This window comes from Ambystoma mexicanum, chromosome 5q, assembly GCF_040938575.1.
Source record: "Ambystoma mexicanum isolate Mex_15411 chromosome 5q, UKY_AmexF1_1, whole genome shotgun sequence".
Classification (NCBI taxonomy): domain Eukaryota; kingdom Metazoa; phylum Chordata; class Amphibia; order Caudata; family Ambystomatidae; genus Ambystoma; species Ambystoma mexicanum.
The window spans coordinates 1,027,476,585-1,027,620,763 of record NC_090933.1 but is presented as its reverse complement, the minus strand read 5'-3'; positions in this window follow the sequence as shown (position 1 = coordinate 1,027,620,763).

Genomic DNA, 144,179 nt, shown 5'->3' with positions numbered 1-144,179 from the left:
GATAAGAAGATAACATTAGCGCTCAGAGCAACAAAAAAGTCTCCCTTACATAAAATAAGAAAAGCAGCATTCAAAATGGCCACGGGATGCCAAACGCAATGACATCATCGTTTTAAACTCAGACGATGACATCACCCTGCTTGCATATATAAAGAGGCCCAGAAAGAGCTAAAACACAGCGCGAATCGGCGCTGAGAGCGACAATCGAATCCTTGCTAAAAATGAAGTTAAGAAGAATGGACTAGTTCTTGTCCACCACCCCAAACCCCAATAATGTATCGCTTCTAGATAAGTATAAACCTGTTAAGACGAGAATTGAAACCCTTCTTTTTAAGGGGATATCTAAAGCACAACTGAGCTATCAGAAGGTAAACAAAACTGATTTCCAGACCACGATGCACTTTATTGATATGAGACAACAACGTTTTTTGAAATAGTAATTTGGGCTTCAGCACAAACCTCAAAAACAAAGTAATGACAATTGGAAAATGGAGTTTTAAAATGTAAAACTATAGTTCACAAGGGTAAACTTAATGAAAATGTAGAATTTAACTGAACTGCCAGCTCATTAAAGACAATGCACCTCATTACAAGTTTGGCGGTAGCCTTGCCGGTAAAACTTTTTTCCGGCGCCCGCAAATGGGCAATTACCAGGTCATTACGGCCCTGCCAGACTCGGTAATTGCCCATTTGCGGGTGCAAGAAAAAAGATGCTCTCCCTCCCATTCGGCCCAAAGGGTTCAATGGGAATGGGGAGGTCGGATGCACTGGCACCGTTCATAACGGTGCCGGTACATCTGACATACTGTGCTCGCGTGTGCCTTTCTGCCCGCCAGGTCCGACCTGGCAGGCAGAAAGGCACCCGCGAGCACAACTCGTAGTTTGCCAGTCCAGGAACTACAATACTGGCATGCTTACCGGTACCGTAGTTCCCGGAACGGCAAACTTATAATGAGGCCCAATGGTTTTTCTAAAGGTTACAGAATAGCGGACAGGAAAACACAAAAAGTAGACAGAAAATAACTGAGAAACAGTTACAAAATTGCAAGAGGAATTTATGAATAGAGTGAGTAATAAACAATGCACCTAATAAGCATAAGTGAATCATGTATACTCAATGAACATCCATAAATGCAATTATGAACAATGCTAATGTTTTGTAAATGATTAGCATGTTTTTTTTTATAGATTCTCTCCTGATGAACCATGGAAACAAAACCATGGTGAAACACGTGGAGAGGGAAACTAAAGTGTGAGAGAGAGAAAATAAAGTGTGAGAGGAAACAAAGTGTGCGAGAAAAAGGAAATAAAGAGAAAAACAAAGTTTGAGAGAAAAAATAAAAAAGTAAGAGCCAACAAAGATGAATGGATTATTGTGATTATTGTTGCAAAAGTAATCACTCTAAAAATAAACACATAGCTGATGCACAGATAAGGACACCAATAGAGAATGTTGACATACTTAATATATTTTAACTGTCACAATACAGATGTCCAATCGTCCTGACAACTACAACAGAGAAAACTTTATCAAAACTAAAATAGGACTCGCCAAGGAGATTAAGCCTCTTTTGACCGTAATCTCTGCCAATAAACATGTTTGCATGTTTACAGCTCCTCATTCCCACTTTGTGAAAAAGATTACATTCCAACTCCATCAACATATTCATCTGTACATAAATAAAGTCTGCTCCACACACACCACTGTGGATGCCACTCCACTGATGAGTACTGCCAGAGAAAAAGAAACGACTCTGTTTAATGGCTAAATTGCCTATTCCAGCCCTTTCCGTTTAACCAACACCCACTCTATAGCCCAACCACATGACATGCTCCTTTCCCCATTCCCAGAGCAAGAATGATTAGGTGTCCCTTTCCTAAGGCTAAAGGGGGCCCACATTAAACCAAAACACCAGATTATAACCCAAAATCAGGTGTGAAGACGGCCATACCCGGATCTGGCAACTGGTCATCCTGATCACATAGTATAAATGTGCACATTATTTTCCAAGAATGTGGATGCCAGAGGGAGGAGCCACTAGAGGTAGTGTTTTGAATGGGGACAGTCGTTTTCATCCAATCAGGGTGTGCCTAATACTGCCATGTAACGATCAGGCAAAATCAAGACTGGGTGAAGGCTCTACATGCAGGAAATAGCAAGCTGAACTACATTGTATTCTTCCCCAAATCTTGCCAGCTTCTACCAACACTAAGAATGGAAAACCATCTCTCCTTTGACTCACATACTATATACTATGGTTAGGTAGTGCTTCGTTATGCAGCTTCACCAACTTCCCCTCCATGGGATTGGCTGTGTCATTCTGCTGCTGGGCCAGTCATAAACTAAGCACGTTGTCCATGCTCAAGAGAACATTGGTACGAAAAGTCATCTAAGGATATGTTCATTCATACTGACTCGTTAGAATTCAGAGGTACTTTTATTAGGCTTGAGAGTCATTTAAATTGTGCCACAAAATCCATGTATTTATATCACGTAGTAGTATCAGCCTTTTGTATCTGGCATGTGTTTCATACACTAGCATGCATTTGTTGCTCAATAATGAATTTCTAAACTTTTTTTAAATTTGTTTTATTTTACTTGTAACAATTAGTTATTTACACAACTTTAATTACAAAAATTAAGGCAATAACTTCATCTTCTTTCCTTATCATCTATCAACTGTCGTGTAAGTTCATCATTCCCCTACTGCTCTTTCAGGTGAGAGGCTTGTTTTTAACATAGGGCTTTCTCCAAGATGTTATCAAGAAAGTCTACCAAGGCACAGATTGATTTAACATTATTTCCGGCTACCAACATACACCACAGATGTTCAGTTTGTTGAAAAGTTGATGTTAAATGTGGAAAGAAAAATGCGCGCTGGGTCGCCACATGGCCACATTCAGAGACTAGATGTTTGAGTGATTCTGCTTCGTTTTTACAGAACCTACATTTATTATCATCTATTTCTTTATAATGTCTCAGGTACATCATCTCTTTGGTTTTATATATATTCAGCCGAAATCTTAAAAATTTATTGCGATGGTATCTTGATGGAAATCTTGTTAGGTATTTGGGTATTTGGGTATCTTGTCTAGGGTATTACAAGTCAACCCTAAGTTAAGTGAAGATCTAAACATTTATCTAAAATTGATGTCTCTCTAATAATGATGAAAGGTCAGACTGAGTCTGTTAACACTGATATCTTTGACAAACAGGTTGATAACTGTCCTGATGTTTTGTTAAACCAATTGCATTTCGTGCACACTATGATAAATTCATACTGACATAATCTTTTTAACGGGCTGCATGGTAACTGCCTCGATAGCTATAAACATTGCGTTGCTGGTGTGCTCTGACAAATTCGCATCATACCAAACAAATAAAAATAAATGTACAAACTCTTTCCCACCCACCACAATGACCTCACATTCCAACTCACAAGGCTGTGCAGCCTTAAGTGGTACTTATATGCTCCTCTCTTTTGTCTCCACACCTAAACAAAGCAATGTGTTCCATATTCAGAACTTGGCAAACAGAAAAATAGTAACTTTTATTTTGGGCCGCATATTTCTGACATGTTTTATTTGATTGTTTTAATAATAATGTACTATACTGCAAAATGAATTGTAGCAAATTGAGGAATACACAAATCACATTTCATCTCATCGAGACCCATGTGAAGAAACCCCTGCAGTGTTTCAGCATTATTCTGAAATTGAAATCACTGAGCTGTGGCCTGTGCATGTGTGAGGAGTGATTGAGGTTGGAGGGAGACAGATCAGAGATTCTGGTCCTTGCTAAGATTGCCAAGGTTGACTTGCCTGATAAGGTGTTCCCTGGTGGACAGAGACGTTGAGAAAGACATCAGCAATGAGGAGAACAGAAGTGTTGCTGACAAGGGTGACAGACATGGACTTGAAGGTCCTGGATAACTTGGGGATGGGAGTGGAGAGATGAGATACATTTAGCATAATGGCAAGACTTGACAGAATTGAAGCACAGAGGAGAGTGTGTGGGGAAAGCCCTATTATGTGTCAATTAGGGCGTGTGAGAGAGTTTTGCTTCAGTGGTATAGTTGGAGGTGCAAGTTTGTTCTCAGTCTTTGAATGCAGGGAGATCCAAATTTGTGTGTGTGAATGAGAGAGAGTGAATAAGTGAAGGAGTGGTAGTTATAGGGATGCCCCAGGGAGGATTACTTTTTGGTTGAAGCTTTAGTTGACCTTCTTTATGCAGTCTGAAAGGAGGGGAGACAGGGCCCTGGAGGCAGAACATGAATTGATCCATTATGGAGCCATGGAGTCAGGGCCATGTTTGATTTTAGTGATCAAGGAGGTAAGAAGACCAGAGTGGAGGGCGAACATATACTGTGAAGTGAAGGAGATAGAGACAAAAGCTAGAGGTTTCTATAGACAAGGTGAAGAATGGAAGGAGAAGGGGAGAAATATTAAACGAGCCAGGGGATTGAATAGGGTGGCTCTGAAGAGTGATAATGGAGTCCTGAGAAATGGCGGAAACAAGCTGAAAATGGTAGAGATTAGTAATGTTTGTGGGGTTGAAGCCTTGCCTGAGTGTGGCTTGGACTTGAGTGGGCAGAAGTTCAATAGAGTGTTCTAACTCATGAAAAGGTGGTGTTGGTGGAGATTACCAGTGGGTCAATACATGAAAATTATGGGAGAGGAGTTGGAGCATGAAGTTCTACAGGAATATATTCAAAACAAAAGGGGATGCAGACACGTTGGGGGATAGGGATATATGTATTGTGTAGGAGACCCACTCCATTGCACCTCTTGAATAAACACAGGGAGGAGAATAAGTGCGAGCCACTGTAAGTATGTTTGTGGCTTTGGGTTTGATACATGTGTCTGGGACAGCATTACTGTGTGGTGGGGGATTTGATAGTTAGAGCAATTTGCCGGGATGGACGTTTAGTTACAGAGAGATTGGGCAAGAGAAAGTTAAATGGCTGTGTGAATGAGAAAACACTGTTTTATTCTATGGTCATTTGGGGTAGTTCGAAGTATCGTCATATGGTTGGATACTAGACAACTGATATGGGTTGGAGTGCCATATTGGTAGGTGACTGAAACTCCCTTTTGAAGGGTAGGGGGAGAGTGACTAGGAAAAGGGAAGTTATAGACAGAAGCATGGCGAGGGTGGAGGTAGAAGATGTGATAAAGAGGGGGAGTTACATCGTTTGGTTGCAAGTGGCTTATACATTGGTGCATTGGCCACTTTTGAACAAAGTGCATTTGCACGATACAATGATCATATGCAAGTAGCGTTAGATCAGTAGTGACTAGAACATTTCAGTAGACTGGTAGCAACCAACAGAAGTTACAGTTAGAAATGCAGTGGCAAAGCTATTTTTTTAAATGGGCAATTACTGATCAACAGTCCATACACTTAGATCTGTAGCTGTGAGCAATACATGCAAATAGGGCATTGTCAGTCACAAAAAGTAAACTGGCCAGTAACAACCAGAAATATATGCACGTCGGTCAAAAACAAAAAACATATATTTAAATAAGCATGTGGCCACCACCAGTAGTTACAATTAAGTAGTAGTGAGCCACAATAAATAGTATTGGATCGGTAGTGAACATAATACAATATTTAAATTGCCTGGCAGTGATCATAAGTAGTTACAAATAAGCCAGTAGTGAGTATTAATAAATTCAATTAGGCCAGTAGCGAGCAAAATAAAATAATATAGTCTGGATTGACTAACAGTAATTGCAATGAGGGTATCAGCAAACAAAACAAAAATACAATTAGAACAGTGGTAACCAAAAGACATTTAAATAGGCCAGTAGTAATGCATCTATGATGTTTCCCCATAGTCCGTTTCCACAGAAGCCCGGTTTCAGCACTGGGGGAAACATCATTGTGAGTGCCCTATTCCCTCTGCCAATGCACCCACATCCCCCATGTCCCCCTGCCCTTCGCCCACATGTCCTGTCCTGTGTTCTGCCCTGACGCACCTGCAAGACACATACTCCTGGCCTATCCCTGTTCCCTTCTGTTTTCAATATATAACAGATACATGCACGCCATACACACACACACATATATACACACAGACAGACACACACAATGGCCAGTCATCTCACCCCACTGGCTACCATTTCCTCTTCCGATCTTCACGTATGTGGCGCAAGAATGTGATTTGTTTCCCCTACAAGCTGCTAATTGGTGAAGGCAGAATTTATTTCATTTAACTGACCAATGTCGCAGTAACCAGCAGCAGTTACAATTAGGTTGCTAGCTAGCAACAATAAGGACACTTACACCCCTAGTGACCAAAATGATGTAAATAGGCCATTAGCAACCATCGGATAAGTAGTATAAAGAGTGGGTATTAGAGTGGCTATAGTATAATTAGTTGCTAGGAGAGTAGGTGAAGAGATGAATACCAGGATGAGACTAGAACGCTTGCTGGATGTGGTGGTTATTTTAGCTAAGAGGCAGAAAGGCGGGCCAGATGAACAGGCGAACAGGTGAGAACCTTTGACAACTGGCACTCAGCTCTTCACCTGGTAGGCTGGAAACCCTCTTAAATGTTTAACATAGGTCATGTAGGAGAGCAGATCAATTTGCCTTGGGAACGAGCCTGCCGGGCGGAGGGGCAATCTCTAAACTTAATCTAGTGGGGTAAGCTTGTTGTGGATGCTTCTTATGCTCAACCTTTCTTATTTCACTCTCCAAAACTACTGCAAAAACAGCTGATTTACCTACAGGGCTGGAAACATGGGAGGGTCGTGGGCTAACCTCTAAAGAGCTTTGCGTGTCTCCTTGAGTAATCTGCAGCCTTGATTGTAGTGGGCGTTGTTTGTTGTGGGCACTGCTACTGCTCAGCTTTTTCTAATTACCCACATCATGCAAAGGAATCTTGTTGATTTCCTGTTGTTCTTTAAATGTGGGAAGGGCCGCCTTGGGAATAACACATGATGGGAGCTCTATGGCGATATCCATCCCTAATGGTAGTGAGGGCCACTTGTGGTGATTGAAGCTTCTACTCAGCATGTCCTACTGTGTTGGTGCAAAAAGCCATTACATGCTGAGTCTGATGTCAAGCCATAACCTTGTTTGAGAGCGTGGCTTACAACTGTAGTGAAGGACTGCAATAAAATGTATTCAAATGAGGTTAGCTATGATAAAAAAAAATAAAAAAAAACAGTGACTAGATCCCAGTGGAGGGCAGTCTGTGGGCAGAACACCTGGGTAATTAGACAAGACAGATTGAGTTCCATGCAAATATGTAAATGTGTACATATAAAATAGCGCTGAAGAAATTACTAAAACTAAAATATTTGAATTCTGGCAGTTTAAAAAAGTACAGTACATTTATGTGAAGATTAAAGTGAAAAATGTTATTTGTTGGATTTTATTTTAGTGTGTGTACATTACTGCTTGCCATACCCGACTGTACGTGATTATTAAATAAAGATGTTTGAAGCTAGATTCTTTGTCAACGGGGACCTTGGTAGACCGCAAACAATGTGCTCTATTCTTAAGGTCATCAAAGACCCTATTGTAGTAAATGTGGGGAACATTTGCTGTCAGTAAAAGGAATTGCACCAATGGCGTATAACTTTCATTGACCACTTACAGCAATAATAAGGCTTTATGGATTCCAAATCAGAACTGATTCCAAACTCTTAACTGAAGTCACTGTTATGAAGGCACCTTTTCCAACTTCTTGCACATCGTTTTTTTTGTTTTCATAGTGTTTTGAAGAGATTACAATTATATGCACGAAATGCAAGCAAAGCTTAAACCTCAGAGGCTCAGACATCAATCAAACTTTGATATCTGCCTTTTATTAAAACTACCGATTTAGGGGGTGAAAGGGAGGGATTAACTTTTTTGATAGATGCGCAAACCAGGAGAATTATATTGACAAAGCAGTACGTTAGAAGGCAAGCAAGAAACAAAATGCATATAATGTGCTTTGAATTAATACGCTTTGTTGAACGATGTCCATGCTTTAAGTTCATTGGCAAACACTTAATTGCATCCTGTAATTCTTGAGGCAATTGTTTTTTGACCTTGAAGCAAAAGGAGGATTGCCAAATGAATGGAAGAAGGGAGATATGTAACACTGTCAAATGTGATTAGGTTCACCATTCCAAAACTGGACAAAGGAACATGTCATTTCATTGACCTGAACTGCGTTACGCCAAGAGAAGGGAAATACCAAATATTTTGTAAGGTTTACTTTCAGTGATTTTATATACCAACGGGTCAACTTATCATTCAGAGACTGTTATTGCTCGGTTGTTGTTTGTGTCATATTGCAACGACACGCAAATACAACTTGTGTGTGTACTTTCCTTTGTCTCATGGGCAGTCCAGATCGAGATGAGTGTACTCCACTAGTGGGTTCCCCCATGTTCCACAAACGGGTAATTCAATGCTTATATTTAATTAAATTTCTGTCTATGTGTTCTTCTTGCATTTACCTTGCTCCCTGATTGTAGCATTAGCGTCCACATCCCGTTTCGAGCTGAACATATTGCATAGCACTAACCTTTGAAGTACATTGAACACTAATTTCGACATTGTTTTCTCTGTGTTCCCATTGTTTACGTCCGTGTTATCATTATTTTTAACACAGGGCCGAATTAATGGGTAAAATGATAAACTGTACTAATGATCGGCTACTGAGATACATTTCTGTTATCATTTTAAAACAGCTACATCCTGCCGTTCTGCAATTGTCATCGATTCCAGATACCAACTGACAGGTTTTTCAACCTGCAGCTGCAGATACACTTTAATAGCTGGATAGCAATGGCTATTTTTTGGGACGATCGTCTCAGGCTGATATGCCCTTACGCGGTACCAGCGATAAGGAGCAACTTGACATCGTTGACGGTGGCCTAGTGCCAAGCTGATGCTGAAGCCTTGCGATTCATAGTGTGTCCAATGCGCTTTTTATACCCAAAAGGAACACAGCGTGACTCACGATAAACATTTGTTGATTGAGAACGAAGAAAAAAATTACCCATTTGCTTGATTATGGCAATTGCCGGATGTTCTCAGAGCATTTGTTGTGAAATAAAAGTACTTTAAAAATTGCACAGTTTTGCTTTTTCCTTTAAAAGTATGGTTTTATGTTAAAAATTGGACTGCTGTGTTGTAAGATGATGTGTGTTGATATTCCGGGTTCTGCGTCAACTACGTTATCTCATAGGTCATGACTGGGTGCATTTGGCTACGCTGTACAGTAACGTCCTGGAGATAGGCAGAGAATATCACTAGGTTTGGTGATGTCAGCCTCAGGGGCGGGGCATATGAATTAGTGCCGCCAGGTCAGTCCACCTTGGGCGATGCAGCAACGGATAAGATAATTACAAGATAGCCGTGCCCTGCTGCCTGATTTCGCATGTGTAAACAAGAAGAAAACTATGGTACGGTGCATCGGAAATGTTTGTACGATCGATCAACCTATGCTTAGAAACACATGACCGAGCCCTCGGCACAATAATATTTCTGAGCACACTACTCATTTAATAGATCCATTTTTTGCCCCATTCACTGATGATTTTCCAAGGTCTCTGTTTCTGTATTATATAAATTCACACACTGCCTAGGTTTCTGCATGAGTTGCTTAGTATACTGGATAGAACTTCATAATAGAATGCTATTTATATCAATGCATTGCTTAATGCACTAATTAGCTCATGATATTTATTCAAATGATCCTTGACACTTTTTGGTCAACATTATAAGAATCCCTCCTACAGAGTTTTCATGAAAAGTAAATGCACATGTGATGTCATCAGTGATGTCATCAATGACATTTGTGATGTCATCTTTGATGTCCTGGGTGTTAGTTTTAGCAGTGCACGGTGGCATGAGTTATGGTTGCTTATCTTACCATAACTGCTGAATTTCAGGGGGTTTTCGGTTTTACTTTGAACCATAACGTCCCTTTTAACAAAGTTTTTTCATTAAATTTCAAAGGTTTTTATTAGCGCAACTTAACCATAACGTCCCTTTAACAACGTTTTTTTACTGAATTTCATAGGTTTTTATTAACGCAACTTAACCATAACGTCCCTTTAACAAAGTTTTTTTAGTGAATTTCATAGGTGTTTAGTAGCACAACTTAACCATAATGTCCCTTTAACAAAGGTTTTTACTGACTTTCATAGTTTTTTAGTAGCACAACTTAACAATAATAACTTTGACTTTATGTACATGTAATATGGAACATACTGAACCCTTTCTACTGAATTTGACTGTCCGCGGACATGTTCGAACAACAGTACCACCACCTAAAAACTCTGGAGGGGTATGTGTAATTGTTATATCATAACATAGGAACATTTAACAAATTCACAAAGTATTTGTAGTAATACTTAAGAAATGTAACCCATATATGTTACACGCTAACCATTCATTTAAATACAATATGTTCTAAAATGGAATATACCAAAAGAAGATAAAGTGGCTTCCAACGTAATTACCTCACAGACACTCCACAACTAAGAGCAAGACCAGACGTGCAGACTACTCATCACATACTTTCCTGAAATAGAAAGTGCACTTCATTTTACTCATATATTTATAAACTTTCTGCATTAGATGAAAAAAATATATTACTTTTTTGTTTTCTCACAGAAATGTGTAGTACTCTGGAGTGGCTAGAGGAGCATTTCCCACAAGACGAAATGTCAGAAGATAGTGCACCTAATGGTACACACTTTACTATATAAACCAATTAATAAATATTATTTTGTATACATTTAACATATACATTTTTTTTACAGACCATACAAAAATTGCCACTACCACAGAAAAAGAAGTGGTGAATAACACTCTGGAACACATTAACCAAAAAATGGACCAACTTATGGCAAAAAGAAACGATTTAAAGAACTTTGTGGAAGATCACCTAAAACTACCAACAACATACCATTGTCCCACCTGTACTTGTACCCCCTCACCATATCCTACTCATTAACCCCAAACCCTCCCCATGGACCAAAATGTTTTGATGACATTTCCATCCCTTCTTCACCTGATACCAATTGTGTTGAAATCCCTAATTCTCCAGTTTTTGTTTCCGTTTCTGCCCCACCTTCTCAGTTATAAATTGTTTATATATGTCAAATAAAGTTACTTTTTTATATTGTGTTGTAATTACTTTCAGTTCTTTGTGTTAAAACTAATTTAGGTGTCCACGGACAGTGCGATTGTTCGGAAATGTTTGTAAATAAACGAAAATGTAAGTGTCCTGAGGACACTATATCTGTCCGTAATGTTCTGATGCAAGTTGAAACTGTTCTAAGAACACTCGTACTGTCCTGAAATGTTTGTAAATAAACGAAAATGGAGGTGTCCTTAAGAACATTATGCCTGTTCGTAGTGTTCGCTAGCAAGTTGAAACTGTTCTAAGAACACTCCTGGTGTCCTGAATTGTTCCTAAATAAACGAAAATGGAGGTGTGCTGGGGACGCTTTGTCTGTCCGTATTGTTCGCAAGTAAGTTAAACTGTGCTAAGAACAAACGGCTTTCCCTAACTGTTCATATTACGTGTGACACACTTTTAATTAGTTCAGGACCCGAACACTGTCCATAGAACATCAACACGCATGCGCAAAACAATGTCCGTACATTGGGTGTCCTGCGGACGGCCGCTTCCTTAGCGAACATGCTCACGAAGCAATCATGTGACCGCGCCCACGCTGATCGCGTGTTCTGAATGCGGACACTGTTCGTATCCACGAACAGTTTAAAAGTACATTTCCAAGTAATCCACAAAATTTCTCATTAACCACTCACCATACCACAAATCCCACATACTAATCCTAAATTTCCACATAGTTTTTGTGACTTTTTGAAACTTTTTTGGTGTTCGATCTGTCTTGCGGACGGCGCGCATGTCCGCGAACCGCTTACAAGCACCCCTATAAAAGACCACACCCTAGAGCTCATTCTCATTGTGTTTCTGGCTATTCCACAGAGCACACTGCATTTTGCTGCATACTTTGCAGATTTTGAGATTTCCATCTCCAAGACGATGACATCCATGGCTCCACTATTGCCACCTGGTGCTACATCTGCCTCAGCACCACCCCCACCCCCTCCACCACCACCATCTCCCCAAGGGCCTGAAGAGGGGAACAGGAGTGAGGATGCAGAGGAGGAAGAAGAGGATGACGAGAATGAGGTAGAGTAAATCCCTACCACCCGCCCTCGGCGTGATTCTTGGGTGTGGTGGTTGTTTACTGTTCATGGGAATGTTCCTAAGGCTCGTGCGAACCGTGTCTCCTGCAGTGAGTGCAACTCAGTCACGGGAGGCATGGTGCATACAGCTTTGGGACCACGACCATGAAGCGACACCTGAACTCATTACACGCTGGGGCAATTCGCCAGGTTGTACCTTTGCGAAGAGCGTAGTAGGTTGATTGCCTCTACTTCATCCTCCGTTTCTGATCCTGTCAACACAAGGAACACCTATGTGGGACAGCTTCTTCCTCAAGCTGCCTCACAGGCCATACAGAATTCTGATGACCCTTACCTTTCGAGGGTCACAGTTGTATGTATGTACTGTGACACAGTACTCTGCAGGGGGGAGCGACTTCGGAGTGCTTTTGAGACTATCGTCTCAGAGCACGAGAAGACCTGCTCACTATCCAAATAAAACCCACTCTACCTCTTCCTCTCTCAGCTCGCCCTTTCTTATCCCTGTGGTTGGTGTCCCCCCTTTACCCTCATTTCCCCTTCTCTCCTAGTGTGTTGTGTATAAAAAACCCAAAAAAATACTAAATAACAAAAATAAAAAATACAAATAAGGCTCTTTTCAGAGACGCCTTTCACAGTTAAAAAATAAAAGTGAAGATAAATAAAGCAGGGCCCTTTGTATATCTTAAAAGTCAACGGACAGTTTGCGAACATAAAAAAAATTGGGGTGCTACCCTATTGTAACCATTGCATTTTTCTCTGGGAGCAAGTGGTGGCTCTGAAAAGAGCCTTTGGGAGGTGTTTGTAGGTCAAAAATTATAAATACTTAACACCTACTTCAAAATGGATGCTGTATTTCTAAAAAAGGTCGCAATGCATTTTGTACATTTCTCAGAAAAATCTGATTGCCAACATAAGTACGATGGACTCCATCTCTGCGAAAAATGTATGTACTACGAAACATAATATTTTCATTGTGAAAAGAGGACATGCCAAAATCTCTTAGGAAGGCACAAACAGCCTTATTGACATTACGCCTTGCTTTCTCCATTTGTGGACCACATGAGAAAGAAGAAAGCCACATTTGTCTCCGCGCAATCCGTGAAAAAATTACTTTGGAGTTTGGAAACATGTCCATGATCTTCTGAAGTCCTTCTTTCATTTCAAATTGCAAATTAATTCCAGAACATGTCCTAAACTGTTCCCTCCACAATAAATTACAATTATGTCTGGAAGTTCCTCTGTCTTCAAAGTTGCACAGAGAGGTAGCAAGTCCAACCACTTCATTCCACGCACTCCATGCCAGTGCACTTCCACATGTGGGAATCCAAGATCTATAGATATTCCACAGCTTTCTGCATGCACCTTCAACCAATCCACGAGTCACCCAAAATCCACACAATCTGTTTTTTGAAATACTCAGCCATAGCTATCTGTTCTTCTCTAAGCAAAAATAATATCTGAGAAAACCTCTCCTAGCACAACACACTCACTAAACTTTACTGACCAATCCCTTGCTACATTCAATCTCGTTTGCATGCCTCCCCACCCCAAATTTCCCGGATGTAATACGCAGTGTCCTAGAACTACCACCATGTCCGTGAACATATCGTAACATGGACAACCCTTCTACCATTTCCACTTCACTCTCTGTACCATTGCCTCATTGGATGTAGCTAAGAAATTACATGACCATCCACCAATCAAATCCAAGACTTCTACATGTAACTGCATCATCATAGATCAGCACTGCAAATGTACGGTGAATCTCTCGGAGTACAAGTCTCATACCATTGGCAAGCACGATATACGAGAAATACTATACAAGTCTAGAAGATTTCTACTTGCAGCTTCGTCCATATCCATATGCATGAACACAAACTACAGGTATGCATATTTTCTATACAGTACATGAACACATTTCTAACCGACTTTTACCTTGTATAATCTGTAAAATGAATCTACGATAATTTTTTCATTGTCCTAAAATGAACTGTGACTTGCAAACCTTTATACCATTTAATTTCTTCATACACACACACACGCAAATAATGTTAAACCAACATTTTTTAAATAAAATATATAGACTACATATAATCAAACAAAATTACATGCACACTCTATGATCAAATATCAAACAATAATATTTCTACAAACACATAATTGGTTTTAATTTTTTCAATTTATATCATTACTTACATTTATATAGGACAAGCAGGCTATGACATTGACTCACTATTACGTGGAAAAGCAGGCTATGACATTGACTCACTATTACGTTGAAAAGCTTAGTTACTGGAATAGTGGTATACAGTGGTACATTATGAATTTCACAAGCCATAGTAAAGATATTTTCTTTCCTATAGTTAGTCATAAGAGGAAGGCGCTGAACATTTCAATTTAAAAAATCTATGTCTAAATTAAAAACAGTGCTATATACAAACCAAATTACTAATTTCTTTCTTTTACAATTGCAGTGAAGACCATTCTCCAGAAAAGAAGCAGCCGAATTTGAATTACAAAGAACAACTAAGAAGCAAACTGCTCATTTTAGAAAAAAAGTAAGTAAAATGTTACCATAATATTTGAATTATTACTCAAACACACTCTAAGGTTAATGCATGCTATTTCTGTGCCTAAAAATAGAGATTGTGCACCATTCTGACCAAAAGTCCCCCTGTCTTAAACAGTGATTTACTGGCAGAATGGCCCACAACTTCCTATTTTTCGACACACAAATTACCCAACTCAGCCGCTAGAATTTAAATGTTGTAGAACAAACGACTGTTTTAATTGTATAGCTTTAGATATACTATTATACTTCTCCAAACCACTGGGTTACTTTTTTCTGTCATCTGAACCTCAGTTTGTAACACATTAATTCAAGAATACCCATCCCTAGTAGTTGTACTTCCCAAAGCACAATCACACACCATTACATACATCTTTATCATCTTACTCAAACACTCATGCACACAACACACATGCATTCCAGAACACCCGAACCCATACTTTCTGTATTTTTTTCAACAGACCCTAAAGAATGCCTACCAAAAAGCAAATCCGTAGAAAGGAAAACAGAAGTAGAGCAAATGAAAAGAAAATCTCCAACATAAACATCCATCTATAGCAGAATGTGTAAAAAAAGTTGAAACACAACAGCTAATACAGTCATGTAGTGAAACAGAAGAAGTTTCTAGTACAAACACTTTGCCTCCTATATTAAAAAAGTAAAACAAACCAAAAAACAATTAACAGAAAATCAACTATCACTATAAATAAAACTTCTTCTATAAATCTTGATGTAGTACAAAGTAAGCATACCAAGAAAAGTATTTTAGCCAAAATGTTCCGTCACAAAGTCCTTCAAAATCTTATGAAAACAGGAGTGAAACCAGGTTCAACACTTCAAACCTATCGTAGAAAAGTAATCTTAGAAGCGTTGATAGACAGTGCAATTCTTCTCAAAAGAAAGTTATTTATTTTAGTGTTAAACAGAATAAAACCACTAACAAAACTAATAATTAAATTACAAAAACGAGTTCTCAATAAACGAAATGTCAACAGAAATAACTTCTTAAATATCTGTGGAGGTGAATGGAGTCACACTACAAGCACAGAACCATACTTTAATGAAGAAAAGTACAAACAAAAGCAAACAAATACAATTGCCATACATAGCAGTGGTCGAGTTTATGAAAAAGTTAATAATACCATAATGGAACAAGAAGTACTCCTTACAAAAATATGCCCTGAAAACGTAGATTTACCCCTCCATTCAACTGAATCAGAACATCTAGTGTACAAATGGCCATGCACGTCAATGTGTAACATTCCCAAAAAAATGTTCAAGTCTTTACGCCAATTCCTCAATCAATATGTGAAAAGCAAAGACAAAATCAAAATTAAACTACTGCAAAATATGGATGCTTGTCCAGTACGCAAGTACACAGGACGACAAGGACATTCATTGGCCTGCATTACAGGACCTACTTGCAAAACAACCTTCCATGATATCAAAAGGATATAAACACATCATGCAAGTATAAGAAATCTAGTTTATAAACTGTACTATGCTAAAAGTCCTGCTTTAGCACTAGCCAATTTAAATAGCATTCTTCTACATGGTATAGCAAAAGACCTACTAAAAGAAATCGACTATATCCAGAAAAAATATTTTGGAAGTGAAACCCACTTACAATATGAATTAGCTGTAAACCAACTTCGTAACAATTCTGCACATGGCAACCTTTCACTACACATATACAAAAAAGAAATACTAAAATTTAAAAGTACTTCAGCTGAAGTACCAAACCACGTGTGTGTATGTTCGCGCAGAACTTTTTATAAAAGTAACACAAAAACTGTAGACCTATCATACAAAATAGAAGAGAATGAAGATTCTAAATGTTTTGAATTAGCTCTCTACCTTATAGCAGAAAACAAATACGAAATAACTGACCCCATAATACTTTACAGTTACTGCATTACAAAACTTGACAACAACCAAACTCCTTCACGTGCTACCACAAATAACTTGGAATTATATCCACTACCAAAACCCCTTCAACAACTTAATTTATATGAGAGCATCACAATTCAAACGGTGCACCCATTTCAAGCAATAATACGCCTTCAACCAAAAACTGCAAAATTACCTCCCTCTGAATTAGTGAAAGGTATTCGTGGAAAAGCAGTGTATTTGCCATTAGATCTAAAAGAAAATGTCCAATGCAACAATCTTTAATTATATTGGTAAATGGAGTACCTACAAAAGACAACAAAATTTGGCAACAACTGGTAGATTTACATAAAGTTAGAGAAGCCCTACAACATCTTAAAGAGAATAATGAATATTACAAAGAAATTAATAGTGAAGAAAACTTGAAAGATACAACTGAAATAATTCAAGAGACACAAGAAGCTGGGCAATTTGAGCTCCTAGATCCTGCTACAATATCAAATACTTTAGACCATTATACAATTCATCCATTGCACTCTAATGACACCATAGAAGATGCACTGGAAACGTACCAAATCCGTCAAACAAAAGGATCACCAATCAGCATATGGGAAAAAAGTATAGAAGCATGTGCTTTTCCTCTACTCTTTCTGACTGGCAAAGGAGGAAGATACGATGATAGACCTATTCAAATATCAGCATCAGAATATCACTCATTACGAATGTATTCTGAAGATGCCAGATTTCAACAAAATGTGGAATACATATTCCACGTACTCTTTGAAAGTGAACTAGCAACTTTATGTTACGGAGTTGCACACATATTAAAATCAGGATCACACTTTCAAAATATGACAGCTAAACAATTATTACAAAAAGTTCAACAAAAATATGAGGTTTTACAAGCAAATCTTACAAATCTATTAGCAAATATGCGTGGTAATAAAGAGTACTGGTTTCGACGTCATGGAGATGTAGGTTGTATGATCAGAAACCTTGGCCCACCCACTTGGTTTGTTACATTAAGTTGTGCAGGATATGCATGGGAAGATTTACATGCTTTCCTACGCATATCAAACGAAAACAAAACAAACATAGATATACTAACACCTGGATAACTTTGTTCTCAGGATCCTGTTAATGTTTCAAGATATTTTCACCACCGCTTCATTGCTATGCTACATTTTATTTGTAATAAAACTGTTCCTCCCCTTGGAGAAGTGCAACACTTCTTTTGGAGAAAAGAATACCAGGCCAGAGGAACACCACATGTCCACATGCTTTTATGGATTAAAGATGCTCCTAAATTTGGTCAAGACAGTGATGCCACTGTTTTACAGTTTATTGAAAAATATGTCACTTGTGAAATTCCATCAGAATCCACAAATAGTGATCTTCATGCAAAAATTTTACAATTCCAAAGACACAAATGTTGCAAATATTGTCGTCGCAAATACAAAAACAAAGGGAAATACTACACCAAATGCCGATTTGGTTTCCCTAGACCAGTTACAAATACAGGTCAAGTGAACAACCTCATGTCTTCAGTTAGACATAGTGTTAAAGGTAAGTCACCTAAAAATACATAATGCATAAAAAGCAAAGAAGAAGAAAAATATATCAATGATTACAATGCAAACATTGCCCACTTATGGGATGCAAACATAGATGTGCAGTACATTGCAGACAATTCTACTGCAGTTGCACAATATGTCACAGCGTACGTAACCAAATCAGAAAAGACAGAGCTCCAAGACCTCTGCAATGACCTGTCATCAGATAAAACTGTGTCCCAGAAATTATACAGCTTGGGCATAAAAATGCTGTCCCATAGAGAATGTGGATCCTATGAAGCAGCTGATCGATTAACTGGTACTGCATTGTATGTTAAATCTGCAAATATAGTATGGCTAAGTCTTGGTCCAGCTAAATCTAGAAAAAGAGTTCTAAAATCATCCAAAGATATAGAAACAATAGCCAAACATGATCCCAACAGCCAAGACATTTTAAAAAACAATTTATTGGACACATACTACCCAAACAGGAGTACCACTTTGGAAACCATGTGTCTATACCACATAGCCCAAAACTACACATACAAAAATAATATAAAACCTGATGAACAAAACCGTAAATACAAAGTGACAAACTGTGAAGGCAGCTTAGTAAATCTCACCAAACCAAATTTAATTAATCATATCAAATTGTCATTAAAGACTCCTCAACATAAAGAAGTATATTACATGTCCCTGCTACAACTCTTTAAACCATGGAGAAAAGAAGAAGAAATACTAGATAACTATGACTCATATGAAGACGCTTTCAAAGCAAATGAAAGCAGTATAACTGATGTAAACTTTCCACAGTACAAAACAATGTTGCACAATGAACAGCAACACGAAGAAGAACTCCAGGCCCAACTAGATAAGGACACTTCTGACAGTAGTCAGCCTTCTGTCACAGGAAGCCAAGAACCAATGGGAGACCCACTAATAACAAATGAGGCAGAATTAGCTATGATAGAAGTAGAAAACACCATGTGTCAGTATGAAGATAAAGACGACTTAACTATACTACAATCAAAGCTAAACAATGAGCAACGTAGCATTTTTCAAGAAGTAACAAAAGAAATTGCACCTGGTGTACAACATGAAAACAAAGAATGCATCTGTCAAATTACAAACCTATGCTATTGTATGTCAGTGGTGAAGCTGGTTCTGGCAAAACCTTCCTAATCAAAATCATCAGTAAATTCCTTCAACAATTGACAAACAACAAACTGTCAGCTGTTGTCACTGCCCCCATAGGTTTAGCTGCCTACAACATAGGTGGTGTCACTTTACACCGATTACTACTCTTGCCAGTAGAACAACAAAACAAATTACATTATTACACACTTTCTGCAGAAGCTGCAATGGAACTACGCAGAGTATTGAAACAAATGAAAATGCTACTAATAGATGAAGTGAGCATGTGTCCAACCGAATGTTTGCTCTGATTCACCTCAGATTACAAGAAGTACTCAAAACAAACTATGAAGAGCTCTTTGCAGGAAAACACATTATTATTTTCGGAGATCTTCTTCAATTGACACCAGTAAAAGGTGAGCCTATTTTTAAAACATTAGGACACAAACTCTTCCATAAAACTGTTGGCAGCATAGGAAATGTCAACCTTTGGCAACATTTCCAATACAGAGAATTAACAGAAAACATGCGCCAATCTGCAGATCTCACTTATGCCAACATCTTAAAAAGTATCAGAGTTGGTATACTTTCTAAAGAAGCAGAAGCAATATTGAAACCCGGCACATTCATGCACTTTATAGTGATAATGCATGTGCTACAGATATTATTGAGCAATTAGCCCACACAAATGTCAATTGTATGGCCTTAATGCCAACTCTTGCAAGCTGTTTCAAATTAAATGAAATAATGTTAAGTAAAGAAATGCAACCAATAATGGAAATTAGCGCCACAGACAAACTAGATGTACATGGAATGCCACTACCCATATGTGACCAAGCCACAACAAGACTAAAAAGTTTAGAAACATCAATCTCAAACACAGCAGGCTTGGAAAAGATATTAAAATTATCCTTAAATTGCAGAGTAATGCTGAAACGTAACCTTGACGTGGACCAAGGACTAGTTAATGGGGCACTGGGTACAGTTGTTTGCTTTCAAACATACCCACGTGACAACAAAATTCAGTTTGTCAATATTCTCTTTGACAAACTTTCAGAAGTAAAAAGAATAGGACGTTCAACAGCTCGATTCCTTCTCTTCAAAGACATGTATGTACGCAGAGAACAATTTTCTCTAACTCTGGCATACGCAGTCACCATTCATAAATCACAAGGTCTTACCTTAGACAAAGCAATGATAGACATTGGTAACACAGTCTTTAAAGAAGGCATGAGCTTTGTAGCACTATCACGCTAACGTACACTTGACGGTCTATTTCTAATCAACTGTGATGCAAGTAAAATAAACACTGATATTCCTTGCATTTTAGAATACAATAGACTTCGTTCACTATACACTCCCCATCTAAACACATATTCTGTTCCACAAAAAATAAAACATTATAAAAGAAAAATCAATCAAACAGAAAAGCAACAGGATGTCACTGCAAATCCTCCAAAGAGAGTAAAAGAAAGTAATACTTCATCAAGTGCCAGAAGCAAAAAAGAATCAATTATTGGAAGTAAACCAGGTACTTCTTCAAAGAAGGAAGACAAACTCCAAAAAGAGCAGTCAGATACAGAACTACCTGGTCCATTTAAACTCTCAAATATAGTTGGTGTAAGTTGCTACGCAAATCTAGCAATGAATATTCTATTTCAATTACCACCAATTGTTGAGAACATGTACTTACACACTACAGACCCATTGTGTTTGCAAATGTTAGTACTTCTCAGAAATGCAGCATACAATCCTGACAACACGTATAGTGTTCATGGAATAAGACAACAATTGGACTACTGTGCTGGAATGGTGAAATTCACTATAAACTCACAGGAAGTTCCACAAGAATTTCTAATGTACTTACTATTAGTACTGGAAAACAAAAACATACCTATAAATAAAATCTTCCAGATTTCATACATGTGGAAACATACATGCACTCTCTGCAACAATGTGACACAAGAACAAATCCCCAATGAACGCTTTGTGAATATATCAATTCCTATTTGTGAATCCGTTCCATTTCAGCAACTTGTACAAAATGCAAACCATGGTAGATTATGTTCGACCTGCAATTCAGATAATCGCTCCACGTTAGTAATACAAACACATAGTAAATACGTAATACTAATGCTTCTACGTTACAATGTAGATGGTACCAAAAACAACTGCAAGCTGACTGGATTCACACATGGTCAAATATCACTTGGTAGGAAAACCTTCACAACAATAGGTATAATCTACCACGCAGGAGCCACAACCAATTCAGGGCACTACACTGCATATATAAAAAAGAAATGTGGATGGTTTGAATGTAATGATACATTACTCTAAAGCAGAGATTACCAGAAAATCTTACAAACACTTATTTAATGTTCTTAAAACCAAAATTTGATAACTAAACTGTACTTAAACCTTAAGTACACTTGTAGTAAAAAAATATAAACTGTCACAATATTCCAAAAGCTATCTAACTGCCCAAAGATGCTACAACAACTAATCAGATAAATTAATACCACTCAAATAGAGAAAAAAACAGTCAGTTAGAATACGCCAATTGGTATCTAACTGTCCCAAAATTTAGAAATATCCAAACAGATAAATCAATACCACAAAATATATCAAAAAATAAAAAGTTAGAATACGCCTACTGGTGTCTAACTGCTCCAAAATTTTACAATACCCAAACAAATACCTAATATCTTACTGCTCCCAAAAACTGGAACAATCCAATGTATAAAGCATTAGCCAGAAACAACAAGTAAACACTGAAAACAAACAAACAAACAAATAAACTGTAGCATTACACAAAAAGGTTTTTTTTTAAATCCAACATGGATTTGTTTTCTCCCACAGACCCAATGATTTTAGCAACAAACACAGAAACTGAGCAAATTGCACAGTACTCTGGTTTGTCATCTACTAAATATGAGGGTCAAAAAAAGAAGAAAATGTTGATTGTACAATGTAAGTCTTTATAAAATACTAATACTAACATGCTATTTTCTTTTATCACAGAAACAAGAAAAACATGGACTCCCGTTACTAAACCAAATAGTAAGTATAACGTGATAAATACAACCATCGCAGCATATCACACCCATACTGGCTTAAACAATGTCCCTTATAAATTTGTTTTTGACCCAAAGTTATAAGCCACTATGAGTGTGATATGCTGCAGTGCTTGTGGCCAGAGCATAGACTCTTGGGTGCATGGCATATGAGTGTGATATGCTGCAGTGGTTGTGGCCAGGGCATAGAGTCTTGGGTGCATGGCCAAATGGCCATGCACCCAACATTCTATACCCTGGCCACAACAACTGCAGCATATCACACCCATAGATTCAAGCATTGCAACCATTTTAATGTCCGCGGACACAAGGAAAGTTCCTAGAACACATTCAACTTGCCAGAGGACGATACGGACAGCGTCCTCAGGGCACCCCCATTTTCTTTATGTACGAACATTTCAGGACACCGCGAGTGTTCTTAGAACACTTTCAGCTTGACAACCAACAATACACACAATGTCTTCGAACATTCCAGGACCCCACGAGTCTTCTAAGAACACTTTCAACTTGACACCGAATCCATTCTGCTTATTTACGAACATTTCAGAACAGCCGTGTTGTCCGCAGACAAATCGAACACAACAAAAGCATCTAGCACATTCAAAAAATACAACATTGCACCTATCTCATACTCCCCCACCCTCCCCAAACACTCTTACACACTCCACTAAATACAATTTTTAAACCAAGTTTCACCTCGCTGTCTGCGGTCGTCCGGGAATGCAAGATGTCGGCGCCACCACAAATCTGATGCGCTGCACGCCCCACGCTCCACGCCGTCCAATCAGCAAGCACGTCAGCAGGGCACTGTCCGCGGAGCGAACGGAGATAACACTAATTTTTTTGCCTTACATTTTTGTCATTTTATTTTTTTTAAAGGGACCAAGCCCCCGCTCCTGCCCCAAATTTGGTGTAAATCCGTCCAGCGGTTTGGGCTGTAGGCGTGCGCAAAGTTTTTTCCCATTATGTCTATGGGAAAAAAACAAAGGTTTTGGGACCCCCCCTATAACTTTGCCCCCCTGGACCAAACCTCTCCAAACTTTGCAAAAAAATTCAGAGTGGGCCCTATACTTTTTTTGCAAAGTTTGGTGAGGTTATATATAATATTACACAGCCAGTAGTGGCTGTGTAGTCATGGTTAAGTTGCTAATCCCATAGGAAGAGCACATTTTGGGTGTCTCATAACTTCGCTCCCCCTGGACGAATCCACAACAACCTTTGTATATGGCCCACTCTGAATTTTTTCTCAAAGTTTGGTGAGGTATGGTCCAGGGGGAGGCAAAGTTATAGGGGGGGTCCCAAAATTATTTTTTTCCCACAGACTGAATCACCGCTGGACAGAGTTTCACTAAATTTACGGCAGGAGCAGTAGCTTGGTTCCGAAAGCGTGCTTTTGTAAATTTGGTGAAAATCCATCTGGTAGTTTTTTTAATTAGTGATATCTATGTCCGCTCCACGGACACACTTCCCTGTTCGCTCCGTGGGGCAGGACACCGATTGGCTAATCGGCTCGCGTCATGTCAGCGGACATGCAACGTGTGCCCTGATTGGATGAAGAAGAGCGTGAAGTGCGTCAGATTTTTTGAAACACCAACCATCTTGGATCCGTGCGTGGTGTCCGCAGACATCGCGGTATAAACATATTGAAAAACACAACATTGCACTTGTCAAAATTATCCAATAATCTCTGGGGCGGTGGGGGTGATGAGGATGGAATGGGATATGGCTGCAAGAAGCAAAAAAGGGGTGTTTTTTGTTGCGAAAGTGCGAACAGTTAGGATGTTTGTGAAAAGTCCTGTGGAGGACCGGAAGAAGTGGTTTATTGACTTACAATCTATGTTTACAAATCCACCATTTACGTTTCTGCCTCACCATCTGTGTTGTCACTGAAATAATGCAATCAACTTCAAAATGAGTTAAGGTTGCAGGCTAAAAGCACTGTGCAGAGAAGTGAAAGTACCCACTGCTAAGGGGTAAGGAAACTTTGCAATGATGCTTGATGTTTATAAATTGATGTTGTTCTGCTACACCCAGAGTGCGGCAAAGAAAGGGCTATTCATGTCTGTGTTAAAATGTAATTAAAGTAGTAATGGAGTCAGCCTGGTGCGCCCTACAGTCGGCACCTCAGGCAGCAACCTGCACTGCCTGATGCAAAGACCACCCTGCACATGCATGAGAATTACAGTTCTCATGGATGCGGTGTGGCAAGTTGTTGCAAGGTAAGAATGTATTTTGAATCTGAGTGAAGGTCACCAGCCTTTGAATTTTTGTTTGCAAGCTCAGGAAGAGACCTTGAGAGAAAGGGACGATTCAGAAAGGAATTGAATGAAGGAGGGTTGTACTAATGTAAGATATAATAAGGTTATGTATTCAAAAAGTGGACTAAGGAACATGTAAATTCAGTTTATGAGAAATTGTTGGTGCAAACTGCCTTACGGTCTGAGTTACGCCAAGAGAATGGAAATGCTGAATGTAATGTAAGTTTAATCTTGGATGATTTTATACTCGAACGAGCATCAACTTATCATTATCTGAGCATTATTTGTGGTTTACACTGTAGTTGTTTGTCCTGTGTGGCATATTACAATGAAACGCAAGTATTACCTTTGTGTGTGATGTTCTTTTTATCATCCAGATGGGCAGGTCAGCATTGATATGCATGTAGACCACTACTCAGTTCTCCCAGGTTCAACGCTAATATTTGATTAAAATGCCATGTATGAGCACATAGAATTGTAGCGTCAGCTCTTGTATCCCGTTTAGAGTTGATCATACTACATAGCAATGTTCTCGGAAGCAAATTGTAATAAAGATCGGCTAGTGAGACATATTTCTATTACGTTACCGAAACAGGTACATTTTGCCATTTTGCGATTGTCATAGATTTCAGATGCCAACTGACAGATTTTTTAATCGGCATTCCAGCTACTTGTGAACAACTGGATGTGTTTAACAGTTTTTTGGGACGATTGGCAAGGGCAGATATGCCCTTACGCTGTACTAGCGATTAGGAGCAACATAAAATCCTTTACGGTGGTCTAGCCTCAAGTTGATGCACAAGCCCTGGAATTCACTGTGTGACCCAGCGCTTCTTTTATCCAAAACGAACACCTTGTGTACGCAAAAAGAACTAGGCGTGACTCATGATAAACATATTGGATCGCGAGCGAAGAAAGTAATTTCAAATTTGATTGAATATGGCAATAGTCGGATGTTGTCTGAGTGTTTATTGTGAAATAAAATTACTTTACAAATTGTACAGTCTTGTTGTTTCTTTTTAAAGTACGGTTTAGTATTTCGAATTTTGCCGTGTTGTGTGTTGATTTTCGGGTTCTGCGTCACGTCACGTAGGTGTTGACTGGGCGCGTTTGTGTACGCTGCTCAGGAACATCACGAGAAAGGCGGACAATATCACTAGGTTTGGTGATGTGAGGCTCAGGGGCGGGGCATATGATTTAGTTCCATCAGGGCAGTTCATCTTAGGCCAGTGGTCTTCAAATTCTCTTGGCCGGGGCCCCCCGAGCAAGATTTGAGCAGGTTGGGCCCCACCAGAAATTCCAAATGGACAGAATATATTGTGCTATGTCACCTGCTCCCATCATAGTTGCTGGGCTTCCTCATCCCACTCCTACACAGTCCTTGGTCTCTCCGCACCCCAACACACACCCTGGGCTCTCCCCACTCTGCTCCCACCACTATCCCATGGTTCCCGCACATTGTGCTCCCACCATAGTACGTGGGTTCCCCCATCCCATTTTCAACACAATCGGAGGGCCAGTGGTGGCAGGTGATTTTTTTTAAGTGGAGGGTCATAACTATTTCCCCATAAAATGCCATAGCGATCAAGCATAGTGAGGGAGCCAGAACCAATAAAGGGGAGTTCGGCGGGGTTTCCCCTTGTGAATGTTTTTTAAATAATGGGTTAAAATGTTGCATTGTAGAGCTTACTTTTAACAAAAAAATGGGTAAATGGCCAAACAGTTTGCAATTGGTGCTGGGGGTCCAGGGGGCAGGCATGACATTTTTTACTGGACATCTATAATAGATGTCCAGTAAAAAGATACCACCCCTGTCCCCTGGGCCCCACTGGGCCTAACAATCAACATGATTACGTGTGTATGCAAGGCGCTGCACATTTATACAGCAATCACTCTATCATTGACACGATCATCCATCACCATACATTCACTCATAACATAAGCATACAAGCATCCATACACATGTTTAAATAAAAACAATGGAACGTACCTTCTGTATTGGCTTTGAAGTGGGAGAATGGAAGAACAGGCTCCCGCCCTTCCCCTCTCATGCTTGGCCTAGAGGATCACGGCCTAGACACCCGCCACGAGAGGAGTTTGCCTATCTACCAGACGACCAAATACCCTGGTACAGGAACATACGGATGTGCCCACCTACCTGCCCAGCAGCCCGCCCTGCCCATGCCGACACCTGCGGCATGGATCAACTCGAGTAAACCTACACATCGTTAGAGATGCCATGACGACCTAGCCAACGGTCAGCACACCTGTGCAAACATGCACACCGGACACTCCCACACCAATCCACACGAAGAACATACTCAGTGCTATGACGTAGGCGACAGACATACCCACGGACGTGCATCTTTATTTTCCACATAGGCTTTCAAAATGCAGAAACGCAAGACGCATAATGAACTTATCTAAAAAGGCTTGCTCACGCTTCTTCTAAGAACCATGTACCATAATGAAGAATATAACGGAGACACGATACTGAGGATAGAGCAATATGATACCATAACCTAAAGCGCTCTGCATCAAACGGTTCCACCTATGTACCAGGCCCAAGTAGGCCGCAAGCAAAAGCTTCCATGAACATTGAATGAGCAAGAGCTCGGTTGCTGACCCTGCAGAATGAGCCCGGCGAAAGCACACCGCCAAGGGCACGATGTTGCAATCTCGCACACCGCAAGCCGACGCCAAGGTCGCACCTGCAAGATAAACCAGGCACACAGTGGGAAAAACAATATTAATTGTGCTGAATTTTGCCTCAAACACGGTCCCACCTCACGTGACAAAGCCAAACCTGACAGGATGCCAAGCCCAGGAGGAAGGAGACGCCTGAATCCCACGTTTCAAGACACAGGCAGATACAATTAAAAGACTCATTGGACATCTGCAGCAGTGGGAGTAGTCGACCTCCCAACATATGAATAAATCCTCACATTGTTTACACCTACCCATAGTAAAACATTGTTGCAAATGACAGGTGCACCGCAAGCTGGGAACAGCGATAGTCCCAGACTGGGAGGCTCGCGAGCGGACCAATCAGAACATGGGGCTCTTATCACTGACGCCATTAACATTGACCAATCCTCAGAGGTCTTCATGTAACAATTTTCATGTATCAAATTGAAGGGACAGCCCAAGTATATCACCTGACTAACCCTCAACCACTAACACCGTTCTCTATATGTATGCTATACTAACCCTACCACTCGAGTAACCAATCCAGAGTGGAAATAGGTTTTTTGCTAAACTTTCTAAGGTGACGCAAGTAGCGCGTCATACTAAGGTAAAAAGGGCCTGCGAGCCCCACGATTGTGTGTGTGTCAGGACGGACGCGTACGATCCTTGACCCATCCCTGCCGTTTTGTCTAATAAACAGCAGAATCACCTTGCTTCTTGCGTGTGTCTCATACTCTATCTCTTTTGGGATATACGGGAGGAGTTGGGGCCTCCCTGCCCAGAGGTCTACGGACGGCCCGGCCGACCCCGGCAGAATTTCCCCCCAACAGCTTGTGTGTGGGTGCTGAAACGCCCTGCTCCAGGCTGCTCTTTCCGTATGTGTGAGGGGGCGCAGGAGCTCCTCCTCCGACATACAGACATGCAGTGCCCCAGCCAGCATTTTCAAAGAGCTATGCAATGCTGGCGAAGCAAAACACCCCATGTGTATGGATCAGTGAGCATGTGCGGCTGGGGAACTAAACTGAACTGTCAAAGGGAACCAGTTTTCCTTTTGACAGTTCAGCCAGTCCAGGAGCACTCCATCAGCTGGAAAAAGCAGCTGAGGGAGTGCTCACTGTTTCACTTGGCTTGCTCCTTAGCTCTACCATAATGGATGAGCCGCCAGGCTTGGACTGGGCTATAGGGCAATACTTGTACCAAAAATGTAAAATGCTAGTGTGGACCAGTCAACATGGGCCACCATTTTGGCCAATGTGGACCAGTTTGATGAGTTACTTAACTATGCAGTTAGTAATTTTGACCATTGTTGCTGAATATATCACCATTTACTTACATTTTAACACAAAGCACGCCCTGGCGGTAGCTGTATCAGTAAAACCGGCACGGCTGCCACCGGAGTTGCATCCGGGTCTGGCACCCATGAATGGGCAATTACCAGGTCATGCTGAGTTAGGCGAACCTGATAATTGCCCTTTCGCAGGTGCCAGTACCGGTAGATCCTCATTCCCATTTGTGCCGCATAGGGCTCAATGGGAATGGGGGGCTTGGATGCAAAGCATCTGACGAGCTGTGCTCACGGGTGCCACACGGCCTGCCAGGTCAGACCTGGCAGGCTGTCAGGCACCCGCAAGCACAACTTTTACTATAGCGGTACGGTAGCAACGGTGCCGGTAGCTTACCGGCACCATTGTTACCGTACTGCCATAGTTGTAATGAGGCCCAGTCTGTGACTAAAGGAATGGATATCCATTTACAACTGTGGTCCACTTTTTCATTGTTGCCTGAGACAGTTTCATGCTTCAGCCCGACCATGTGCCCATCAATCAGTGATGTCATCAATGATATTTGTGATGTCATCTTTGATGTCGTGGGTGTTAGTCTTAGCAGTGCACGGTGCTGGCGCGAGTTATGGTTGCTTAGCTTACGATAACTGGCGAATTTCAAGGGTTTTTCGGTTTTACTTGGAACCATAACGTCCCTTTAACAAAGTTTTTTCACTGAATTTCATAGGTTTTTAGTAGCGCAACTTAACCATAAGGTCCCTTTAACAAAGTTTTTTCATTGAATTTCATAGGTTTTTATTAGTGCAACTTAACCATAACGTCCCTGTAACACAATTTTTTTTTACTGCATTTCATAGGTTTTTATTAGTGCAATGTCACCATAACATCCTTTTCAATACATGAAGACCACTAGCATCTTAGGTCCTCAAAGTGGGAACAGCATATTTTTGCAGGAAGGAAAATCTTTTACCAAGATGGCCACCATGGAAAGGGAAGGCGGGGTGTATAAAGAGAACACAACAGGGCATGAGCGGGGGTGGGGGGGAACAGGAGAGAGACATGGGGCATGAGCAAGGGGTGGGTGGCAACAGCAGGGAGACATGGGGCATGAGCGGGGGGTGGGGGAACACGAGGGAGACACGGGGCATGAGAGGGGGATGGGGGTAACAGGAGAGAGACACAGGGCATGAGCGGGGGGTGGGGGAAACAGCAGGGAGACACTGGGCATGATCAGGGCTGGGGTGCAACAGGAGAGAGACACGGGGCATGAGAGGGGGTGAGGGGTAACAGGAGAGAGACACGGGGCATGAGAGGGGGTGGGGGGTAACAGGAGAGAGAGAGGCGGGGCATGAGCAGGGGGTGGGGGGCAGCAGCAGGGAGACATGGGGCATGAGCGGGGGTTGGGGGGCAACAGCAGGGAGACACGGGGCATGACCGAGGGGTGGGGGTCAACAGGAGAGAGACACGGGGCATGAGCGGGGGGTGGGGGGCAACACCAGGGAGACACAGGGCATGACCGGGGGGTGGGGGTAACAGGAGAGAGACACAGGGCATGAGCGGGGGGCAACAGCAAGGAGACAGGGGCATGACCGGAGTGTGGGGGCAACAGGAGAGAGACACGGGGCATGAGAGGGGGTGGGGGGCAACAGCAGGGAGACACGGGGCATGAGTGGGGGGCAACAGGAGAGAGACACAGGGCAGGAGCAGGGGGTGGGGGGTAACAAAAGGGAGACACAGGGCATGACCAGGGGGGTGGCGGGCAACAGGAGAGAGACACGGGGCATGAGAGGGGGTGGGGGGTAACAGGAGAGAGACACGGGCATGAGCAGGGGGTGGGGGGCAACAGCAGGGAGACACAGGGCATGAGCAGGGGGTGGGCGGTAACAGGAGAGAGACAAGGGGCATGAGAGGGGGGTGGGGGTAACAGGAGAGAGACACGAGGCATGAGAGGGGGTTGGGGGGCAACAACAGGGAGACACGGGGCATGAGAGGGGGGGTGGGGGGTAACAGGAGAGAGACATGGGGCATGAGAGGGGGTGGGGGGTAACAGGAGAGACACACAGGGCATGAGTGGGGGATGGGGGAATCAGGAGAGAGACACGGGGCATGAGCGGGGGGTGGGGGGTAACAGCAGGGAGACACGGGGCATGACCGGGGGTGGGGGTAACAGGAGAGAGACACGGGGCATGACCGGGGGTGGGGGGCAACAGCAGGTAGACACAGGGCATGACCGGGGGGTGGGGGAACAGGAGAGAGACACGGGGCATGAGAGGGGGGTGGGGGGTAACAGGAGAGAGACATGGGGCATGAGAGGGGGTGGGGGGCAACAGCAGGGAGACACGGAGCATGAGCGTGGGGTGGGGGGGAACAGGGAGACACGGGGCATGAGCGTGGGGTGGGGGGAACAGGGAAAACACGGGGCATGAGTGGGGGTGGGGGAGAAAAGGAGGGAGACACGGCATGAGCGGGGGGTGGGGTGGAACAGTGGAGACACGGGGCATGAGCGGGGGTGGGGGGCAACAGCAGGGAGACACGGGGCATGAGCGGGGGGTGGGGGGCAACAGCAGGGAGACACGGGGCATGAGAGGAGGGTGGGGGGTAACAGGAGAGAGACACGGGGCATGAGAGGGGGTGGGAGGGCAACAGCAGGGAGACATGGGACATGACCGGGGGGTGGGGGGCAACAGAAGAGAGACACGGGACATGACCAGGGGGTGGGGGCAACAGGAGAGAGACACGGGGCATGAGCGGGGGGTGGGGGGTAACAGGAGGCGGACGCGGGCATGAGCGGGGGTGGGGGGCAACAGCAGGGAGACATGGGGCATGAGCGTGGGCAGGGGGAAAACGAGGGAGACACGGGGCATGAGAGGGGTGTGAGGGGTAACAGAAGAGAGACACGGGGCATGAGCGGGGGGTGGGGGCAATAGGAGGTAGACACGGGGCATGACTGGGGGTGGGGGGAAACAGGAGAGAGACACGGGGCATGAGCAGGGGGTGGGGGGTAACATGAGAGAGACACGGGGCATGAGTGGGGGCAACAGCAGGGAGACACAGGGCATGAGCGGGGGGTGGGGGGTAACAGGAGAGAGACACGGGGCATGACCGGGGGGTGGGGGGCAACAGAAGGGAGATACGGGGCATGACCGGGGGTGGGGGGCAACAGGAGAGAGACACGGGGCATGAGAGGGGAGTGGGGGGTAACAGGAGAGAGACACAGGGCATGAGAGGGGGGGTGGGGGTAACAGGAGAGAGACACGGGGCATGAGAGGGGGTGGGGAAACAGCAGGGAGACACAGGGCATGATCGGGGGGTGGGGGGCAACAGGAGAGAGACGCGGGGCATGAGCGGGGGGTGGAAGGGAGGGATAGGGGCATGAGTGGGGGGTGGGTGGGAGGGATAGAGACACACGAGGCATGAGCGGGGGGTGGGCGGGAGGGATAGAGACACACGGGCATGAGCGGTGGTGGGGGAGGGGAGAGACACACGGGGCATGAGCGGGGGGTGGGTTGGAGGGATAGAGACACACGGGGCATGAGCGGGGGGTGGGTGGGAGGGGATAGAGACACACGGGGCATGAGCGGGGGTGGGTGGGAGATATAGAGACACATGGGGCATGAGCAGGGGGTGGGGGGGAGGGGGGAGAGACATGGGGCATGAGCAGGGGTTGGGGGGGAGGGGAGAGACATACGGGGCAAGAGCAGAGGGTAGGGGGAGGGGAGAGACACACGGGGCATGAGCAGGGGGTGGGTGGGAGGGGAGAGACACACAGGGCATGAGCTGGGGGTGTGGGGGAGGGTCAGAGACACACGGGCCATGAGCTAGGGGTGGGTGGGAGGTGAGAGACACACGGGGCATGTGCTGGGGGTGGGTGGGAGGGGAGAGACACACGGGGCATGAGCTGGGGGTGGGGGAGGGGAGAGACACACGGGGCATGAGCAGGGGTGGGTGGGCGGTTTTAGAGACACACGAGGCATGAGTGGGGGGTGGGTTCGAGGGCTAGTGACACACGGGGCATGAGCGGGGGGTGGGGGGAGAGACACACACGGGGCATGAGCAGGGTGTGGGGGGAGGGAGCGACACACACGGGGCATGAGCGGGGGGTGGGTGGGAGGCCTAGAGACACACGGGGCTTGAGCGGGGGGTGGGTGGAAGGGCTAGAGACACACGGGGCATGAGTGTGGGGTGGGTGGGAGGGCTGGAGACACACAGGGCATGAGTGGGGGGTGGGGGAGGGAGAGAGACACACGAGGCATGAGCGGGGGTGGGCGGGAGGGAGAGAGAGAGAGAGAGAGAGACACACGGGGCATGACCGGGGGTGGGGGGGAGGTTGAGACACACACGGGGCATGAGCAGGGCTGGGGGGGGAGGGAGAGAAACACACGGGGCATGAGCGGGGGTGGGGGGGAAGGGAGAGATACACATGAGGCATGAGCGGGGGGTGGAGGGAGGGAGAGAGACACACTGGGCATGAGCGGGGGGGTGGGGAGGACAAGCAAAAACACAGACATGCCGCACGGACGTGAGTTTGTGCGGCAGATCCCACTCCTCGGCTCTCCACTGGCCACCGTGTACGATGGCGTGAGCGGGGGGCTGGAGGAACAGGGGACACACGGAGCATGGGTGGGGGGACAGGAAGGACACACGGGGCATGAGCAGGGGTGGGGGGGACAGAAAGGACACACGGGGCATGAGTGGGGGTGGGGCAGACACGGGGCATGAGCGGGGGTGGGAAGAACAGGAGACAGACACGCTCCTGCTGACCTGACAAACCCTCTCATGCAGGAAAGAAAGATGGCGGGCATCTCTGAAGCCAGACGCACTGCATCCAATGAGAGAGCACGTCAGATGTCCGCGGACAAAACGCAAGCTGCTTGCCCAATCACGTCCTGTCCGTGGAGCGAACAGGGATGTCCGTCCGCGGACCGAACACAGATATCACTAATTTTTTTTGCCCTACTTTTTGGTCATTTAAAAAAAACTACTGGACGGATTTTCACCAAATTTGCAAAAGCACGCTTTTGGGACCAAGCCGCTGCTCCTGGTCCAAATTTGGTGAAAATCCGTCCAGCGGTTTGGGCTGTATGCGCGAGCAAAAAAATTGTTCCCATTCAGTCTATGGGAAAAACAGACATTTTGGGACCCTCCCTATAACTTTTCCCCCCCTGCACGAATCCTCACCAAACTTTGAAAAAGATTCAGAGTGGGCCATATACTTTTTTTGCAAAGTTTGGTGAGGATTCGTCCAGGGGGAGTGAAGTTATAAGCCGCCCAAAAGGTGCTCTTCCTATGGTGCTTTTCTCTCCCCTCGCAGGATTCTCAAACTTAGGTGGCCCTGACCCACTACGCATTACTGTTTGCTCTGCACTGTGTTAAACTAGTGCCCTCCACTCACTTCCTGTCTGCATACTCGTTTCGTTCTCCTCCCCTCCTACTCCATGATGCTCTCTATCTCGCCTATCTACTCTAACTGCTTCTCCATTGACTATCCTGCTCTCCTCACTAAATCCGGTAGGAAAAAGTTTAAAAAGGACATCCTGGTCTCCAACGCAGGCCTCCCTATCGCTGACACCTACACGAGCGCCTGCTCCAAGGAAACTCTCACTGACATTCTCTTTTTCGTGCCTTCACCTGACCTATGGACCCTTCACATGGTCGCTGTGCTCTCTCCTTTCTCCACCTCTCCCATTAATGGTGGCACCCGTTGGGATGTCCTCTTGGCCCCTTTCCGCTCCTCTAAGGCCATCATTAATGTCTATGTTAACGGGACCGTCTTGGTCCAAGGCCCTCAGGCCAACCTTCACCTCTTTGATAGACGCTTCCCATGCCTCATCAACTTCCTCTCCGCTCCCGCTGTCCCCCCTCCTCTATCCTCGGCTACCTTGCCTCTCCCCTCCCTCCCTGCCCCCTCTCTTGCTCCCTCTTCAACTCCTTCTCTAACACCTCCGCAGGGCGTACCTCTGATCTGTACCCCTCCCCGGAAGCTTTTCAAGGGTGGCAACCTTCTCCACATTGCCACTCTAAATTCTCGCTCTGCCATCAAGCACTCCTCTGATATCAGTCGCCTTCTTGAGGAACTGGACCTCGACATCCTCGGTCGCACTGAGACTTGGTTCACTGCCAGCTCTGCCACCAGCTTCGACACACTCCTACCTGAAGGCTACAAGATCCTCTCCGTGCCCAGGCCCAACCGTTCAGGGGGTGGTGTTGCCCTTATCTTCCCTGAGTGGATTCCTGCCACTGTCACTCCTACGCAGACCTACTCCTCTTTTGAATGTCTTGTCTGCCGACTCTCTCTCTATCCTAGCCATTCCCTTACCGTGGCTACTATCTATCGGCCACCTGGTCAAATTTCCTCCTTCCTCTCTGAGTGGAATCTCTCCTCCTCACTCCTGTCCTCAACCACCCAACTCCTCTTTCTCGGTGACTTCAACATCCACCTCGATGCCTCCTGTCCCCCCACTGGTCTCTTTCGCGAACTCTGCAACTCTCTCTCACTCTCTATTCTCCCGTCTGGTCCTACTCACTCTGCAGGGCACACTCTTGATGCTCTGATCTCTTCTGACCTTCCCCTCTCCCTCCCTCTCTCCACTCCTCTCTCCTGGAGCGATCACTTTCTCCTATCCTCCCACCTCTCCCTCCCTACCCCACAGGCAAAGCCACCCTCTTCACTGCCACCCACCTTCTCGGTCATCCGACCCATGAAGCGCGTGTCAGTTGAGGCTTTCGCTGCTACCTTCTCGCCCCCTCCTTCCCCCTCGGCTGACTCCCACCCTGACACAGCCCTCTCCATGCTCTATTCCTCTATATCCGATACTCTCGATATCCTTGCCCCCGTCATGAGAATCCGCCTGAAGCCCAAAGCCAAATGTAACTCCTGGTATGACTCGGATCTCGTCACCCTAAAACGCAAGTGCAGGGTGGCAGAGAGGAAATGGCGTGCTTCATGTTCATCCTCTGACAAACTGGCCTGCCGCCTGCTCCAAAGGCAATACCGGCTCTCCGTTCTCACTAAGAAGAGAGCCCTTATCCAAGCCCGCATCTCTGAGGCATCTAACAACTCGGCCGAACTCTTTAAAATCTGCAAGGAGCTGGCCAACCCTGCTGCAGTCTCTACCTCTCCTGTCCCCTCCCAGGCCCTCTGCACTGCACTGGCCTCGCACTTCATCTCAAAAACTCAGAACATCCTGTCCTCACTCTCCTCCTCTCTCCTCCCTCCCTCTCTTCCCGGCTCTTTCTCTTGCTCTCTTGTAGCCGCCCCTCCACCCTCCTTCTCTGCATTTCCACCTTTTTCTGCTGATGAGGTTTCCAGACAAGTTCGATCTATGAAAGCCTCGTCTAAACAGGTTCACCCCTGTTCCTCCAAAACTATCAAGGACCACATCGTCTCCCTGGCTCCTGCCCTGGCTGACTTTTGCAACCACTCATTCGCCTCTGGAGTCTTCCCATCCCCCCTCAAGCACTCCCTTGTGCACCCCCTCCTCAAGAAACCCTCTTCCGACCCCTCCTGCACGGCCAACTATCGCCCAATCTCCATTACTCCCTTCCTGGGCAAGCTCCTGGAGAAACTGGCCATCTCCCAGCTTAACCTCCATGCTGAATCTGTTGGTAATCTTCATGACCATCAATCCGGCTTCAGAGCGGCCAGAAGCACGGAAACTGCTCTCCTGAACATCCGTGAGGACCTGCTCCTGAACCTCGATTCCAACACTCCCTGTGTTCTCATTCTGCTCGATCTCTCCTCTGCCTTTGACACTGTCAACCATGCCATCCTGCTCAACCGTCTCCGTGATAACCTGGGTATCACTGGTCAGGCTCTGGCATGGCTGACCTCTTTCCTCTCCGGTCGACCCTCCCAGGTCCAAATGGGCTCCTTCCTCTCTGACATCTTTTTCTCCACCTGTGGTGTCCCCCAGTGATCCAACCTCTCTCCCTGGCTTTTCAACCAGTATCTGGCACTCCTTGCCCACCGCATCGCCGCTCTCTGCCCCCACTTCCAGTGCTATGCGGACGATACCCAGCTCATTTTCAGGCTACCCTCGGCCTCCTCCTCTCCTTCCCTCATCTCCGACTGTCTGTCTGCTATCCAGGAATGGTGTGCCGCCAATGACCTCTGCCTTAACGCCAGTAAGACTGAGATTCTACTCATCGGCACACCCACTCCCTCCTTCCCTGCAGCTCTCTGGCCGGCCTCCCTTGGCCCCCTTCCTGCCCCTACCTGCAAGGCTAAAAACCTCGGGGTCATCTTCGATTCCACACTCTCCTTCTCTCCTCATATATCTGATGTCTCTAAGAAATCACACTACCAGCTGCACCTCCTCAGACGTATTCTTCCCTTCCTCTCCTTCCCCCAGAAGCTCACTGTCTCCCTGGCCCTGGTTCTCTCAAGGCGGGACTACTGTAACAGCCTCTATCTTAATCTCCCTGCCTCCACTCTCCGCCCTCTGCAACTTATCCAGAACAGAACTGCGAGACTTATCCTTGGCCTCAAGCCCAGGGACCGTATCTCTCCAGGATTGAAATCTCTTCACTGGCTCCCAGTGGCTGCGAGGATTAAGTTCAAAACCCTCTGCATTGTCCACAAGGCCTTCTGGGGCCTGGGGCCTAAATACCTTCAACTCTCTCTTCCTAAATATCTTCCTTCACGAGCCCTTCGCTCATCCGTCTCCAACTCCCTCATGGTCAGCCGCTTCTCGAAGCAACGAGCTGGGGGTAGATCTCTCTCCGCAGCAGGGGCCTCCCTCTGGAACAGCCTTCCTGCCTCCCTGAAACTTGAGGAGAACCATCTCCGGTTCCGGAAGCACCTCAAAACCTTCCTCTTCGCTTCTGCCTTCTCTCTCCCTCTCCCCTGCTAAACCTGCTTAACTCCCCTCTGAATTCTGCACTAAACCTGCATCTGAGCCACTCTCAGCGACCTCTGTCCAGGGCCCAGCCACTCTCCACTTGCACTGCCTCCCTGGCTCCCCCTACACTGTGGGACTGTCACTGTATCCCTACAGCCCCCTTCCTAGCACTTGCTCTGCACTTACCTCGCACTTGCCACCAGCTGGCCCTTTTTATTTATTATTTATTATTTATTATTTTATTACGCTACTTACCTTGTACTGCACTTTCCCCCCACCTCCTCCCCTGCACTTTCCCCTTTTTCCCCCTACCTCTGCACTTGCGCGATCTGAATGACACCTGGCCTAGTAGGATCGTTTGTCTGTCTTCCCCTTGTTTCCCTCCCTCCCTGCCTCGTCGCGCCTTGAAACACTTGTGTATAGGCGCGTTACAAATACCATATCATATCATATCATATCATATCATATCATGGAAACAGCAACTTAACCATAACTACACTGTCACTATCGTGGCAGTGTAATTCAGTAATTAAACTTTGTTAAAGGGACATTATGGTTAAGTTGCGCTACTAAAAACCTTTGAATTTCAGTAAAAAAACTTTGTTAAAGGGACGTTATGGTTAAGATGCGCTACTAAAAAGCTGTGCAATTCAGTAAAAAAACTTTGTTAAAGGGACGTTATGGTTAAGTTGTGCTACTAAAAACCTATGACATTCAGTAAAAAAACTTTGTTAAAGGGACGTTATGGTCAAAGTAAAACCGAAAACCCCTGAAATTCGCTAGTTATGGTAAGGTCAGCAAGCATAACTCGTGACGCCAGTGTGCACTGCTAAGACTAACACCCAGGACATCAATGATGACATCACAAATGTCATTGATGACATCACTGAAGACATCACATGTGCATTTACCTTTCATGAAAAGTCTGTACAAGGGATTCTTATTGTAATATTAATTTAAAAAAGTGTCAAGGATCATTGGAATAAATATCATAAGGTACAAAGTGCATTAAGCAATGCATTAATCCAAATAGCAATGTATTATCAAGTTTTTTCCAATATACCAAGGTACACATGTAGTAACATAGGCATAGTGTGCAGCAGACATGATGGAGATGCAATATTAATAATCTTGCCATGTTAAATACTACAATTATAAATGCTTTCTTATTAGAGTTTTGCATACTGTAAAACATTTAATAAGTTCCTAATAAAACCCACTTACTACATTATTGCATTAGTGCACACAAAACACAAACAGACAACAACACATACAAATATGAAGATATAAAGGGAAAGTGGAGTAACCTAACTGGGTTGTTATGGTTATGTTGAGCTACTAAAAAACTATGAAATTCAGTAAAAAAAACTTTTTAAAGGGACGTTATGTTTAAGTTGTGCTACTAAAAACCTATGAAATTCAGTGGAAAAAATATTGTTAAAGGGACGTTATGGTCCCAAGTAAAACCGAAAACCCCTGGAATTCGCCAGTTATGGTAAGCTAAGCAACCATAACTCGCGCCACCACCGTGCACTGCTAAGACTAAAACCCAGGACATCACACATGTCATTGATGCATCTCTGACGACATCACATGTGCATTTACTTTACATGACAAGTCTGTACAAAGGATTGTTATTGTGATGTTAATAAAAAAACGTGGGAAGGATCATTGGAATAAATATCATGAGTTACATAGTGCATTAAGCAATAACTTAACCACAAAGTCCCTTTAACAAATTTTTTTTACTGAATTACACAGCCACATTAGTGGCTGTGTAGTTATGGTTACGTTGCTAATCCCATTGGAAGAACACTTTTTGTGCTGCTTATAATTTCGCTCCCCCAGGACGAATCCTCAGCAAACTTTGCAAAAAAAGTATATGGCCCAGTCTGAATTCTTTTTGCAAATTTTAGTGAGGTTTGGTTTAGGGGGGGCAAAGTTATAGGGGGATCCCAACATTTCTTTTTTTCCCTTAGACATAATGGGAAAAAACTTTGCGCATGCATGCAGCTTAAACTGCTGGACGGATTTCCACCAAATTTGCGGCAGGAGTGGTGGCTTAGTCCCAAAAGCGTGCTTTTGTTAATTTGGTGTAAACCCGCCCATTCGTTTTATTTTTTTAAATGGCCAAAACGTAAGGGAAAACATTTGTGATCTCTATGTCCGCTCACAGACACACTTCCCTGTTCGCTTCGCGGACAGGACAACGATTAGTTAGTTGGCTTGCGTCATGTCCGCAAACAGGCCCATCTCGTGTACGTAAGCGCGATAGTGCTACGTAGCTCATACCTTCTTTAAAGACTGTGCTCCCAATATCTATTACTGCTTTATCTAGGGTAAGACCTTGTGATTTGTGAATGGTCACTGCGTATGCTAGAGTTAGTGAAAATTGTTCTCTGCGTACATACATGTCTTTGAACATGTCTTTGGTTACGCTTAAGCATTACTCTACAGTTTAAAGATAATTTTAATATTTTCTCCAAACCAGCTGTGGAGAGTTTTCTAGGGTATTTAGTCTTGTTGTGGCTTGTTGACACAATGGTAGTGTCATATCATGTATGTCCAGTTTATCTGTGGGTCAAATTTCAATCATTGGTTGCATTTCTTTTTTCAACATTGTTTCATTGAATTTGGAACAGCTTGCAAGAGTTGGCATCAAGGACATACAACTGACATTGTTGTGTACTAATTGTTGCATGACATCAGTAGCACATGAGTTATATCCATAGAGTGCATCGATGTGTCTGGTTTTTAAAGAGTTAATTCTCTGTATTGGAAATTTTGCCAAAGGTTGACATTTCCTATGCTGCCAAGAGTTTTATGGCACAGTTTGTGCCCTAGGGTTTTAAAAATAGGTTCAGCTTTCACTGGCGTCAATTGAAGAAGATTTCCAAAAACAATAATGTGTTTTCCTCCAAAGAGCTGGTCATAGTCTGTTTTGAGGTCCTCTTGTAATCTGAGGTGAATCAAAGCCAACATTAGGCCAACATTACATTGGAGACCATGCTCACCTCATCTGTTAGCAGCATTTTCATTTGTTTGAAAACTCTACGTAGTTCCATTGCTGCTTCTGTGGAAAGTTTGTAATAGTCTAATTTGTTTTGATGTTCTACTGGAAGGAGTAACAATCGATGTAAAGTGACACCTCCTATGTTGTAGGCAGCAAAACATGTGGGGGCAGTTACAACAGCTGACAGTTTCTCGTTTGTCAATTGTTGAAGGAACTTGCTGATGATTTTGATTAACAATGTTTTGCCTGGACCAGCTTCACCACTCATGTATAGCAGTATAGGTTTGTAGTCTTGGCAGGTACAGTTTTTATTTTCATGTTCCACACCATGTTCAATTTGTTTTTTATTTCTTGGAAAATGCTACGCTGTTCATTGGTAAGTTGTGATTTCAGTACAGCAAAGTCTTTTGTAGCTTGGTCATACTGACACATGGTGTTTTCTACTTCTGTCATGGCTAATTCAGCCTCATTTGCTATTAGTGGCTGTCCAAGTGGTTCTTGGCTTCCTGTTACAGAAGGTTGACTACTGTCAGGAGTGTCCACTTGTAGTTGGGCCTGGAGTTCTTCTTCGTGTTGCTGTTCATTGTGCAACATTGTTTGGTACTGTGTAAAGTTTACTTCTGTTATAGTGCTTTCATTTCCTTTGAAAGCGTCTTCATAGATTGATATATATATCCAGTAACTCTTCTTCTTTTCTCCATGGTTTAAAAAGTTGTAGCAGGGACATGTAATACAGTTCTTTATTTTGAGGAGTTTTTAATGACAATTCGATATGATTAATTAAGCTGTGTTAGGTAAGTTTCACTAAACTGCTTCACAATTTACCACTTTGTATCTACTTTTCTTTTCATCTGGCTTAACATTATTTTTGTATGTGAAGTTTTGGGCTACCTGGTAGAGACACATGGTTTGCAAAGTGGTACTTCTGTTTTGGTAGTATGTGTCTAGTGAATCGTTTTCAAAATGTCTTGGCTGTTGGGGTCATTTTTGGCTATTGTTTCTATGTCCTCATATGATTAGAGAACTCTTTTTATAGATTTAGCAGGACCAAGACTTAGCCATACTATATTGTCAGATTGTCCATACAAGGCAGTACCTGTTAAACGGTTGGCAGCTTCATAGCAGCCACATTCTCTATGAGAGAGGATGTTTATGCCTAAGCTGTACAATGTCTGTGATAGTGTTTTGTCAGATGATATGTCAGCCCAGAGGTCCTGAAGCTCTGTTTTCTCTGCTTTGATTAAGTAGGCTGTGACATATTGTGCATCTGCAGTGGAATTGTCTGCAATGTACTGCATATCTATGTTTGCATTCCATAGGAGGGCAATGATTGCATTGTAATCATTTATGTATTTTGATTCTTCTGTTCTTTTTATGTAATATGTGTTCTTAGGTGATTTACCTTTGACACTATGTCTAACTGAAGACATGAAGTTGTTTACTTGACCTGCTGCTAAAAGTGGTCTAGGAAAACCAAAGCTGCATTTGGTGTAGTATTATTTTTTAATATTTGAGAGGCAATGTTTCCCACAATTGTGTCTTTGGAATTGTAAACTTTGTGAATGAAGGTCACTATGTGCTGTTTGTGAACGGATTTCACAAGTGACATATTTTTGGATGAACTGTAAAACAGTGGCATCGCTGTCCTGACTAAATTTTGGAGCATCTTTAATCCATAATAGCATGTGGATGTGTGGTGCTCCTCTGGCTTGGTATTCTTTTCTCCAAAAGAAGGGTTGAACTTCTCCAAGGGGAGGAACAGTGTTATTTCAAATAAAGTGTAGCATAGCAATGAAGCGATGGTGGACATATCTTGATACATTTACAGGATCTAGAGAGCAGAGTTCTCCTGGTGTTTTTATATCTATCTTTGTTTTATTTTTGTGTGCTTTGCGTAGGAAATTGTGTAAATCTTCCCATGCATATTCTGCACAACTTAATGTAACAAACCAAGTGGGTGGGCCAATGTTTCTTATCATACAGTGTACATCTCTATGACGTCAGAACCAGTATTCTTTTGTACCATGCATATTTGCTAAAAGACTGTAAAACCTCATCTTTCTTGAACTTTCTGTAATAATTGCATAGCTGACATATTTTGAAAATGGGTACCTGATGTTAATGTGTGTGCAACTCTGTAGCATAGAGTTGCTAGTTCACTTTCAAAGAGAAGGTGGAATATGTATACCACTTTTTGTCTAAATCTGGGTCGTCAGAATACATTCGTAGAGAGCTATATTCTGATGCTGTTATCTGAGATGGTCTATCATTGTACCTTCCTCCTTTTCCAGTACGAAAGAGTAGCGGAAAGGCCGGTGCTTCTATACTTTTTTCCCATATGCTGATTGGAGGTCCTTTGGCTTTTCGCATTTGGTACGTTTCCAGTGCATCATCTATAGCGTCTTTAAAGTGTAAAGGATGAATTGTATAATGGTCTAAAATATTGGATTCTGTATCAGGATTTAGAAGTTCAAATTGACCCGTTTCTGGTGACTCTTGAATTATTTCAATGGTTTCCCTCAGGTTTTCTTTAATATTAACTTCTTTGTAGTATTCATTGTTGTTTTTTAGATATTGCAGGGCTTGTATAACCTTATGTAAATCCACAAGTTGTTGCCAATTTTTTTTTGTCTTTTTAAGGTACGCCATTTACTAAGACAATTATAGATTGATCTATTGGCCTTTGCACTCCTAAAGTGTGTACATTTTCTTTGAGATCTAATGGTAATTTTGCTGTTTCTTGTTGGAGGTGTATTATTGCTTGAAATGGGTGCACTGTTTGAATTATGATGCTCTCATTAATAAATTTAGTTGTTGCAGGGGTTTTGGTAGTGGGAATAATTCCAAGTTATTTGTGATAGCACGTGAAGGTGTTTGGTTGTTGTCAGGATTTGCAGTGCAGTAATTGCAAAGTATTAAGGGGTCAGCAATGTCGTATTTGTTTTCTACTATAAGGTAGAGAGTTAATTGGAACCATTTCGAATCTTCATTGTCTTCTATTTTGTACATTATTTCTATAGTTTATGTGGTACTTTTATAAGAAGTCCTGCAGCAACACACACACACATGGTTTGGTACTTCAGCGGAGGTACTTTTAAACGTTAGTATTTCTTTTTTGTATGTGTTTAATAGAAGGTTGCTATTTGTACAGTAGTTTCTAGTTTGTTGTACATCTATTAAATTTTGTAAGGGGCTTTCAATTCCAAAATATTTTCTTTTGATATGATCTATTTCTTTGAGTAGTTGCTTGGCTGTACCATGTGTAGAAAATTGTTATTTAAATGGGCTAGTGCTAAAGGAGGACTTTTAGCATTGTAGAGTTTTTGGACTAGATTTCTTATAGTTGAAAGTTGTGTTGATATCATTTTGATATGATGGAAGGTGCTTTTGCAAATAGGATCTGAAATGCAGGCTAATAAATGTCCTTGAAGTCCTGTGTATTTGCGCACTGGACAGGCATCCATATTTTGTAGTAGTTTCATTTTCATTTTTGTCTTTGCTTTTTACATACTGATTGGGGAACTGCTGTAAAGGTTTGAAAGATGTTGCCTGGCCATTAGTAGACTGGGCGTTTTGGGTGATTCTGAGTTTTCTGGGGATATTTTTGTTAGCAGAGTTTCTTGTTCCATAATGGTGTTATTACGTTTTTCATACCCTCGTCCACTGTTATGTATGGAAATTTGGTTTGTTTGCTTTTGTTTATATGCTTCTTCATTAAAATATGGTTCTGTGGTCGTGGTGTGACTCCATTCACCTCCACAGATGTTTAAGATGCTATTTTTGTTGATATTCCGTTTATTGCGAAGTCTTTTTTGCAGTTTAGTAGTTAGTTTTGTTATTGGTTTCATCCTGTTTAAAAGTAAAATAAATAACTTCCTTTTGAGAAGGATTGCACTGTCTACAAGAGCTTCTACGATTAATTTTCTATGGTAGGTTTTAAGGGTTGTGCATGATTTCGCTCCTGTTTTTATAAGGTTCTGAAGGACAATGTGGTGGAACATTTTTTGTAAAACATTTTTTTTTAGATTACAGATTACAGATAATGAGTTCAAATAACAAAGAAAAGGCAAAGGTCGTTGGGGAGCATAGAAAGGTATGTGATACGAAACAGGGGTAACAATGTATACATTAAAGGAATGGGAGTACAGAGTAATGTCAAGTGTAAGGTAAGTGGCGTTAGTTATTATTCAGTAACCATGTTATGACGTGACTTCTGAATTTTTCAAAGGTTTGAAGGATGTCCTATGGAAGAATGTTCCATAATTGGGTGGCTAGAACCGGGTAACTTGTTCTGCCAGCTCCTTTTAGGTTGTACCTGGTCACCACCAGCTAAAATGTGTTAGTATATCTTGTGATTCTGGCTGACAATTTCAGAGTGAATTTGTCTGTGAGATATGGTCGGGCTTGGTGGTTCAAAGCTTTGTAGGTCAGGCAGATGGTTTTTAAGTCAATTTTTCTTGTGTGGAAAGCCATTTGCAAAGCTTTCTGGTTGCCGAGATGTGCTCTATTCTAGGTATGTTAAATGCAGCCCTGAGCGCATTGTTTTGCAGAACCTGCAGTTTGTTAATTATGGATTTTTTTGAACTTAAGTATGGGCCATTGCAGTAGTCCTGTTTGGACTGTATAAGTGCTCTGACCAGTATGAGGCAACTGTTGGGAGACAGTAGGGGTCTGCACACCCTGATCAGCTTGCCAGTGTAGGCAGTGGCTGAGGCAGTTATATTTACCTGTTTGGTTAGATTGGTATTGGCATCAAGGTAGAAACCAAGTGTTTGTACATCTTTGGCAATGGGTATGTGTTCCCATCAATGAGGATGCTACTGTAGTTAGGACTAAGTTTCAGAAGGTTGTTGGGTGAGCCGACTAGGAGCAGCTCAGTCTTATCATCATTCAGGCAGAGGCCATGTGTGGCCATCCATGCCTGAATGATGGTGTAGACTTTGTTAATCCTGCAAACATCTAAGTCATAGGTGCCTGATAATGTTAGGAGTATCTGTGTGTCGTCTGCATAGTAGGGGTAGGTGACACCCAGATGGTCCCGTTTGTCGAATAGGGGCTTTGTAAAGATATTGTACAAAGTGGGCGATACGCAGGAGCCTTGTGGGACACCACAGATGATGGGGATCGGATCAGCCGTCGCTGTGGGTGAGAAGACTTGCATGGTTCTGTTAGCAAGGAAAGATTGAATCCATGTGACAGCAGAGTTGGAGAAGTGTGCTGCCAATGACAGGTGGTCACATATTTTATGGTCAACCAGATCAAAGGCTGCTGATAAGTCTAATATAAGTAGGATGGCAACTCTTCATTTGTCTTTTATGTTGTGGATCTGCCGTAATGAGGCCCATAGAGTGCGAAATCTTAGGCGGTGACACCTGGTCATGCCTGAGATGGGCTAAGAAAGGTTGTTTCCAGTTTTAGAGTGGAGCCGAGCATGCTCTGTTATGTGTGGCTTGGTGCATATTTTAGCATCATAAGTGAAGTCATTTAGGCTGGTTATGTGAGAGTGGTTGGTGTCTAATGGAAATGGTGGTATGGAAGTCACGAATGGTGTAGGGCAAGTGATAGAGTGATGCTGAGGGCAGACAAGTTTAGACAGACCATTTTTGTATGCTACATAGTGGTTGCCAAGTCACGGTATACTATCTTGCATAATACAATACAGGAACATGATTAAGATAAGCCAGATGTGCATAGTGAGTGGTTGTTGCAATGCAGGTAGGGTGCCTTGCATAGTGCTCACAGTCACAGCAGTGATACTGAGTGATTTGGAGCGGGGTGGAGTGTCTAGGCTTGGAGGAGCTGGTGATTGCTATACATGATTACTTGCAAGGGACGTTGTGTTTAGCAGGGGCTAAACACTTACTAGGCCGGTTGTTGCACTAATGGGTATAATGCCTGCACAAAAAGTGAAAACAATTTAGACGTACTTGAACACTATAGTTGTGAGACATGTTGAAATTATATATATTGCATATACGGAATGGGTAATAGATCATTCACGTAGTTATGCAGAAGGTCGTTGCAATATGCTACCCATGACAGCAGTTATATACGTAGCAACAGTGTATACATACCATTATGCAATTCTACATTTCAGTAATCACTGCAGCTGCAACTGCAGTGCAAAACATTTAGATGACCGGAAGGTTCTCAAGGGGAGATTAGTCCAAACTAATATGGCAGCGATCAGAAAGGGACAGTAAGTCAGACTATCGCAATCCCCACTTGCGAGGTTAAAGAGTCAGAGATGGCACTAGGATTAGGTCAGAAGGGGCGGCTGAGCAAGAGTACCTTAGAGTTTTCTTTTGAGTTGTCGTGGCTGCAAAATGTTCAAAAATGTTCCAGCGGCTGTGAGCTGGTGGAAGTGGAGGAGTTTCTGTTGTGCTGGGGATGGCTTACACGGTCCAGAGGTCTGGGCACAACACACTGCATGGACTAGCTACAGACAGGCACAGACATGCCAGATCCTTACTTTGCGGCCCTTCCTCTGCCGGCTTTCGCCTTCCAGTGGGGCCATGGCACAGATGCTGGTCACAGGGCCAATCAGAGAGGGGATGAGGAATGGGTTGCCTAGCAACCTCTTAGTATTGTTGTGGCAGCAATTTTGCACACACCGCTGGCTCCACGCAGCTCCGTGTGACCGGAGAAATGTTGTACGGTCAAAATGAGCAAATCAATGAAAATAGGAATCGGATGGGCACAGATGCTTCACCTGGGCTTGTGGAAAGGAGACAGGTAGAAGGAGCGCAGCTCCTGATCCTCGATCCTTGTGGTTCTTGTCATCCTCTGAGCGGCAAACTGGTGAGAGAGTTGCTGAATATGAATGGACCAGAGAGTCATGCCTCTGCATCATTTGATGGGCCTACACATTTCTTTGCAGAAGAGATATTTCTCTGCTTCTCTTATGATGGGCGTGCAATTGAGTTTGTAGTAGACAGTTTTGTAGTTGTATTATTGGATGGAGAAGCAATTGGCCGTTGTTTTAGTGGTATTGTTGGGAGATCTGTTATGGGTTCTGTTTTTATTGCTTTTCTTTTTAAAGGTTTTCTTTTTCGAGGTGTGGGGTACATATCCAGATGGGGGTGTACAGTGCATGTAGCCTGTTTTATTCTAGGATGCAAGGAATGTCAACGTTGACTTTGTTTGCAGAAAAGTTAACTAGGAATAGACCATTGAGTGTACGGAGTTGCAAAAGTGCTACGTAACTCATACCTTCTTTAAAAACTGCGCTGCCAATGTCCATCCATGTGTGATCTAGGGTTAGAACTTGTGATTTGTGAATAGTGATAGCCTATGCAAGAAACAGAGAGAATTGTTTTCTGCATATGTACATTTCTTTGAAAGGAAGGAAACATGCAGTTGTGCAGCTAATTGTTTAACTTCAGCAAGTTTGTTATACTGGATGTTGACAAACTGAATGTTGTTGTCATATGGATATGTTTGGAAGCCAACAACTGTACCAATTGCTTCATTGACTAAACCTTGTTCTATGTCAAGGTTATGTTTTCGAACGACTCTGCAGTTCAGACACAAAGATAACATTTTTGCCAATCCAGCTGTGTTGGACTTGCATTTTTCCAAGCTATTTAGTCGTGCTGTTGCTTGTTGACACATAGGGAGTGGCATGCCGTGAAATTCTAGTTTGTCTGTGGAGCTGATATACAGTATGGGTTGTATTTATTTTTGTAATATTGTCTCATTGTATTGACTACAGCTTTGAAGGGTTGGCATTAAGGACATGCATTTTATATTTTGTTGAGTTTATTGTTCAATGACATCTGAAGCAGATGTGTTTTGCCCATATCGCTAATTTATTAGTCTACTATTTAAGATGGATTTAGCATCTTTGGTGAGCAGACCAGTTTGAATGCTTTTTTAAAATGTTAGCGTAGGTGAGGTCTGCAGACTGATGCATATTTTGAGGTCCCTGTATCGAAAATGATGCCAGATATTTACATTTATGATGCTGTCGAGTGTGTTGTGGCATTGTTTGTGTCTTGATGTTTTGAAAATAGGTTGACCTTTTACTGTTGTTAACTCTAGGACACCTCCGAAAAAAATAATGTGTTTTCCTATAAACAGTTCTTCGTAGTCAGTTTTTAGAACTTCTTGGATTATGAGAGTAATTAAAGCCAACCTGAGGTTGGAAACCAGGCTTACCTCAAGTATTTGTAGAACTTTCATTTGTTTCAGAATTCTGTGTACTTCAGTAGCGATTTCTGCTGATAATTTGTAGTATTCTAATTGTTTTAGGTGTTCTACTGGTATAAAGTTACACCTCCTATGTTGTAGGCAGCTAAACCTGTTAGAGCTGTTTCAACAGCCAAAAGGGTGTTGTTTGTCATGTTTTGAAGACATTTGCTGACTATTTTAATTGAGAACGTTTTACCAGAGTCAGCTTCACCACTTACATACAGGAGCAGATATGTATAATGTATACAGCTAAATGTTTTAGTTTCATATTTAAAACCATGTTAGATGTTTTCATTGACTGAGTTGCTCATCATTTAGCTGTGATTTGAGCACTGACAAGTCTTTTTCAGATTGTTTACATTGATGCATGGTATTGTCCATCTCAGTTATGGCTATTTCAGCTTCATTTAGAAGGAGTGGTTCTCCAAGTGGTTCTTGGCTTCCTGTGAGAGAAGCTTGACTGCCATCAGGAGTGTTTTTATCTAGCTGAGCTTGAATGTCTTCATCTTGTTGGCATTCATTGTCCAAAATGTATTTGTATTGTTTGAAATTGACATTTGTCATAGTGCTTTCATTTGCTTTGAATGCAGCTTCAAATGAGTTATAGTCACCTAATAAGTCTTCTTCTTTTCTCCAAGGTTTAAAAAAGTTGCAGTATGGCCATGTAATACCGTTACCCATTCCACAAGATTTAACTGATAACTTAATATGATTAATTATGCTGGGTTTGGTAGGTTTTACTGGCTCCCTTCACAAGTCACGAATGAATATTTGCCAGTTGTCTCATCTGGTGTGACATTGTTTTAGTAGGAGTGGTTTTGGGCTATGTCATACAAGCACATGATTTCCGAAGCAGCACTTCCATTTGGCTAGTATGTGTCAATTAAATTGTTTTAAAAAATGTCCTGACTGTTGGCATTTATTTATGGGTATTGTTTCTATCGCTTGGTATGATTTTAGTACTCTTTTTCGGGATGAAGCTGGACCAAGGTTTAGCCAGCCATTGTGCTCAGATGTGCCATATAAGGCTGTAACTGTTAAATGGTCTGCAGCTTTGTAGCACCCACATTCTCTATGGGAAAGCATGTTTATACCAAAGATGTACAATTTTTGTGACAGTGTTTTGTCAGATGATATGTCATCCCAGAGGTCTTTTAGCTCTGTTTTCTCAGCTTTGGTGAAACATATCTTGCAACTGAAGTGGAATGTTCTACAATCTATTACATGTCTATGTTTGCATTCCACAAGAGGGCAATTATTGCATTGTAATCATTGATGTACTTGGCTGCTTCATCCCTTTTAATGTTGTATGTTTTTGTAGGGGATTTACCTTTTACACTGTGTCTAACAGAAGACATTAAGCTATTTACTTGTCCTTTTCTGCAAACTGGTCTAGGGGAGCCAAAGTGGCATTTGGTGTAATATTTACCTTGGTTTTTATATCTACATCGCCAGTATTTGCCACAAGTATGTTTTTGGAAGTGTAAGATTTGTGAACGTAGGTCATTATCAGTGTTTTTTAAGGGATATCTCAAGTAATGCATTTTTCAATAAGCTGTAAAACAGTGGTATCACTGTCATGGCCAAATCTGCGAGCATTTTTTATATACAAAAGCATGTGCATGTGGGGAGCTCCTCTGGATTGATATTCTTTTCTCCAAAGGTGCACCGCAGATGAAGTGATGGTGAAAGTACCTTGACATATCAATAGGGTCAAGAGAACATAGTTTTCATGGTGTTTTTATATCTATTGTATCTTTATTTTGGTTTGCAGTGTGTAAGAAGTCATGCAAGTTATCCCATGCATACTCTACACAACTTGTTTGAGCATACAACGTACATCAGCATGACGTTGGAACCAGTATTCTTGTACTTGCATGTTTGCCAAGAAATTTGTGATACTTGACTGCAAAACATTATCTTTGTCTTTTGTTTTTTGAAGTAGTTGGGTATCTGCCATGTTTAAAAAATAAGACCCTGTTTTTAATGTGAGTGCAACTCCATAACATAAAGTTGCTTGTTAACTTTCAAACAGGAGGTGGAAAATGTATTCTACATTTTGTCTAAATCTGGTGTCTTAACAATACATTTGTAAAGAGCGCTATTCGGATACACTCATTTTGGTGTACCTTTCATCATATTTTCCTCCTTTTCCTGTAGGAAAGAGTAGAGGAAAAGAATGTGCTTCAACACTTTTTCCCCATATGCTCATTCAGGATCCTTTGGCTTGCCACATTAGATAGCTTCCTAATGCATCTTCAATGGAGTCTTTGGAGTGTAGTGGGTGAATTGTATACTGGAGTAAATAGTTGGCTGCAATAACAGGATCTACACATTCAAATTGGCCAGTTGCTGGTGAATCTTAAATTATTTGGGTGGTTTCTTTTAAGTTTTCCTCTATGTTTATATTTGTGTAGTTTTCATTGGTTTCATTTAGATATTGTAGGGCTTGTCTAACTTAGTTTAAGTCGACAAGTGTTTGCCAAATTTTGTGGTATTTTATTCGTACACCATTAACAAGTACAATCAAAGATTGATCTATTGGTCATTGTACTCCTTGAATTTCTACATTTTCTTAAAGATCTAATGGCAAATATACCACTTTGCCACGGATGCCCTTTTGTAATTCAGATTTTGGTAATTTGGCTGTTTTCTGTTGAAGGCTTATTATAGCTTGAAATGGGAGTACTGTTTGGATTATAATGCTTTCATACAAGTTAAGTTGTTATTAGTGATAGCATGTAACAGCATTTGGTTTTTGTGAATCTTTGTTTTGTGGTATGTGTATTTATTTTCTGCTGTTAGATATAAATCTAATTGGAAACATTGGGATTCCTCATTGGCCTCTATTTTGTAGGCCATAACTACTATTTTGTGATCTTTTTATAAATGGTTTTGCAACAACAGACACATACCTGGTCTTGTATTTCAGCAGATGTGTTTTGAAACATAGCTATTTCTTTTTTCTATGTGTTTGTTGGGAAGTTGGTGTATGTGAGGTTTTCGGTAATGCTTTCTGAAGTTACTGAATTTTCTAAGTCAACTTCAGTTCCAAAGTATTTTCTTTGAATGTGGTCTAATTGCTGAAAGAGTTATTTTGCCTTTCCATGTAGGAGAATGTTATTTAACCCTTTAAGTGCCAAGGACGAGGTATCTCGTCCTTGGAAGTGCACACGCAGTGCCAAGGACGAGATAGCTTGTCCTTTTCGGCACCTTGTTTTGAGCGATCCCTGCAAAGCAGGGATCGCTCAAAACTGTAATCCAACCCCCGGGCTATGTGAGGGGGAGGTCCCCCCTCACTGCCAGGGGGCTGGATTACCTTCAGTTTCACGTCGGCGTGCGTAACGCACGTCGGCGTGAAACTGAAAGTAAATTCCCCGCAGCAGCCATTTTCGGCTGCTGCGGGGAAGAGAGAAGGAAAGAGACCTTATTTGTCCGCCTCGATCTCCGGCTGTATTTCAAGCCGGAGATCGAGGTGGGTATCGTTGGAAAGGGGAGATTCTCCCCTTTCCAACGATACCCATTGTGTGGCATTGCTGCCCGCGGATCGAGCGCAGGGCGCGCGATCCGTGGGCAGCAATGCCACCGGATCAATACAGATACGTTTGTGACGCAGGGGGAGGAGGGGGCTGCTTACTAGGTAAGCGCCCCCTCCCCCGTGGCCCCAAGGCATGGGGCCACAGCGGCAGAGACCCCTGGGGGCAGATGATCACTGCCCCAGGGGTGAAATAAAAAAAAAATAAAAAAAAATCGAGTGATGGAGGGAGGTGGGAGGGGGCTTGGGGCCCTGGGGCCCACTAGACCACCAGGGATTTTGTAAAAAATGGTGTCCTTGGAAAGGGGGGGTTCCCCCCTTTCCAAGGACACCACATATAGGAGGCATTGCTGGTCACGGATCGGCGCAGAGCGCTCGATCCGTGACCAGCAACCCACTAGACCACCATGGATCCGTTTGTGGGGGGGATGGGGCTGCCTCAAGTAAGCAGCCCTCTCCCCCTCCCGGCCCCCAAAGCATGGGGGCACATGCATGAGAACCCTGGGGCAGATGGCTGACCATCTGCCCCCGGGGAATGAAAAAAAAAATAATTGAAAGTATGTGGAAAGGGGGTGCGGGAAGGGGTGGGGGTGGGGGGCCACTAGCCACCATGGATTTTTTATTGAATGAAAGGGGGGGGCGGGATGCCCCCCCCACCGAAGTAGAAAGGGACACCCCTTGTAACCCTCCCTGGGGGCAGATATCTGCTCCTAGGAAGGGGTATCTGACCCCAGGGAGGGATGCATGAGGTGGGGCCCCCCTATCTGCCCCCAGGGAGGGTTGCATGAGGTGGGGCCCTCCATTTGGGGTGGGAGGGGTTGAGGGCCACCCCCCGTTGCGGTACATCATGCGTTGCCAATTTAGGGTGGCCCTCAGCCCCCCTAAAAAGCAGCCTGTGATTTTGTATATTTTTTTTTGTTTACCCGACTTTGCTTGGTGCAGATGGCCACATTAGTGTGGCTATCTGCCCCCAGGGTGCCCAAACCCTACTGCCCCATCTATTGGGGGTCCTGCCCCACCTTTTGGGGTGGCCATCTCCCCCCTCACCCCAAATGGAGGTGTGGTGTACCTCACGCAGCCGTTTGGAGTAGGCCCAGGGAGGCCTGCATGAGGTGTGTCCCCCAGCCATTGGGGGTGGGGTGGGGGGGGCACCCCAAAATGTGGGGCAGGACCCCAATAGATGGGGCAGTAGGGTTTGGGCACCCTGGGGGCAGATAGCCACACTAATGGGCCCATCTGCACCAAGCAAAGTAGGGTAAACAAGTCCGTGGCACATTTCGGACTTTGCAGGGGTGTCTGGGTAAAACAATCTGGGGCGATGTGCGCAAATCACACCTCTGCGGATTCCCACGGGTGTCCTCTTTTCGGAAATGCATGGGGCTCCCTGTTTTCCTTGGTGGCTTGGACACCCGAGGCCCATATCTGTATGGTGTGCCGGTCGGCAGAATGGCTGAGATTCCCCTCTGCAAACAGACTGGGGGTTGCTTGCGTTTTCGGCTTGCCCCTTGCCGGCCAGGTAGGTGCACCCACGCATGTGAGGTACCGTTTTCATTGGGACACCTGTGGGAACGCGGGACGGTAGGCCATGTGTTGTTGGGGGCGTGTTTCGATGGGTGCGTCGAGCGAAATGTGCGGAAAAAGCGTTTTTTTCCCCACATTTCGGACTTTGCAGGGGTGTCTGGGTAAAAAAATCTGGGGCGATGTGCGCAAATCACACCTCTGCGGATTCCCACGGGTGTCCTCTTTTCGTAAATGCATGGGGCTCCCTGTTTTCCTGGGTGGCTTGGACACCCGAGGCCCATATCTGTATGTTGTGCCGGTCGGCAGAATGGCTGAGATTCCCCTCTGCAAACAGACTGGGGGTTGCTTGCGTTTTCGGCTTACCCCTTGCCGGCCAGGTAGGTGCACCCACGCATGTGAGGTACCGTTTTCATCGGGACACCTGTGGGAACGCGGGACAGTAGGCCATGTGTTGTTGGGGGCGTGTTTCGATGGGTGCGTCAAGTGAAACGTGCGGAAAATGCGTTTTTTTCCCCACATTTCGGACTTTGCGGGGGTGTCTGGGTAATAAATTCTGGCCCGCTTCGCGCAAATCAGACCTCTGTGCTTTCCCACGGGTGTCCTCTTTTGGGAAATGCATGGGGTTCCCTGTTTTCCTTGCTGGCTTCGATACCCTAGGCCCATATCTGTATGTTGTGCCGGTCGGCAGAATGGCTGAGATTCCCCTCTGCAAACAGACTGGGGGTTGCTTGTGTTTTCGGCTTGCCCCTTGCCGGCCAGGTAGGTGCACCCACGCATGTGAGGTACCGTTTTCATCGGGACACCTGTGGGAACGCGGGACGGTAGGCCATGTGTTGTTAGGGGCGTGTTTCGATGGGTGAGCCGAGCGAAATGTGCGGAAATTGCTTTTTTTTTCCCACATTTCGGACTTTGCAGGGGTGTCTGGGTAATACATTCTGGGGCAATTTGGGCATATGATACCTCTGCGGATTCCCACGGGTGTCCTCTTTTTGGAAATGCATGGGGTTCCCTGTTTTCCTTGGTGGCTTGGACACCCGAGGCCCATATCTGTACGTTGTGCCGGTTGGCAGAATGTCTGAGATTTCCCTCTGAAAACAGACTTGGGGTTACTTTTGTTTTAGGCTTTCCCCTTGGTGGCCAGGTAGGTGCACCCACACATGTGAGGTACCGTTTTCATCGGGACACCTGTGGGAACGCGTGACGGTAGGCCATGTGTTGTTGGGGGCGTGTTTCGATGGGTGAGCCGAGCGAAATGTGCGGAAATTGCTTATTTTTTCCCACATTTCGGACTTTGTGGGGGTGTCTGGGTAATAAATCCTGGGGCAATTTGGGCATATCATACCTCTGCGGACTCCCACGGGTGTCCTCTTTTTGGAAATGCATGGGGTTCCCTGTTTTCCTTGGTGGCTTGGACACCCGAGGCCCATATCTGTATGATGTGAGAGTGTGACATTTCCGGTGTGAAAACAGACTTGGGGTTACTTGTGTTTTAGGCTTTCCCCTTGGCGGCCAGGTAGGTGCACCCACACATGTGAGGTATCGTTTACATCGGGACACCTGTGGGAACGCGTGACGGTAGGCCATGTGTTGTTGGGGGCGTGTTTCAATGGGTGCGTCGAGCGAAATGTGCGGAAAAAGCGTTTTTTTCCCCACATTTCGGACTTTGCAGGGGTGTCTGGGTAAAACAATCTGGGGCGATGTGCGCAAATCATACCTCTGCGGATTCCCACGGATGTCCTCTTTTCGGAAATGCATGGGGTTCCCTGTTTTCCTCGGTGGCTTGGACACCCGAGGTCCATATCTGTACGTTGTGCCGGTCGGCAGAATGTCTGAGATTTCCCTCTGAAAACAGGCTTGGGGTTACTTGTGTTTTAGGCTTTCCCCTTGGCGGCCAGGTAGGTGCACCCACACATGTGAGGTACCGTTTTCATTTGGACACCTGTGGGAACGCGTGACGGTAGGCCATGTGTTGTTGGGGGCGTGTTTCGATGGGTGAGCCGAGCGAAATGTGCAGAAATTGTGTATTTTTTCCAACACATTTCGGACTTTGCGGGGGCGTCTGGGTAATAAATCCTGGGGCGATTTGGGCATATCATACCTCTGCGGATTCCCACGGGTGTCCTCTTTTTGGAAATGCATGGGGTCCCTGTTTTCCTTGGTGGCTTGGACACCCGAGGCCCATATCTGTATGATGTGAGAGTGTGACATTTCCGGTGTGAAAACAGACTTGGGGTTACTTGTGTTTTAGCCTTTCCCCTTGGTGGTCAGGTAGGTGCACCCACACATGTGAGGTACCGTTTTCATCGGGACACCTGTGGGAACGCGGGACAGTAGGCCATGTGTTGTTGGGGGCGTGTTTCGATGGGTGAGTCGAGCGAAATGTGAGGAAAATGCGTATTTATTTCCACATTTCGGACTTTGCAGGGGTGTCTGGGTAATAAATTCTGGGGCAATTTGGGCATATCATACCTCTACGGATTCCCACGCGTGTCCTCTTTTCGGAAATGCATGGGGTTCCCTGTTTTCCTCGGTGGCTTGGACACCCGATGCCCATATCTGTACGTTGTGCCGGTCGGCAGAATGTCTGAGATTTCCCTCTGAAAACAGACTTGGGGTTACTTGTGTTTTAGGCTTTCCCCTTGGCGGCCAGGTAGGTGCACCCACACATGTGAGGTACCGTTTTCATCGGGACACCTGTGGGAACGCGTGACGGTAGGCCATGTGTTGTTGGGGGCGTGTTTCGATGGGTGAGCCGAGCGAAATGTGCGGAAATTGCGTATTTTTAGCCACATTTCGGACTTTGCAGGGGTGTATGGGTAATAAATTCTGGGGCAATTTGGGCATATCATACCTCTGCGGATTCCCACGGGTGTCCTCTTTTTGGAAATGCATGGGGTTCCCTGTTTCCTCGTTGGCTTGGACACCCGAGGCCCATATCTGTACGTTGTGCCGGTTGGCAGAAAGTCTGAGATTTCCCTCTGAAAACAGACTTGGGGTTACTTGTGTTTTAGGCTTTCCCCTTGGCGGCCAGGTAGGTGCACCCACACATGTGAGGTACCGTTTTCATCGGAACACCTGTGGGAACGCGTGACGGTAGGCCATGTGTTGTTGGGGGCGTGTTTCGATGGGTGAGCCGAGCGAAATGTGCGGAAATTGCTTATTTTTTCCCACATTTCGGACTTTGTGGGGGTGTCTGGGTAATAAATCCTGGGGCAATTTGGGCATATCATACCTCTGCGGATTCCCACGGGTGTCCTCTTTTTGGAAATGCATGGGGTTCCCTGTTTTCCTTGGTGGCTTGGACACCCGAGGCCCATATCTGGATGATGTGAGAGTGTGACATTTCCGGTATGAAAACAGACTTGGGGTTACTTGTGTTTTAGGCTTTCCCCTTGGCGGCCAGGTAGGTGCACCCACACATGTGAGGTACCATTTTCATCGGGACACCGGTGGGAATGTGGGACAGTAGGCCATGTGTTGTTGGGGGCGTGTTTCGATGGGTGCGTCGAGCGAAATGTGAGGAAATTGCTTATTTTTTCCCACATTTCGGACTTTGTGGGGGTGTCTGGGTAATAAATCCTGGGGCAATTTGGGCATATCATACCTCTGCGGATTCCCACCGGTGTCCTCTTCTTGTAAATGCATGAGGTTCCCTGTTTTCCTTGGTGGCTTGGACACCCGAGGCCCATATCTGTATGATGTGAGAGTGTGACATTTCCGGTGTGAAAACAGACTTGGGGTTACTTGTGTTTTAGGCTTTCCCCTTGGCGGCCAGGTAGGTGCACCCACACATGTGAGGTATCATTTTCATCGGGACACCTGTGGGAACGCGTGACGGTTTGCCATGTGTTGTTGGGGGCGTGTTTCAATGGGTGCGTCGAGCGAAATGTGCGGAAAAAGCGTTTTTTTCCCCACATTTCGGACTTTGCAGGGGTGTCTGGGTAAAAAAATCTGGGGCGATGTGCGCAAATCATACCTCTGGGGATTCCCACGGATGTCCTCTTTTCGGAAATGCATGGGGTTCCCTGTTTTCCTCGGTGGCTTGGACACCCGAGGTCCATATCTGTACGTTGTGCCGGTTGGCAGAATGTCTGAGATTTCCCTCTGAAAACAGGCTTGGGGTTACTTTTGTTTTAGGCTTTCCCCTTGGTGGCCAGGTAGGTGCACCCACACATGTGAGGTACCGTTTTCATTGGGACACCTGTGGGAACGCGTGACGGTAGGCCATGTGTTGTTGGGGGCGTGTTTCGATGGGTGAGCCGAGCGAAATGTGCAGAAATTGCGTATTTTTTCCAACACATTTCGGACTTTGCGGGGGCGTCTGGGTAATAAATCCTGGGGCGATTTGGGCATATCATACCTCTGCGGATTCCCACGGGTGTCCTCTTTTTGGAAATGCATGGGGTCCCTGTTTTCCTTGGTGGCTTGGACACCCGAGGCCCATATCTGTATGATGTGAGAGTGTGACATTTCCGGTGTGAAAACAGACTTGGGGTTACTTGTGTTTTAGCCTTTCCCCTTGGTGGTCAGGTAGGTGCACCCACACATGTGAGGTACCGTTTTCATCGGGACACCTGTGGGAACGCGGGACAGTAGGCCATGTGTTGTTGGGGGCGTGTTTCGATGGGTGAGTCGAGCGAAATGTGAGGAAAATGCGTATTTATTTCCACATTTCGGACTTTGCAGGGGTGTCTGGGTAATAAATTCTGGGGCAATTTGGGCATATCATACCTCTACGGATTCCCACGCGTGTCCTCTTTTCGGAAATGCATGGGGTTCCCTGTTTTCCTCGGTGGCTTGGACACCCGAGGCCCATATCTGTACGTTGTGCCGGTCGGCAGAATGTCTGAGATTTCCCTCTGAAAACAGACTTGGGGTTACTTGTGTTTTAGGCTTTCCCCTTGGCGGCCAGGTAGGTGCACCCACACATGTGAGGTACCGTTTTCATCGGGACACCTGTGGGAACGCGTGACGGTAGGCCATGTGTTGTTGGGGGCGTGTTTCGATGGGTGAGCCGAGCGAAATGTGCGGAAATTGCGTATTTTTAGCCACATTTCGGACTTTGCAGGGGTGTATGGGTAATAAATTCTGGGGCAATTTGGGCATATCATACCTCTGCGGATTCCCACGGGTGTCCTCTTTTTGGAAATGCATGGGGTTCCCTGTTTCCTCGTTGGCTTGGACACCCGAGGCCCATATCTGTACGTTGTGCCGGTTGGCAGAAAGTCTGAGATTTCCCTCTGAAAACAGACTTGGGGTTACTTGTGTTTTAGGCTTTCCCCTTGGCGGCCAGGTAGGTGCACCCACACATGTGAGGTACCGTTTTCATCGGAACACCTGTGGGAACGCGTGACGGTAGGCCATGTGTTGTTGGGGGCGTGTTTCGATGGGTGAGCCGAGCGAAATGTGCGGAAATTGCTTATTTTTTCCCACATTTCGGACTTTGTGGGGGTGTCTGGGTAATAAATCCTGGGGCAATTTGGGCATATCATACCTCTGCGGATTCCCACGGGTGTCCTCTTTTTGGAAATGCATGGGGTTCCCTGTTTTCCTTGGTGGCTTGGACACCCGAGGCCCATATCTGGATGATGTGAGAGTGTGACATTTCCGGTGTGAAAACAGACTTGGGGTTACTTGTGTTTTAGGCTTTCCCCTTGGCGGCCAGGTAGGTGCACCCACACATGTGAGGTACCATTTTCATCGGGACACCGGTGGGAATGTGGGACAGTAGGCCATGTGTTGTTGGGGGCGTGTTTCGATGGGTGCGTCGAGCGAAATGTGAGGAAATTGCTTATTTTTTCCCACATTTCGGACTTTGTGGGGGTGTCTGGGTAATAAATCCTGGGGCAATTTGGGCATATCATACCTCTGCGGATTCCCACCGGTGTCCTCTTCTTGTAAATGCATGAGGTTCCCTGTTTTCCTTGGTGGCTTGGACACCCGAGGCCCATATCTGTATGATGTGAGAGTGTGACATTTCCGGTGTGAAAACAGACTTGGGGTTACTTGTGTTTTAGGCTTTCCCCTTGGCGGCCAGGTAGGTGCACCCACACATGTGAGGTATCATTTTCATCGGGACACCTGTGGGAACGCGTGACGGTAGGCCATGTGTTGTTGGGGGCGTGTTTCAATGGGTGCGTCGAGCGAAATGTGCGGAAAAAGTGTTTTTTTCCCCACATTTCGGACTTTGCAGGGGTGTCTGGGTAAAAAAATCTGGGGCGATGTGCGCAAATCATACCTCTGCAGATTCCCACGGATGTCCTCTTTTTGGAAATGCATGGGGTTCCCTGTTTTCCTCGGTGGCTTGGACACCCGAGGTCCATATCTGTACGTTGTGCCGGTCGGCAGAATGTCTGAGATTTCCCTCTGAAAACAGGCTTGGGGTTACTTGTGTTTTAGGCTTTCCCCTTGGCGGACAGGTAGGTGCACCCACACATGTGAGGTACCGTTTTCATTGGGACACCTGTGGGAACGCGTGACGGTAGGCCATGTGTTGTTGGGGGCGTGTTTCGATGGGTGAGCCGAGCGAAATGTGCAGAAATTGCGTATTTTTTCCAACACATTTCGGACTTTGCGGGGGCGTCTGGGTAATAAATCCTGGGGCGATTTGGGCATATCATACCTCTGCGGATTCCCACGGGTGTCCTCTTTTTGGAAATGCATGGGGTCCCTGTTTTCCTTGGTGGCTTGGACACCCGAGGCCCATATCTGTATGATGTGAGAGTGTGACATTTCCGGTGTGAAAACAGACTTGGGGTTACTTGTGTTTTAGCCTTTCCCCTTGGTGGTCAGGTAGGTGCACCCACACATGTGAGGTACCGTTTTCATCGGGACACCTGTGGGAACGCGGGACAGTAGGCCATGTGTTGTTGGGGGCGTGTTTCGATGGGTGAGTCGAGCGAAATGTGAGGAAAATGCGTATTTTTTTCCACATTTCGGACTTTGCAGGGGTGTCTGGGTAATAAATTCTGGGGCAATTTGGGCATATCATACCTCTACGGATTCCCACGCGTGTCCTCTTTTCGGAAATGCATGGGGTTCCCTGTTTTCCTCGGTGGCTTGGACACCCGAGGCCCATATCTGTACGTTGTGCCGGTCGGCAGAATGTCTGAGATTTCCCTCTGAAAACAGACTTGGGGTTACTTGTGTTTTAGGCTTTCCCCTTGGCGGCCAGGTAGGTGCACCCACACGTGTGAGGTACCGTTTTCATCGGGACATCTGTGGGAACGCTTGACGGTAGGCCATGTGTTGTTGGGGGCGTGTTTCGATGGGTGAGCCGAGCGAAATGTGCGGAAATTGCGTATTTTTAGCCACATTTCGGACTTTGCAGGGGTGTATGGGTAATAAATTCTGGGGCAATTTGGGCATATCATACCTCTGCGGATTCCCACGGGTGTCCTCTTTTTGGAAATGCATGGGGTTCCCTGTTTCCTCGGTGGCTTGGACACCCGAGGCCCATATCTGTACGTTGTGCCGGTTGGCAGAAAGTCTGAGATTTCCCTCTGAAAACAGACTTGGGGTTACTTGTGTTTTAGGCTTTCCCCTTGGCGGCCAGGTAGGTGCACCCACACATGTGAGGTACCGTTTTCATCGGGACACCTGTGGGAACGCGTGACGGTAGGCCATGTGTTGTTGGGGGCGTGTTTCGATGGGTGAGCCGAGCGAAATGTGCGGAAATTGCTTATTTTTTCCCACATTTCGGACTTTGTGGGGGTGTCTGGGTAATAAATCCTGGGGCAATTTGGGCATATCATACCTCTGCGGATTCCCACGGGTGTCCTCTTTTTGGAAATGCATGGGGTTCCCTGTTTTCCTTGGTGGTTTGGACACCCGAGGCCCATATCTGGATGATGTGAGAGTGTGACATTTCCGGTGTGAAAACAGACTTGGGGTTACTTGTGTTTTAGGCTTTCCCCTTGGCGGCCAGGTAGGTGCACCCACACATGTGAGGTATCATTTTCATCGGGACACCTGTGGGAACGCGTGACGGTTTGCCATGTGTTGTTGGGGGCGTGTTTCAATGGGTGCGTCGAGCGAAATGTGCGGAAAAAGCGTTTTTTTCCCCACATTTCGGACTTTGCAGGGGTGTCTGGGTAAAAAAATCTGGGGCGATGTGCGCAAATCATACCTCTGCGGATTCCCACGGATGTCCTCTTTTCGGAAATGCATGGGGTTCCCTGTTTTCCTCGGTGGCTTGGACACCCGAGGTCCATATCTGTACGTTGTGCCGGTTGGCAGAATGTCTGAGATTTCCCTCTGAAAACAGGCTTGGGGTTACTTTTGTTTTAGGCTTTCCCCTTGGTGGCCAGGTAGGTGCACCCACACATGTGAGGTACCGTTTTCATTGGGACACCTGTGGGAACGCGTGACGGTAGGCCATGTGTTGTTGGGGGCGTGTTTCGATGGGTGAGCCGAGCGAAATGTGCAGAAATTGCGTATTTTTTCCAACACATTTCGGACTTTGCGGGGGCGTCTGGGTAATAAATCCTGGGGCGATTTGGGCATATCATACCTCTGCGGATTCCCACGGGTGTCCTCTTTTTGGAAATGCATGGGGTCCCTGTTTTCCTTGGTGGCTTGGACACCCGAGGCCCATATCTGTATGATGTGAGAGTGTGACATTTCCGGTGTGAAAACAGACTTGGGGTTACTTGTGTTTTAGCCTTTCCCCTTGGTGGTCAGGTAGGTGCACCCACACATGTGAGGTACCGTTTTCATCGGGACACCTGTGGGAACGCGGGACAGTAGGCCATGTGTTGTTGGGGGCGTGTTTCGATGGGTGAGTCGAGCGAAATGTGAGGAAAATGCGTATTTATTTCCACATTTCGGACTTTGCAGGGGTGTCTGGGTAATAAATTCTGGGGCAATTTGGGCATATCATACCTCTACGGATTCCCACGCGTGTCCTCTTTTCGGAAATGCATGGGGTTCCCTGTTTTCCTCGGTGGCTTGGACACCCGAGGCCCATATCTGTACGTTGTGCCGGTCGGCAGAATGTCTGAGATTTCCCTCTGAAAACAGACTTGGGGTTACTTGTGTTTTAGGCTTTCCCCTTGGCGGCCAGGTAGGTGCACCCACACATGTGAGGTACCGTTTTCATCGGGACACCTGTGGGAACGCGTGACGGTAGGCCATGTGTTGTTGGGGGCGTGTTTCGATGGGTGAGCCGAGCGAAATGTGCGGAAATTGCGTATTTTTAGCCACATTTCGGACTTTGCAGGGGTGTATGGGTAATAAATTCTGGGGCAATTTGGGCATATCATACCTCTGCGGATTCCCACGGGTGTCCTCTTTTTGGAAATGCATGGGGTTCCCTGTTTCCTCGTTGGCTTGGACACCCGAGGCCCATATCTGTACGTTGTGCCGGTTGGCAGAAAGTCTGAGATTTCCCTCTGAAAACAGACTTGGGGTTACTTGTGTTTTAGGCTTTCCCCTTGGCGGCCAGGTAGGTGCACCCACACATGTGAGGTACCGTTTTCATCGGAACACCTGTGGGAACGCGTGACGGTAGGCCATGTGTTGTTGGGGGCGTGTTTCGATGGGTGAGCCGAGCGAAATGTGCGGAAATTGCTTATTTTTTCCCACATTTCGGACTTTGTGGGGGTGTCTGGGTAATAAATCCTGGGGCAATTTGGGCATATCATACCTCTGTGGATTCCCACGGGTGTCCTCTTTTTGGAAATGCATGGGGTTCCCTGTTTTCCTTGGTGGCTTGGACACCCGAGGCCCATATCTGGATGATGTGAGAGTGTGACATTTCCGGTGTGAAAACAGACTTGGGGTTACTTGTGTTTTAGGCTTTCCCCTTGGCGGCCAGGTAGGTGCACCCACACATGTGAGGTACCATTTTCATCGGGACACCGGTGGGAATGTGGGACAGTAGGCCATGTGTTGTTGGGGGCGTGTTTCGATGGGTGCGTCGAGCGAAATGTGAGGAAATTGCTTATTTTTTCCCACATTTCGGACTTTGTGGGGGTGTCTGGGTAATAAATCCTGGGGCAATTTGGGCATATCATACCTCTGCGGATTCCCACCGGTGTCCTCTTCTTGTAAATGCATGAGGTTCCCTGTTTTCCTTGGTGGCTTGGACACCCGAGGCCCATATCTGTATGATGTGAGAGTGTGACATTTCCGGTGTGAAAACAGACTTGGGGTTACTTGTGTTTTAGGCTTTCCCCTTGGCGGCCAGGTAGGTGCACCCACACATGTGAGGTATCATTTTCATCGGGACACCTGTGGGAACGCGTGACGGTAGGCCATGTGTTGTTGGGGGCGTGTTTCAATGGGTGCGTCGAGCGAAATGTGCGGAAAAAGTGTTTTTTTCCCCACATTTCGGACTTTGCAGGGGTGTCTGGGTAAAAAAATCTGGGGCGATGTGCGCAAATCATACCTCTGCGGATTCCCACGGATGTCCTCTTTTTGGAAATGCATGGGGTTCCCTGTTTTCCTCGGTGGCTTGGACACCCGAGGTCCATATCTGTACGTTGTGCCGGTCGGCAGAATGTCTGAGATTTCCCTCTGAAAACAGGCTTGGGGTTACTTGTGTTTTAGGCTTTCCCCTTGGCGGACAGGTAGGTGCACCCACACATGTGAGGTACCGTTTTCATTGGGACACCTGTGGGAACGCGTGACGGTAGGCCATGTGTTGTTGGGGGCGTGTTTCGATGGGTGAGCCGAGCGAAATGTGCAGAAATTGCGTATTTTTTCCAACACATTTCGGACTTTGCGGGGGCGTCTGGGTAATAAATCCTGGGGCGATTTGGGCATATCATACCTCTGCGGATTCCCACGGGTGTCCTCTTTTTGGAAATGCATGGGGTCCCTGTTTTCCTTGGTGGCTTGGACACCCGAGGCCCATATCTGTATGATGTGAGAGTGTGACATTTCCGGTGTGAAAACAGACTTGGGGTTACTTGTGTTTTAGCCTTTCCCCTTGGTGGTCAGGTAGGTGCACCCACACATGTGAGGTACCGTTTTCATCGGGACACCTGTGGGAACGCGGGACAGTAGGCCATGTGTTGTTGGGGGCGTGTTTCGATGGGTGAGTCGAGCGAAATGTGAGGAAAATGCGTATTTTTTTCCACATTTCGGACTTTGCAGGGGTGTCTGGGTAATAAATTCTGGGGCAATTTGGGCATATCATACCTCTACGGATTCCCACGCGTGTCCTCTTTTCGGAAATGCATGGGGTTCCCTGTTTTCCTCGGTGGCTTGGACACCCGAGGCCCATATCTGTACGTTGTGCCGGTCGGCAGAATGTCTGAGATTTCCCTCTGAAAACAGACTTGGGGTTACTTGTGTTTTAGGCTTTCCCCTTGGCGGCCAGGTAGGTGCACCCACACGTGTGAGGTACCGTTTTCATTGGGACATCTGTGGGAACGCTTGACGGTAGGCCATGTGTTGTTGGGGGCGTGTTTCGATGGGTGAGCCGAGCGAAATGTGCGGAAATTGCGTATTTTTAGCCACATTTCGGACTTTGCAGGGGTGTATGGGTAATAAATTCTGGGGCAATTTGGGCATATCATACCTCTGCGGATTCCCACGGGTGTCCTCTTTTTGGAAATGCATGGGGTTCCCTGTTTCCTCGGTGGCTTGGACACCCGAGGCCCATATCTGTACGTTGTGCCGGTTGGCAGAAAGTCTGAGATTTCCCTCTGAAAACAGACTTGGGGTTACTTGTGTTTTAGGCTTTCCCCTTGGCGGCCAGGTAGGTGCACCCACACATGTGAGGTACCGTTTTCATCGGGACACCTGTGGGAACGCGTGACGGTAGGCCATGTGTTGTTGGGGGCGTGTTTCGATGGGTGAGCCGAGCGAAATGTGCGGAAATTGCTTATTTTTTCCCACATTTCGGACTTTGTGGGGGTGTCTGGGTAATAAATCCTGGGGCAATTTGGGCATATCATACCTCTGCGGACTCCCACGGGTGTCCTCTTTTTGGAAATGCATGGGGTTCCCTGTTTTCCTTGGTGGCTTGGACACCCGAGGCCCATATCTGGATGATGTGAGAGTGTGACATTTCCGGTGTGAAAACAGACTTGGGGTTACTTGTGTTTTAGGCTTTCCCCTTGGCGGCCAGGTAGGTGCACCCACACATGTGAGGTATCATTTTCATCGGGACACCTGTGGGAACGCGTGACGGTTTGCCATGTGTTGTTGGGGGCGTGTTTCAATGGGTGCGTCGAGCGAAATGTGCGGAAAAAGCGTTTTTTTCCCCATATTTCGGACTTTGCAGGGGTGTCTGGGTAAAAAAATCTGGGGCGATGTGCGCAAATCATACCTCTGCGGATTCCCACGGATGTCCTCTTTTCGGAAATGCATGGGGTTCCCTGTTTTCCTCGGTGGCTTGGACACCCGAGGTCCATATCTGTACGTTGTGCCGGTTGGCAGAATGTCTGAGATTTCCCTCTGAAAACAGGCTTGGGGTTACTTTTGTTTTAGGCTTTCCCCTTGGTGGCCAGGTAGGTGCACCCACACATGTGAGGTACCGTTTTCATTGGGACACCTGTGGGAACGCGTGACGGTAGGCCATGTGTTGTTGGGGGCGTGTTTCGATGGGTGAGCCGAGCGAAATGTGCAGAAATTGCGTATTTTTTCCAACACATTTCGGACTTTGCGGGGGCGTCTGGGTAATAAATCCTGGGGCGATTTGGGCATATCATACCTCTGCGGATTCCCACGGGTGTCCTCTTTTTGGAAATGCATGGGGTCCCTGTTTTCCTTGGTGGCTTGGACACCCGAGGCCCATATCTGTATGATGTGAGAGTGTGACATTTCCGGTGTGAAAACAGACTTGGGGTTACTTGTGTTTTAGCCTTTCCCCTTGGTGGTCAGGTAGGTGCACCCACACATGTGAGGTACCGTTTTCATCGGGACACCTGTGGGAACGCGGGACAGTAGGCCATGTGTTGTTGGGGGCGTGTTTCGATGGGTGAGTCGAGCGAAATGTGAGGAAAATGCGTATTTATTTCCACATTTCGGACTTTGCAGGGGTGTCTGGGTAATAAATTCTGGGGCAATTTGGGCATATCATACCTCTACGGATTCCCACGCGTGTCCTCTTTTCGGAAATGCATGGGGTTCCCTGTTTTCCTCGGTGGCTTGGACACCCGAGGCCCATATCTGTACGTTGTGCCGGTCGGCAGAATGTCTGAGATTTCCCTCTGAAAACAGACTTGGGGTTACTTGTGTTTTAGGCTTTCCCCTTGGCGGCCAGGTAGGTGCACCCACACATGTGAGGTACCGTTTTCATCGGGACACCTGTGGGAACGCGTGACGGTAGGCCATGTGTTGTTGGGGGCGTGTTTCGATGGGTGAGCCGAGCGAAATGTGCGGAAATTGCGTATTTTTAGCCACATTTCGGACTTTGCAGGGGTGTATGGGTAATAAATTCTGGGGCAATTTGGGCATATCATACCTCTGCGGATTCCCACGGGTGTCCTCTTTTTGGAAATGCATGGGGTTCCCTGTTTCCTCGTTGGCTTGGACACCCGAGGCCCATATCTGTACGTTGTGCCGGTTGGCAGAAAGTCTGAGATTTCCCTCTGAAAACAGACTTGGGGTTACTTGTGTTTTAGGCTTTCCCCTTGGCGGCCAGGTAGGTGCACCCACACATGTGAGGTACCGTTTTCATCGGAACACCTGTGGGAACGCGTGACGGTAGGCCATGTGTTGTTGGGGGCGTGTTTCGATGGGTGAGCCGAGCGAAATGTGCGGAAATTGCTTATTTTTTCCCACATTTCGGACTTTGTGGGGGTGTCTGGGTAATAAATCCTGGGGCAATTTGGGCATATCATACCTCTGCGGATTCCCACGGGTGTCCTCTTTTTGGAAATGCATGGGGTTCCCTGTTTTCCTTGGTGGCTTGGACACCCGAGGCCCATATCTGGATGATGTGAGAGTGTGACATTTCCGGTGTGAAAACAGACTTGGGGTTACTTGTGTTTTAGGCTTTCCCCTTGGCGGCCAGGTAGGTGCACCCACACATGTGAGGTACCATTTTCATCGGGACACCGGTGGGAATGTGGGACAGTAGGCCATGTGTTGTTGGGGGCGTGTTTCGATGGGTGCGTCGAGCGAAATGTGAGGAAATTGCTTATTTTTTCCCACATTTCGGACTTTGTGGGGGTGTCTGGGTAATAAATCCTGGGGCAATTTGGGCATATCATACCTCTGCGGATTCCCACCGGTGTCCTCTTCTTGTAAATGCATGAGGTTCCCTGTTTTCCTTGGTGGCTTGGACACCCGAGGCCCATATCTGTATGATGTGAGAGTGTGACATTTCCGGTGTGAAAACAGACTTGGGGTTACTTGTGTTTTAGGCTTTCCCCTTGGCGGCCAGGTAGGTGCACCCACACATGTGAGGTATCATTTTCATCGGGACACCTGTGGGAACGCGTGACGGTAGGCCATGTGTTGTTGGGGGCGTGTTTCAATGGGTGCGTCGAGCGAAATGTGCGGAAAAAGTGTTTTTTTCCCCACATTTCGGACTTTGCAGGGGTGTCTGGGTAAAAAAATCTGGGGCGATGTGCGCAAATCATACCTCTGCAGATTCCCACGGATGTCCTCTTTTTGGAAATGCATGGGGTTCCCTGTTTTCCTCGGTGGCTTGGACACCCGAGGTCCATATCTGTACGTTGTGCCGGTCGGCAGAATGTCTGAGATTTCCCTCTGAAAACAGGCTTGGGGTTACTTGTGTTTTAGGCTTTCCCCTTGGCGGACAGGTAGGTGCACCCACACATGTGAGGTACCGTTTTCATTGGGACACCTGTGGGAACGCGTGACGGTAGGCCATGTGTTGTTGGGGGCGTGTTTCGATGGGTGAGCCGAGCGAAATGTGCAGAAATTGCGTATTTTTTCCAACACATTTCGGACTTTGCGGGGGCGTCTGGGTAATAAATCCTGGGGCGATTTGGGCATATCATACCTCTGCGGATTCCCACGGGTGTCCTCTTTTTGGAAATGCATGGGGTCCCTGTTTTCCTTGGTGGCTTGGACACCCGAGGCCCATATCTGTATGATGTGAGAGTGTGACATTTCCGGTGTGAAAACAGACTTGGGGTTACTTGTGTTTTAGCCTTTCCCCTTGGTGGTCAGGTAGGTGCACCCACACATGTGAGGTACCGTTTTCATCGGGACACCTGTGGGAACGCGGGACAGTAGGCCATGTGTTGTTCGGGGCGTGTTTCGATGGGTGAGTCGAGCGAAATGTGAGGAAAATGCGTATTTTTTTCCACATTTCGGACTTTGCAGGGGTGTCTGGGTAATAAATTCTGGGGCAATTTGGGCATATCATACCTCTACGGATTCCCACGCGTGTCCTCTTTTCGGAAATGCATGGGGTTCCCTGTTTTCCTCGGTGGCTTGGACACCCGAGGCCCATATCTGTACGTTGTGCCGGTCGGCAGAATGTCTGAGATTTCCCTCTGAAAACAGACTTGGGGTTACTTGTGTTTTAGGCTTTCCCCTTGGCGGCCAGGTAGGTGCACCCACACGTGTGAGGTACCGTTTTCATCGGGACATCTGTGGGAACGCTTGACGGTAGGCCATGTGTTGTTGGGGGCGTGTTTCGATGGGTGAGCCGAGCGAAATGTGCGGAAATTGCGTATTTTTAGCCACATTTCGGACTTTGCAGGGGTGTATGGGTAATAAATTCTGGGGCAATTTGGGCATATCATACCTCTGCGGATTCCCACGGGTGTCCTCTTTTTGGAAATGCATGGGGTTCCCTGTTTCCTCGGTGGCTTGGACACCCGAGGCCCATATCTGTACGTTGTGCCGGTTGGCAGAAAGTCTGAGATTTCCCTCTGAAAACAGACTTGGGGTTACTTGTGTTTTAGGCTTTCCCCTTGGCGGCCAGGTAGGTGCACCCACACATGTGAGGTACCGTTTTCATCGGGACACCTGTGGGAACGCGTGACGGTAGGCCATGTGTTGTTGGGGGCGTGTTTCGATGGGTGAGCCGAGCGAAATGTGCGGAAATTGCTTATTTTTTCCCACATTTCGGACTTTGTGGGGGTGTCTGGGTAATAAATCCTGGGGCAATTTGGGCATATCATACCTCTGCGGATTCCCACGGGTGTCCTCTTTTTGGAAATGCATGGGGTTCCCTGTTTTCCTTGGTGGCTTGGACACCCGAGGCCCATATCTGGATGATGTGAGAGTGTGACATTTCCAGTGTGAAAACAGACTTGGGGTTACTTGTGTTTTAGGCTTTCCCCTTGGCGGCCAGGTAGGTGCACCCACACATGTGAGGTACCATTTTCATCGGGACACCGGTGGGAATGTGGGACAGTAGGCCATGTGTTGTTGGGGGCGTGTTTCGATGGGTGCGTCGAGCGAAATGTGAGGAAAATGCATATTTTTTCCCACATTTCGGACTTTGCGGGGGTGTCTGGGCAATAAATTCTGGGGCGATTTGGGCATATCATACCTCTGCGGATTCCCACGGGTGTCCTCTTTTCGGAAATGCATGGGTTTCCCTGTTTTCCGTGGTGGCTTGGACACCCGAGGCCCATATCTGTATGATGTGAGAGTGTGACATTTCCGGTGTGAAAACAGACTTGGGCTTACTTGTGTTTTAGGCTTTCCCCTTGGCGGCCAGGTATGTGCACCCACACATGTGAGGTACCGTTTTCATCGGGACACATATGGGAACGCGTGACGGTAGGCCATGTGTTGTTGGGGGCGTTTTTCGATGGGTGCGTCGAGCGAAATGTGCGGAAAAAGCATTTTTTTCAACACATTTCGGACTTTGCAGGGGTGTCTGTGTAATAAATTCTTGGGCAATTTGGGCATATCATACCTCTGCGGATTCCCACGGGTGTCCTCTTTTTGGAAATGCATGGGGTTCCCTGTTTTCCTCAGTGGCTTGGACACCCGAGGCCCATATCTGTACGTTGTGCCGGTCGGCAGAATGTCTGAGATTTCCCTCTGAAAACAGACTTGGGGTTACTTGTGTTTTAGGCTTTCCCCTTGGCGGCCAGGTAGGTGCACCCACACATGTGAGGTACTGTTTTCATCGGGACACCTGTGGGAACGCGCGACGGTAGGCCATGTGTTGTTGGGGGCGTGTTTTGATGGGTTGGCCGAGCGAAATGTGCGGAAATTGCGTATTTTTTCCCACATTTCGGATTTTGCAGAGGTGTCTGGGTAATAAAATCTGGGGCAATTTGGGCATATCATACCTTTGCGGATTCCCACGGGTGTCCTCTTTCCGGAAATGCATGGGGTTCCCTGTTTTCCTGGGTGGCTTGGACACCCGAGGCCCATATCTGTATGATGTGAGAGTGTAACATTTCCGGTGTGAAAACAGACTTGGGGTTACTTGTGTTTTAGGCTTTCCCCTTGGCGGCCAGGTAGGTGCACCCACACATGTGAGGTACTGTTTTCATCGGGACACCTGTGGGAACGCGTGACGGTAGGCCATGTGTTGTTGGGGGCGTGTTTCGATGGGTGCGTCGAGCGAAATGTGCGGAAAAAGCATTTTTTTCCCCACATTTCGGACTTTGCAGGGGTGTCTGGGTAATAAATTCTGGGGCAATTTGGGCATATCATACCTCTGTGGATTCCCACGGGTGTCCTCTTTTCGGAAATGCATGGGGTTCCCTGTTTTCCTCGGTGGCTTGGACACCCGAGGCCCATATCTGTACATTGTGCCGGTCGGTAGAATGTCTGAGATTTCCCTCTGAAAACAGACTTGGGGTTACTTGTGTTTTAGGCTTTCCCCTTGGCGGCCAGGTAGGTGCACCCACACATGTGAGGTACTGTTTTCATCGGGACACCTGTGGGAACGCGGGACAGTAGGCCATGTGTTGTTGGGGGCGTGTTTCGATGGGTGAGTCGAGCAAAATATGAGGAAAATGCATATTTTTTCCCACATTTCGGACTTTGCGGGGGTGTCTGGGTAATAAATTCTGGGGCGATTTGGGCATATCATACCTCTGCAGATTCCCACAGGTGTCCTCTTTTCAGAAATGCATGGGGTTCCCTGTTTTCCTTGGTGGCTTGGACACCCGAGGCCCATATCTGTATGATGTGAGAGTGTGACATTTCCGGTGTGAAAACAGACTTGGGGTTACTTGTGTTTTAGGCTTTCCCCTTGGCGGCCAGGTTGGTGCACCCACACATGTGAGGTACCATTTTCATCGGGACACCTGTGGGAACGCGTGACAGTAGGCCATGTGTTGTTGGGGGCGTGTTTCGATGGGTGAGCCGAGCGAAATGTGCGGAAATTGCGTATTTTTTCCCACATTTTGGACTTTGCGGGGGTGTCTGGGTAATAAAATCTGGGGTAATTTGGGCATATCATACCTTTGCAGATTCCCACGGGTGTCCTCTTTTCGGAAATGCATGGGGTTCCCTGTTTTCCTCGTTGGCTTGGACACCCAAGGCCCATATCTGTATGATGTGAGAGTGTGACATTTCCGGTGTGAAAACAGACTTGGGGTTACTTGTGTTTTAGGCTTTCCCCTTGGCGGCCAGGTAGGTGCACCCACACATGTGAGGTACCGTTTTCATCGGGACACCTGTGGGAACGCGTGACGGTAGGCCATGTGTTGTTGGGGGCGTGTTTCAATGGGTGCATCGAGCAAAATGTGCAGAAAAAGCGTTTTTTTCCCCACATTTCGGACTTTGCAGGGGTGTCTGGGTAAAAAAATCTGGGGCGATGTGCGCAAATCATACCTCTGCGGATTCCCATGGATGTCCTCTTTTCGGAAATGCATGGGGTTCCCCGTTTTCTTCGGTGGCTTGGACAACCGAGGCCCATATCTGTACGTTGTGCCGGTCGGCAGAATGTCTGAGATTTCCCTCTGAAAACAGACTTGGGGTTACTTGTGTTTTAGGCTTTCCTCTTGCCGGCCAGGTAGGTGCACCCACACATGTGGGGTACTGTTTTCATCGGGACACCTGTGGGAACACGGGACGGTAGGCCATGTGTTGTGTTTGTGTGGTTTTCATAACGTTTTGACCCATTTGCTGGAGCCCTTTGTCTCACAACCCTTTCTTTTCCCAAATGTGACCTACATTTAGTCGCTGCTTTAGCCACCATACACTTTTGTAACCTGCACAAGTCACCTACCCTTGAAAAGGTCTGCCTGTGCTCTTTCAAAAAATGTATGGCTGCCGTTCCTCACCACATTGGTTTTCCCATTTTACACATGCTAAGTGCGTCTGGTCAGGCCGTGAGCGTAAAACTCCTGTGTACCATGGCTCAGTGTTTGGCTTGTGGTATTGCTTGTTTTGTACAAACACTACAAAAATGGTATGCTCTCCTAACTGCAAGAGTCAGGGGAATGTAGCGGAGCATTGCTTTTCTCAAAATTCATAGAAGCCATTGCCGTACCAAGCCAACCATGTCCAACACATACCTTTTTTTTCAGTCATTTTCCCGCTTTTCCCCCATTCGATGGCAGTTTCCCCTACCTAGTTGTTGCCTGACCTATGCAAATCACCCCTTCCTAAACTTGGAATTTTGTCTACTTTTCAGAAATATATGCCTTTCTGTCCTCCAATTTGGCTTTCCTGCCCTTTTCTTCCATTCCGTCCATGCATGTCCAATTGGCAAAAATGGCAAAAATCGCCTACCTCTCACAAAACGGTTGATAACCCCATCAAAATAATTTTTTTCCATTTCCACTCAACCTGTTCCTGAAGGCCAACACATTGGGGAACTCAGCACAGCAAACCATTTCTTTCTAGCTCTTACAAGGAAAAAACCACAGTCTTCTTTGTACATCATTTTATTGGCATTTTTTGAAAAAACCCAAAATTTTCGCACATTTTCCTTATTTTCTCTCACCCCCCTACAGCAACCTGGGAAAAAAAGGAGCCAAATTTGGCCGAGATATCTCATGTAACGAAAAAGTTCCAAGCCATTGAATGGCCACATACCAAAATCACCAAAAAAGGCACTGGCACTGGGGAGAAATACCCATGGCACTTAAAGGGTTAAATGCTTCAGTTCTAGAGCAGTATTGTTTGCATAGTATAGTCTATGCACAAGATTCTGTATTGCAAATTGGTGTGTTGCTAACATTTTCATGTGGTGGTGGTTCTTTTGTAAGCAGTTCCTAATATGCAGTCTTATGAATGTACTTGAAGTCCAATTTGGCTGCATACTGGACAAGAATCCATGTTTTGTAAAGTTTTCCTTTTACTTTTGGCTGTTAGTTTCACATAGTGATTGAGGAATTGTTGTAAAGATTTAAAGAATTGTTGGTGTACGTTACACATTCAGCTACATGTTAATTTGTACACTGGCCAGTTTATTTGCATGAAAGACACATTTGGTTGAAAATGTGTTGAGGACTTTTTTCTGTAAGCGTTTCGTTTGCCATAATGGTGTCCCCTACCATTTCATATACTTGGCCATCACTGTTAATCCCAATTTCTTTGTTTTGTTCTTGTTTATAGGCCTCTTCCTTGAAATATGGTTATGGGCTGCTTGTGTGAACCTATTCACCTTCACAGAAGTTTAAAGAGGTATCTATGTTGACATTGTGCATGTTTTGAATTACTTTGGTAGAAGGAGTTCTTGGAAAACAGTTAATGAAGTTGTGTTATTGATGGTGTACTAAAGTGTGTTAACTGTGTTGGTAGAATCATTGTAGTGTAAGTAGTTGTGTTTTGGACCTTGGAAGGAACAAGGGAAACATGGGTGTGAGGAAAAAGTGCATATCTAGGTTATTTTTGTGCTGCTGGTTTTAATAAAGGAAGTGCTATGTTTGTTTAATGTATTTGTGTTGTGTTGCAGTGGTTTTAAAGAAAAGGTAAACTGTGGCCTAGTGGTAATGCAATGGCAGATTATTGTTGCAGCCGTGTTTGGTGTTTTATAGTAGCGCTTGGGAAAGAAGAGTACTTTAAATTTAAGGTGAAGTGTTGTATTTAGATACTTTAGCGGTATACAGAGATGTGTGAGCAGATGGAGAATGGTGGTAGTGTATGGGATGTAATGAGTGAGGTTGGAAAGTGTGACATTTTTATATTGAAATGGAAAATGCAAACCGTTTAAAAAAATATATTTTTAGGAGTATGTGCATGAAAGTTAAGAAATGCATATGTGAATTTATATGAGCTCTGTGTAATAACAGCAGATGGAAAAGAAGTATAGCACTTGGTGTGTGTCCGTTTAATATGTTGGCAGCATATTACATGCATACTTGTCAACATAATGCATTCCAATCTGTAGGTGCTTATGCAGTCCTAGTTTTTTTTGTTTGCATTCTGGGACTTGTAGTTCCACTTTTCTTATTATAATACATAGACTACAAGTTCCAGATTGCAGAGAAAAAAACAGGACTGGAAAAGTACCTACAGATTGGAATGGGTTATGTTAGCAAGTATACATGCACTGCCAACATATAATATCCACATATCAAGTGTCACTTAAAGGTGTTGTAGAAATGTTTTGCATCTGCTTTTTCTTTGTTTTAGGAAAAAGTTACACACAGTGCTGCTATAAATGTACGTATGCTTTTTTTACTTTGATGAAAACTCTCCTACAAAGAAACATTTTATCTTTTTCATTCAATATAAAAGTCACACTTTCAAGTATTCCATTCCAGTCCTGTTTTTTGTTTGCGTAGTGGGAGTTTTAGTCTGAGTTTTATAATGGGAGAAGTGAAATTACAAGTCACAGAATAGAAAGAAAAGAATGAAGACTTGATGAGCACCTACAGATTGAAATGGGTCTTGTTGGCAGGTATGCATGTACTGCCAACATATGAAACTTGCACACACCTAGTACTACTTAAGAACATTCTAATAATATTTTGCATCTGCTTTTTCTTTCTTTTAACTTTCATAAAATTGCTCCTAAAAAGTAAAATTTTTAAATGTACCGCATTGTAAGTATTTGCTGCTTCATGTGAGCAGGTACTGAGTGCTGCAAGGCATGGATTTTGCAGTAGTGGTTATGTCAAGAAGGAACCCTCTCTCTCTCTCTTTCAGCCTTGAAAGCACTTCGAAACTGCTCCCCCCTACAGATCGGTGCTTCTCAGTACAAACATAGCACTGTGACAGTTGAAAGGTAATGGTCAAAATCTTTCTGAATGGCCTGTGAAGCGAAAACTGGTATCCTCTTCCCTTAAGGAGTATCCTTTGTGGTAACAGGAGCAGTTGAGGAAGATGGGGTAGAGGGTGTCAACCTATTTGTTTGTTTTTTTGTTTGTTTGTTTGTTTATTTGCATTGCGCACCAGACCCAAAGGTAACATGGCGCATCGGATAAGACATCTTACAGCTTAGTTACACATCAGAGAATACAAAATACCAAACAGGTGGGTACAATATACACAAGTAAGTACAGATAGAGCGATAATAGGGATATAATATGTACAACGTAAATATGAGGAATATTCCGCGTGGGTCATAGGAGACGGTTCACAGGAATCATGCAAATCAAGTGGGCAGTTTACAAAAGGACTGGAGATTATTTACAATACAGTCATGTGTGGTGTGGGGAATTACTGGTTGTTCTCTCTAAACCAATTGGTGAGATTCTGTCGGAAATGTGAGCATGTTTGATCCATTCACAATAAGGGAGGTAGTGAGTTCCAAAGTTGTGCTGCCTTGACCGGGAAGCTGCAACCGCCAACTCTGGAGAGTCTAATCTAGGGACTGTCAGGCAGTTGTTGATAGCAGATCTGGTGGGTTTTATAGAGGATTTTCTGGTGAATCTCTCTGTAAGGTAACAGGGTGCAGCATTGTTGGAGCATGTGTATGTGAGTGACACAGTTTTTAGTCAGATTTTGTCATAGGTAGATAACCAGTTGTTTTGTCTTCCGGTCTCGGAGATTTGTTCTCACTGAGAAAGGAACAGCCTTTCTCAGAGCACTCGGGTGGTTGGATTTGCTGTGGCGCTGCATGGAGGTGGTCCGATAGGAGTACAGCCCAGGTTTTCCGCAACTGAGTAGAAACTTGCAGTCAGTGCATGTTAATTTGGCTGTCCAAGCTTTTGGTAGATCCCCATTGGTGGTGAAAAACTGCCACACCGAGGACTCACTTTGGGCGCTGGAGATCGGAATTTCCTCTACCCCATCTTCAACTTCCTCATGATCCTCATATGTATCTCTGCACCTATTCCCCTCTTCAGGCCCTTGCAGTCGTTGTGGTGGTGGGCCCCTTGCCCCTAGGGCTGGCAATGAGTGAAGCCATTGGTGCAAATAAAGGTGGTCTGCAAAGCAGGTGTCACTCTAGATGCTCTCTCCTGGATAGCCAGATTGAGAATGAGGAAAAGTAATGGATGGTTCACTTCAGAGGAGCTGTCCACAGACGCTGTGACTGTCTGCAAACTACAGAGTCACAAATACGTCTTGGAAAGTTATAAAAAGTTACCAGATCAACCAAGAATGGGTCTAGGAGCTCTGGAAGGGTAAAGTTACAACTTGAAACACCCTAGATTGCCTGAAAATGCAGTTTGAAATGGTCCGTGGCTGTGGACACCATTCGCGGACAGGCCGTAATGCCAAATGGGTCTGATCACATGATGACGTCCGGGGCTGTCTGCTGCCATGGCAGCCATTCATGGAAACCCATTGCGCATGAACGCACCGCACATGTGTGTGGGTGTCCGTAGAATGGGTGCGATGTACGTGGACTAATTAAAAGTGCCCTATGTGAGACTAGACATGTCCAGACATTGTGACTGTCCCGGGACACCTCAGTTTTGTGTGCGGACAGCCCAAACAGTCCAGGGTGTCTGCCCCCAAAATGGAGGTGTCCTCAGACAGTCACAGTGTCCACGGACTATTACCGTGCTTTTAAAAAAAATGACTGAATGATATACAAAGACATTTATAGTATAAAAGATACATTAATTTAGAAAAGGGATGGGGTATCAGAATGGGAAACACAAATTGTAGAATTAGGAATTTCTGTACAATAATGATCAGGCGAGGAAGGGAGTGAGGTTTCATTAAAGAGTTTTTCATTGGGAATTTGAAGGGGGTGATTGCTGGGAACAAGAGGGAAAGGTGCAAGTGGGAAAGTGAGAATAAACATTTTTAATCACATGATTTTTTTACATACTTTAAAAGTTCTTTAACGTCATTACTGATTTCATCCAATTTTGCAGACAACACCAGGATTTCATGATGTACAGTTGGGGATAGGGCTTCTTGTTCTGACTGTTGGGATTCTGCATAGTTAAATTAGGGTGTTCTTTCTTCGTGAAAATTATGTACTATGAGAAAAAAAGTAATTAATTTCAGTGAGGTATGTCTATATTACGTTATTCATTTATAATAAAAGATGTATTGTATACCATTAGAGATGTTATCATCACTCATTTCTTCTTTTGGGAAATGTTTCTTCCAACCACTCAAGTGTGTTTGCCATTTCTGTAAAAAATGTAAAAAAGGGCTTTTTGCTTATATGAAATGTTTATATAATGAATTTTAATAATACAGAATAAGTGCCTGGTGTATGTGAATCTGTATATAAAGCTGTACTGAGGTGATAATATAAGGTGTCCAGTTATAGTTTGTACTTGGTGCATTGATATGATATGATACGGCATTCATAAGGCGCCTATACACAAGTGTTTCAAGGCGCGATGAGGCAAGGGAGGGGGAACAAAGGGAGGACAGACAACGATCCTACTAGGTCAGGTTTCATTCAGATCGCGCAAGTGCACAGGATGGGGGAAGGAGGAAAGTGCGGGGGAAGGAGGAAGGGGACAGTGCAGTGTATAACATAGAATATTAACAATAGGTAAGGTAACGCCCAGCAGGTGGCAAGTGTAAACGTAAGTGCAGACATCAGGTGTCAAGTGCTGGTAGTGGGACTGTAGGGATACAGAAACAGTCCCACAGTGCGGGGGTTGCCAGGCAGGCAGTGCAGGTGTGTGTGACTGGTGCAGATTCACTTTCAGCCAGGAGGTCAGCAGGGGAGATGAGGAGAAAAAGTAGAAGCAAAGAGAAAGTTTATTAGGTGCTTACAGAACCGGAGATGGATCTCCTCAAGTTTAAGGGAGGCAGGGAGACTGTTCCAGATGGAGGCACCATCCGAAAGAAAGAGATCTACCACCAACTCGTTGCGTGGAGAAGCGACTGACCCTAAGGTCATATATTCCATTATATTGTGTGCAACATAATAATGTGTACATTTTCAGATGGTCGTTACATACAAAAAGGTATATTTGGGTGTAGTAATTGTACATAATGTTGTTTTATGTATATGTGTCTGTTGGTATGAGGGTAGAATATTTGTTGTTCTCCCCTGTGCTTCTGGGCTTTGTGAATGCCACCCAATGTCCACGGACTACCACACTGTCTTTGCACTTTGCAGCTGCTACAATGGGGTAAAGTATAACATAAGCTACTTGTAGCAAATTCAGGGTGCACTGGTAAAAACCTATGAAATTCTCTGAACAAACTTTAGTTGCAGCGGCTTTAATGTGAGAACTTAATGCAAAACAACCCCTGAAATTCAGCTAAAGTCAACTTAACTTCATGCCCCCTGTTGTGCAGCCTCTGACCACATTGATGACATCACAGATCACATCTCTGATGACATCACTAATTACATTACAACAGTAACCAGTATTAAGGATGGCCTTCGGCCATGGTCAGTGGGCATAGCCAAATATATTTTAACACATTATTGGGTACTAATCATGGCCTTCAGTCATCAACACTGGCCACAGTCTTCACCCATGTGCACCTCACTAACAGGGCACCAACCATAGACTTGTGTCTACTGTATATTCTATATACTAACCAGTCACTAACTATGCTCTTGAACACAATACTAGCCAGTGGCTATGGCTGTTTGCCGTGCCAACTGTATATTCTAATATATTAATGGGCACTAGCTATGGCCTTTAGCAATGGGCACTGTCTACAGCTTTCAATGTTGCACACTGTATATTTTAAAACAGTAACAGGCCTCTAGGCATGGCTTTTAACCATGCACATTAGTATTTTGCAACACTAAATGACCACTAGCTATGGGGTTTGGTGATGGCCAGTGACCACAGCCTTCGTTCATGGCCTACATTGTTATTAAGAAAATCAAAGTGATTCTGAGCGAACATATAAATCATGTTATGTCTAATGCCATTATCAATGCAATCTGTTATATACAATGTAATTAGTGTTATCAGTGATCTCCAACAAAATGTAATTGGTGATGTCATCAGTGATGTCATCTGTGATGGTCATAGGCTGCACAACAGGGGGCAAACAGGCAGGTGGCGTTAGCTGAATTTAAGAGGGGTTTCGTTGCATTACATTCTCCCCTTAACGTCACTGAAGCTTACGTTTTTTCCTTGAATTTGAAAGGTTTTCTTACAATGTATTCCTCACCTTAGCGTCCTTGCAAGTGTGTTCCTTGAATTTCAAGGCTAGTGGGCATGACCACTCAATATTTAAAACACTAGCAACCCATCAAAGATGATCATCAATCACAAACTCATTTTGACCTGTTTTGACAGTGGCATTGTTCTATATAATATATTGTACACTTTGAGAGCTCAATGTGTATTTAGGAAATGCACAGTGAGATTACGGGGGTAATTCATAGAATTTGGCGCACAAGTGGTGCACGCGGCTGGTGCACAGTGTGCGCGTGTGGCAGTCTGCGGCAGTCTGCGGCAGCCTGCGCCAGCCGCGTGCGCCAAAACCCATTTCAGCGCACAGCGTATTCATAGATTTCAACATCCATAACCAGCCGTGGCGCAGAGTGGAGCAGCGACCCTGCAGCAGCGCCAGTTATACCCCCAACCCTGCCCCGCGTGCCATGAACAGCGCACAAATCCAGTACATGGCGCAAAGGCCAGTGGACCAGCGCACAGGCCCCCAACCACGAAAACGCGTGTAAAACTCCACGCGCACGCCCCAGAATCCATGTACCCCGCTCGCGCAAGGCCAATAGCGTGTAAAACTCCCCGCGCACGCCCCCGAATACATGTACGCCGCTCGTGCTAGGCCAATAGCGTGTAAAACTCCCAGTGTACGCCCCAGAATACACGTACCCCGCTCGCGCTAGGCCAATATTGTGTAAAACTCCCCATGCATGCCCCAGAATACATGTACCCCGCTCGCGCTAGGCCAATAGCATTTAAAACTCCACGCGCACGCCCCATAATACACGTACCCCGCTCGCGCCAGCGAAATCACGTGTAAAAACGTGGGCAAAGTCCCCCCTGTGGAGTGGGCTGCCTGCGGGGCATGCCCAGTGTGGATGGGCTGCCTGCGGGGCATGCCCAGGGGTGAAGGGCTTCCTGCGGAGCATGCCCAGGATGGATGGGCTACCTGCGGGGTATGGGGAGGGTGGATGGGCTGCCTGCAGTGTATGGGGAGGGTGGCTGGGATGCCTGCAGGGCATGCCCAGGGGTGAAGGGCTGCCTGTGGGGTATGCGGAGGGTGGATGGGCTGCCTGCAGGGTATGGGGAGGGTTGGATGGGCTGCCTGCAGGGCATGCCTAGGGGTGAAGGGCTGCCTGTGCGGTAATGGGAGGGTGGATGGGCTGCCTGTGCATATTCTGGGGGTGCACGTGTAGTTTCACACGCGATAGGCCTTGTGCGCGCTGGGTACATGTATTCTGGGGGTGCGCAGGACATGGAACACGCGGTAGGCCTTGTGCGAGCGGGGTATGTGTATTCTGGGGCTGCGTGTGTAGTTTCACACGTGACATGCCTTGTGCGAGCGGGGTACATGTATTCTGGGGTTGCACGGGACGTGTTAGACGCGATAGGCCTTGTGCGAGCGGGGTACGTGAATTTTGGGGGTATGTGGGAAGTTTTACACGTGACAGGCCTTGTGCGAGCAGGGTATGTGTATTCTGGGGGTGCGCATGATGTGTTACACGCGATAGGCCTTGTGCGAGTGGAGTACGTGTATTTCAGGGGTGTGCGTGAAGTTTTACATGCGACAGGCCTTGTGTGAGTGGGGTACGTGGATTTCGGGGGTGCGCGGGACATGTTATATGCGATAGGCCTTGTGTGAGAGGGGTAAGTGTATTTTGGGGATGCGCAGGACGTGTTACACGCGATAGGTCTTGTGCTAGCGGGGTATGTGTATTTTGGGGGTGCGCGGGAAGTTTTACACACGACAGGCCTTGTGCGAGCAGGGTACGTGTATTTCAGGGGTGCACGGGATGTGTTACACCCGATAGACCTTGTGTGAGCGGGGGACGTGTATTTCGGTGGTGCGCAGGATGTGTTACATGCGATAGGCCTAGTGCGAACGGGGTACGTGTATTTCGGGGGTGTGCGGGAGGTTTTACAAGCGACAGGCCTTGTGCGAATGGGGTACATGTATTCTGGGGGTGCACAGGACGTGTTACATGCGATAGGCCTTGTGCGAGCGGGGTACGTGTATTTTGGGGGTACGCAGGAAGTTTTACACACGATAGGCCTTGTGCAAGCGGGGTACGTGTATTATGGGGTGCGCGGGACTTGTTACATGTGATAGGCCTTGTGCGAGCAGGGTACGTGGATTTCAGGGATGTGTGGGAAGTTCAACACGCGTTTTCACTTCCGCAGGAGGAGAACGTGTATTCCTGGGGTGCCCCAGTGTGAATTGCCAGTCTGTGTCCTCCCAGGTGTGCCCTCTCCCCCCTGCCCAGGCCCTGCAGGCAGCACACAATACATGGGACTACCCTGCACCCCTGGCCATGACCCGCAGGAAGCCCTTCACCTCTGGGCATGCCTTGCCGGCAGCCCATCCACCCTGGCCATGCACCCAGCCAGCCCACATGTCACCATGCACAAGTGAGCACTGACACATGTCCCCCTGCACCCCCACCCACCCAGCAGTGACAGGCACCTGCCAGCAGGCCCCGACTCATGTCCCCACTCTCCCACCCAGCAGTGACAGGCACCTGCCAGCAGGCCCTTACTCATATCCCCACTCACCCAATCACCCACCCAGCAGTGACAGGCACCTGCCAGCAGGCCCCGACTCATGTCCCCCTGCACCCCCACCCACCCAGCAGTGAAAGGCACCTGCCAGCAGGCCCCGACTCATGTCCCCACTCACCCACTCACCTTCCCTGCAGTGACAGGCACCCGCAAGCAGGCCCTGACTCATGTCCCCCTGCACCGCCACCCACCCCCGACTCATGTCCCCACTCACCCACTCAGTGACCCAGCAGTGACAGGCACCTGCCAGCAGGCACCGACTCATGTTCCCCTGCACCCCCACCCACCCAGCAGTGACAGGCACCTGCCAGCAGGCCCCGACTCATGTCCCCCCCAACACGTCATCATGATCCACAATCATGGCCCTCATGTCCAACCAAATCCCACCGCACGCCACCCCTGCCCAAAGAACCAACCAAGTATTACATACACCCCACATTGAAATGCCCATAACATGAAACAAACCAAATGGCATATATGCTATAACAACGGGCCGCCGCCCTGCCTACACCCAACACCGTTTAGGCTGCTGATAAGTATGCAGCGGGGATCTGTTTATGCTGCCCTGGCAACGGGCCGCTGCCTGGATTTCATTCAGGCCACACACACGCATGCGCCGGGGAACAGTATTTGTTCCCCGAGCATGCGCGTTTATATCCCCCTGCCGGCATACAGAGTTTAGTGCCGTACTGAGGAGTGAGCCGCTCCAGCCCATTCGGAGGCAGCGTACCCGTGAGGTGAGCAGCTAGTGGACGTGGCCCCCTACTAGCATCACTTTTGTGCTCCTCTGCACTCCTCTGCACTCGTCCTACCGCCCCGCCACTATCCTCACTTTAAGGGACGTCCTCACGGGCGCTCCACTCGTGGACCCTACTAATATCCACTTTTATGTGCTCCTCACCCACAGCACTGCGCCTATCCACCGGGCGCCAAGGGTTCCTGACCTCAACTATGTTTCCTCATCACTTTGCGTGCCATCTTGCGTAGGCTTTATTCCATGGACACGCTGGATGCCTACCCACTGGCCGCGCCTTAACTGCATCCTGTTAAGTTCTCCTACATGATCAGAACATATAGGTAAGCACTCTATCTCCTGTCATTTTTTTGCCATTGTAATTATTACAATGCTGTTTAGCATTTTGCAAATATTGACAGGGGGATCCTGTTTTTCTCTCCCCCCCGCCCACACCTTTTCTTACCTCTGGTTACAGCTATTTCCAGGAAGAGATGTCCGCCACCTGGTCCCTTTAACTCATGTTGCATCTACTTCCTCACTGATGCCCGCACTAGGATTCAGCAGAACACATCACTACTGAGTCTCCACCCCTCCCCCTGGACACAAGCTCAAGGTTGGCTTGCTTTTCTGTTTTTAAGTTGACAATTGCTTGTTTTTAACTACACAGGTCTGTGCATTTGACACTTCCTGTGACACCCTCGCACTTTGTGCTAAGTCTAACACTCCCTCACCTTGTGTTTACCACCCATAGGGAGACACAATCCTTTGGCCCAGAAGAAGGCACCAAATCATGGAAGCCGAAACGTCCATGGGTCCAGCTTCAATCGTGTTGGCCCCAAGTACACCTTTGGGAATTTCTTCTGTTCCCGATGTAGACCAAGGATTGGTCACCTATAGCCAATAGACTAACATCCAGATACATATAGGTTTTGCCCTGATTATATAAGGACAAGCACCTTTTCTACATGCTTGCGCTTGTGCCAACGAAAAGCGCCCATTAGACATGTTCTTGCTTTACTACAGTCTATCACCGTATATATCTGTGAACGACCTATACTTCTGTAAACTTTTCGCTGCAGAAGGTTTTGTAGGTTTTTTGTTCCTAGAAAATGTTACTTGATTACTCTTGTAAGCATCCAATTCTTTTACCTTGATTAAACCCTGGTGAATATATTTGTTGTAATAAACTTACACCATGTACACATTTTGTGTCTACATGTACAAATGAATATGCATTGTACTCTTTTCCCTGTTGGGATCCTTTAGACTTTGACACAAGTTCAGAATAGTGGTGACCTTTGTAAACACCAATTTATCCCTGTGTGTTTTGAATAATGGCATATAGCATTAAAAATATGCATTAACTATCGTCAGGCGGCTACCCCTGTATTTGATATATATGTACATCAACACATGTCCGTCACACACACACAAGGGGTGCCAGTGAATGTGAAAACCCACATTGTGACATGCATGAAACCAATGAGAGAATACCACACATTGAAGTATGTACATACACATCTATATATGGCCCTACAAAGACATATGTGCATCCTGCACACTCCTGCCACACCTCAACATGCAGAGCGTCCAATCAGTACACATGTACAATTACCGCTCGACTCCAGATGGGTCTGCCTCTCAAGGACCTGGACGTGGAGCGCTGGGCGTATACGTTCCAGGACCCTCATTTGGTTGTTGGTTAGGCGGACCTGGCACCTCTCAGCATCCGTTGCCTTCAAGAGGCGCCGGGCCTTGTTGAGGGTCCTGGACCTAAAGTCCTCCCAGCGCTTCAGGACGTGTTTGATGTCGTGGGCTGCCACCTCCTCCACGTTGATGGCAGCCACGATGTCCATCCAGATCCTCTTCCGTCCTTCATAGTCGGCGCACAAACTTCCAAAGAGGGCATCATACTGCCCCAGGACTTGCTCCACCAGGATACCAACTTCATTGGCATTGAAGCGGGTGCCCTCTGCTTCCCTGCTGGGGGGTTGCCACTGGTGCCAGATGGCGTTGTGTCCGACATGGCAACCCCAGAGGCAGGTGTGGGTGGGCAACTGGGTCCTGGGGCTGGGCTGTGGAGCGATGGTATCCCAGCACGTGAAAAAAAAGCACATCTGCGTGTTAATGTGTGTAATCTGAGGAAAGGGCCTAAGCGCGTAAGTGATGTGACGCGTGCGGAAGTTTCCCTCAGCACGGGTTAAAGGTGAGCGGGTCCCAGCAGTTCGCTGTATGTGCCTTTCGTGGAGACCGACATGTGTGTTGCTACTTCGTGTTGTTTCGCACACCATCACTACTTCACAGCGGATCAAGGACGTATCTCTTCTTTTGGCGGGGGTATTGGCTATGCGTGTTTTTCATTACCACGCTAGTCTGACGGTGAGTTGCGCACGCTATTTTTCCCACTGCGGGTGCCCCTGTGTATCGTGTACCCATTTTCGAGTTCATAGTAGCCTGCGTGTCCCACGCGTACATGTTTTTCATGTCCCTGTGTGCCACCGCGTACTGTGGGAGGATAATTCCACACACGTGGGCTACCGGGGTGCGTGCACGGTTTACTGCAGTTTTGGGGTGCCTGAGCATTGCGTGACCCGTCACTTCATCACCGGGGTCACACTTCCAGGTGCAGGGTTGCTTATAACATCTTGTATCCCACCCCCTTCACCCCAATTGCCCAGGACAATTGTGGTGTACACCTCCCATTTGCACTTCTCCTTCTGTGCTGGCACTACTCCATCTGTGCCATGGTTGGGAGGCCACCAAAGGTGAGGGGCGCCTCAGCTGGGCGTACTCCTCGTGGCGGGCGTGGTCAGGGACATGGCTGGGGTGACCAGGGAGTAGGGGGACACAGGGTGTCCAGGGTGGCCACAGAGGGGGAAGAGGCAGGGGTGCACCACTTCAGCACAATGTTGTGCCATGTGTTGGTGCAGTCATGCCCCAGCCCCTGTGATTCCGGAAGATGCAGCTTCTGCATCTGGCACTGGCGCCCATTTGACCCGGCAGTCCGTTTCAATGACTGCCACAGCCCCAAGTGTAGTGGTAGCTGCAGGTGCAGCTGTGGACACCACCACCCAGGCTCAGGGTCTGCCTGCGCAGGCTGTGTTGGCACTTGAAGAGTCCCTGGAAGATTTCCAGCAGGTCAGGAGGAACACCGTAGGTGCACGCAGGGCTGCCCTGACTGAGACACATGTACCTGGGGCAGTTATGTTATCTGCTGCCCCGACCAGCCGGGTGTTGGCAAGTGCAGGGGAGGATGCAGCCAACAACACCCCGGTTGTGACTCTACCAACCAGGACAGTCGCGGTCAATGACCCTGGCACAGCAGATGTTGCTGCGCAGGGTCCATTCCAGGGCACCCAGCAGCCACTGAATGAAGTCAGGCCTTCGGTCACATTCGCCAGCCATGGTCTGCGCCACTATCCAAGAGGAGGAAGGTTGCATCTGCAGCACAGGCTGGGACCCCAGACACAGCCACGGCCTCCTGCAGGTCAAGGAAGAAGCCTTTCTGCAAGCAGGAACTGGACTCCCTTGTGGACTAGGTGCAGGGCCACAGACGTGACATGATAGTGGGGTTGAATTGTCAAACTACGGCTGCCCATCGGAATACCCACTGGAAGCATGTTGCGGATAATGTGAGTGCATTCGGCCATGAGATGCGCACAGCTGCCGAGTGCAAGAAGCGTTGGGATGACCTCAAACGCAACGCTAAGGCCAAGCGTGCCTCTAATTACAGCATGACTCTGGTGACTGGCGGTGGGCCACCACCTGAGGAGGATGACCTCACTCCGCACAAGGCACTCGTTGCAGAGTTCATACCAACAGAATTGGTCGAAGGAGTGGGAGAGAGGCAGTACTTTGATGCCCAGTCCAGTGAGTGTTGTTGCGTGTATGTCCAGGCCATGTGTGGTTTGCCTGTGTGATGTGTTGTGCTTGACTGCCACTAAATGCTATGTTTATATGGTTCTCATGTGCTAGTCATGCAATGCTTCACTGATGTGCGCTTGCTGTGCAGGATGGTGGACATGTGGAGGAGACAGGGACTTTCCTCATCACCACACTTGCACCCTACTCACATGCTAGTCACACAGATGCCCCTCCGGTCCATGTTCCTGCTCTCTGGCCCTTCTGCATGTAGTCAGGGGTGGTTTTCCTCTCAGCACTGGGACTATGGAATTGCATGACTGACGTGCATGTGTCCTCTGCCTGCATGCGGGTACTCCATGTAGGCATGCCCCCTTGCCCCTACACCCCCCCTACACCCCAATTACACCATTGCACTGTTGTGCATCATTTTGGTGTACTGCAATGGCCTGTTCAAGACTCCTGTGTACATGCTAACTTCCACCAGCCAACCTGCCAGACACATGCAGTGGGGTACATCCTCTGCCCTTCATGCAGGGTGTCTCACTTGGACTGTGCAGATGGCAGATGCTCCGCAGGGACATGAGCGCCCATTCATACTCCATGTGCATTCCATGCATGCCCATGTGTCCTTGCCTGGATGATCATAGTAGTACGTGTCTTGTATGAGCAACATTTCATGGGATTTCTTCAGCCATCCCATGCCCACTCTGGCCCAGTCCTGCATCACACACATTTTTAGGGGTTCACAGTCTGTGTGGGGCACAGTCCTCCCCCAGTTTCAGGCCCACTACTCTGTCCAACTGGTGTAGTGGATTTTGCACACTTGGGTGTACTACTGAGGGTTCGTCATGTGTCCTGCTTACTGTCCCATCATCATCTGCTGTGTTGTCAGTTGACTCAGATGATGCCATTGATGCTAGTCAACACTGTCTGCCAATACACAGGTCTCTGGTCAGCCTTTTGCTACCATGCAAGGCATCCCTGCATTTTCACTGAGGGGGGGGTTCGCTTGTAGCCATGCAACCCATTGCATGCACATTGCACGTGATGCCTGAACCAGCCCTTCCACTGGCTTCACGATTTTTGATACACATCATGAAGTACTTGTTCATGTAGATAGTGAGTAACGTACATATGTTCTTTACTGCATCAACCCGCTTCTGAGCCGTGTAACACCGTTCTACATGCCTACTCACTGATGCAATGTCAAATTGACCAGGCATGCATGGCAGGTTCTCTTTTGTGTGCCACATTTCCGCTTCATGTGTTGGCTGTCTTTGTGATGTCTATGTGTGTGTGTGTCATGTGCTTCTAACATGTCTACTAATGTTTTTTTCTCTCAACTTTTCAGATGATGACGCAATGGAGGATGGTGTTGTCATGCCAGGCACAGGGTTGTTATCACAAACACAACCCGGCACAAGTGGGGGTTGTGCGGTGGTAGACCACGAGAACCCACATGTGCTTCAGACCATCTTGTCTTTGGTTGGCAATGAGTCCACCCCAGATGACCACTCTGACAGCCATGTCGAGTTGGATGTGCATCAGGTCCATACGTCAGGGGTGAGTGATTCTGATGTGGATACTCCTCTGTCTGTGACACCTGCACTGAGGGGCCAGACAGTGGTGGGACCTCTGCCTGTGGTGGATCGCGACGCAGGGTCACCCTTCACACCAGTCACTGATGTGCCTGGGGCATCATGCAGGCGGTGCCAACCCAACGAGGACGGCTGGTCCTTGGGTCCCGCAGGTGTCAAGCCCAGCAACACAGTGGCTGCGTGCCGCCAAGGTATACTGAGTGGGAGCAAGACATGACTGCCAATTCAGAACGTCAGGGGGCAGCACTTGATAACATCGCTGTGAGCATGGAACGTGTGGCCCAATCCGTGCTCCCCCCTGCTAGGCAGGTGCTTCTCCAGTGGCAGGCAGCGCAGTCCATGGCCCGCTCGCTCAGGCTGGGCTTGGCGGCCTCAGACAGGGCATGCCAGGCTGAAATGTTGTCTCTGCGTCAAGCAATTGCTGCTCATGCAGAGGCACACATGAAGGCCATGGAGGGTGAGTATGCTTACCTCAGATCCACTCTGGGTGTCCTCTTGATGTCCCAGAGGGTGTGGTCAGAGGAGAGGTTTGAGCAGCTTGAGCGTCTCGGCTGAGCTACGTACTTGCCGGGAGATGCATCAGTTGTCCAGCCAGACCACACAGGAAGAACTCCGTGTTATACGTGTTACCTTGCAAGAGGAAGCACGTGTATCACGGGAGGTTCTGCATGCAGACCTGCATGTCATTGCCGCACAGAACCAGCCTCACCCGTCTGGCAGACTTGCTGCCGATGAGGGGCAAGCTGCTCCTAGGTGTGGTCAGGCTCCTGGCCCACGTCCTCCTTTTCAGGATGAGGCATCTTCGGACGACGACATATCTCCCACAGTGGTCGAGGTGTGCAAGAGTTGAGCCCATGGATGTTTTTTTTTTATCTCAACATCGTCGCATGTGGGTGTTGAGGAGCACACTGTACCTCCCGCCTCCTGGGTGCCTCCCCGCCAAGTCGTATGTGGCCATTTTTGATTTTTGTTTTTAGTTTAGTTAGTTAATATTGACTATTTGATAGTTATTTTAATTAGGTTATGTAGGTTGTTCATTGGTAGTTTAATTAGTTAATATTGTTTTATAGTGTTTGTCTATTGTGCATTCATGTGACAGTGTGGTGCTTTGTGGCTTTTGAAAGCATTCACTGTCTGTTCCAGCTGGGCCCTTCAAGTTTGTCTCGAGTATGTGTTTGCTGCTTGGGGTCCTGACTCACATCTGCCACTCCAGCTTCCCTTATCCATGGGCTCACTAGGATGGTTTGGTGTAACAAAATATTACACTAGGGCTATGGACTTTCCTCATAACTGTGGCCTGTCTGCTGCTGTACTAATTGTGTTAACACCCCTAGTGGGGATTGGTTGCGTTTCATCCACCCCATGTCTGTGATCAATTTGGGTGAGTACGTGATTGATGTCTCCATTAATTGATGTGGATGGTGATGTATGTTATATTCTTGCCTGTATATGTGCTTGATACACTTCATGCTGTAGACAGTAGCCTGCACCCTTGGCCTGTCAAAGTGACACTGATGGTGGGATGAGATTGGATGTAGCTCTGTGACCTGGACCAGTGACAACCAGCATGAAGACACACACACAGGGAACTTTCATGTCTTATTAATTTATTTTATGCCCTTTCTGCAGGAAGATGAGCCTCCAGACTACCGTTGCCAGCAGACACAGGGACGACTAATCCAGAAAACTGGCCACATTCGGTGGTGCAGACGTGTGGATGTGTGTGCAAGCAGAAGCACAGGGCTTGTGCGAAGATGTCCAACAGAAGCAGATGTGTTTCCAGGATCTCCAGGCAAGGTGAGCAGCACAAGGGCCCACACTGTAGCCAACCTTCAACCAGGCCACTTGCACATGCATGCTAAGTAGCACCAGTGCTGGTGAGCTTTGCCAGGCATTGTTTGAGAAGCACACAGTACAGCTGCCATGCTTTGAGGGCCAAATGCCAAGTGGTTTTATAAGTTGTCAGGGGCACAGGCAGGGGCCATCAAGCATATCCTGGATTACCCGCTGCTCCATTGAAGCATAGTTATTAGGGTAGTAGCATTCCTAGCCAGATACTGATACAGCGCACAGGGACACCTAGCGAGGCACAGACTCGTGGGCAGTGCATGTCATTTGCATGCGCAAATTGCCAGGTTCACTACCTATTGAAATCTGCGGCTGCCAGAACACAACTTGTACTGCAGTTGCACCTTGCTATACGTGTCTAGCAGCTCACCCAGGGACCATTGTATCATGTGTGATTCTTGACCCATTGGTCTTCCATTTCCCGCATGGCCACATGCGCCTGCCTTACTGCATTGACAGTGTATGAACCATCGGTGGGCCAAGCTAACATATGGGTTCAAAGCAGCAGACAGGGGTGTCTGTGGAGTAGTCACTTACTTTGGGGCATGGATGGGGTTGTGGGTGTGTGTTGTAAACACACATTCGGATTAGTAACTCACACTCTCTTTGCAGCATTGAAGTGCTCCTGTTACCGAACCTGAGAGTGCACAGGCAGGAGGCCATTACTCACCCCAGAGATAAGTCTCTCTTTGGCTTGCATTTGACTAATTTTCTACAATGTGCATGATGAACATTTTTCTCTAATTGAGTATGTGTTTTTGTGAATAGTTGTATTTTGACTACTTTCCCTTGCAAATCCACATCCACTCTCCTGCCTGTAGGGTATTTTGTGAAGATTTGGGGCCTGACGGTATTTTCTTACCTCCGAAAAATAACTTAGCAACAATCACTCATTGTATTCAGATTGGGCCATGTGCTACGATAATACAGTGGACATGCATTATTTCAGCACACAGACATGCGTATTTGGTATGCGTGTTTGGTATGCGTGGTTGGTGGTATTTTGGTGAGCATAATTCCCTTGCTTTATTTGTGGCCCCAATATCCAGAACCCCTTATTTTTGCTTAGATTTTTCATGTAATCACTAGAGAGACCTCAGGCTTGCATTTCAGGAACACCACATTTTCATTTTTAGTGTGCCACCATGGGCAATTTCTCTCTGTCTTATCTACGGCAGCGAGCTATCATGTGGTATTTTCACTATCTTATATACGGTAGTGAACTATGTCCCGGGCCTCCCTTTTTGCCGACTCATAGACCTCCGACAAACTACAACACACACAGTTAGTTATAATTGCTCATACTGAATTACATTGTGCACCCGGCTGCAGCAAATTTGACGTTTAGCTACCTTAAAAATGACAATTGCACTGTCTAAACATCTCCCCACATCATCAGCACTGTATTGGTAACTATAAAACACACCACCCATCTGCTTTCAAATATTTTTGTGTATTATAAAAGTTGCATTTAAACACGATCTCACTCTTTACAGAAATAAATAAAATAGCACAGTAACAGCATTGTCTGTGATACACTGAAAAGAGAGTGGCGGAGACAAGAACTCAATTTGCAACATTAAACATGTGATTAAAGCACAGGAATCTCCTTTCCTACACTAACTGAATATTCTCGTACACACTCAGCCCCCACACTTCTGTAATTACCTTATCTGTTCAGCATGAGTTTTCTTCAGCTGTTCTCTTTCTGAATTTGGCTCCCTTGAAGATTAACCCCAGCGAAAACAAGCGTCTTTCGTTCTCAAACTGGTGTTATTGCCTGGAATTCTCAGCTTTTGCAGCAGGAATGCTTCAGCCAGGAAACAGGTCCTTCTCCCAGCTCTGCCAAATCCCGACTGTTCTCCTCCTCTCTTCAAGCTCCCCCAGCAAAACTCTCATCACTGCCTCTAGCATGATACTTGCTATGACGCTGCTCCAATCAGAAATCAACATGCCATCTCCTCCCTCACTACACAATGGCTCATTTCTACAGTAATTATTTGTAACCAACTGATTTCCTGTTCCTTCGAGTCCTTTTGCTTCCTGTAGTTATGTGGACAGAGCAGCAGAGAAAAAGAAAAAAATGAATGTGCGTTTAAAAGTTCACTTTCAGAGTAGGCCTAATTCTGCAGTGGAGACACATTTTTATTAGTGGGTTATGTTAAATGCAGTTTTATTAGTCAGGTTATTTATTAATAATGTTAGTTATTAATTTTCAAATGTGTCTCTTGCACCATAGGCATTTCAGGTGAAAAATAGTGTGCATTTTTGAGTGTGTACGTGTGTTTTTAACTGTAAAAATAGATTTGCATCTTATATGTTAAAATCGTTTTTGACTGAATAGCCTGTCTTTACTTATATGTCCATGTTAATCTAGCAACACATATAGCAATGCACCACACCCATGTGGTGGTGCTGCATCAAAAAAAATTGCTACCTGTGCAGTAGTGCTGTACTCTGTGCTGTAACACGCCAAATATCCTTACATCCTGCCCCTCTTTCCGGTTATCCTGAATACCAATGCCTGTCCATGCAACATATCCCTGACCCTCCTTCCCCGCCGGGGTCTCCGAAGCCTGTATAAGTTTGACCTTGCAGGTGCCCAGACCACGGAGGGGGTGGTTGGTTCGTGCCACTCCTGCGCCTGGAGACCAGAGCTTTGACACTACCCATCAGTTGTTGCATCATCATTGTATGTTATGTACTGTAAATGGTACCCATCCTTGGTTGTTATATCATTGTGCTTGTACATGTGCTTTGACATTTCCTGCTACTTCAAGTCATCTACTGGAGACTCTTCCAGGGTTTTTTGGTGCCTACAGGCTTTTCCCCTGGTTTGTGGGTTTGGCTACTTTGAGTTCTCTGCGATTTGGTATTTGGACCAGTCAAGGTGGCCTCTGAGGGGGCTGGACCCTATTTACATGCAAGCTGGAACATGGAGACCAAGGGGTAGGGTGATCCTGTAGCCAGGTAGACGTGAAGGAAGAAGGCTACATACCCCAAAGACAGTTGTTCAGAAGGTCAAGGTGATTTGTAAGGGAGGGCCTTTTGTTGTTGGACAGTTGGCATGGTCTACAGTGTTTTGGGCATTCTGACATTGTAATTGTGGGGTACTATGTACATGATGTGTTGTGCTGGTCAATGCCTGTTCCTGTGTTGTGTTTGCTTTTCAGGTGTCAGGGGATTGGTGTGGTTTGACATGCCGGGGTGTTCACATGGCCAATGTTCACATGTGATGTCTAAAGGACACTGAGGGTCACTTGATTTCACATGCATATATTGAGTGCATGTCCCTAATGACACACGCAGTTGCACAATGATCCACCACACGTACAGCCACCCTTCCACGGCCACAGGTGCACACAGATTGCATTTTCAGGCCCGCTGTGTCCATGAGGCACATGATCTATTACCATTTGGGTAGCCTATAAATGGGTCATTTGGTTGTAGATTTGATTAGTCTTTTTCATGTGATGCTCAAGGTGTATCTGCAACACAATGGCTGCCCAAAGTGCTGTGTGCTGAGCAGTGTGTTGCAGGAGACACACACAGCACACAGGTTCGGGAGTCGGGATTTTGCCATGCACAATGTGCATGTGAACGGGCATTCAGTGTTGTGTTCATGCTACGACTGTTGGAAAGCATTTGTGTCTGACTTTGTATGTGTGGGAGGTTGTTGGTCAGTCATTTCATCTGATTCCATATCAGGCCTCATTGTCTCATGGCAGCTTTCATTTATGACATGTCACTTTGTATATTATTGGTCATGTGTTGTCCTTTTGCTATTGCATGCCATGTCATGGTGTGGCACACAAGGGTGATTTGGTTTGGGAGGGTTTGTGTGACATACCAGGGATTGTGATGGCCTGTTTTGCCGGGGTGTGTGATACACACCTTGCATGTGTTTCATTTGGTCACACAGGATTGGTTATGTTTAAGTAGCTAGGGGTGCACACAATGTAGCACTTCCGTGGCAACATTCTCAGGGTGGTAAGGTTGTGACAGTTGACTATCTCTTTGTCATCATCGATTGTCACCTGGTATGTGCCAGGACTGTGTGCACTCCGCAGGGGTGGGAATTTAGGTGAAGAATGTGGCCACAAGCTGGGTCCAGGCTGCCTCGCCACTTGCCCTGCCCCCTCCCATGGGCAGCACCTGTGCCTGTGGTTGGGGATTTAGGGGCACCACCATGTCCACCGGTACCTCCCGCCGTGTTGCAACATTGTGCAGGACACATGCTGCCACAATGATCCTGCACACTACTGGGGGTGCATATAGTAGCTGCCCATCAGAGCGGTCAAGGGAGCGGAAGCGTGGCTTGAGCACTCCGAATGTGCGCTCCAATATGCCCCTGGTTGCCATATGGGCATCATTGTATCTTACCTGAGGTGGTGTGGTGGGGTCTTTATTGGCGTCATCATGTGGTTGCTCAGAGGGTAGGCACTGTCCCCTGGGGAGGTGATAATAGTTGTGATTAGTAGGGTTTGGGTTTTGGTCTGTGTTTGACATGCCTGCATGTGCACAGGCATGTGTACTCACCTAGGAGCCATGCGTGACCATGCTGCCCAGCTTCCAGGGCCCGGCTCAGGGCGGACATTCTGTATATGAAACTGTCATGGGTGGAGCCAGGGTAGTTTGATTAGACAGAGGCGATGATTCCTTTAGCATTGCATACAACCTGCACGTTGATGGAATGCCAGTGCTTGCGGTTTCAATAGATGTGCTCAGTGGCCCTTGGTGGACATAGGGCCACATGGGTGAAATCTATGGCACCGAGCACTTTGGGGAAGTGTGCCACCCTGTAGTAGTCCTGGACCACGGCCTGCCTTTCTGCGGGTGTTCTGGGCATGTATATGTGCCTGCGGACTGAGGGGTGTGCAGTGATGATTGCCAACACCTGGTGTAGGCAGCGTGACTGCGTGGCCTGTGAGACCCCCCCACTATGGCAGTTGTCCGCTGAAATGACCCAGTGGCCAAAAAATACAGGACATTGAGCTCCTTCTCCAAGGGGCTCAATGCTTGGGAGCACAGGGTGGGGGATGTAAGGTCATTTTCCCACTCCCTGACTAGGTCTAGGATGATACGAGGTGGAAACCTATACCTGCCATAGCATGGTCGTCAGGCATCCCAAAAAGGCTGGTCCGGGGAAGAAAAAATGCGGGCCCTGACTATTCTCCTCCTCCTGCGGTGTCCCACCATCAGTGCTGCAACAAATGGGGCATTCATCATAGCTGTATATACGTGTTTGTTGTTTGCGTGCACTTTTATACTGTGCGCGGGGACGCTTCCACCTGCCTTCATGTGGCAGATGTGTTGACGCCTATGAACGTCTTCTGCTGTGCGTGGGTTTCCCTTATTCGAATCCATGAATACGGGTTGTTTGCGTGCGTGTGGGCATTCCGTGTATTTCCCTGCAGTACTTCCACTGCTACGCCTTCTTTGTCACGCGTTGTTCCCCATTCCGCGTGTTACACCCCATGCCCCGCCCCCTTTTTGTTGTGTGCGCAGACATTGACACAGAGTTTGGGATGATGCATTGACGTGTGCGCCCGTGTGCACCACGCACGGTTTTGGCACACATCCCGAGGAAAACACGCGCAGGGACTTCCATGAATCGCACGCTTGCGCCAGCTTGCACATGCTTGCGCCATTATTTTTGGTGCCCATTTATTCCATGAATCGGCCCCTACATCTTTTCCTGAGGATCTCTCACTTTGGTTAAACATCATGCTACAAGCCCCTAGTTTTATGGTAGTCTCTTGGGGACTGTAGTGCTACACTGTACAACTTCAACTAATCTGATTCAAGCACTGAAAAAGTAAAAAAAAATGACCAACTGCAAGAATAACATATGCCTAGGTACTTTTCCCATAGGGTAAATCAAAAGCTGGCACCCATGATTATATGCACCCCATGATTATACGCACAGATAAGGAAAAAAGAGGTAGAAACTGGGAAAGGAAAACACTAGAATTCATACATATAACAAAGGTATAAAAAGAACATTGATTTTTTTTTTTTTATTTTGTCATTTTTTAAATGTTTTTTCTAAAGAATGGGGTAAAAATTATTGATACTTAAAAATATTCCTGGGGTTCGCAATTGGCCATATGTTCTTAAAGAGCCTTGCCCAAAGGGTCTAGGATGCCACCTTCTACCTCGATCAAGCTGAGACAGGTTTTGCGCATCATCACAAAATTTGAAAGATCGGATGCAGGCAGAATGGACTGTGGTTTGTGTTAGTTGAAAATAACTAGTAATTGTATTGGAACTCTGTGGCACAGATGATAAATACGGCTGTATTAATCTTGCTCTGTGCTCTTTCACCTTTTGTTTCACATGAGTTTTCCTATACGATTCAATCACTTCATCCCAATATATGCGGAAAAGATGTTGAATAAACTTTAAAGGTCCCAAACTTTGTGATGTCTTCTTTGAAGGTCCCTTCCACAAAACCTTAGCATGAAAATTGTATATAACCTCCTCCTGTTTTAAATGGTGGCCATCGAAAGAGCGAATAGACATATCCCATTCCATGGCATACATATTTTTCAGTTGCAAAATGCTGGTGCGTTTTGCAATATACACACTATTAGTACCCCGGTCTAATGGGCCAGAGTCCTAATAGCAATAAGCCCAGAGCCAGGGGGGCCTTACTGCATCAGGTTATGCCCAAGGGTGTTTGTTAAGGCCCTCACTTTGGTAGGATCTGTAACTATCGGCCCAAGGGCATTACCTGATTCAGTAATGCCCTCCCCGACACAGGGCGTATTGTTAAATAATAATTTTCTGCAACACGGATGTGCAATATATCACACACTTAGATTAAAAAGACACTAATTCCCAACAACCGTGTGTACATTGATTTCTTTATATGTTTTTCTTTATAATTGAAAAGTAATATGCACAGAAAAAACAAAGGAGTTAAAATATAGATCTTCCTGAATCTGCACATAGAAATCTGAAAGAGTGTAAACAATAGTTTATCTTAAATTAAGCTCTAAATAACACAGCAAATGCCCTCTCAGAGTTTCCACTGCAAATAAAGCTGTAAATATTCATTAACAGTTACTATCTGCTTATCCGAAAGATCCACAGATGTTTACATCAGCAAAAGAGTAAGCATATGCAATCATAGCCTAAATTGTTATTAAGAGCAATCTCCAATACGCATCATCCATAGCATTCTAGTAGACTTGTAGCAGATTATTTATCATGAGTGATGTTCTAATGCTTATTGATGAAACATTAGAAGGGCCACGTCTTGGTGTGTTCTTGCACAATGTGCACTGAACATCCTCTGCCTTCCTTTTAGAGCACTGTTCTTTCACCTTGAAATATCTCCAACTGTCTACAGGGGCTTTTATTCCTGGGTGGTGATGGATTGGTGACTCAGATGGTATCGTCATTGCTGCTGCTGATGATCTCATGATTAGACATGTTAAAATGTCCAACTCGTAAGGAAAATGTAAAATAACAAAAATTACAACTCTAAAAAGACAATGCCACACAAAATGAAGCCTCCTCTCTGAACCTCTCTAGCATTTCTGATGACACTTCAAATTGAGTGCTCCAGTGCTACAGATGTTTCAAAACTCTGGCTGTTGCTGGAAGCACCTTTAATTGGTGGAGGTTGATTCTGTACAACCACCGCTCACAGCTACAATGAACATGTAAAACCACATGTATGCCAAAAAGGCTGCAGCCCAGTATGGGCCAGACCATCTGAAAGGTGGTAGGTGCTAGTTGGGGACATAATCCAGCATCAATCCCTCATGCAGAATTGGTTAAAGTTCTCCCAAGCCATGGACAAGTACAGAAATACAGGGAACTGTGGAAGAGAATAAGGGGTAAGAAAAAAATCCAGAGGGCACATGATATCCACACACCTCAGAGTACGCCTCTCTCATCCACCTCCTTTCAGACAACCTTAAAAAGAACTCTAAAGCCGTTCTCCTTGGGGACGTCAACCTAGGCCTCCTTGACTGCAAAGACTCAGCAGCTAAATCCCTTGACTCAACCCACTACAACAACACTAGGCTACAAAAACACCATCTTCAGCCCTACCCACACCCAGGGACAAACTCTCGACTGGATTGCACAGCACAACTGTCCACTCACCATCACTGGTAACACACCCACCCCGTGGTCTGACCACCATATCATCACCTTCAGCATCCCCACCACCAGCCCCTCTACCCCAGCACCCCAACCCTTGCCACCCTGCCTCGCAAGAAGCTCCCATCAGATCACGAAGGAAAGGGTACTGCCTTTCCTCCAAGGCCCAGCCTTCAGACCTCCTTTCTCCACAGACCCAGAAATACTTGCAACAGCACATGACAGTGCCATCATCTCCATTGCCCCACTGAAACCTCGCAAATCCAAACCCACCACCCACTCCAACTCATGGTTCACCCCAGACCTTCTCACACTCCGCAACGAGAAAAAGGTTGCACTCACACAATGGCAAACATCCCACTCGGACAAAGATAAGATGATCTTCAAAGCCCTCTCTACCAAATACAAAAACGCAATCACCCAAGCAAAGGCTAAATCCTTCGAATCCAGAATCTCGGAGGCCCAATCTAGCACTAAAGAAATCTTTGCCACAGGGAAAGTCCCCGGCTCCCTCAAGGACGCCTGGGGCCGCCCACTATTAAAAAAAACAACTCTTGATCCCACCTCCCCTAACAACTATAGACCCATCACGACTGTCCCATTCCTCCTCAAAATACTGCAAAAAGCAGCCTATCTGCAGGTTCAGCATTTCATTGAAGAGAATAAACTCTTAGGTCTCCGACAATCTGGCTTCTGCCCCAAACACGGGACTGAAACCGCGCTACTTGACTTGAAAAACCAGATGGACGACGCCAGAGACATGGGCAAACCAGCACTTCTCCTACTTCTCGACCTATCAGCGGCCTTCGACCTCGTAGACCATGACGTCCTATGCCACCACATCTCTGCCACCGCTAAATTCTCCCCTGAGGCCACAGCATGGATCACATCCTTCCTACAAGACAGAACCATATAAGTATTCTCTGACTTAGCCTCCGCCTCACCCACCATCATCCTCTGTGGTGTGCCCCAAGGCTCCTGCCTCTCCCCCACTCTCTACAACATCTTCACATGACCCCTCTTCCTCATCCTCGACGCCATGGGCATCTCCTACACCAACTACGCTGACGATACCCAGATCCTCCTCACCCTCACTGGCAACTATGACACTGACTCACTGAGCCTCAACAACCTCTACAACACCATCCAAGCCTGGATGGCAGACAATGGAATATGCCTCAATGCCGACAAGACCGAACTCCTACTGGTAGGCTCCCCCCGACACGCTAAAAAATCTAGACTCCCAATTCAGTCATTTCACCATTGACTCCATTAAAATACCTGTCTCCGACTCGGTCAAAACTCTTGGTGTCTATTTGGATTCCAACATCTCCATGGACAGACAAGTCAATGCAATAGCCTCCTCAGCTGCGTACCATGCCAAACTGATCAACGCAGTCAGACCCTTCCTCTCCAAAGAGAATTGCACAAACGTAGCCAGAGCAATCACCGGTTCCAGGCTAGATTACTATAATGTACTCTTCCTAGGAACTTCCAATAAAAACCTGGAAAGGCTACAAATCATAGAGAACAATGCCCTCCGCGCTGCCCAAGGTATCACAAAAAGAGAACACATCTTTGAGGCCAGAAAACTAGCCCACTGGCTACCAATAAGGGAAAGAATCATCTTCAAAGCTCTGACACTGACCCACAAGTGCATCCACCTCACCGCCCCGGTCTACCTCTCACAAAGAATCCACCCCGTCTCCTCCACAAGGCCAAGCAGGTCACCATATACCAACATGCTCTGTGTGCCACTAGTAAAAAGAGCCAGAGCTGGAGGATCCAGCTTCCCTTATCTCGCACCATCACACATGAATGCCTTACCTCCCACAATCCGAGGTGAGCCCTCCCTCATTCCCTTCCGGAAAGCTATGAAAACCATCCTCTTCACATAAGGTCTCTCGCAGCACCATGTTTGCCAATAAACTGTCTGTAATGTAATAACCAAAGATGCATGAGCTGTAATGACTAATCTGTTTGTAGCAATCATAATGTGCCAATGACTGCTACCAATCCTGTATCCCCTGTAACTAAGTTCCTGCAAGTAACAGCGCCACAATGCCCCTGGGCTGTCTGCGCGATATATAAATATAAATAAATAAATACATAAACATGATCATAAAAGCTTTGTAAATAAAATCACATTTCTACTGCTGTGTGAACATTCTTTTATTTTGAATGCATGAAGTATACTTAGTGATTCTATATCATGCACCTCACTGAAATACATTTTCTTTCCTAATACCCAACTTCCAACAATTGTTCCCACCCATTTTCTGCATATACAGCAGGACCACTTCATTGTTAACAAACACAGTAAGAATACAAAATGAAATAACAAAGCCCCAGTATCAACATATTGTCAAATAACACTTTCAACAAACCAGTGACAAACAACAGATTAATGCCAATCATATTTTGTCAGGTAGCATGAACTCTACAGATTTCTGCAGTCAAAATGAGAAAAGTAGACACAATGGTGGATTTCATACTTTCCGAAATCAAAAGCAGAAAAAGAGGACTGTATTGTAAGAAAATGAATAAAATGGCTGATACATATGCACTGCAACCTATCACAAAGAAGTACACATTTACAACATGGACACCAGCTGATTAGAAACACCGAAACACATACAAAACCCTGCCCAGCATTTCTAGTACCCACGCCTGGATGCCGCTTTAACAGTACCTGCGTCTATCAGAACCACCATTAAAAAGGCGAAAAAGCGCTGACGCGCATATGCATGTGCTTGGTATAGCTGCGGTTACACAGACACCTTGCTGGTTTGGCTGTTATTACCCACAGCTAAAACACGTCCATCAACACTCGACATGCCATTTGCTGGTACATAGCTGCAGATGTACAGGGTACCACTTTTAACCATGGGTCACAACGCTGTGTACTGATTAGGTGCAAGATAGTTGCACCCGTTGCTGTGGCTTGGCACAATCCACAATAGACCAATCACTCCCCTTTCTTGAATAGCCGCAGTCCTCTCAGATTAAAACCCTTTTGTAGTCAAGGATATCACCTGGCCACGAACACTCGATGTGCAATTTGCTGGTATATAGCGGCGGCTGCACAGTGTACCAATTTTAAACGAGGGTAGAAACACCACTCAATGGGTGGGTGCTGTGTAGCCACAGTTATTAGATTAAAGAAATATATCTGAGTACGGAATATGAATGACAAAAGAGACAGTAGTGATACAATGGCAGTTAAAAAAAGAGTTATGTAAGATACATGATAATAAAGAAAGCATATCAAATGTGCTAAAATACTAAGCTCAGTTTGCTCCAAAACAGTCCTTTTAAAGACCACTTATCACATATGAATATACAAAATACAATGGGCCTCATTACGACCCAGGCGGTAAGTTACCACCATGGCGTAAACTATGTTTACGCCATGGTGGTTGGCGGACTTACCGCCCCATTCCAAGGTGAGTGGGGCGGTAAGTCCCCATTTCCCATTTACCCTTCCCCATTCCCATTTTTGCCCCATAGGGCATAATGGGAGTGGGGAAGGCGTTAATTACGCCACCGTAAATTACGTGGGCGCTGGCTGGGTCGATGGTCCAATTGTGAGAAGGGTCAGATTGTCCAGTCCTTGGGTCATGCGAGTTGTGATTTTATTGGTATCAAAACAACATAGATGATATCTATAGTTCTTTTTGTGCCAATTTTGTGTTACAAAAAACAGCCGACGCGCGTTTCAACCTGGGTCTTTATCAAGGCAGTTGTCCAGTGGCAGCAGAATTGCTGTTAGGTGCTTGCGGCTGGCGGCCCAAGTAAGGGTTCCGGTTGGGGCTGGTTAGCCTGACCTCTGGCCGGGATCAGCGCTGCGTGGTGGCTTGTTCGGTCTGAGGTGCCGTATATATATGTATGTATTTAGTAGTCCTCGTAAGGTATTTTTCAGATATATACAATATAAGCGATAATGGGAGAATAGATTCTGCAGCGGTAGAGTGGGTAGGTAGGGGTGAAGATTGTGGCAGTCGGCTGGGTAAGGGTAGTTAGGGTGTGGGTAAAGTGTATAGAAGGGGAAACACATGGTGGGGATACAATAGTTGTACAAAATATGTAAGAATGTGAATAGGTGGGGGTAGTCAAAATTAGGTAAAATGGGAGAGAATAACGAGGGAGGGAGTATTGTGGGTGGTTGGGGTACCAATGGTGCGGGAGGTTGGGTGGATGTAGAGAAGGTGGGATACTGTAGGTGTGCTAAGGTAGAGATACAAGCCATTGCCACAGTCATAATTTGCACGTTTCAGTCTGTAAAAATAAAGAATAAATAATTAGTTAGAGGATAAAATCCCAATATGAGACAAGTGATTATGGTCTTGTGGGTAAGCATCTGCAATGATAACATGACAACCTGACTAAAACCCTGGTATCCAAATACTTGAGCAGTCTTGCCAACCTCAAAAATGCCAAGGGGTTGTATCTGCTCTCTAAAAAAAGGTTACAAAGGTTACACTATCCACCCACATGTGTCCTTTACTTGTGCCCTGGAAAGCAGCCAGAATCAGGGTAAAATAAGTGCAGCAGTGTTCACAATTGCAAACTCTCTTGCCACATCATGAGCAAATACTCATGAATTACTTGCCCTCTCATTATTTCCCCTCCTCACTGACATATCTGGCTGTCAACAATCCTCTGCTTTATAAAGATAACTTGAAAAGTACCCATACCATAGTGTCACCTAAATATATAAATCCTTATAGAACTATGTTAGGCAAACACATGTACAATTGTGCAATTGTTCCCCCATCTTTATAGGAGACTACAAATACCACAATACAATTCAGCAAAAGGCAAATAAATGTTCTGTCAGAGCTCTCATCTAGCGCTGGGAACATAGAAGATCTTGAAATAAAAACATACCAAATTCAGTGAAAAACTTTGTTAAAGGGAAGTTATGGTTAAGTTGCACTAATAAAAATCATTATTAAAAGGACATTATGGTTACAAGTAAAACTGAAAATCCCCAGAAATTTTCCAGCAATGGTAAGCTAAGCAACCGTAACTCACGCCACCACTGTGCACTGCTAAGACTAACACCCAGGACATCAAAGATGACATCACAAATACCATTGATGACATCACTGATGACATCACATATGCGGTCCTCTTGTTTTTGTTCACTGACATAATGATTTTTCACTGAATTTTATGAGTTTTTACCAGGATACCCTTACTTTATCTATATGTCCCTACATCATACTGACCCCCGTGCCCCACCATGATAACCACAGAGGCCACGGACCGTGCGCCAGTCTGCGGACCACGGTCAGCATTCACGCTGCTGAAAAGCACAAGGATTATCTTACATTATTATATCCTGCAGGAAAGAAACACAGGTAGTTTAAAGTACAACAGATATATGTAGCACATGCAAAAATGTAATTTAGATACTGTGATGCTGGAAATGCATCGGAGGGACAGGGCCTCCATATCCTTGTCCTTTACTGCTTTTTATCGTGTGTTCTGTTGTGTTTTCCGTGCAGGAGTTCGGGTGGGACTCCGGCCGGTGCAGCTCTCTCTCTTTTGGTTTGGTGAACAGACCCATGGGATACCCTTATGGCACCCATGGGTACGGGTACAACCCTGTGCCCCTAGTGTATGTTTTTGGGCACCTGTGTGTGACCCACAGAGCAGGGTATGGGCTGGTGGCAGCTCCGTACTGAAATGACTGGTGCCCTGAGCGTCCTCCATTTTGGGATGCACATGCCCTGTCTTTGGAATCAGTAGATTCCTGATAGAGACAAAATGGCCCCCATGGCCAGTTGCCTTCCATCAACTGTTACCCTGATCTTCCTGAAGTCCTGGGAAGCCCTGCCTCTGTCCCTTCCCACTGACTGGCTGTTGGATGGAAGTTCATTATATGGTAGTGTGGGGAAGTGCCGACCACACTGGCTGGAGCCTTCTCAATGACCGTATGTTGTGGGTACGCCTGTGGGTGGGACCTGGGTGAATGGAGTGTGTGACGAATATAGATTCTATGTTGTGACTGTCTAGTATCTGGTGTTTGACACAATTGTTGAGACAGCCCTGCCCGAAACCGTTATGAATGCAGCTTGGAGTGTTGAATGGCTCGGTACCCCAATACACATAACTTGTTGTGAGTGTCTGAAGAGAAGTGAATGGCCTGAATACCTCATTTGTCTGATTGGTTGCCTGCCTGCATGAATGTCCGTAGTTGTGATTGGATGCTTGAGTGCGACCCCGCGGAATGAATGGGAGATCAACAGTATATCTTACTGCTAGGAATCGTGTTCAGAAGCTGAAGTCCACTACGACGAGTAACTGGAGTGAAGCTTAACCTTGAGCCCTGCTGGACGAGAAGAATGGCTGTTGCTCTCCTTCGCAATCTGAAAGCTGCTGTGCTTCAAGAACTGACCCAGAGAGAACCTGGTAAGGCGCCCTCTTCCTGTGCTATGAGGGACCATCGTGCACAGCTGATCTTTGCCTAAGCTCCCTGGTAGACAGACCTTCGACAGGCTGCCGACCCAATACGGGGATTGCTGCGGAACTCCAAGGAGAAGCGCCCGGATTGTTGTCCACCACTGTCGCCAACCGCCATCGCTGAATGGAGCCGCCGTGCTCCCATTGCCTAAGAAACTTCCATGATCCAAGGACGCTCTCATCCGCATCATCACCGATGTATCCTGCTGGAGAAGGCCTGACCATCGACGCGCCGAGGAGCATCCACCGGTGGGTTTCCCGCCACCCAAAGACCACAGAGATGCCGACGACTCGACGCCCTTGCTGGGCCACAGTTCTTCAACTCTTTGCGGTCCAGAACTATAAACACTGAGATGCCACGCACGCCTCTTCCTGGCAGGACATTTACGCTTCCCCATCAACGAGCACCACTAGGAACGACGCGGCCACTTCACCATCGTAGATCGACCTGTTCTGCGTCGGACGTTCGACAACCCGTGACTCCTGCCTGAAAGGGAGGACACTCAAGAATGGTTGTCGATTTCCCTGACGCAGAACGCTACAACACCAAGGTACTTTGGGTTTGCAGAACTATTGGGAAGTCGAAGGGTGAACAGTATATGGACTGGGCTTTTATCTTTCTTCTACAGGTTGCCCAGGTGGGGGGATCTCCACACAGAGCTGTGTTTAACAGTAGTTACCAGTATTCTGCCAATTGATCAACCATCCTGCTTTCCTTCCTCTCTCTACTGCTGGTTTCCTCTTTATTTTGATCTGTGTGTCATTCTGACCGTATGCACTTTAATAAGATCGAGTAACGTTAGTGGTACCACTTTAGAACTGTACATATTTACCATTGTTGATTTCAAAAGCACAAAGTGAGTTATTGTGATCGTGTATATGACTTTGAATATTAATTACATAAAGACTGTGTTTTAACCGATACAGTGTGTGGACATTCCTTCGTGGGAGCTTGGGGACTACACTGTACTTAAGAACCAGCTCGCATCACCTCCCGAGAAGCTAGGCCTTGATTGCTCGTCCATTGCTACCGTAATAGAGAATCTTGACAGGGGTCTATGTGCCTCCCTTCTACCATATAGAGAGCTGAAGTGCAGACCCCCCCTCCGGTCTTTACAGATACAAATTCTGTACTTATGAAACCAAAAGTACAATTTCATAGGTTGTGCGACATAATGGAAGGCACCAAGCACAAACGTGAAGTGTGCATCTAACAGTATTACCTCAGTGCAACCTTGTGTACACACTTAGAAGCAATTCCAAGCTACTCAGATACACCCTTACAAAAAGAAATAAGTACACTATATTTCTTCCTGTAACAGAAGAGTTTGTTGTATCTACATGACTTGTGAGAAATAGCAGTATTATTTTCTTCATACAGAAATGGCAAGCACCCTGGAGTGGTTGTAAGAAAATAAATGGCCCCCATGATGAAATGAGTGATGGAAATAACTCTAATGGTACAGAATACAATATTTAAATTGGAAACATTAATATAAATTGTTTCACATGTCACTGAGACATGGTTTTCTGTTTAACAGTAAATTAAGGAAGTTGCCTGTAATTAAAAACAAATGAGCAGGAATATTGCCACAAACAGCCCCATAGTCCAAATGCTGCACATTAACTGTTAAGTCTGTCTTCTAAAATGGATGAACTGAACGCTAATTTTCCACAGTTAATGACATATGTCAAAAGTTATATTCAAGACAATATCAGATACCACTGTCCCACTTGTACCTATGCCCCTTTTAACGACGCTATGATGAAACCTCAGTCCCTTCCTCCCTCATGAACAATCTGTACAAAACCCCAATGTCCCCATATATGTTTCCCATTCTGCTACCCCTTCCCTTTCTTAATTGAGTGTATTTCTGTGTGTAAATAAATATGTATGTGTTTACTGTTGGTGTGGGTGTTTTTTTTTTTTAAAGCCTCGTTTGGAGTTCATGGACAGCACGACTGTCCGGGCTGTCCGCAACCAAAATGAAGGCGCCACCAAACAACGCACCTGTCCGGTCATGTGCACAAAGTTATGATGCACCGTTATATGGTTCTGGGGCGCCAACCCTGTCCTCGAAACGCCTGGTGCATGCGCATCCGATCTCCCTGTGACCTCCGAACACGGCTTCTGTGCGCAAATGACTGCAAAGGTGTGACGCACTTTTAATAAGTTTGTGGGTCCCACCCCTGTCCTACGGACACCTGAGTGCATGCAATCCCATGTACTCTCCAAACACCTCGACTGTCCGGAGATGTCTGTAAAGTTGTGACGCACTTTTAATTATTTCAGCGGTCCCACTCCTGTCCTACAGACACCTGGGCGCAGGCGCAGCTGATCCACTGTGCCATCTGAACACCACACCTTTCAGGAGATGTCTGCAAAGTTGTGAGGCACTTTTAATTAGTTTGGAGGTCTCACCCCTCTCCTACGGACACCTGGGCGCATGTGCATCTGATCCCATATGCCCGCCGAATATCCCGCCTATCCACTGCATGTGTTACACTTAAATTACATCGGGGGCCCAGCCATGTCCTGCGGGCACCTAGGCACATGTGCATACTGCATCCCACCCAATAAGTGGCCTACAGACAGCCGTCCTATCCGCAGATTTTTGAGGCCATCACCATGTGACCGCCCCACGCTGAGTGTCAGGGGTATCTGCAGGTACTGTCCTTACCCCCGGACACTTCAAAAAAGTGCATTGCGGGCCAATCCAGTGAGTTTTAAGGTGAAACTTCACCCTTACAGAGGTCCTAGACCATATCCTGGTTGATCTAGCAACTTTTTGGAACTGTTTTAGCAGGCTACAGAGCTCGAAGTGTCTGTTGAGCATAGGGGTGTACCGAACTCCGGCTTCAAGTAAGTATTCGGCTGAATTCCAGCCGAATAGTTTCTTGATATTCGGCTTTTGCTGAATACCATGTCTTCTCACTTGAATGCAATTCAACATCTGAGAGAGACAGAAATATAGTGGAGATTACAAATTACTATTTTTTTTTGTAATCCTGAAAGGACAAAAGTGAGGCTTAATAGAAAAGCATAAGCCATTTATTTCTCAAGTTTTCACTTTGGGGCTTTTTTATTTAATTTGAAGACACAAAAGTGTCACGAAGCAGAAATGACATTTCTGCCGTGCTTTCCTTCTCTGCCTTCATATAGTAGTATATTGTTTAAAACCTGAATGTAGTTTCATGCTGGCATTTTACTAATGGATTTCTTTTAAATGTACCTGCATGCAGCCCCTGTCAAAAGTAGGCTGATTCCATAGCAATCAATTCAGAATGCTTTCTGTAACTGTAAGTTGTTGGCAGCATTTATATATTTCGCAAGGACAGAAAAATGAAAGAGTAAAGGCGATTGTGACTGTTATTACTTTCATTTACTATTCCATTTTGTTAACATGTGTAACTGCATGCAAGCTACACACTAAGTGCCATCGTTAGCAGCTCCTTGCACCCAATTTACACTTTGTCTGACAGCATCCCGATGAAATGTCAGAGTAAAGTGCATTATGTGTGTGTATTGGAGTGAATGAGAAGCAAGAATTATCTTTTTTCTAATGGGAATGTCTATGGAGAAACTAAGAATTCACAACAGTTAGTGGACAGCAGTAAGTCTGAGGTAGTCAGTTATGCCAGGCAGAGTGATTTTCCCCCACCTAAGAGGCATCTTGGAGGAACTTTATGTTGGCAAATCTATCCAATTTCCCTGGGGGCCAGTCTCCGAGAGGGGGCATGGAGAGATAGGTGTGAGGACACACTATAGCACATAGTCAGAGAGCTATGTTTTACTAGTAAAATTGATTTGGGGACAGGGTTATTTGGAAAATGGAAAGCATCCCAACAGGTGGGCTGCCTCTTCTAGGTCAGTAGGGCTGAGGGAAAGTCAAATACATATCAGGCAGTGCAAGATGCGACTGACATTTCCCAAACCATATTAGCCTCTTGGGCAAACTAGCTTTTTGGGAAATCTGCATACGTGAAGCCTCACACTTTGTGCATTACAGGATTTGCATACACAACATAGTCCCATTCTTTTGATTGCTATTTTCTTGTTAATCCTTTTCTTTTCTAGCCAAGCTAGATGAATGCTTCAAATAAGGATATTTTCATGAAAATGAAGAGAAATAAATGAAACATGGGAAAATATCTAAAATAGTCCTTTCATGTTTGTTTTAAAGTGTTCTTCTAAGTTTGTAGCATGGTTTATTAAATATAACAACTATTCGGCTTCATATTTGGCTCCGGCTGAATACTTCACAAACTATTCGTTATTCGTCCAAATGCTAAATATGCTATTCGGTACACCACTAGTGGAGCGCGACTGTCTGTGGAGTGTACCACTATAAAAGGCCACACACCACTGCTGCTGCTCATTGTGTTTCTTGCTGACCAGGACTGAGCACTTGCTGGAGATTGGTGTGTCTGGATTCCTGCTTTCGATATACAATGGCATCCATGGCTGCTGCAGCTGCTTCATCAGCACCTCCTCCACCACCACCACCATCTGGAGGGCTTCAAGAGGGGAACAGGCATGGTGATTCAGAGGGGGATCAAGAAGGCAACAAGGATGAGGTAGTGTAAATCCGTGTTACCAACTGCCAGCATGACTTGTGGGTGTTGAGGCTGACTACCACCGTAGGGGAGGTACCCAAGGCGCGTCCGGCCAAGGTTCGATACACTGTACTCAGTCATGGAAAACCTTATCTGTGTAGCTATGGGACCACCTCCAGCGGGAAGACCTGAGGTCTAACCACAAGGCAGCAGTTTAGAGGGTCGCCCTTCTGGCAGCAGTTTGGAGGGTCATCCCTCTTGAAGGTGTTAGCAAGATGACATCCACTGTCACATCCTAAATATCTGCTCCTGTCACCACAAGAGATGCTCCGGTGAGGCAGAGGATCCCTGAGGATGCCTCGCAGGCCATACATGATGCAGTCACCCTTAACTTTCAAGGGTTACTGTACTTAGTATGTACTGTGACACACCACTCTGCAGCGGGGAGCAGTTTCGAATGCTTTCGAGGCTGCTGTCCAGGAGCACTAGAACAGTGCCTCTTACCTAAGTAAGGTGCACCCAACATCTTCCTCTCTCCACCTGCCCCTTCGTTCTGTGGTTGGTGCCCCTTCCCTACACTTCCTTGCCTTCCTTATGTGTCCTGTTTAAAAAAGCCAAGAAAATCATAAAAAACAAAATATTAAAAATCAACGGTTCTTTTCAGAGCCTCCTTTCACAGTTCAAAAACAGAAATACCAAAAAAAAATAGATGGTAGTCCGTGGACATCTAAAAAATGTGGCTGGTGGAAGCATTTAAACCATTGCACTTATTTTGCCAGAGAAAGTGGTGGCTCTGAAAAGAGCCTCTTGTTTTGTTTTTGGAAGGTTTTTTCAAGTTTTATAGTAAATTAGGCAACACCTACTGTGAAATGCTTGCTATATTTGCAAAAAGAGCTGTAAAGCATTTAGGATATTTTGCAAAGAAAGCTGATTACCAGCATCAGTGAGATGTACTCCATATCTGCGAAAAATATTTGTGTTGTGAAATGTTATGTTTTAATTATCGAAAGACGTCATGCCACCATCTCTCAAAAATGCACAAACAGCATTGTTCACATTGCGCCTCGCTTTCTCCATTTGTGGACCAAATGAACTGGAGCACAGCCATATCTGTCTCTGGGCAATGCGAGAAAAAATTACTCTGTAGTTTGAGAACATATCCATCATTTTCCCAAATGTCTCCTTCATTGCAAACTGCAGTGAAATTCCAGTTACATGCCCTAAACTGTTCCCTCCACAATGAACAATGATAATTTCATGCTGCGCACTTCATACCACTTCATATCAACATGATGAAATCCAAGATGTGCAGCCAGACCATACTGCTCTGCATACACATGCAACCAATGGATCCATGAGTCCCCCAAAATACACACTCCGCATCCTGAAAGATGCATCCATAGCCATAGCCATCTGTACTCCTCCCAGCAAACAGACCTTCTTCCACACTCTCTGCTTGCATACCACACCTAGGAAACCTTATTGGGCATTCCCCTGGGCTCAACAATCCCATTTCCATGCCTGTCATCCTCAAAAGTCCCGAATGTGCACGTGCTGTCTGCGGACTACCACAGTGTCTGCGGACAGATCCACCAATTCAAGGGGGTGGGGAGAGAAATTGAACCTAGAGTAGGATATTTTCTCTATAGTGGTGTCTTTGAAAAGAGCCTTTTTTATTTTGTTTTAAGGGGCTTGTAAACAAACACCTTTGTTTTTTTTTATTTTTTGGGGCAATTCTCTTGTTTTCTTCCTTACAGGCTTACATGAACCTCATCAAAGCATCCCTTACATTGTAAAGGAAAATGGCATTTCCAATGTTGTTCAAATAAATGCCATCTGCAGTAAAACAATTCACACTAATAGAATTTATGTTCTCATTCTCAAAATAGAACATCCCAGCACTACACAAACATGAAAATATGCCTCTGTTCACAAGACACCTTTCTGCATCTTGCTGAAGACAGCGGACATTGGGGCTTTCCATAGTGCTCTAGGTGGTATGTGTGAAAATACCACCCTTGCAGATGGAAAAAACAGCATTAGTGCCTTCAGCAAATCCTTCAGTGCACTCTGCAAACTTACTGCACTGATGTACCACAAATGCAGTCCTCCACAGTGCACCACAAGAACATCTAGAGTATTGAAAGTGGCCATATCTCTAGAAAGCGCAAGCACACCTTGCAAATTGCAGCCAGGCACACCACACCACAAAACATCCACTCATTCAAATCCAAGGGTGGCAGAAATGCCACTTCTCTCTGCATACCTCTGCATATCACTCAAAAATCAATCTCCCACCATCCACACACTGACACTCTCCATCTATGCAACCAGAGCCATCTTCACTACACAAAGCAATTAAAACCAGTATTACCCTCTTTAACTATAAAGCATAACCAGTACATCTGATTGGCTAATCCCCACAGTCCCGTTTCCATGCCAGACATCTTGTAAAGACCCAGATGTGGCACACCCCATCCGTGGACTACCATGGTGTCTGCACATTCCGTAACACAGAGGCATGCCTTCTTCCTTTTCCACTTCACTCTTTGCAGAACTTCCTCATTGGCTACTGTTAAGCAGTCACACACCCATCCACCAGTCACATCCAAGAGCTCTACATCTAACTCTCTCATCTCAGTTCAACATGTCAGATGTACTGTTCAACACTCAGAGTACAGGTCTCCTCTTATTCCCAAGCACCTGCATCAAAACGTACTGTAAAACTCTCTATGATTTCTACTTCCAGATTCATCCACACCTGCATCCATCAACACAAACTACAGGTATGCTTAGATTGTGTAAAGTACATTTACAACTCTTTTACACATGCATGTCAACAGAGTTCCTGCCACTTACTCTGCATAACCTACTCAGTAATCATACTCTTATTTGGCCCATATCCTGACATCAAGTTGCAGTTACTTATATTGCTGTGTGTTTAGAAAGTTTTCTTTTAATGAGCACTATCATAATAGTTTCAAAACACATATTTCAATTTCACATATTATTCTTTCTGTTACTCATATAGTGCAGTGTAACCGTATAGTAGCCTACAATATTCTATCCAAACCAACAGAATTTACTTCACTCTTACTCATTGCACCTCAGCCGGTACACTCTATTGTCATCTGAACACCGGTATCATAACACTCACTAGTACAATACACTGCCATACGCACTGAACCAAGCCCCTCACACATCTTCACACACAACTACCATTACAACCTTCCCAACCAGAACTAACAGCCCGTTGCAGAATCACACAGCCTCTATTTATTCATGCCCTGATATTCCCACACTAGTTCAGAATGCACACAAATGAATTGCTCAACTTTCAAACCCACACTTTCCTTTTTTTCTCCAATAGACAGAACAGAATGCCTCCCAAAAAGCAACTCTACAGAAAACAATGAAATAATAGAGCGAATAAAACTAAAAGCATGCAAAAAATGCATCCACCTTTAACAGTATTTACATCTAATAGAGTCAATCATCAAACGTGAACCAGATAGCAGTAAAAAAAAATGATGGCCCCCTTCCAAAAAGTGAAAATAAAAAGAAATGTATTAAGAAGAATAACACTACTAATAGCACTATTACTATATCTATCAATGTTAATATAGGTACAGGTAAGCATTTCAAAAAATGCATTTTATAAAGAATGTTCCACCATAGAGTATAAACCACTGCAATCTTATGAAAACAGCAGGGAAGTCACTTTCAACCCTTAAAAATGACTGCAGAAGACTATTCCTGGAAGCTCTCATTGACAGTGCAATGCCCCTCAAAAGAAAATTGTTAATATTCATTTTAACCAGAATGAAACGACTAAAAAAATGAATCAGTAAACTACAAAAAGTACTCCAAACCATACGCAATGTCAACTGAGATACCTTTGCAAACTTCTGTGCAGGTGAATGGATTCACACAACCAGCACAAAACCCTATTTCCATGAAGAGGCATACAAACAAGAGCAGAAAATCCCAATTGCCATTCATAGCAGTGGCCGAGGGTATGAAATGGTAGACAACACCATTATGGCAGAAGAAACCCTCATTGAGAAAATGTCCCCAACAAACTTACAATCAACTCTCCATTCCACCGAACCAATCTGTCCAGTCTACAACTGGCTTTGCACCTCAATGTGTAGTGTACATAAGCAATCCTTCAAATATTTACGTCAATTTCTCAATCCCTATTTGAAAGTAAAAGAGAAAATGTTGCAATCCATGGACTCCTGTCCAGTACGCAGTTACCCTGGACTGTGAGGACATTCATTAGCATGCATCACAGGACCTGCTTGCAAAAGCACCTTTCACCACAAAATGTTAGCAACACACCATTCCACTCTACGGAATCTTGTCCAGAGACAGTACTATGCAAAAAGTTCTGCTTTCGAACTGAATTTTTATAACATTCTCCCACATGGCACAGCCAAAGAACCTGAAGAAAAAGACCACATCCAAAGCACATATTTTGGAAGTGAAGATCACTTAGAAAATCCAGTAACTTTAGAGAAGAGTAGCAAAAACCTTACGAATTCCAATCTTCTAATAAACACATACAAAACAAGAAATAGCAAATTATATAAACACATCTGCTGATGTACCAAACCAAGTATGTGTGTGTTGTCACAGAACTTTTTATAGAAAGAGCACCAAAACTGAAGATATAACGTACAAAATAGAAGACAATGAGGAATACCAATGGTTCCAATTAGCTCTCTATATTATAGCAGAAAACAAATATAAAATTACTAACCCCTCAATACTTTGCATATACTGCATTAAAAAGCGTTATAATAACCATTTTCCTTCACGGGCTATCACTAATAACTTATTCCCAATCCCAAAACCTCTCCAATAGCTTAATTTGTATGAGAGTATTATAATCCAAACAGTACAGCCATTTCAAGCTATAATACGCCTTCCGCCCAAAACAGCCAAATTGCCTCCTTCTGAATTGCTGTAAGGCATTTGTGGCAAAGTAGTTTATTTGCCATTAGATCTTAAAGAAAATATAGACACTCTAGGAGTGCAACAGCCAATAGATCAATCTTTGATTATCCTAGTGAATTGTGTACCAACAAAAGACGAAGAAATGTAACAACAACTAGTAGACTTAAACACAGTTATAGAAGCCCTACAATATCTTAAAGAGAACAATGAGTAGTACAAAGAAATAATTCAGCATTCCTCGGCAACTGGCCAATTTAATCTATTAGATCCTATTACGGCATATAATATTTTAGGCCAGTATACAATTCACCCACTGCACTCCAAAGACACCATAGACGATGGAGTAGAAACATATCAAATGCATCAAGCCAAAGGTTCTCCAATCAGCAAATGGGAAAAAAAACTGTAGAAGCACATGCCTTTCCTCTACTCTTTCCTACTGGAAAAGGGGGAAGGTATGATAAAAGATGCACACAAATAACAGCATCAGAATACCTCTCTTTACGAATGTATCCTGAAGACCCCAGATTCAGACAACATGTTGAATACATATTCCACCTCGTGTTTGAAAGTGAACTAGCAACTCTATGTTATGGAGTTGCAAACACATTGAAAACAGGTTATGATTTTTTAAACATGTCTGCTAATAATAAACTACTTAAAAAGTTAAAAAGTCAGAGACGACGTTTTGCAGTCAAGTATCACAAATCTCTTGACAAACATGCGTGGGTCAAAACAATACTGGTTCTGACGTCACGCTGATGTACGGTGTATGCTATAGAACCTTGGCCCACCCACATGGTTTGTCACTTTGAGTTGTGCAGAATATACATGGGTGGACTTGCACAACTTCTTATGCATAGCAAACCAAAACAAAGGAGGGATGGACATACAAACTCCAGGAGTACTCTGCTCTCTTGACTCTGTACATGTATCAAGATAGTTTCACCATGCTTTATTGCTGTGCTGCACTTCATCTGTAATAAATCAATTCCTCCCCACGGAGAAGTGCAACACTTCTTTTAGAGAAAGGAATATCAATCCAGAGGAGCACCACACATACACATGCTTATGTGGATGAAAGATGCTCCTAAATTTGGTCAGGACAGTGATGTCACTATTTTGCAATTCATTCACAAATATGTAACCTGTGACATCCCATCAGAAAGCACACATAGTGAGCTACATACACACATTTTACACTTCCAAAAACATAAATGTGGCAAATATTGTAAATGCAGATACAAAAACAAAGGCAAACACTATACCAAATGCCGCTTTGGTTTACCTAGACCAGTTTCAGCAAAAAGACAAGTAAACAGCTTCACGTATTCCATTAGACACAGTGTAAAAGGCAAATCGCCTAAAACACATACTGCATTAAAAGAAACGAAGCTTCAAAGTACATCAATGATTACAATGCAATCATTGCCCTCTTGTGGAATGCAAACATAGATATACAATACATTGCAGACATTTCCACTGCTGTTGCACAATATGTCACAGCCTACCTAACCAAAGCTGAGAAAACAGAGCTAAAATATCTCTGGGTTGACATATCATCTGACAATAAACTGTCATAAAAATTGTACAGCTTTGGCATAACCATGCTCTGCCATAGACAATGTGGAGGCTACATAGCTGCAGACCGTTTAACAGGCACATCCTGACATGGCAAATATGAACACATAATCTGGCTATGCCGTGGTCCTGCTGCATCCAGAAAAAGAGTGCTGAAAACATTTGAAGGCAGCCTCGTTAAATTGACCAAGCCCAGCCTAAATAATCATATAAAGCTATCATTTAAAACTCCTCAACATAGGTTACTTTACATCTCCCTACTCCAACTTTTTAAACCATGGAGAAAAGAAGATTTATTAGGCACCCATGACTCCTTTGAAGATGCTTTCAATGCAAATGAAAGCAGTATAAAAAATGTCAATTTCAAGCAGTACAAAAACATGTTGGACAAGGACACCAACAAGAGGAAGAAGTTCAAGCACAACAAAATGATGACACTCCTGAGGGCAGTCAACCTTCTGTTACAGGAAGCCAAGAACCACTTAGAGATCCACTCATAGTAAATGAAACAGAATTAGCCATGACTGAAGTAGAACACACCATGTATCAATATGAGGAATCAGAAGAAAAGTTGGCACTACAGAAATCACAACTCAATGATGAGCAACGTAGCATTTTCCTAGAAGTAACAAAGGAAATTGAACATGGTTTGCAGCATGAAAGTAAAACTTGTAGCTGTCACAATTATAAACCTGTACTCCTCTATGCAAGTGGTGAAGCTGGTTCAGGCAAAACATTCTTAATAAAAATCATCACAAAATTCCTCCAAAAGGTAACAGACAACAAGCTTTCAGCTGTTGTAACAGCCCACACAGGTTTTGCTGCCTACAACATAGGAGGTGTTACTTTACACTGACTACTGCTCCTTCCAGTAGAACGCCAAAACAAATTAGAGTACTACAAACTTTCAACAGAAGCTTCAATGGAGCTACGCAGAATTCTGAAACAAATGTAAATGATCCTAATAGATGAGGTGAGCATGGTCTCCAACCTAATTTTGGCTTTGATTCACCTCAGATTGCAAGAGGTCCTTAAAACGTACTACCGAGAACTCTTTGGAGGAAAACACATTATTGTTTTCGGAGATCTCCTACAATTAGCACCAGTGAAAGGTAAACTTTTTTTAAAACCTTAGGACACAAACTGTGCCGGAACAAACTTGGCAGCATAGGAAATGTAAATCTCTGGCAACATTTCCAATACAGAGAACTGACTCAAAACATGCGTCGTCTGCAGACCTCACCTATTCTAAGATTTTAAAAATCATTCGGATTGGTCTTCCTTCTAAAGATGCACAATCTATCTTAAATAGTAGGCTCATCCATGAGCTATATGGGCATGACACAACTGCTCCTGATGTCATGGAACAATTAGCACACACAAATGTGAAATCTATGTCCTTAATGCCAACCCTAGCAAGCTGTATGCAATTTAATGAGACAATGTTAAAAAATGAAATGCAACCAATAGTGCATATGTCATGATCTCTGCTTCCAAAAGATCAGGACTTGCCCAACTCCCTTGGAAGCAGACCCATAACCCCGGTTCCGAGTGCCAGCCAGTCCCAATTGGGACCTTTTGGACCCTGTCCTGGCGCCAGTGGCACCAGGCTCATAAAGATGCCCAGTCCCAGCGCTGGAAGCGCCGGGCTCATAATGCTTGGGTGGACTTACCTGCAGCAGACCATGCTGCTTACTTACCTGCCAGTTGAGCCCCTGATCCTCTTCTGTTTGGGACTACTTTTCCTGTTGGGTGGGGCAGGAGCCACTCCCTAGGTTCAGAACACTGGAACTCTTCTGGAAAGCAGGAACTCTTTTCTTACCTAGGCGTGGCTGTGGAAGGAGGCACCTAAGCACTACAGGAGGCTATTTAAACCACACCCGATGGATGAATCTTGCTTTGCATTATTCTGCATTCTCTGCAGCAGAACGCTCATCGTGTCTTCAGCTTCTGATCCTGGGCCTAAGGGAACAAAGGCTTATCATCCTGGAATCCAGTCTTCAGCAGCACCTGTAAAGACAAAGAAAGAACAGGTTAGCACTACGGTCTTCAGTGGCAGCGCATCTCTTACCTGGTCCATCGGCTGTCACCAACGCCTCGCGCTGCATTCCGGCATCTGAAAGACAAAGGCTTACCTACTCTTCGCATGCTCCGGAGGTCTTCGCACTGCATTCCGGCATCTGAAAGACAAAGGCTTACCTACTCTTCGCATGCTCCGGAGGTCTTCGCACTGCATTCCGGCATCTGAAAGACAAAAGCTTACCAGCTCTTTGCACGCTCCGGAGGTCTTCGGCGCTGCATCCCGCATCTGAAAGACAAAAGAAGGTGCGTTTAAAGACATTGGGCAACTTTATTACTCACGTGCCACTACTCCTTCCCACGCCGAATCCAGTGGGTATTCCAGCACCCTTCAGCTTCTTTAAAGCTCCGAACTTGTACCTGCAAGATAAAAGAGACAGTTAGTGCGCATCGTGAAGCAGGCTACAAGCGCTTACTTACGTGCTTCCAGGCGCTTCTATTCCTCACGCGGGTTCTATCCTCAATTCTCTTCAGCCCGCCATCCGCCATCGCCGGAACCCTGCAAAACAAGAGATATTATTACAAAAGACTTTTAAGACATTTGAAGTGCCCAGAAATTACCGTTCGTGCAGTTAACGACGGACAGCAGTCCTCTGAGGTCAAGAGGCCTGCACCCTTATCCAGTGAAGAAACTAGTTACGGCACCCTGCCCCGAGGCAGATGGAGAGCTCGGCGTTCACTTACCTAAGGTGAGGGCGTTAATCTTTGGGGTTCTACAGGAGAAGAGAAAGGAAAGAGGAGAGAGGCACCCAATAACCCCAGTTCATTAATCCCATATTTTCTATCTGCAGACATCTTACTCTTCGAGTCAGACATACAGTGCACAGAGGTCCAGCCCAAAGAGCCAACCATGTGTTACACATCACCTTTGAAGATACGGCATTCACCCAGTCAAGACCGGCGCCTCTGCGGGAATCAGGTGAGCGTTACAGAACGCAAAGCCGACCGCAAAACTCCCACCCAGGCGCTATGGAAACCTCGGATACCGACCAGCTAGCCCAGTTACTTGGGGAACTAAGAGCAGAAGTGCATGCAGCCCGTCAGGAAATGAATGCTCTAAGAAGGGAACTGATTATTTCCAAGGAGCGAACAGACGATCTCGCTAGACAATTGCTACAGTCACAAGCCGGACAAACTCCGTTACCCGCATCAGGGGCAAATCTTCCTTCAACATCCTCTACGAACCCAGTGCAGATTAACCTACCTGGGAATGTACCTCTGGCTCCGCCAGAACGATTTTCTGGTGACCCAAAGAGGTTTGCAGTATTTATTAATCAGTGCCGGTTGCACTTCTTATGCCGGCCAGCAGCCTTTCCAACTGATCAAGCTAAGGTAGCTTTCGTGCTTTCGTACCTTAGTGGCAATGCGGCAGACTGGTCGATCCCTCTAGTTAATCAAGATGATCCTGTTCTCCATGATTTTCAAGCTTTTCAGCTCAGTATGGAAAAACTGTTTGCAAGACATTCACAGGGGCAGGCATTGGACAATGAGCTCCTTTCATTGCAACAGGGTAATCAAGACCTTTTGGCTTATATTGCGTCTTTCAACAGACTGATAGTGGAAACTCGATGGCCTGAGGACAAAAGGATTACACTGTTTTATAGAGGTTTACGTGGAGAGCTCAAAGATGTGTTAGCCCAAGTAGTGAATCCCCCGCAAGACTGTTCGGACTATATTGACTTAGTCGTTCAAATTGACCACAGACTGCAGAACAGGAAGGCCGATCGTTCCAAGTTTGATGCTCGAGTATTTTCCAAATCACCAACTCCTACCAAAGGAGTAGAACCCATGCAAATAGGGGGCCTGAAAGGACCACTAACACAAAAGGAGCGGGAAAGGAGAAAACAGCTGCAATTATGCCTCTATTGCGGAAACTCGGGGCACTTTCTTCAAGGCTGTCCGGTGAAACCAGCCAAGAAGGCAGTAGGAGCTGCAGTTACCAGGGTCACAAACTCTGAGCAGGGAAATGACCTCGCCCGACAAGAATAGAGGTCCTCTTGCCGAGCGTTAAAACCAGTTCCTTGACCTCGCATTTCGTGATACCTATGGTCCTCATTAGCCCTGGACATCCGGATCGATTACATGCGATTGAAGCTTACGTCGACAGCTGTGCCATCGGCAATTATGTGGATCATGAAATGGTTTTGAGGATGAATCTGACTCTTTGTCCAAAGGCTGTAAAGGACGTCATTACTACGGTGGATGGTACGGAGATAGCCTCCGGACCAGTAACGCATACCACCCAAGAAGTGACGCTAATGAGTCAAGATGGGCACCATGAGAAGATCGTGTTCGATGTGATCAAGGCCCCTCAGTTCCAGATTATTCTAGGAATTCCTTGGTTAGAAAAGCACAATCCTCAGATCGATTGGCGAGCAAGAACGGTTCAGTTTCCAGAATGTGTCTCTACTTGTCACCCTCGACCTGGTGTTGCACTGGCAACAATTTCCTCGGAGGCTCCCCAGTTACCTCCTGAATACCTAGAATTCCAAGATTTTTTCCGGAAGGATCAGGCTAACTCCCTACCTCCTCATAGGTCTTATGACTGCCAGATAGACCTGATACCTGGATCTACTCCTCCTTGTAGTAGAATTTATGCCCTCACCGAGCCTGAGAATCTTCACCTCCGACAATACCTGGATCAATACCTAGCGAATGGGTTTATTCGTCCTTCCAAGTCCCCTGCTTCCTCAGCTTTGTTCTTCGTTCCAAAAAAAGAAGGGGACCTTAGAACTTGTATAGATTATCGCGCCCTGAACCAGATCACCGTTAAGAATAGATATCCGTTACCTTTGATCCCTGAACTCCTGGACCAAGTCAGAAAAGCATGCATATATACAAAGCTGGATCTTAGAGGAGCCTACCACTTGGTAGGAGTAAAAGAGGGCGATGAATGGAAGACGGCCTTCCGCACCAAGTATGGGCTATTTGAATATCAGGTCATTCCCTTCGGAATTTGCAATGCCCCGGCCGCCTTTCAATATTTTATGAACGATGTCCTCAGAGAGCTCATAGATGTGTGTGTTGTTGTTTACATTGACGACATCCTCGTTTATTCTTCATCGGAAACACGTGAAAATGGTCCTCGAGAGATTGCGTCAACACAAACTTTTCGCTAAGTTGGAAAAATGTGTTTTTTTAACGTGACTGAAGTTGAATTCTTGGGATTCATATTATCACCTAGCGGAGTGCGTATGGATTCAAAGAAGGTCGATGCAATTCTCAAATGGCCATCGCCATCCTCCGTAAAAGGTGTTCAAAGCATGTTAGGCTTTGCTAACTTTTACCGCAGGTTTATCCCTGAATTCTCTCGAATAGTCCAGCCCATCACCGCCTTGTTAAAGAAAAACAGACGCTTTGAATGGTCTACCGAGGCGGAACAAGCTTTCCAGAATTTGAAGACTAGATTTATCTCTGCACCGATCTTAAAACATCCTCGCCTAGAACTCCCCTACATCGTTGAAACTGATGCTTCGAGCCTTGCCATGGGGGCAGTTCTATCACAAAAGGACCCAGTAACCAATCAGTTGCATCCCGTGGCATTTTGGTCCCGCAAATTCTCGCCTCCTGAAATCAATTACACTATTACTGATAAGGAACTTCTAGCTATCAAGTCCGCCTTTAAGGCTTGGCGGCATTATCTTCTGGGGGCCCGACACACCGTTACTGTGATTACAGATCACCGAAACCTGCAATATTTGAAAACCGCAAAAGCTCAATGCTCTAGGCAACTCCGTTGGGCACTATTCTTTGCCGAGTTTGACTTCATAATTACCTATCGACCTGGTACAAAAAACGGCAAAGCTGATGCCCTTTCTTGGATGGGAGTGGAAGAACATTTGATCAATCCTAAACCTGTACCTATCATTCCCGAACAAAGAATTCTGGGTGTAATCGCCACACAATCCATAGAGGAAGTTAAGGATAAAGCCAGGCTACTGGTAACTCCAGCAGACATACAGAATTGGCATCTGCAGGGAAATGACTTTACGGTGAAGGACAACCTATTATATTTCCAAGAACGGTTATACCTGCCCAGCACAGATTTACAGAAAAAGGTAATCTCTTGTTATCACGATTCTCTAATGGAAGGACATCTCGGTATGGCCAAAACCTCGGAAAAGATCAAGCGCTACTTCTGGTGGCCGTCTTGGAAAAAAGATATCAGAGACTTTATAATGTCCTGTGGAGTATGCGCCCAAAACAAGAGTCAAAAGGAAAAACCAGCCGGCCTCTTACGCCCTATTGACATCCCACCTCGCCCTTGGCATACGTTTTCTATGGACTTCATCACCGATCTACCTCCATGCTCCGGATACAATACGATCCTAGTAATCGTGGACCTATTCTCCAAGATGGTGCATTTCATTCCACTCAAAGGCTTACCACCAGCAGCAACTCTGGCCCGAGAATTTCTCGAAAACATCGTCCGACTGCATGGTTTTCCTTCAGTTCTAATTTCGTATCGAAGGAGTCAATTTATTTCTCATTTTTGGCGAAGTTGCTGTCGGTCAGCTCAAATTGATGTGAGACTTTCGACCAGCCACCACCCTCAAACCGACGGACAAACCGAGAGGACCAATCAAACTCTGGAACAGTATTTGCGCTGCATGCTACAACAAACTGAAAAAACTTGGAAAGATATCCTTTGGATAGCCGAATATGCCTACAATAATTCTGTCCACTCGGGAACTGGGAAGACCCCGTTTTTTCTTTTATACGGTAGTCACCCTCGAACCTCGGAGTTGGATCCACTCCAAGATCTTGGAACACCAGCAGTAGACCACCTGCATTCTACAATCACCCAAGCCTTTAAGGAAGCCGTTTCTCACCTTCAAAGGGCTAAAGAACAATACAAGAAAGGAGCAGACCAACATCGGAAGGAAGCCTCACAGTATCAAGTAGGAGATCAAGTCTGGTTATCCACCAAATATCTACCTTTAAAAGGACCACGCACATTCAACCCAAGATACCTTGGTCCCTATTCCATCACTACCATAGTAAATCCAGTAGCGGTCAAGTTGGACTTACCCCCTCACATGAAGATACATCCGGTCTTCCACGTCTCTCTATTAAAACCCGTGCAACCTCAAACCCGACTAACTAAATCTCCAAAACCTATTCTAGTTGACGGAGAACTCGAGTTTGAAGTCAAAAGCATCCTGGATTCCAAGATCTCCAAATCTAAACTATTTTACCTGATTGACTGGAAAGGCTACGGTCCCCAAGAAAGATCCTGGGAACCTGCAGAATATGTCCACGCGCCTTGTCTAATCAAAAGATTTCATCGAACATTACCTAACAAGCCAAAACCCCCGGAGAAGCCCGGTTTGGGAGGGGCCTTGAGGGGGGGTGCTGTCATGATCTCTGCTTCCAAAAGATCAGGACTTGCCCAACTCCCTTGGAAGCAGACCCATAACCCCGGTTCCGAGTGCCAGCCAGTCCCAATTGGGACCTTTTGGACCCTGTCCTGGCGCCAGTGGCACCAGGCTCATAAAGATGCCCAGTCCCAGCGCTGGAAGCGCTGGGCTCATAATGCTTGGGTGGACTTACCTGCAGCAGACCATGCTGCTTACTTACCTGCCAGTTGAGCCCCTGATCCTCTTCTGTTTGGGACTACTCTTCCTGTTGGGTGGGGCAGGAGCCACTCCCTAGGTTCAGAACACTGGAACTCTTCTGGAAAGCAGGAACTCTTTTCTTACCTAGGCGTGGCTGTGGAAGGAGACACCTAAGCACTACAGGAGGCTATTTAAACCACACCCGATGGATGAATCTTGCTTTGCGTTATTCTGCATTCTCTGCAGCAGAACGCTCATCATGTCTTCAGCTTCTGATCCTGGGCCTAAGGGAACAAAGGCTTATCATCCTGGAATCCAGTCTTCAGCAGCACCTGTAAAGACAAAGAAAGAACAGGTTAGCACTACGGTCTTCAGTGGCAGCGCATCTCTTACCTGGTCCATCGGCTGTCACCAACGCCTCGCGCTGCATTCCGGCATCTGAAAGACAAAGGCTTACCTACTCTTCGCATGCTCCGGAGGTCTTCGCACTGCATTCTGGCATCTGAAAGACAAAGGCTTACCTACTCTTCGCATGCTCCGGAGGTCTTCGCATTGCATTCCGGCATCTGAAAGACAAAAGCTTACCAGCTCTTCGCACGCTCCGGAGGTCTTCGGCGCTGCATCCCGCATCTGAAAGACAAAAGAAGGTGCATTTAAAGACATTGGGCAACTTTATTACTCACGTGCCATTACTCCTTCCCACGCCGAATCCAGTGGGTATTCCAGCACCCTTCAGCTTCTCTAAAGCTCCGAACTTGTACCTGCAAGATAAAAGAGACAGTTAGTGCGCATCGTGAAGCAGGCTACAAGCGCTTACTTACGTGCTTCCAGGCGCTTCTATTCCTCACGCGGGTTCTATCCTCAATTCTCTTCAGCCCGCCATCTGCCATCGCCGGAACCTTGCAAAACAAGAGATATTATTACAAAAGACTTTTAAGACATTTGAAGTGCCCAGAACTTACCGTTCGTGCAGTTAACGACGGACGGCAGTCCTCTGAGGTCAAGAGGCCTGCACCCTTATCCAGTGAAGAAACTGGTTATGGCACCCTGCCCCGAGGCAGATGGAGAGCTCGGCGTTCACTTACCTAAGGTGAGGGCGTTAATCTTTGGGGTTCTACAGGAGAAGAGAAAGGGAAGAGGAGAGAGGCACCAAATAACCCCAGTTCATTAATCCCATATTTTTTATCTGCAGACATCTTACTCTTCGAGTCAGACATACAGTGCACAGAGGTCCAGCCCAAAGAGCCAACCGTGTGTTACACATCACCTTTGAAGATACGGCATTCACCCAGTCAAGACCGGCGCCTCTGTGGGAATCAGGTGAGCGTTACAGCATATTATCTCTGCAGAGAAACTGGAATTCTAGGTGTCAACAAGCAACAGCACAACTGAATAGCTTAGAACAGTGTGTATCCAGCACAGCTGGTTTGGAGAACATTTTAACATTGTGGTTAAACTGTAGAGTAATTAATTAATGGAGCACTTGAAACAGTTGTTGGCTTCCAGACGTATCCACGTGACAACAACATTCAGTTTGTCAACATCCACTTTGACAAACTTTCAGAAGTTAATAGGATAGGACGCCAACAACATGATTCCTTCTTTTCAAAGACATGTATGTACACAGAGAACAATTCTCTCTGTGTCTTGCATATGCAGTGACTGTTCACAAATTGCAAGGTCTAACTCTAGATCAGGCATTGAATGACATTGGCAGCACAGTCTTTAAATAAGGTATGAGTTATGTAGCACTGTCATGTCTACCTACACTCGAAGGACTATTTCCAGTGAATTTTGATACAAAAAAGTCAAGGCTGACATTCCTCGCATCGTGGAGTACAACAGACTACGTTTTCGCTACACACCCCATCTCGATATGTACCCTGTTCCTCAAAAAGGTAAACTTGTTAAATGAAAGTAATGCAAACAGAACTTATAAGCGATATCCCAACAGTACCACCAAAGAAACTGAAAGCAGCTGCTAATCCATTAAGTAGCACAACCACAACACTATGTAGTGCAAACAAAAGTGCACATCCAACAGCACAAACAAAGAGAAATATGTCTTCTAAAAAAACAAGTGGCAGTCCAGCAAATGACACAGACACAGAACTCTCTCGTCCATTTACAATTTCCAACACAACTGGTGTAAATTGCTATGCAAATGTAACAATCAATCTTCTGTTCGAATTGCCACCCATTGTTTAAAACATTCACTTGAACAGCACATTACAGTTGTGTTTGCAAATGCTCCTCCTTCATGACAATGCGACAAACAATCCTGACAACACTTACAGTGTCTCAGGAATAAGGCAAGAATTGGACAACTGTGCGGGAATGGTAAGATTCACCATAAACACACAGGAATATCCACAAGAATTTCTAATGGACTTACTGCAAGTACTAGAAAGCAAAAATATACCTATAAATTAAAACTTCCAGATTGCACATACCTGGAAACATACATGCACTCTCTGCAACCATGTTGCACAGGAGCAAGTCCCTAATGAACGATTTGTGTATGTATCGATACCCAATTGTGAATCCATTCCATTTCAGCAGCTGGTGTAAAATGCAAATCATGGCATATTATGTACTGTTTGCAATTAAGACAATTGGTCCACCTTACACATAAACGCAGCACTTAAGGTACAACGCAGATGGTGCCAAAAACAACTGCAAGCTTACTAGCTTCACAAACAGGCAAGTATCTCTTGGCAAGAAAACCGTTACAACAGTAGGCATAATCTACCACAATGGTAACACAACCAGTGCAGGTCACTATACTGCATACATTAAAAAAAGGTGTTGTTGGTTTCAATGCAATGATACTTCCATCACTCCAAAACATAGATTACCAGCAAATCTAACGAATGGCTACTTAATATTCCTGAAACCTAAATTTAGTCCCTGACCTGTAAAACAATCAAAAGTTAGTACACGATAGACACCAACAGGTATCTAAGTGCTAATAAAATGCCCTTCTGAACTATAAAATGGTAAACGCTTAGCATACACCAACTGGTATGTAACTACATCCATAGCACTACAATGCTGTTTGTGAAATGGAAAACAGTTTCACTATGCCAACACATGTACATGCTGTACATTTTTGATACAGCTATACCGTTTTTTCCCAGTGACCCAATGATAATGCACACAGAAACACAACTGTGCAAAACATGAACTAATGTTGCTTCACCCATATTACTTCAAACCTTCTGTTTATGAGGGTCTACAAACTTTAGTCACTAACCTGTAAAACTATCAACCATTAGAATACACCAACTGCTGTCTAACTGCACCCATTACACTGCAATGCTACTTTCCAATAGTGAAATAGTTGGAATCCCCCATCAGGAATGAAAGTTATTCAAAAAATACCCTTCTAAACTATAAAACTATCAACTGTTAGAATACGCCAACTGGTTTCTAACTGCACCCATAATACTGCAATATTAGTTTCCAATAGTGGAAAAGTTAAAATCAATCACCAAGAATGAAAGTGCTTCAAAACATACCCTTTAAAACTCTTAAACTATCAACAGTCAGATTACACCAACTGGTATCTGACTACACCCATAGTACTGCAATATTACTTCCAATAGTGAAAGAGTTAAAATCCACCAACAGGAATTAAAGTGTTGTAAAACATACCCTTGAAAACTGTAAAACAATTAACAGTTAGAATACGCCAACTGGTATCTAACTGCACCCATAGTACTACAATATTAGTTCCCAATAGTAAAAGATTTAGAATGCACCAACTGGAATCAAACTGCATCAAAGGATATTCTTAAAAATTGCAAAACTATAAACAGTTAGAATATGCCAACTGGTATCTAACTACAGCCATACCACCAGCACTTTCAAAAAGCAAAACGCATGCACCATTTCAATTTCTCCTACTGCAACAGTTCTTGCAACAGCAAATGCACTAATTTGTGCTCCTTAAACATCCCTGTAAGTACTGCACACTTCAAACAAACATAGTGTAACACGTAACGTCAAATGAATGCACTAGTTTTTTTTTTATCGTACATGAATTTTTTTCCCACAGATCCAATGATTATGCAACCAAATACAGCAACTCTGCAAAATGCACAGTGATGTTGTTTGAAGCATAGTACCTGTAATGTACTAATTATGAGGGTCTAAAAAGTACATGAATATGTGAAATTGTGTGCAATGCAACATTGTGAAGTACCTTACCTAACATAATGTTGCTATTTTTTTCACAGAGAAAGAAGCACAGATTTCTCCTGCATTACCATGTGCAACAAAGTCAATCTGCACCCACAATGGTACATCAATAAAAAGTACCATTTCCACTTCAGTGGTATTGTGTCACTGTGTTCCAAAAAGTATACACTGCCAATATATTATGTATAATGACTATAGACATATTATTTTAATGGTCCTTTCCAATGGCCTAATTCCATTTCTGTACACATATTATTACAATGACTGTATCCAGTGGCCAGATTCTTGGGTGCATGGCCGTATAATGTTGTGGTGGTTGTGACCAGTCCCTAGAATATTGGGTCCACAGCCTGAGGACGTAGGCTGTAGCCCATGCACCCAAGAGTCTAGGGACTGGCCACAACCACCACAGCATAATACGGCCATGCACCCAAGAATCTTGCCACTGGTCACAACCAACACACGACAATGTGCCCTTAACTTTCCAATTCAAAAACCATCTGCAGATATGAAAATAGACTGCCAACCTGATTTTTCACCAATGGCAATGTTACCATATCATCTAGATTCCACTCTCCTACTCTAACAAGCCCTCGTGCAGTTATCAAATAACCCCAAACATGTTTCTCCAACTGCCCACCAAACACTACCTACTGCAATAGTTGTGTGCACAATCTTGGCTGCATGACCGTATGATACGCAGTAGTTGTGCCAGTCCATATACTCTGGTGCATGGTCTATTTTTAACCTATGCAAATATCCTCATATCATCTACATTCCACTCCCCTACCCTAATGAAGCCTGCCTGCAGTCACCACATAAGCCGTTCGCTCAAGGCCTTGGTCCCGGGCAACCCTGGTGTCCGCGGACTGCCGTGCTACACACGCTCTTCTTCCTTCTAAACAAATACATGATATCAACCATCTTTCACTCCCCCACCCTTCCCAGCCCCTCTTCTCAACATCAAATGACCCAAAACATGTTTCCATGCCCTGTTCCCCATCGTGCTGTCCACAAAGAGCCATGGATATCCACGGATAGAACATGGTGGGCATTTTGGAAAAATATGATGCACATAACACTTTCCACCAGCCAATCAGTGGGCACGTTGGGTGTCTGCGGACATCATGCTGCCCTCTTGACCAATCGGAGTCCTGTCTGCGAATATCACCTGCATTGTGCCTACTTTAAAGAAAACTAAGGGATGAATTTACGTCAAATTTACAAAAGCACACTTTCGGGACAAAGCCGTTGCCCCTGCCACAAATTTGGTGAAAATCCATCCAGTGGTTTGGGCTGTAGACATGAGCAACATTTCTTTTCCATTGCATCTATGGAAAAAATAAGTGTTGGGTCCCCCTATAACTTTGCACCCCTTGACGAAACCTCACCAAACTTGCCCAAAAAATTCAATGCGGCCCATTTACTTTTTGTCCAGGGGGAGCTAAGTTATTTTCATGTGTACCTCATGGCAGCTTGACCTATAGAGTGCAAAACTGACATTAGCACGTTTGTTAAAAAATAAAAATGCGGATGCCTTGTGTTTTCTTCGTCTGTTATGAGATATTTAAAACTAGCACCTATTTTGTATTGGTATTTTTTTTCCAGCGAATATTTCACTACAGATTGCTGGGTTTAAAAGGAGAAAACTTTTTATACGAGAAAACTTTTTATACGTTGCCAGCATATTTATTGGAACATTCCTCTCCAAGGTTATTTTTCTGGTGTTTTTTTTTTAAAGTCCAATGCTATTTTGTCTAGCACACTTTCTTCTAACGGGAAGGTCAATTGAACTACATTTGTATATTCCACTTTAAGATATATGTTCACTTACTGAGCATATATTCACAGGTACCAGCTTTTGAACGTTGCTCCCCCGCCCTTTCCCTGCCTTTAACATGTGTACACAAACCCACCCTCCCCATCATAGACCGACACATACACTCAAGGAGAAACACATACACATACTCGCTTACCAGCATCGTCTCTTCCAATGCAACAAACACTCCTCGTCCAGCCTTCCCACACACACGCATACACCTACATTTAGCTTCTCTCCTATCCCATCCCTCCCCACTGCACACATTCCCCCAAAACACACATGCAGAAACACAGCCAAATACTTACCTCACATGCCAACAACTTCAGTATTCGCCTGTCCATTCCAGCCATCCCTCTCAGTACCTGCGTGCACTTGTGTTCAGCAAGGGTGTGACGGTTAGATTTAAAAAGACTGCTCTGACCGATCTTTCTAAATCAGTATTTTTTATCTTAGGACAAAAAATACCTTTTTTCTTGGGACCAAGTTTTGTAGATGACTGATTTGATCAATAATCCATTAAACAAAGAGTATGATTTATTGAGATTCCTTCAGATCCCCACACTATGACCCTGATTACTAGTTTGCAGGTCCCATCAGTAATTTCGGTGAGATACCAGAAAACTGACCTACCATTTCTGCCACCTGATATACCAGAATTGCCAGGATAATACAGGTGGTGGAAAAGGTGGTAAATCCCCATTCTATGGAGTCCCATAGTGCTCCATAGGACTTCATGGAGGGGATTGCTGGTATTTCAGGCATTGGTAATAACGGTGCTGGAAATACTGGCGGTTCTTTGGCAGTGGGGCCTGGTTTATCTCCAGCTCTTGGCTGGAGGAAAATAAGGGAACCACCACCAGCAAACCTGTAGTTTGCCGGTCTGGAAAAAGTCCTGGTCATGGTATTACCACCATTTTTACCAGCAATTTTGTGAGATGGAAAAATAGGTATGTAATAATAATGTAACTACTTTTTACTGTATATGCCCTACAGAAGTTGGTGTCCTTACATAAATTTGTATAATATTGGATAGCATTCTATCCTTGCTGGAGTCAGCGTTCCTTGCATTGCTGCATGTGAGCTTCGCTTTTACCATTGTGTTTGTATATTTTGAATTGAATGATGTCATACATATTGAATAATGTTTCATATATTAAGTGTGATGCCTTACTCAACATTTCTCATCCATTCTATCACTTGTGACAGGAGAATTAGAATCTATGTATGCCCCATAAATTGTCCTTTACATTCGTTCTATTGTAACAAATGTGTGTATTATTCACGATGTATTGTAAATTCTGTAATAAGCACGGGAGTGCAAAACCCAAAGAGAATATTGTAATAAATTCTTATGCTGCTTCCTTTAGTCTTGTTAAATTGACCTTTTTTTAATTATGATGTTGCACCCTTGGAAATGTGTTGCACTGTTAGATTATAGTCATTATATTTTCATCAAGTGCTACAGTTTAATGAAGAACTATCACTTGATAATTTCCAAAAATCTCGATTGTATTTCAAATTATTATTTTTCATAATTCCCATAAACAGATCAAAAATAGTGCACTTGTGTATAACACCATTCTAACTATTCAATTAATTTTAACATGTTTTAGAGAGCACTAATACAGCATATGTTATTATCAAAGTCAATTCCGCTGTTGTTTACATTGCACACATCAGTTAATGAGTTACATTTTATTTGGCTGGTATCTGGCCTGTTGAAGATTTGTATACCAAGTAATAATGTTTCTGTAAATACATGAATATCATGACTTGACAGGAAGTGGATCCTAATTGTGCAAACACATACATGAAAGTGCATAGTGCATTTGTTAATATATAGTAGATGACAGATATTCTAATTACACATTATATATGATTTGAAAACAGTTATTTATATATTTATCTATAAAAAAAACATTCATTTTGTGTTCTGTTTTGAGACCTGAGTACGTAATTTACAATGTGCAGATCAACTTGGATTCCGTGCTTAAGTTCTATATCTCCTCCTCTCTCGTTTGACATTTATCTGCATAGTCCAACAAAAGAGAAGTTGTTCTTGTTTTCATATTGGTGACACTTTTGCCAATGTGATGGTAATGATAGCTTTGTATTCTGACTTCCAATTGCATGCACATGTTCACGTATGCCTGTGTTTAGTTCTCTGATCGTACTCCCAACATAGATATTTTCACAGGCACAAACTTTTACGTGTACCAAAATTTTCCTTTGCAATTGATGAATTGCTTAACATATACTGTCTGATTATTCTTGGTATAATATTGTTTGATATTCGCATTGCATAGCCACACATCGAACATTCGTCACATTTACAAATTCCTTTCAATTTTGCTAGTCACCAAGCTGTTTGTTCTTCATGATGTTCCTGATTTCTCTTCATAAATGGGGGACAATGTGTATTTCAACCGATCCCACTCATTTACCTACAGCTTACTTAGGATGCTATAAAGCAAATACGAAAACAATTATATTTAACAAAATTATAAATACACATTGCATTTGTAATCTGGTAAGACCTGCTTAATGAGTTGAGTTACAATAGACGTAGATTAATAAGCATAGCATAAATTCATGAGATTTAACTTTTACTTTGCCTGTTTTCCCATCTCATATCCCTTCTATATTTTCACCCTGTTTTATTTGAATGTTCTAATTCATGGCTTGCATTGCCTTTCATGCCCTATCTTTATGGTGTAATGACTAATGCTTGGACTAACATGTATTAATATATGTTCTGCTTGCTTATAAACATGTGTTCATGATATATGATGTGTTCAATGATATATGATGTATCCAACACACAATACTGACTGAAATAGCCTTCAAAAGAACAGTATGATATGATACTCTATGAAAGTCTATTTATATAGCACCTATACACAAAACGCTTCAAGGCAAGTGAGGGAACAAGGGAACATACAATGACAATTTTACATGCCATGAACAGTAAGGATGCAAAATTAACTATAGTACTCGGTCTGATGACATTTCAGATAATGCAAGAGCTAAAACATAGATAAGGAAGGGAGGGGGAGAGTGGGAAGGAAGTGGAAACAGACAGACGACTACCGTATTAGGCCTGACGGCATTTCTGGTAGAGCCAGAGAAAAACAAAAGATGAGGGAGAGGGGTACAGAAAGGGAGGAGAGGAACAAAACAAGCGACTATCGTACTAATGTCTGGTGACATTTCATATAATGCTGGAGGTCAAAACACTTGTTGGATAGTCTTAGAACAAAAATGTAAAATATTTAAAAATAGTTGACTACAACTATGAAAACAATTGTCGAAATCCAGTTCCCCCTTTTTTAAATTAACAAAGACATTATTTGAAACAATGGCGCGATGCGGGATGAAACTGAGGCTCCACTTGGTTTCTATGCAACAGCGTGCCTTATTTTGAACATCCCACCTCCGGTAGGCAGAAGCCAGTCCGGCAGAAAAAGGCGTCCTTCCTGTTTGCCGCCTGGTTGCCATTGTGCACCACGGATCCACGACAAAAAGGTAATCACACCAACACTACAAATTGGTTTCATGTAGCCGAAATCCTGAGTTGCTCTCACAGTCGCCCACAGCTCAACTGATCCATGCAACATCCTATTGAATAATATATGCTGTAAACAGTCTGCCCTAACACCTTACTACAGACTTGCCAACCTGATATCCACCATTGAAGAACATTGCTCACACCTTACCAACTGCTGCGCCCATTGCTGTTTGCATCAACCCTATGACCGCCGCTAATAAGCCCACCCTGATCGCATCATTAGACAACCTTGGAACAGCCCACGGCAACCATTGTTTCTGATATGCCCCAGCATGCTGCCCACTCTAGCGCCTACTGTACCTATTGTCTGTGGCAACAACCTATCCTGTCCTCTGCTTTGATGCTAAACAGCCTACTGCACACCATGCACTACCAGTGACCTTATTAACAATGCCGACTACTGTACCCATTGTTCTTACTGTGTCCTCAGTGCAATTAGTCTACTTTGATTGAAGTGCATCTTAGCAAAATGTGATCCAGGTGCATGATAGCCTATTGTGATTGAAGTGCATTTTAGTCCAATGTGATCCAGGTGCATGATATTCTACTGTGATTGAAGTGCATTTTAGCCCACTTTGACCCAGGTGCTTGATAGCCTATTGTGATTGAAGTGCATTTTAGCCCACTGTGATCCAGGTGTATGATAGCCTATTGTGATTGAAGTGCATTCTAGCCCACTGTGACCCAGGTGCATGATAGTCTACTGTGATTGAAGTGCATTTAAGCCCACTGTGATCCAGGTGCATAATAACCTACTACAACCCACAGTGCACCTGCCCATTGTGATTTAGACATTCTAGCCAGCTGTGGTCTCAGTATGATTATAGTGTGCAGTACTTAAAATACATCCTAATCATACTCTACCCAGCATCCAGCCACCCCAGCACCTCACACGCCTAGCCACCTTTGCCAACTCTCTACAACCATGCTAGGTTGGCTATTCAACATCATGTTCCCATACTGCCTCATTCCCAGCAACACCCCTTGCACTGGCAACCATTTTCTAGCCTTTAGAAATGGCCTATCCAGTTTGGCATGCCCTAGACACTTCCCAACGCCTTGTCCCACTCCTTTCCTCCCAACCACACAACCATTTCCCCCACTCACTAGCTTTACACACAACCTCAATCAGACCACTAACAGCATCACGAGAGAACCTGCCTTCAGTCATGAAACCACTGATGCCATAGTATCACTACTCACCCTATCACAGGTATAGATAGAACATCGCACCTTAGATCATGCATCCAACACAGCTATAGGCACCCCCACATCACACATAGGACATCACAAACACCCAGCTCTAACCCCGTCAGGCAACAAATGAACAAAACATATAGTTCACCTACTATCCTGACTACCACCAAAATGCCAAAGTTAACCCAACCTCCAAAACCCATCACAGCTTCAACATCGTTGCTACTGTCTAAGCTGAAAAGCGCCCTTATAAATGCTCGTTTTTTAGGAGAACATGCCATTGAAATTCATGATCTTATCACAGAACACAACCTAGACCTTTTGATGATAACATAAACCTGGCTCCACCAAGCATCAGGACCCCTACTAGCATTGGCCATACCACCCGATTATAATATCTTCAGAGCTGACAGAACCTACACCAAAGGGGGTGGTGTAGCTATCATAGCCAGAAATAATATACAACATAGATCTAGCCCAATTGAAGACATACCAGGCGATGAACTTCTGTGTTTCAAATTGGCCATTAATAAGAAAACCACAATTAACATCATAGTGGCTTACAGAACGCAAAGTACCACTAGCCAGCCTGAAACAGACATCCCACCACTTCTCACACCCCTTATCAAACCTAATACTAAATGTATTTTTCTTGGAGACCTGAATCTAGGATTTAATGACAACCTAGACCCAAAAGCTGCCAATCTATACACAGCTCTCAAGGATATGAACTTCACTCAGCAAGTGACACATGTCAAAGGTAAAACCCTGGACTGGATCTTAAAACTTAATACCAATCTCAGTATAGACTCAGTCAACCCCCTCAGTTGGACAGACCATCATTGTATCCACTTCACTTTCATCAGTGATGAACATCCTTCTCCTAAAATTAAAACAACCAACATCATCGGATCTGGAAACTCCCATAAACTCATGGTAGAGAAATTTGCACCAAACCTCAATAAACACCTCAAAACCATACCAACCAATAGTAATGACCCAAGCATCATAGCTGACTACTACCACAAATGCCTCTCACTCACCATCGATGAAGTAGCACCCATCTCATCTAAAACACGTCGAACTGACAAAAAGAACCAATTCTGGTTCGACGAAGAATTAATAGCACTGAGAAAAAACAAACGCTCCCTTGAACACGCCCATGTCAAACACCCTAGCCCTGACTCTGATAAAGCCTTCAAGAATGCTAATAAAATATGTAAAGCGGCCATCATCTATCACAAAGCTAATGCTTATAACAAACACATTAGTAATGCTGCCTCAGATTCTAAAGAGCTTTTCACCATCCTCAGGGAATTAGAAAATACCATCCCCACCACGACCCCCACTAACGTCAGCAAAGAATGGTGCACCACCATCCAAGGCACACTCTCAGCCAAAATCACGCTACTACAAAACAAAATTTCCGCTAAAAGACAATCGCTAGCAGAAAAAAATACAACCACACCTCCAGCCATCACATCCTCTATAAAGCGTAATACATCATTCCATTTCACTCCAGTTACTCAAGAAATGGTGCTCAACACCTTATCTAAATTGAAAGCCTCGAACTGCAAATGAGATAGTGTTCCAGCTAAACTAGTGAAAGATTTACTACCTACCTTGCACCCACCATCACTAACTTCTTCAACGCCTCCTTTAACAATAATATAGTACCAGCAAGTATCAAAGAAGCCTGGGTCATCCCACTTTTAAAAAGCCATCACTCGACCCCACAGTACCCACCAACTACTGCCCAATAACAACAGTCCCCTTCCTACTGAAACTCATAGACAAAATAGCCTTCACACAAATCCAATCCTATCTCGAACAAAATAAACTACTGGGTACCAGGCAATCAGGTTTCAGGCCCAACCACAGCACTGAAACAGCCCTTCTAGATTTAAATAACAATATGGACACCATCAGAGATTCAGGGAAACTCTGTATTCTATTGCTGCTAGACCTCTCCACAGCATTCGACCTTGTAGATCACGGCAAATTATGCACTTCCCTAACTAATGACTTCAATTTCTTGAATGATGCCACCAAGTGTGGTAAATCCTTCTTTGCTGAACGGACCTCCAGAGTGGCCATAGGCAAAGAAGCAGCTGATCCCATACCAGTACCCATAGGAGTCCCCCAAGGCTCATGCCTCTTGCCTACTCTATATAATGCCTACACTACCTCTTCTCCACCCTAGACGATATGGGTGTCATCTACACTAACTTTGCAGATGACACCCAAATCCTCATTCTCATCACAGGAGACTAAAACCTAGACTCTCTGACCATTAACAAAATGTATTCTATCATACAAAATTGGATGGTGCTCAACAGCCTTTGTCTTAACGATGAAAAGACAGAAGTCCTCATCGTTGGAACCCCAAACAAAATAGCGACCCTCCACTCAGATTATTCCTCTATCAACATTGATGGCACAATGATCCCTGTCCTCAAACAGGTGAAAACACTTGGAGGTTACATAGATGCCAACCTTACGATGACCAAACCCATCAGTACTCTCGCATCATCCACAGCATATACATCAAAACTTATAGCGTTAAGTCGACAATTCCTGACACCGACTAACTGTCTCACCCTGGCCAGAGCCCTGGTTTTATCCAGATTGGACTACTGCAATGTACTCCTTGCAGGTACTTCCACCTCCAACCTTAACACACTACAGCTTTTTGCAAAATAAAGCGCTAAGAGCTGCACTAGGGATAAAAAAAAATGACCATATATCCAAGGCTAGGAAGGACACCCGCTGGCGGCCCGTCAAAGCAAGAATAATATTTAAAAAACTGTCCATCACACATAAATGCATCAACAATAAAGCATCACTCTATGTGAACAATAGTCTAAAAAAAAAGTAAATGCCAGATCCCTAAGATCTAATGACAACCAAAACTTAGTGACTCCTCGGTATAACAACAACAAAGCAGGGGGTAGTTGCTTCTATGTCCTAGCCCCCAAACACTGGAACTCCCTCCCCATCTACATGAAAAAAGAGACCTCCTTCCCCATATTAAAAAAACAATTGAAAACATGAATGTTCAACCTATACTAGCACAGCACCGATACGTGACAAATTGTATTGACTTCTAAATGACTATGTAATGCCAATGTTGTTGCAATGTTTTTTATCCTATGCATAGCCAATGGCTGTGTACACTAATACTTTTCAGATGTCTGTAACCATGCCGTGATATGCCAGGGTATGGGCGTGTAACAAATGAAATAAATAAATAAATACATGTTGGTTTGGTTTTAAGGCTGCACATGATACACAGAAGCAATATGCTTTGCAATATTGCAGTGTGTACCTCGCCCGTCTGCCATAGTAGCCCGAGATGCAGCCCCTGCTTCCCCGTGGCACACAGCAGATTTAAAGGTCACAGGTCCGTGTTTGACAGCTGCTGTGACAGCCACGTCACTACAGCACAGAGGTTGTATTTAAATCTATATCTATTTTTCAAACTCAATAATTATGATAAACTACCCATCTGAAGCCACATCTGATTTGAAACATACCAGTCTCCTCCCTGTGAGCTCAGTCAACTAGAAGATTCTATATGGATTGTAGGAACCTGCCTGTCTGCATTCCAGCGTATGATACCAAATGCAGATGCATACCTCTGTTGACACCGTGGGAGGAAAGGCAATGCCCTCATTGCCAGGCCTGTCATTACCCATCTCAAGACAATCAGTGAGCCTGGCTTCAAACATAACAAAAGGCTTGTCTCACACTAGAGAACAGAAAGCCGTTGAAGTGCAAGGTTGGAGAATGGGAAGGGTTTAGACAGACAGGCAGAGCACAAGGAATGAAGGGTTCATCCATCTGAATTTTCAATGGGCTTCTCTTTCCTTCCAGTCACCCCCACACTTTCTGCACCACAAAGCACTCTTCTACGAATTACATCATAAGGCAAGGGGACTTGTCACACGGACATGGATTGTACCCATTAAAGCAGGCTTGCTTTACTTCAATTCCACATGGCATTTTGCCTTTAAGGAAGAATGTATTTGTACCTTTTTTGGGAGAGTTGATCTTCCCAAAGCCCTCAGCTATTGAGGTGAAAAAGGAGTGCACTCATGCAGAAGCAGTCATTTCTCGCTACCCACTCCCAGGACACATTCAGGGTGACTCATGCAGACTTGTGCTGAAGACCACAGCGTACAGCTCTGCCTACATAATCACTAGGTTCGGAGAGCCGAGACCAAAAGGACTCCACTTGTAGAGAGCCACTTTGCAAATGTAAAGGGCAAAAGTAGGGATACAAGTGGGTATGCCACCTTTTGCCCTTGACATGTGCACTCTGGAGTGCATTGCAGACAGAGGTATTGCAGACAGAGGTCATCCTGCCCCGCTGATGCTTCTGGACCTCTCTGCGGCCTTCAATCTAGTAGAGCACTCTCTACTAGTGACTAGACTCGGTGAGGTCGCCCATTGCTCCACTCAAGCCTCTAGTTGGATATCATTCGTTTTGGGACCCCGGACTGTCCAGGTATCTGCTGGGGATGAGCACTCTGTACATGTCATCCAAACGCGTTGTCCCCCAGGGCTCATGCATGTCCCCATATTATTCAACATCTACATCCGGCCTTTGCTTGATCTGTTAGATGTCCTGGGTGTCTGATACAGAAACTATGCTGTTGACACTTAAGCGTAGTGGTCATTATGAGCAGGACCTGTCTGCCATAAATAGCATCTATAATGCCATCCAGGCATGGATGGCATGTAACTCATTAGCACTTAATTGTAAGAAAACAGAATTCCTGATTGTTGCTTCCAAAGGCATCTGATTATTCCAACTTTCGGATTGTGGGCAATATCATTGCTGTCTCGAACAAAGTCAAAACCCTGGGGGAGGTTCTTGATGAGGAACTATCCATGAGACCACATGTCTCTTATATTCGATATGCATGTGGTCTCATTACCAAACGCGTAAATTGCATTTGTGCTTTCCTTACTGTTGAGAACTGTACCTTGCTCACCACTGCTCTTGTTAATTCAAGACTTGATTATTGCAACAGCCAGTTGGCGGGTACCATGGTTCTCAACATTCATGCCCTGCAGGTGACCCAGAATAATGCTGTCCGAGCAACTCTAGGGCTCTCTCGGCATGCACATGTTTCTGTCACCAGGAGAGCATTACACTGGCTGCCGATCAAACGGAGCATCACACATAAGATCTTGACCCTGCCCTTCAAATGCCATTCTAAAACCTGCCCGGCTTATCTCTCGGATCGTGTTAAGCCTCATTTTAACACAAGGAATGTTCGTTCCTCTATGGTTCCTACTTTCATTCAGCACTGATTTAAACTGCCCCACCTTCCGAGGGACTTGCTTTTATGTTCAGTCATCCATATTGTGGAATCTTCTTCCTGCTCCCATACGTCTAGCTGTTAATCTGCCTACTTTCAAAAAGGCAATTAAGACCCATCTAATTAACTTAATTCCAAACCAATCTAGTAGTCTCCTTCTATTACCTGCACTAATCTTGAACCCTGACTTTCTCCTTATCTCTCTGGTTTCTGTCCTGTTTTGTTTAATGTGTGCTCTGAGTCCTAGGGGCATGTGGCGCTCTATACAAATAAACATAAATTGTAAAGGTTTTTCAGAACTAAGTCCATATTCGTAAACAATGCTGATAGAATATCTTTACTTGGTAATGAAACTTTCCTAATCTTCATTTTGATTGCAGTGGAAGCTTACATTGCTAACTTTCCTGATCATGCCCTCTCAGAATGACCTTGGTCTAATGTCATATTTCTTTACAGAATTGAGGCAATTGTCATCATTTACTTTTGAGCGTAAACCCGCCACTTTCAGTGACACGATTTGCATGGCGCTTTAGGGATTTTTGGATATGGTCAAGCTGTAGATGATCGATCCCAGCCATATCATCCAGGGAAGGGTGCCCAGCCCTCTGTTCATTACAAATTAGACTCACCCCAGGTTTATTTATAGTCCCACAATGTTGATTTTGATTTTGAGTATTTCTTACGTGCACCAGACAGACTTAACTGCAATCATGCGCAGATGATAACTATGCATCGGGAGCAGAGTAAGAACTGCATATGATCTATGACTGATTAGCTTATGTAAATAGGAACGTTTTTAACATCTTTCTGAGTAATTCCAAACTCTGGCATGCTCGAATTTCCACTGGTAACTGATTCCACAGTTTGGGGCGAAAACCTCCTGTCGCCCTTAGAAACCCGTTTAGCCCGAGGTAAGCACATCAGCAGTTTATACCCCGACCAGAGATCTCTTGTTGGCTGATAGCGACACACCCTGACAGTCAGATATGTTGATGCAAAACCATTAAAGCATCTGTACATCAAAGAGTCCACAGTGAATTTGTTTCGGTCTTCCACCATTAACCAATGTAACGATCTACGTAGGGCTGAGACATGGTCCCTCTTCCCAAGGTGACCAATCAGCCTGATCGCTGCATTTTGGGCCCTCTGGAGTCTAACGATCTGGTTTGCTGGAATCTCTGCCATTATACTATTACGAGATGTCAATTGGTCATTGCCCCTACCACCACTGCATGGTCTTCCATTGAGACAAAAGGAAGCACATTCCTAAGCATGCACAGTGAGTAGTACACTGCCTTCACTTTGGCACCTACCTGGGCTTCACTGCCCAGGTTTTCCTGCCAGATAGACCCGATATTTTTAACTTTCCTTGAGATCTGGATTTCCTCACCTAAAATCAGGGGAGGTGGCCTTTGTCTTTCTGCCATCATTTTACCTTCTGGCCCGAATAGTACCACCTCAGTTTTCGCTTTATTCAGCTGTAACTGGTTACATGCCATCATCTCTTGATCTCTCCCATGCATTGATTGATCTTCTCAAATGCATCTGCAATATTTTCTGTCTCGATGTAGATTTGAGTATCATTGACATATGAATGGAACCTTAACCCATGCCTCCTCAATATAGCAAGTAACGGGCAAACATACAGTTTAAAAATCAATGCCGAAAATGCTGAGCCCTGTGGGTTTCCGCACTTTAACCACAATAGCTCTGAGAGAAAATCTCCCATGGTCACCTGTTGGGTCCTGTCCTTCAAGAAGGAATTGAACAATTCCACCACTGTTTTTATTCGTTGGAGCATGATCCGATGGTCCACCGTATCGAATGCCGTGGACAGATCCAGCATCAGCAACACTGTGTATCCCCCTCTAACTGCAGCCTCCAGCAGATCATCCTGGACAGCCAGCAGTGCAGTCTATGTCCCATGCTTGGGTCGAAACCCTGACTGGAGTTTGTCCAGTAGTCCGTTATTGTCCACAAAGGCCTGCAATTGGACCAAACAGCTTTTTTCAGAATTTTATTTAGCCAGCACAGGTTGGCCACCGGGCAATAACTTTTTAAGACTGTTGGGTCTAGATTGGGCTTTTTTAACAACGGTTTCACTAGTGACCTCTTCAAGGCACTTGGAACGTAGCCCTCCAATAGTGATTTATTATAAAGGCTGTTACGAATGGGGTAATATTCGCTGCCAGCATTGGGAAAGCCAAATCGTTTGTTGGCTTTAATTGAAGCATCAGGGATAAAACAGCTTCCTGCTCTATACATTGGAAGTGGAAGCCCTCTTTTTCTTCCTCCAAATCTTCTATGCCCTTCTCGTCCATGGGCTCCTCCCACTATTCAAGGACCCTCACTTTGGCAATACTTTCCTGGATGTCCATACTCTTTTCTTCAAAGAAGTTGTTAAACTTATTTGCTTACGCCTGCGTAGCGACAATTGGCACTGCCATACATGAGGGGTTCCTAAACCTGGACACTACATAGAAGAGCGCCCTTGTTTGGTTCCCTGCCTGTTTCATTTCTGTATGAAGGAACTCTTATTTTGTCACAAAAAGGTCTATTTCATACGCTTTTAACAAACCTTTTGCCTTCCCTGCATCACTATCCAGTTTGGAGGACCTCCACAGTTTATTTGCCTGTCGCACCTGTTTGTGCATTAAAGCCAACACCGGCCCAAACCAAGATTTTGATTTTTGAGTGGTCTTTAGTTTTAAGGGCGCATATTTATCACACATCTCCTGTGAGATATGTGACCCCCTTTTAAAAAAGTCCCCACACAGAAGTAGAGCATCTACGTCTGCTAATCTTCCCTGAACTTCAGCTCCTGGGATTTTAGCCAGGTAATCAGCCCTGCAAATCCACACTGGCATACTCTCTCGCCCTCCTTCTTTTTGTCACTTTTTCCCCAAAAATCCAATTAGTTATAAACAGTGGTCTGACCAGAGTGTAGAGGGATGGATTCAAGAAATTGTGTAGCCCCTTCTCTTACTGCTAACAAATCTAGGCAATGTCCCTTATTATGCAATATTGCCCTAGTAATAATCTCTAGGCTGTGATTGTCCAGATGTCCTGCCAATGCGACTGAATTTGGATGAATGTCGTTCTCCATCTAGATATTTCCAGTTCCCTACACAGATAAATTGCTATTTCCTGTTGATACTAACCTTCTCCCTGGTGCAGATGGGAGGTTTTTGTGGTCAGTTTTCCACAATTTTCTTATGTGGATATTATTAATGCTACAAAGAAAATGAGGTCTGCCTCGCCTCTTGACCCCATTCCTCTCTCCACTATGAAAACCATTACTGCATCCATTGTTCTTGCTGTGACTGGGGCTGACAATATTTCATTCTCCTCTGCTGTTATTCCTGCTATTCTCAAACACGCTTTGATGATTCCACTCCTAGAAAGTATCGACTTTGGATACTTCTGTTTCTGGTAACTATCGCCCTATTTCTTTACTTCCTTTTCTTATGAAGCTGCTGAAATCACTGGTATCTCCTTTACTCTCCTCCTTTTTGGAAAGGTTATCCTTTTTTGATCCCTTTCAATCTGGGTTCAGGCCAGGGTGAGGAATTGAGTCTGTACTAGTGTCAATCGTAGATGATATTTTGAAGCTGTCTGATCGGGTGTCTGTGGGGGGTTTGATCCTTTTGGATCTTTTGGCAGCTTGCAATACCGTTGGCCATCCCACCCTCCTTCTTCGACTGGCTAGTGCTGGAATGTCTAGCTTGTAAGAGGATTCAATTCAACACTACAGCTAAGTCAATGCCTAGCCTGGGATACTGAATGGAAACCCTTATTGATATATCTGTATGTCCAGTTCATGAGTTCTGGATGACTACGCCTATATAACACCCCTCTCTTGGAATCCCCCTGACCCCACTGAGCCAAGAAGTAGTTCTGTTTTGCAAGTTAAAAGGTTTATTTGAGAATTTAAACAATATATATATATCACACTTTATAATAAATTAATAATTGAATAGCACACTTAATCTGAGAAGTAATCAATAATGGATAGTCTGGCACTAGCACACTTCTTTATAATCAATGATGAGTGGTTATAGGATGGATAAGA